The 143,642-nt window shown below is 34.7% G+C and overlaps 15 protein-coding genes, 2 long non-coding RNA genes, 1 other non-coding gene and 1 pseudogene across 24 annotated transcripts in view; 12 read left to right on the top strand and 7 right to left on the bottom strand.

Moving 5' to 3' along the window:
* LOC110670550 (putative disease resistance RPP13-like protein 1) overlaps positions 1–133 on the top strand; it is a 5,685-nt gene extending 5,552 nt beyond the window's left edge. Inside the window, exon 4 of the mRNA XM_058134178.1 lies at positions 1–133. This exon is cut by the window's left edge and continues 292 nt beyond it. The gene's annotated coding sequence lies outside the window, so the exon portion shown is untranslated.
* Positions 134–1,450: 1,317 nt separating this feature from the next.
* Positions 1,451–2,256, bottom strand: LOC131173201 (uncharacterized). Its single transcript, XR_009143435.1, has 2 exons — positions 2,218–2,256; positions 1,451–1,650 (listed from the first exon to the last, which is right to left on the bottom strand). It is a non-coding gene; the product is annotated as an uncharacterized LOC131173201 (long non-coding RNA).
* A 25,288-nt stretch (positions 2,257–27,544) lies between these two features.
* On the top strand, positions 27,545–32,464 carry LOC131169090 (putative disease resistance protein RGA4). Of its 2 annotated transcripts, XM_058135179.1 has the most exons (2): positions 27,545–31,809; positions 31,889–32,135. In XM_058135179.1, the coding sequence occupies exons 1-2, from the start codon at positions 27,879–27,881 to the stop codon at positions 31,960–31,962; spliced, it is 4,005 nt and encodes a 1,334-aa protein (XP_057991162.1). In that variant the 5' UTR covers positions 27,545–27,878; the 3' UTR covers positions 31,963–32,135. The 2 variants fall into 2 exon arrangements, with proteins under 2 accessions (XP_057991162.1, XP_057991161.1); XM_058135178.1 differs by having other exon boundaries at positions 27,548–32,464.
* A 4,354-nt stretch (positions 32,465–36,818) lies between these two features.
* Positions 36,819–39,474, top strand: LOC110670587 (putative disease resistance RPP13-like protein 1). Its single transcript, XM_021832681.2, has one exon. It carries the CDS (start codon positions 37,072–37,074, stop codon positions 39,322–39,324), a length of 2,253 nt encoding a protein of 750 aa, XP_021688373.2. The 5' UTR covers positions 36,819–37,071; the 3' UTR covers positions 39,325–39,474.
* A 74-nt stretch (positions 39,475–39,548) lies between these two features.
* On the top strand, positions 39,549–41,336 carry LOC110670553 (putative disease resistance protein At3g14460). The gene has a single exon (XM_058134177.1). It carries the CDS (start codon positions 39,549–39,551, stop codon positions 41,334–41,336), a length of 1,788 nt encoding a protein of 595 aa, XP_057990160.1.
* A 1,979-nt stretch (positions 41,337–43,315) lies between these two features.
* Positions 43,316–46,504, top strand: LOC131173200 (putative disease resistance protein At3g14460). Its single transcript, XM_058135177.1, has 2 exons — positions 43,316–45,304; positions 45,675–46,504. Exon 1 carries the CDS (start codon positions 44,205–44,207, stop codon positions 44,916–44,918), a length of 714 nt encoding a protein of 237 aa, XP_057991160.1. The 5' UTR covers positions 43,316–44,204; the 3' UTR covers positions 44,919–45,304; positions 45,675–46,504.
* Positions 46,505–47,284: 780 nt separating this feature from the next.
* Positions 47,285–53,889, top strand: LOC110670572 (putative disease resistance RPP13-like protein 1). 2 transcript variants are annotated; one of them, XM_021832660.2, is made up of 4 exons: positions 47,285–52,946; positions 53,052–53,107; positions 53,271–53,330; positions 53,465–53,889. In XM_021832660.2, the coding sequence occupies exons 1-2, from the start codon at positions 48,572–48,574 to the stop codon at positions 53,084–53,086; spliced, it is 4,410 nt and encodes a 1,469-aa protein (XP_021688352.2). In that variant the 5' UTR covers positions 47,285–48,571; the 3' UTR covers positions 53,087–53,107; positions 53,271–53,330; positions 53,465–53,889. The 2 variants fall into 2 exon arrangements, with proteins under 2 accessions (XP_021688352.2, XP_021688353.2); XM_021832661.2 differs by having other exon boundaries at positions 53,047–53,107.
* Positions 53,890–66,967: 13,078 nt separating this feature from the next.
* LOC110670614 (putative disease resistance protein RGA4) lies at positions 66,968–71,727 on the top strand. Its single transcript, XM_021832718.2, has one exon. It carries the CDS (start codon positions 67,177–67,179, stop codon positions 71,725–71,727), a length of 4,551 nt encoding a protein of 1,516 aa, XP_021688410.2. The 5' UTR covers positions 66,968–67,176.
* A 2,463-nt stretch (positions 71,728–74,190) lies between these two features.
* Positions 74,191–76,596, top strand: LOC131173199 (putative disease resistance RPP13-like protein 1). Its single transcript, XM_058135175.1, has one exon. The coding sequence runs from the start codon at positions 74,620–74,622 to the stop codon at positions 76,423–76,425; it is 1,806 nt and encodes a 601-aa protein (XP_057991158.1). The 5' UTR covers positions 74,191–74,619; the 3' UTR covers positions 76,426–76,596.
* On the top strand, positions 76,544–78,868 carry LOC110670615 (putative disease resistance protein At3g14460). The gene has a single exon (XM_021832719.2). The coding sequence runs from the start codon at positions 76,544–76,546 to the stop codon at positions 78,866–78,868; it is 2,325 nt and encodes a 774-aa protein (XP_021688411.2).
* Positions 78,869–81,305: 2,437 nt separating this feature from the next.
* On the top strand, positions 81,306–85,322 carry LOC110670637 (50S ribosomal protein L1, chloroplastic). Of its 2 annotated transcripts, none has more exons than XM_058135306.1 (7): positions 81,306–81,785; positions 82,290–82,523; positions 82,629–82,683; positions 83,663–83,790; positions 84,226–84,309; positions 84,654–84,779; positions 84,904–85,322. In XM_058135306.1, the coding sequence occupies exons 1-7, from the start codon at positions 81,435–81,437 to the stop codon at positions 85,039–85,041; spliced, it is 1,116 nt and encodes a 371-aa protein (XP_057991289.1). In that variant the 5' UTR covers positions 81,306–81,434; the 3' UTR covers positions 85,042–85,322. The 2 variants fall into 2 exon arrangements, with proteins under 2 accessions (XP_057991289.1, XP_057991290.1); XM_058135307.1 differs by having other exon boundaries at positions 81,343–81,785; positions 82,344–82,523.
* A 428-nt stretch (positions 85,323–85,750) lies between these two features.
* Positions 85,751–92,479, bottom strand: LOC110670616 (structural maintenance of chromosomes protein 5-like). Of its 4 annotated transcripts, none has more exons than XM_058135309.1 (11): positions 92,363–92,479; positions 90,810–90,913; positions 89,049–89,160; positions 88,873–88,950; positions 88,076–88,175; positions 87,735–87,789; positions 87,193–87,241; positions 87,020–87,107; positions 86,863–86,935; positions 86,158–86,261; positions 85,751–86,064 (listed from the first exon to the last, which is right to left on the bottom strand). In XM_058135309.1, exons 1-11 carry the CDS (start codon positions 92,429–92,431, stop codon positions 86,015–86,017), a joined length of 882 nt encoding a protein of 293 aa, XP_057991292.1. In that variant the 5' UTR covers positions 92,432–92,479; the 3' UTR covers positions 85,751–86,014. The 4 variants fall into 4 exon arrangements, with proteins under 4 accessions (XP_057991292.1, XP_057991294.1, XP_057991293.1 ...); XM_058135311.1 differs by having other exon boundaries at positions 86,873–86,935; XM_058135310.1 differs by lacking the exon at positions 92,363–92,479 and adding an exon at positions 92,145–92,348.
* Positions 92,480–94,830: 2,351 nt separating this feature from the next.
* LOC131173736 (small nucleolar RNA R71) lies at positions 94,831–94,937 on the bottom strand. Its single transcript, XR_009144050.1, has one exon. It is a non-coding gene; the product is annotated as a small nucleolar RNA R71 (small nucleolar RNA).
* Positions 94,938–101,018: 6,081 nt separating this feature from the next.
* LOC131172675 (vegetative cell wall protein gp1-like) lies at positions 101,019–101,662 on the top strand. Its single transcript, XM_058134176.1, has 2 exons — positions 101,019–101,492; positions 101,654–101,662. The coding sequence occupies exons 1-2, from the start codon at positions 101,019–101,021 to the stop codon at positions 101,660–101,662; spliced, it is 483 nt and encodes a 160-aa protein (XP_057990159.1).
* Positions 101,663–106,525: 4,863 nt separating this feature from the next.
* LOC110670549 (structural maintenance of chromosomes protein 5-like) lies at positions 106,526–110,956 on the bottom strand. Its single transcript, XM_058134175.1, has 14 exons — positions 110,953–110,956; positions 110,712–110,842; positions 110,518–110,622; positions 110,298–110,443; positions 109,597–109,708; positions 109,333–109,488; positions 108,828–108,949; positions 108,603–108,744; positions 108,455–108,520; positions 107,508–107,636; positions 107,323–107,421; positions 107,021–107,158; positions 106,763–106,908; positions 106,526–106,585 (listed from the first exon to the last, which is right to left on the bottom strand). Exons 1-13 carry the CDS (start codon positions 110,954–110,956, stop codon positions 106,858–106,860), a joined length of 1,401 nt encoding a protein of 466 aa, XP_057990158.1. The 3' UTR covers positions 106,526–106,585; positions 106,763–106,857.
* A 1,275-nt stretch (positions 110,957–112,231) lies between these two features.
* Positions 112,232–112,723, bottom strand: LOC131173263 (uncharacterized). Its single transcript, XR_009143517.1, has 2 exons — positions 112,667–112,723; positions 112,232–112,528 (listed from the first exon to the last, which is right to left on the bottom strand). It is a non-coding gene; the product is annotated as an uncharacterized LOC131173263 (long non-coding RNA).
* A 7,188-nt stretch (positions 112,724–119,911) lies between these two features.
* LOC110670558 (RNA polymerase sigma factor sigD, chloroplastic) lies at positions 119,912–122,230 on the top strand. The gene is made up of 5 exons (XM_058135414.1): positions 119,912–120,419; positions 120,943–121,173; positions 121,251–121,391; positions 121,519–121,719; positions 121,863–122,230. The coding sequence occupies exons 1-5, from the start codon at positions 119,946–119,948 to the stop codon at positions 122,139–122,141; spliced, it is 1,326 nt and encodes a 441-aa protein (XP_057991397.1). The 5' UTR covers positions 119,912–119,945; the 3' UTR covers positions 122,142–122,230.
* Positions 122,231–122,895: 665 nt separating this feature from the next.
* LOC110670568 (uncharacterized) lies at positions 122,896–124,479 on the bottom strand (annotated as a pseudogene).
* Positions 124,480–128,278: 3,799 nt separating this feature from the next.
* On the bottom strand, positions 128,279–132,514 carry LOC110670548 (receptor-like protein EIX2). The gene is made up of 3 exons (XM_058134174.1): positions 132,295–132,514; positions 131,910–132,200; positions 128,279–131,127 (listed from the first exon to the last, which is right to left on the bottom strand). Exons 1-3 carry the CDS (start codon positions 132,512–132,514, stop codon positions 128,279–128,281), a joined length of 3,360 nt encoding a protein of 1,119 aa, XP_057990157.1.
* Between the last annotated feature and the right edge of the window lie 11,128 nt (positions 132,515–143,642).

Genomic DNA, 143,642 nt, shown 5'->3' with positions numbered 1-143,642 from the left:
AAGTTTACCCTTTTGCTTCCCTTAAACAATCAATGATCACTGTCAATGAAAGGAAAATTTTCCTCTTTCTGCAGTGCTTTGTACAAAATTTCATTTATGACAATATAAAATTGCTTTTGCCTTTTGCTCTCAATTTGTCCTGCCCCGTTTTCAGCAACCAATGTAGAAGATTATAACATAAACTGCCTCTTTACTCCCGATTCTTTAGGATTCCAACCAAACCTCTTATTACATTAAACATGAACTTTCAGAAAATGGTTTTTTATAATATAAGGAAATGTAAAAAATATGAGAGTTTTATTATCTTACATCAATGAGTTTAAGAATGTGTTGCAAGTCAAACAGCAAAGCATATTGAACATAGAATAGCCTTATGTTTGTGCAGCGATGGCTCTAGAATTCTTTGTTACAGCAAGCGCTTGGGTAAATATTAAACAAGGAAAGCATCCTTCATTAAATTCTGCGATCTGTGAACACATTCAGATTTCAGACAATGCACCTCCTTCCCCAAAGGTATGGGAAAATGTTCGGACAAATCATGCGCTATTTTGCAAGAATCCGATTTAGTCAGGAATAGCACAAGTAACTCATCATTTTTCTTAATTATCCTTGAATTGGAAGGCATTAAACCAGGATTGCATTAACACATCATCTCTCGTTTTGTATGTTGATAATTGTATAATTTCCTATTACTCTTTGCCAAGAATTGTTTAATTAGTCCATTTTGGACATGCTATGGTATTAGAACTAGGGAATTGCCCATGCTAATATACGTTAGCTATTAATAATTTTAATTTATATATATTTTTTTAATTTTAATATATAAAAGTAATGTAATATTTTAAAATTTTTTATTAATTATTTTAAATTTTATTTTTATTAATTTTATCTCTCAAACTTTTTAATAAAGATTTCATATTATATTATATTATATTATATTATATATATATATATATATATATATTATGTAATTAATATATATTAATATATTGTAAGTTACTTTATAATAATTACTACTTATTATAATATTAATAGAATAACTATTAAATAATTTATAATTTACATATAATAAAGATGTCATGTGTTAATACTATGAAAGAAAATATTATGTTTTAGCTACGTGATAATACTATGAAGGAGAATACTACGTATTAGCTACCAGACAATACTATGAAAAAAAATATTACGTGTCAAATTCTGTAACATATTGTCACGACCCAACCTATGGGCCGGACCGGCACTAGGACCTGAGCCAGCTTAAAGCCCCCGAGGCCCGTAGTAAGCCTAACTATTCCTCAAATCCATAACCAGGCCCACAATTTAGGCCCAATATGCACATAAAATAATTTAAATTAAACTGTTATAATTATATTTCGGGCCAACTTAGCCTGAAATTATCGTAAACAAAAATTAGGGAGCCTACCAACCTCAAGTACCTCGTTTATAACCATTTAAAACTCATAAAATTTTTATTTTCATTTATTAATACGCAAACATGAATTCATACAGTCCCTGACAGGCTTAATGCTACTACTAGCACATGCGGAGTCCTAAATTACAAATTTAGAGAATAATAATACAATTAAATAATCGACGTTAAACCTGCGAGGAAGAAAACAGGTTGCTCTGTAAAATAACTCCTCCTGTGGCCTGGAAAAAATATTGAACAGGAGTGAGCGTTCGACTCAGAGAGTAAAATATCAATTTTAACCATAATCTCTATAACTATCTAAAACTAATGCACCCTGTAGAGTGAAATGCAACATCAACAACATTTTCACATCATAACATCAAAAAGGTAATTTGGAGCACTCACGCACCCAGTAATATCAATCATAATATATGGGGTGATCCCTATCTGACTCTCTTAAATCCAACTGGTGCAGTGAAGAACTCAAGCGGACTTTCGCTTAATAAACCAAATCGGGGTCCCAATGAAGAACTCAAGTGTGACTACCCCCGAAGGATCGAGTCAATGAAGAACTCAAGCCATGACTACCCGTCCTGTCCATAGTCCACACCACATCACACGCACGCCAACGCACGCACACTGCTCCAAATTACCACAACAACATCCATGGCACGTTAACAGTTATGAATGCAACATAAATCATGCCTAGAGTTTAACTACATAAATATATGCATATAAGTGATGCATGGGCATGCTTGACCATATAATAATATCGAAATTACAATTAAAATTAATATTTTACTCACAGTACACCGATGACTATTGTGGCTGCTGGATGCAGAAATGTCACGACCCAACCTATGGGCCGGACCGGCACTAGGACCTGGGCCAGCCTAAAGCCCCCGAGGCCCGTAGTAAGCCTAACTGTTCATTAACCCAACTCTAAGGCCCATTTGGGCCCAATTTCAAGAAACCAACCGGACAGAGTCCGGCCATAAAGTGGACCTTTCAACGGGGAGTTTTTGACTCACCCGACCTGTGAACAAAATATATCATCAATTGGGGAGCTCAGCTCACCCTCCACATACTCATATCGGCATAAAAATAAATGGGAGCTCAGCTCCCTCATCAAATCCATCAAACATGCATATAATTTTATAGGTCCACATGACAATTTATATTACAGACCCGAATCATTTAAATATTTCTAACACATGCGGAAATTCTAGGAGTAAATAAAATTACAAAACTATTGATAAACAACCTGCGAAGGAGGAAAGCAGGTTAACCACAATAAAATCCTCCTGTAGCCTGAAAAAATATTGAACAGGAGTGAGCGTTCGACTCAGAGAGTAAAATATCAATTTTAACCATAATCTCTATAACTATCTAGAACTAATGCAACCTGTGGAGTCAAATGCAACAGCAACCATATTTTCACATCATAACAACAAAAAGGTAATTTGGAGCACTCACGCACCCAGCAATATCAATCATATATATATGGAGCCGATCCCTATACTGACTCTCTTAATTCCAACTGCAAATGAAGAACTCATTTCGGACTTCCACTTAATAACCAAATCGGGGTCCCAAATAAGAACTCAAGCCGTGTCTACCCGAAGGACCGGGTCCCAGTGAAGATCTCAAGCCGTGTGTCTGCGTCCTATCCATAGTCCACACCACATCACACGCACGCCAACACACGCACGCTGCTCCAGATTACCACAACAACATACATGGCACTTTCACAGTTATGAATGCAACATAAATCGTGCCTAGAGTTTATCTACATAGATATATGTATATAAGTGATGCATGGGCATGCTTGAACATATAATAATAGTGAAATTACAATTAAAATTAATATTTTACTCACAGACTTGACAATGGTCACTGTGGCGGCTAGGCGGAGGAAGAAGGCTGTCCCGGCTCACCTGACAATTACATTACATTTATTTAATACAAATGACTCAATACAAATCAAGAAAAAGACCAATTACGTCCTAAGTCGTGCCGAAAATCCGGCAGAGTCTCCCCTATACCTAGGACCTACCCAACCTGAAAAAAAGGCTCAAAACACACTTCTATATTCACAATCCATATATCCACAACTCAATCACATCACACAGCCCCTCCTGGGCCCATCAAATCAATCATCCATCACAATATGTAAAATTTCAATTTGGTCCTTATAATTGATCATTTTTGCAAAAACTGCCCAAATAAACTCTAAAAATTCTAAAACTTTGCCCCGCAGTCCTTAGCAATATTACTAGGCTATTGCAAAAAGAATCATAATTTTCTGAGCTACCACGAATATTTTATGGATTTTTAATCCTATTTAAGCACTAGAAAATTACGAAAAAGCAAGGTTCGGGTTTACCTTTGCCAATTCCGACTTCGGGAACGCGCTCGGGATGCCTGACAATGGTGGGGTAGCCAAAACCTCGATCCAGTTCGAAGACTTTTCCGGTAGCTGGTCTGTCTGGCCGAAAATTTACAGATCCGGACAACTGTCGAATTTCCGCGAATTGAGGATACCTACACGAAGCCCAATAATAATATATAAAAAAATCAGGGTTGTTACATTCTTCCCCCCTTGCAGAAAATTAGTCCTCGAATTTTACACAAGGCAGAATAAAGTATATGATCACACATTGAACAGATAAGGGTACTTGCTACGCATGTCCCGTTCTGACTCCCAGGTGCACTCTTCCACTGACTGACTCCTCCACAAAACCTTAACCATAGGGATCTGTTTTGATCTCAACTGTCTCACTTGGTAGTCCACTATGGCTACAGGTTGCTCCTCAAACGTCAAGTTCTCTTTTAGCTCTATTACATCCGGCTGTAGTACATGAGAAGGATCTGGAATGTATTTCCTGAGCATGGAGATGTGAAACACGGGATGAACGTGAGAAAGATTGGGTGGTAGCTCCAACCAGTAGGCAACTGCTCCAACTCTATCCGTAACCTCAAAAGGTCCGATATACCGAGGTGCCAACTTGCCTTTCTTTCCAAATCTCGTGACTCCCTTCATTGGAGAAACCTTCAGGAATACATAGTCGCCCACTGCAAACTCAACATCTCTCCGTCTGGGGTCTGCATAACTCTTCTGCCTACTGAAAGCTGTTTTCAATCGTTCCCTGATTAAAGGAACTATATCTGAAGTGTATTGCACTAGGTCTACATCATGCACCTTCGCTTCCCCCATTTCTGTCCAACACAGAGGAGACCTACATTTTCTTCCATATAGTGCCTCATAGGGTGCTACTCCTATGCTGGAATGGTAACTGTTATTGTAGGCAAATTCCACCAAAGCTAGCTGATCATCCCATTGACCTCCAAAATCCAAAACACTCATGCGAAGCATGTCTTCCAGTGTTTGGATTGTCCTTTCGGACTGTCCGTCTGAGGGTGGAAAGCCGTACTGAAGTTCAACTGTGTGCCAAGTGCCTCCTGTAACTTCCTCCAAAACCGAGAAGTGAACTGGGGCCCTCTGTCAGATATTATGGAAGCAGGAACTCCATGCAATCTGACTATTTCTCGAATGTAGAGTCGGGCATACTGTGCAACAGAATATGTGATCTTCACTGGCAAGAAGTGAGCTGATTTAGTTAAGCGGTCTACAATTACCCATATCGAATCATATCCTCGCGTGGTACGAGGCAACCCAGTCACAAAATCCATAGTAATCATTTCCCACTTCCATTCTGGGATAGGGAGCTCTTGCAGCTTCCCTGACGGTCTCTGGTGTTCAAACTTCACCTTCTGACAAGTCAAGCACTTGGACACAAAGTCTGCTATGTCTCTCTTCATGCCATTCCACCAGTAGCTATCTTTCACATCATGGTACATTTTGGTGGAACCTGGGTGGACATTGTACAGTGTATAGTGTGCCTCTCGCATGATTTCATTCCTGAGGTTGTCCACATTGGGCACACATATCCTAGAACCTTGCACTAGGGCGCCATCATTGGCAAATCCAAACTCACCACCTTCACCTTGCTGTACTCTTTCTATGATCTTCATTAATTGTTGGTCTCTGTGTTGGGAAACTCTAACTCTATCTCGCAAGTCTGGCCTCACTGAAAAATGAGCCAACAAGACCCCCTCATCTGAAAGATCTAGGATTAAACCTTGATCCATCAACTCATGTACTTCTGAATCAACGGTCTCTTCTGTGAAATGTGCGCCAAAGCTGCGTAAGATTTTACGCTTAAAGCATCTGCTACTACATTGGCCTTCCGTGTGGTACCGATGGTGCAATCATAGTCTTCCGTAAGCTCCATCCATCTCCTCTGTCTCAAGTTTAAATCCCTCTGTTGGAAGATATACTTCAAACTCTTATGGTCGGTGTATATCTCGCACACTTCACCATACAGGTAGTGTCTCCAGATTTTTAGTGCAAAGACTACAGCCGCCATTTCCAAATCATGGGTGGGATAGTTCTGCTCATGCCTCTTCAGCTGCCTTGAAGCATAAGCCACTACTTTTCCATTCCGCATCAAAACACACCCTAGGCTAACTCTGAAGGCGTCACAGTACACGGTGTATCCTTCACTGCTCATAGGTAGTGTTAACACAGGGGCAGTGGTTAGACACTCCTTATTCTCATCATTATAACTGACTCTATCGAGCTCTCTTCCTGTCCTTTGCATCTTATCCACTTCCCTTTTCCTATTTTTGGTATTGTTGGTATCTTTTCAACCTGCTGTACTTATTCCTTAATTTTAGTCCTATCTCATCCTTACACCTTTTCCTTCAAAGATGTCTATCCCATCATCAACTTTAACTTTCTTTTTATTTCTTAGTCTTATCTTGATTACTAGTTCCATTACTTCGGGAATTCTAACCTTACGATTTTCTCCTACCAGCACATTCTTCACCTTTTGTAACACTTATAATTAACCATAGAAAATTCGTTTTTGTAACCCCTTTCCCAACTTAACTATCAGAACATTATCATTCCCTACCAGCCTTAGTAGGAAATTGCTCATCCTGGATGGATAGGAGCCCCAGAAACTATAAGTTCCATCTGAACTAACACGGCTGTGGGAAATGTGTGTCATGCCTTAATTCTAAATAAGATACTTCACGTGTTTATTCTCTTTAATATAATCACATATACTGCCCACAACTTTCCAAACTTCAACCTCAAATTACCCATTAGCAATAATTTCATCTATTGAAACTCATCCACAATTAGTATTTCCTCCAGCTTATAGTTTAAAACAGTTGCAAGCCTTAGTAGCTAACTCAATTTAACTCCTGTCATTACTCTGTTCGTCCTTTCATACTTAATACTAGGTATGCACTTACTGTCATTCTCATATCAGGAAATTATTTATGAATTTGTGCCTACCAAACTCTCAATAACTAGGTCTCATTGACTCAGTTTCTGTTCCTTATATAACCTTCTAGAACCAAAAGCACAAGCTAAACTTGAAAAAAAAGAAAATATCCTCTTATATTCAACTACACCTGATTGTCATATTATAACGTTTCACCTAAGTTTCTTGGTCTTTCTCTCCAAATTTCATCATCTCCTAGCACAATTATGCTCTATCTATAAGGTATCATCTGCATGAACCCTTTACCGTACCATTTTTCTTCTTGACATAATATTTTATAATTTATTAACTTTACTTATACTCGACCTATGATTCATATCTATCATCGTTTTTATTGTGCCCTTAACTTTTGTTGATTCCTGAAAGATTTCTCTCACTAATAAATTCTTCCAACACTAATTTCACCCTTATCTAGGGTCATTAATTTGATCCTTGAACTTTCTAGTGATTTATAACCATCCAGACTTGTCACTTTTCGTTCTACCCCTACTATTGTCCTGTCGTTATTGCTTCACTACAAAGTGATTCTGTTGATCACACTAAAAATGTTTGCCTGACATTCATAACGAACCTCTAACTACCTTCTCACTATCTCAAAAGTCTAACCTAAAACCTATGTGTCATTATCTATCATTCTTTTCCTCTCATCATACCTATTTGATCCCTTAGACTGACTTTTATTCAACTTACTGCTTACTAACTTCTCTTTCTCCACCTATTTAGGTAGTCCGCAATACCATCGCACACCTTCTAACATTTACTCATTATTATTGTATTCCATACCTCCATCACTTTTCTCACTAATGTGGTCCCATTTTGGGTTTTCCATCCTTGTCATTCTCCTTGCCAAGAATAACACTTAGCCTATCCTATATCTTAACTTTGTTCCTTTTATTATGCGCTCTTTAGGTTGTCCTTTCATTTATTTCCTTTGTCTTACCCAAAATAGAACTTGACTATTCTATCCCTGGTTCCATTCTTCTTCCTAACATAATAGCTGTACTTGCTAACTATATCTTTCAGAGTCTCTATCGCGTTATCATATGTCTGTGCTACTCAGATTTGGTCCTTTGACCACTCTAGCTAGTACTTCCACTAGCATTTAGATTATATTGCATCTGCAATCAATTGTCCAAACTTTCATTCTGCACTTTCTTTATCCATTGGCCTTCTGTGATTTATCTTCGCTAATTTATTACTCTTAACACTATTATAATTAGATTATACTATTGTTTTGAATAATTTGAAATTAGAAAGGAACTCAGCAAATTACAGTCATACTTTTATTGTATGATCTCTATTCTTATCCTTTAGCTTACATAATACCCTTACTACCTCGAGAACTAATTTTGCAGTAATTTTATTATTATTATTATTATTATTATTATTATTATTATTATTATTATTATTATTATTATTATTATTATTATTATTATTATTATTATTATTATTATTATTATTATTATTTTCCATGTTTACTCAACTAGCCAAAACTTAAGATTCCGAGCACCCAAACCTGTCATCCAATTCAAAGGATTTACATCCATCATGATCTGATTATATATGATTCCTATAATGGAACTTGTATCCTCTCCAGGATACCCGAGCCAACTACTCTCTACCACACTCTACAGTCCCATCTGGGACATTATTCCATAAGTCATCATTATCAGTAATAACCTTCGATCCATTCTGAAAAGATAGGACTATATCCTAACTTGCTGCAACAAAGGTACTACATCTACCACCTTGCCAGAACCATGTCAAGTTAATGACTCTTTTATCATATCATAGCTCTATAAATCATCAATTCATAGTTTCGACCTTCTCTAGGTAGTAGAGTTGTACTTTATTCCATACTGATACACACAAGGTATACTATTCTCACTCTATAAGTGTCACCTTTACTTTGCAACTAGTCCGAAACTTCTAGTCTGATGGCAACTCTTGATGTAACTCTAGCTCATGTCAGTAATCGAGTCATCGACTCTAGTTATCACCCAACTGTGACCTTTCAATATTCTAACTCTAGACTCTTAATCAGGAGTTCCCAACTCCTCTACAAATATAGAACTCTGTTCTGGCATAACTGTACCAAAACAGAAGCCATCTCAAACACCCTCATTATGGAGCACCACGGGGATACACGCAGCTCTACACAATAATCTCATGTCGGTACTGTAATCTGCAGCTTACAGAGCAGACATCGAGAACATTGTATAGTTACTACGATACGTCCCGATGCACTAGGTCTCCTAATTTCTTATCTCTCCCGAATCTTCTATTATCACAAACTTATTACGATTGGGTCATCTATCGATGATCGCCAAGAGTGGTATCCTCATCCTTATCTAGGGCAACTGTACTTTTAAGACTCACTTTTATGTACTCGTGCCTTACACGAAATGAGCACACCATTTAAACCCATACTGACAAAAATATAACATTTCTTGGAGTACGTATCCTCATGATAGACCTCACATGTCTACTAACTCTATTTCACATTTCTGTGTACTCCACGAAAATCAAGACACTAAGCGAGGTAATCTTATATTTCCGAGGTATAACGTAGAATCTAGAAACAAAGAATTACAGAAAAGACGAAATGTAATCCTATACTCCGCATGTGACTCTAGTAGACTCTTCCCAACACTTAGATAATTTTTCCCTATGAATCTGGAGCCTAAGCTCGATACCACATTTGTCACGACCCAACCTATGGGCCGACCAAGACTAGGACACAGGCCACCTAAAGCCCCCGAGGCCCGTAGTAAGCCTAACTGCTCATTAACCCAACTCTAAGGCCCATTTGGGCCTAATTTCAAGAAACCAACGGACAGAGTCCGCCATAAAGTGGACCTTTCAACGGGAGTTTTGACTCACCCGACTGTAAACAAAATATATCATCAATTGGGAGCTCGGCTCACCCTCCACATACTCATATCGGCATAAAATAAATGGGAGCTCGGCTCCTCATCCAATCCATCAAACATGCATATAATTTTACAGTCCACATGACAATTTATATTAGACGAATCATTTAAATATTTCTAACACATGCGAAAATTCTAGGAGTAAATAAAATTACAAAACTATTGATAAACAACTGCGAAGGAGAAAAGCGTGTTAACCGCAATAAAATCCTCCTGAGTTTGAAAAATATTGAACAGGAGTGAGCGTTCGACTCAGAGAGTAAAATATCAATTTTAACCATAATCTCTATAACTATCTAGAACTAATGCAACCTGTGGAGTCAAATGCAACAGCAACCATATTTTCACATCATAACAACAAAAAGGTAATTTGGAGCACTCACGCACCCAGCAATATCAATCATATATATATGGGAGCTGATCCCCTATACAGCTCTCTTAATTCCAACTGTGCAATGAAGAACTCATTTCGGACTTCCACTTAATAACCAAATCGGGTCCCAATAAGAACTCAAGCCGTGTCTACCCCGAAGGACCGGGTCCCAGCGAAGATCTCAAGCCGTGTCTACCCGTCCTATCCATAGTCCACACCACATCACACGCACGCTAACACACGCACGCTGCTCCAGATTACCACAACAACATACATGGCACTTTCACAGTTATGAATGCAACATAAATCGTGCCTAGAGTTTATCTACATAGATATATGTATATAAGTGATGCATGGGCATGCTTGAACATATAATAATAGTGAAATTACAATTAAAATTAATATTTTACTCACAGACTTGACAATGGTCACTGTGGCGGCTGGACGGAGGAAGAAGGCTGTCCCGGCTCACCTGAAAATTACATTACATTTATTTAATACAAATGACTCAATACAAATCAAGAAAAGACCAATTACGTCCTAAGTCGTGCCGAAAATCCGGCAGAGTCTCCCCTATACCTAGGACCTACCCAACCTGAAAAAAAGGCTCAAAACACACTTCTATATTCACAATCCATATATCCACAACTCAATCACATCACACAGCCCCTCCTGAGCCCATCAAATCAATCATCCATCACAATATGTAAAATTTCAATTTGGTCCTTATAATTGATCATTTTTGCAAAAACTGCCCAAATAAAGTCTAAAAATTCTAAAACTTTGCGCCGCTGTCCTTAGCAATATTACTAGGCTATTGCAAAAAGAATCATAATTTTCTGAGCTACCACGAATATTTTATGGATTTTTAATCCTATTTAAGCACTAGAAAATTACGAAAAAGCAAGGTTCGGGTTTACCTTTGCCGATTCCGACTTCGGGAACGCGCTCGGGATGCCTGACAATGGTGGGGTAGCCAAAACCTCGATCCAGTTCGAAGACTTTTCCGGTGGTGATGCATTCGCCGGAAATTCACAGATCCGGACAACTGTCGAATTTCCGCGAATTGAGGATACCTACACGAAGCCCAATAATAATATATAAAAAAATCAGGGGTGTTACAAGAAAAATAGCTGACCTCGATCACCTAATAATTAAATTATAAATTGATTAGTACTAAGTTAAGATAAAACTCTAAAGAGGCAATAGACAGCCTAATTCATGCCGGAAATCCGGCAGAGTTTCCCCTATATCTGGGACCTACCCAACCTGCAAAGAGGCTTAAATAACACTTCTAAATTCTCAATTTCCACAATCACATCTTATCAATATCACATGGCCCCTCCTGGGCCCTCAAAATCAGGCAATACTCAAAATCTTAAAAATTACATTTTAGTCCCTATAATTGACATTTTTCAAAAATCCACTCAAACAAGCTCTAAAAATTCTAAAATTTTACCCCGCGGTCCTTAATAATATTATAAGGCTATTGCAAAATGAATTGAAATTTTCTAATCACCCATGAATATTTTATTCAAGAATTTTACTCGATTCCATAAGTTTCCAACATCTAACATACTCTTAATTCAACCCAATTAATTATTCACATATTTAAACCTCCATCCTCAAGCTTCAACTAATTATATAAAATTTAATTATCTTAATTTCAAATAATCTTATATGCCCATATGCTAAAAATCTAACTAAAATTCATCTATATTTTTCAAAAATATTTCACAATCACTCAAAAATTCAACAAACACCATAGAATATCTCCAAATAATTTTACTTTCATCATATATTTTTCTTAGAATTTTTCTCCAATTTTTCCTGTTTAAGAAACACTGTATTTATGCTCCACAGACAGAGAAATAATAGAAATTGTCTTACCCGAAGTTTATCTGTCTCAAAAATTTCAAAAATTTATGAGGAAGCCTCTGGAAGTTGAATTATCTCCATAGCCCACCGGAGCCACCGCCGGAACCACCGCGCATGGTCGCCGGCAACATTTTCCGAATCTGATCATACCCCCATGTTCCTCTCATCTTCCTCAGTCCATATGTGATCTCGGATCGTAGATCCAACAGTCGGATCGTCGTAGATCTGACGAAAAAGCTTGAAAAACCCGAAACTTCTCTCCTCCATATCTCACTCATCCGACCTCCATTTGCTTCAAAATTGGTATCAAAAGAAAGCTCTCAGAACAAGCTTTCCAACGCCACCGGAATCGCCTCGATCGGACGTCGACGGCCGAATCGCTCGGAAGCCATCGCCATCGTGGCGCGTTTTCTCTCTCTTCTCCCTCTCTTGCCGCCGTTTCTGGTGGTCTGGCCGTCGCCGGAGGGTCGCCGGCCAGTGGGGAGCCGCTTGGGAGGTCGCCGGTCGGTCACCGGAGAAAGGAAGAAGAAGAAGAGGGGGAGAAGAGGAGAGAAGGGAGAATGGAGGGGGGAGGGTTTCCTTGTCACGACCCAACCTATGGGTCGGACCGGCATTAGGACCTGGGCCAGCCTAAAGCCCCCGAGGCCCGTAGTAAGCCTAACTGTTCATTAACCCAACTCTAAGGCCCATTTGGGCCCAATTTCAAGAAACCAAACGGACAGAGTCCGGCCATAAAATGGATCTACCAACGGGGAGTTTTTGACTCACCCGACTTGTAAACACAGTAAATACTCAATTGGGGAGCTCAGCTCACCCTCCACATACTCATCAGCATAAAAATAAATGGGAGCTCAGCTCCCTCATTCAATCCATAAAAAATGCATAGAATATTAAGTTTACAGGTCCAAAATAATAATTTAGTTTACAGACCCAAATCAAATAAATATTTCTAACACATGCGGAAATTCTAGAAGTTTATAGAATTACACAAATACTGATAAACGACCTGCGATGGAGAAAAGCAGGTTAACCTCAAAAAAATATCCTCCTGTGGCCTGTAAAAATTTTTGAACAGGAGTGAGCGTTCGACTCAGAGAGTAAAATATCAATTTTAACCATAATCTCTATAACTATCTAAAACTAATGCACCCTGTAGAGTGAAATGCAACATCAACAACATTTTCACATCATAACATCAAAAAGGTAATTTGGAGCACTCACGCACCCTGAAACATCAATCATAATATATGGGAACTGATCCCCTATATAGCTCTCTTAAATCCAACCTGGTGCCAGCGAAGAACTCAGCTCGGACTTCCACTTAATAACCAAATCGAGGGTCCCAGCGAAGAACTCAAGCTGTGACTACCCCTCGAAGGATCGGGTCCCAGCGAAGAACTCAAGTCGTGACTACCCGTCCTATCCATAGTCCACACCACATCACACGCACGCCAACGCACGCACACTGCTCCAACTCTATCCGTAACCTCAAAAGGTCCAATATACCGAGGTGCCAACTTGCCCTTCTTTCCAAATCTCATGACTCCCTTCATTGGAGAAACCTTCAGGAATACATAGTCGCCCACTGCAAACTCCACATCCCTCCGTCTGGGTGCATAACTCTTCGCCATCTGAAAGTCGCTGCGTTCCTGATTAAAGGAACTACCTCTGAAGTGTACTGCACTAGGTCTACATCATGCACCTTCGCTTCCCCCATTTCCGTCCAACACAGAGGAGACCTACACTTCCTTCCATATAGTGCCTCATAGGGTGCCATCCCTATGCTGGAATGGTAACTGTTGTTGTAGGCAAACTCCACCAAAGCTAGCTGCTCATCCCATTGACCTCCAAAATCCAAAACACTCATGCGAAGCATGTCTTCCAGTGTTTGGATTGTCCTTTCGGACTGTCCGTCTGTCTGAGGGTGGAAAGCCGTACTGAAGTTCAACTGTGTGCCAAGTGCCTCCTGTAACTTCCTCCAAAACCGAGAAGTGAACTGGGGCCCTCTGTCAGATATTATGGAAGCAGAAACTCTATGCAATCTGACTATTTCTCGAATGTAGAGTCAGGCATACTGTGCAACAGAATATGTGATCTTCACTGGCAAGAAGTGAGCTGATTTAGTTAAGCGGTCTACAATTACCCATATCGAATCATATCCTCGCGTGGTACGAGGCAACCCAGTCACAAAATCCATAGTAATCATTTCCCACTTCCATTCTGGGATAGGGAGCTCTTGCAGCTTTCCTGACGGCGGTCTCCGTGTTCAAACTTCACCTTCTGACAAGTCAAGCACTTGGACACAAAGTCTGCTATGTCTCTCTTCATGCCATTCCACCAGTAGCTATCTTTCACATCATGGTACATTTTGGTGGAACCTGGGTGGACATTGTACAGTGTATAGTGTGCCTTTCGCATGATTTCATTCCTGAGGTTGTCCACATTGGGCACACATATCCTAGAACCTTGTACTAGGGCGCCATCATTGGCAAATCCAAACTCACCACCTTCACCTTGCTGTACTCTTTCTATGATCTTCATTAATTGTTGGTCTCTATGTTGGGAAACTCTAACTCTATCTCGCAAGTCTGGCCTCACTGAAAAATGAGCCAACAAGACCCCCTCATCTGAAAGATCTAGGATTAAACCTTGATCCATCAACTCATGTACTTCCTGAATCAACGGTCTCTTCTCTCACAAATGTGCGCCAAACCGCGGTAAGATTTTCTCGCTTAAAGCATCTGCTACTACATTGGCCTTCCTGTGGTGGTACCGGATGGTGCAATCATAGTCTTCCGTAAGCTCCATCCATCTCCTCTGTCTCAAGTTTAAATCCTCTGTTGGAAGATGTACTTCAAACTCTTATGGTCGGTGTATATCTCGCACACTTCACCATACAGTAGTGTCTCCATTTTTAGTGCAAAGACTACACCGCCATTTCCAAATCATGGGTGGGATAGTTCGCTCATGCCTCTTGGTGCCTTGAAGCATAAGCCACTACTTTTCCATTCCGCATCAAAACACACCCTAGGCCAACTCGAGGCGTCACGACACCACGGTGTATCCTTCACCGCTCATAGGTAGTGTTAACACAGGGGCAGTGGTTAGACACTCCTTATCCTCATCATTATAACTGACTCTATCGAGCTCTCTTCCTGTCCTTTGCATCTTATCCACTTCCCTTTTTCTATTTTTGGTATTGTTGGTATCTTTTCAACCTGCTGTACTTATTCCTTAATTTTAGTCCTATCTCATCCTTACACATTTTCCTTCAAAGATGTCTATCCCATCATCAACTTTAACTTTCTTTTTATTTCTTAGTCTTATCTTGATTACTAGTTCCATTACTTAGGGAATTCTAACCTTACGATTTTCTCCTACCAGCACATTCTTCACCTTTTGTAACACTTATAATTAACCATAGAAAATTCGTTTTTGTAACCCCTTTCCCAACTTAACTATCAGAACATTATCATTCCCTACCAGCCTTAGTAGGAAATTGCTCATCCTGGATGGATAGGAGCTCCAGAAACTATAAGTTCCATCTGAACTAACACGGCTGTGGGAAATGTGTGTCATGCCTTAATTCTAAATAAGATACTTCACGTGTTTATTCTCCTTAATATAATCACATATACTGCCCACAACTTTCCAAACTTCAACCTCAAATTACCCATTAGCAATAATTTCATCTATTGAAACTCATCCACAATTAGTATTTCCTCCAGCTCATAGTTTAAAACAGTTGCAAGCCTTAGTAGCTAACTCAATTTAACTCCTGTCATTACTCTGTTCGTCCTTTCATACTTAATACTAGGTATGCACTTACTGTCATTCTCATATCAGGAAATTATGTATGAATTTGTGCCTACCAAACTCTCAATAACTAGGTCTCCTTGACTCAGTTTCTGTTCCTTATATAACCTTCTAGAACCAAAAGCACAAGCTAAACTTGAAAAGAAAGAAAATATCCTCTTATATTCAACTACCTTCTCACTATCTCAAAAGTCTAACCTAAAACCTATGTGTCATTATCTATCATTCTTTTCCTCTCATCATACCTATTTGATCCCTTAGACTGATTTTTATTCAACTTACTGCTTACTAACTTCTCTTTCTCTACCTATTTAGGTAGTCCGCAATACCATCGCACACCTTCTAACATTTACTCATTATTATTGTATTCCATACCTCCATCACTTTTCTCACTAATGTGGTCCCATTTTGAGTTTTCCATCCTTGTCATTCTCCTTGCCAAGAATAACACTTAGCCTATCCTATATCTTAACTTTGTTCCTTTTATTATGCGCTCTTTAGGTTGTCCTTTCATTTATTTCCTTTGTCTTACCCAAAATAGAACTTGACTATTCTATCCCTGGTTCCATTCTTCTTCCTAACATAATAGCTGTACTTGCTAACTATATCTTTCAGAGTCTCTATCGCGTTATCATATGTCTGTGCTACTCAGATTTGGTCCTTTGACCACTCTAGCTAGTACTTCCACTAGCATTTAGATTATATTGCATCTGCAATCAATTGTCCAAACTTTCATTCTGCACTTTCTTTATCCATTGGCCTTCTGTGATTTATCTTCGCTAATTTATTACTCTTAACACTATTATAATTAGATTATACTATTGTTTTGAATAATTTGAAATTAGAAAGGAACTCAGCAAATTACAGTCATACTTTTATTGTATGATCTCTATTCTTATCCTTTAGCTTACATAATACCCTTACTACCTCGAGAACTAATTTTGCAGTAATTTTATTATTATTATTATTATTATTATTATTATTATTATTATTATTATTATTATTATTATTATTTTCCATGTTTACTCAACTAGCCAAAACTTAAGATTCCGGGCATCCAAACCTGTCATCCAATTCAAAGGATTTACATCCATCATGATCTGATTATATATGATTCCTATAATGGAACTTGTATCCTCTCCAGGATACCCGAGCCAACTATACTCTACCACACTCTACAATCCCATCTGGGACACTATTCCATAAGTCATCATTATCAGTAATAACCTTCGATCCATTCTGAAAAGATAGGACTATATCCTAACTTGCTGCAACAAAGGTACTACATCTACCACCTTGCCAGAACCATGTCAAGTTAATGACTCTTTTATCATATCATAGCTCTATAAATCATCAATTCATAGTTTCGACCTTCTCTAGGTAGTAGAGTTGTACTTTATTCCATACTGATACACACAAGGTATACTATTCTCACTCTATAAGTGTCACCTTTACTTTGCAACTAGTCCGAAACCTCTGGTCTGATGGCAACTCTTGATGTAACTCTAGCTCATGCTGAGGTAACTGAGTCACTGACTCTAATTATCACCCAACTGTGACCTTTCAATATTCTAACTCTAAACTCTTAACCAGGAGTTCCCAACTTCTCTGCAAATATAGAACTCTGTTCTGGCATAACTATACCAAAACAGAAGCCATCTTAAACACCCTTATTATGGAGCACCACGGGGATACACGCTGCTCTACACAATAATCTCATGTCGGTACTGTAATCTGCAGCTTACAGAGTAGACATCGAGAATATTGTATAGTTACTACGATACGCCCCGATGCACTAGGTCTCCTAATTTCTTATCTCTCCCGAATCTTCTATTATCACAAACTTATTCGACTGGGTCATCTATCGATGATCGCCAAGTGGTATCCTCATCCTTATCTAGGGCAACTGTACTTTTAAGACTCACTTCTATGTACTCGTGCCTTACACGAAATGGGCACACCATTTAAACCCATACTGACAAAAATATAACATTTCTTGGAGTACGTATCCTCATGATAGACCTCACATGTCTACTAACTCTATTTCACATTTCTGTGTACTCCACGAAAATCAAGACACTAACTGAGGTAATCTTATATTTCCCGAGGTAGAACGTAGAATCTAGAAACAAAGAATTACAGGAAAAGACGAAACATAATCATATATTCCGCATGTGACTCCTAGTAGACTCTTCCCAACACTTAGATAACATTCCCTAAGAATCTGGAGCCTAAGCTCTGATACCACAATTGTCACGACCCAACCTATGGGCCGGACCGGCACTAGGACCTGGGCCAGCCTAAAGCCCCCGAGGCCCGTAGTAAGCCTAACTGTTCATTAACTCGACTCTAAGGCCCATTTGGGCCCAATTTCAAGAAACTAAACGGACAGAGTCCGGCCATAAAATGGACCTACCAAAAGGGAGTTTTTGACTCACCCGACCTGTAAACACAATAAATACTCAATTGGGGAGCTCAGCTCACCCTCCACATACTCATTAGCATAAAAATAAATGGGAGCTCAGCTCCCTCATTCAATCCATCAAACATGCATTGAATATTAAGTTTACAGGTCCAAAATAATAATTTAGTTTACAGACCCAAATCAAATAAATATTTCTAACACATGAGGAAATTCTAGAAGTTTATAGAATTACACAAATACTGATAAACGACCTGCGATGGAGAAAAGCAGGTTAATCTCAAAAAAATGTCCTCCTGTGGCCTGTAAAAATTTTTGAACAGGAGTGAGCGTTCGACTCAGAGAGTAAAATATCAATTTTAACCATAATCTCTATAACTATCTAAAACTAATGCACCCTGTAGAGTGAAATGCAACATCAACAACATTTTCACATCATAACATCAAAAAGGTAATTTGGAGCACTCACGCATCCTGAAACATCAATCATAATATATGAGAGCTGATCCCCTATACAGCTCTCTTAAATCCAATCTGGTGCCAGGGAAGAACTCAGCTCGAACTTCCACTTAATAACTAAATCGAGGGTCCCAGCGAAGAACTCAAGCCGTGACTACCCCTCGAAGGATCGGGTCCCAGCGAAGAACTCAAGCCGTGACTACCCGTCCTATCCATAGTCCACACCACATCACACGCACGCCAACGCACGCACACTGCTCCAAATTACCGCAACAACATTCATGGCACTTTAACAGTTATCAATGCAACATAAATCGTGCCTAGAGTTTAACTACATAATTATATGCATATAAGTGATGCATGGGCATGCTTGAACATATAATAATAGTGAAATTACAATTAAAATTAATATTTTACTCACAGACTTGACAACGGTCACTGTGGCGGCTGGGCAGAGGAAGAAGGTCATCGGCTCACGACAATTACATTACAATTATTTAATACAAATGACTCAATACCAATCAAGAAAAGACCAAATACGTCCTAAGTCGTGCCGAAAATCCGGCAGAGTCTCCCCTATACCTAGGACCTACCCAACCTGCAAAAGGGCTCAAAACACATTTCTATATCCACAATCCATATATCCACAACTCAATCACATCACACAGCCCCTCCTGGGCCCATCAAATCAATCATCCATCACAATATGTAAAATTTCAATTTAGTCCTTATAATTGATTATTTTTGCAAAAACTGCTCAAATAAGCTCTAAAAATTATAAAACACTGCCCCGCGGTCCTTATAAATATTACTAAGCTATTGCAAAAAGAATCGTAATTTTCTAAGCTACCACGAATATTTTATGGATTTTTAATCCTATTTAAGCACTAGAAAATTATGAAAAAGCAAGGTTCGGGTTTACCTTTGCCGATTCCGACTTCGGGAACGCGCTTGGGATGCCTGACAATGGTGGGGTAGCCAAAACCTCGATCCAATTCGGAGACTTTTTCGGTAGCTGGTCTGTCTGGCCGGAAATTCACAAATCCGGACAACTGTCGAATTTCCGCGAATTGAGGATACCTACACGAAGCCCAATAATAATATATAAAAAAATCAGGGGTGTTACATTCCTCCTCCCGTTTTTGAATAATTTTTTTTTTTAATTAAAAAGGCTGCTGTGACAGTGGGAAACCCACTGTCACACCCCAAATCCCATCATTCATTTTTTTTTTTTTCTGGATGTTACACATATTAATCACGTGGCAATATCATGAAAAAGAATACCACATGATAGACTCTAAGGAATACTTTCTTGCTTTACATAGATATAGATAGATTTATTACTATTTCTAAAATTACTCTTATTTTTCTTCATGTAATAATAGATCTGCACATAGTTCATAGATCCTTTTCCTTCTGGTATTTTAGGACAGTGAATAATGTGCTATCCAGTTAATAAAATTTATGATTTTTAATTGCAAGAAGTAATGTAAATCTTATTATAGCAAAGAGAATTATAAATAAATCTCATCTTAAAAATGTAACCTTTTTTTTTTAAATTGAACTGTCAATTATTTTTTTTTTTCATAATTTTGGAGACGACTTCAGTGAATTAAAGCTCATTGATTAAACCATTAATATTATAGAAGCGGATGCTACTTTCAATTTTATTATATACTTTTTTATTAAAAATATAAAGAGGAAAATGAATTTAATTATATGAAGGAGTGTTTCAAATATAAAGTATGAACATTTTTTCTTTAAAAAATTATTGAATAAAAGCTACAAATTTATATAAAATCTATAATAAAGAACAGCATAAATTGAATTATAATTGCCTAATTAGTACTGGGGGAAATTTCCTTTGAACTTCTTGGAATTGTGGACAGGAATTTCTCATCAGCTTTCAAAATATCATTATTCAAAGTTAGGAAACCACCATTACAATTCCTTTCAGAGCAAAAAGTATGAGTGGCTAGCAAAAAGAAACCATTTTTCAATTTTGCAATGATCGATAATTGACTTGGTTAATATACAAGAGGAAAATCCCTTTCGACTTCCTGGAATTGTGGACTCCACTGCCACTGAACTTCTCATCACCTTCCAAAATGTCATTATTCAAGGTTGAGAATCCATCATTACAATTCTTTAGAGGAACTAAATAATAATTCATTATAACAAATGTTATAAGTAGAAGTAAAAATTCTGCAGTAACATTAATTTTATAAAATTTTACAGTAATATTAATTTTATTATATTATATTATATTATATATATATATATTATGTAATTAATATATATTAATATATTATAAGTTACTTTATAATAATTACTACTTATTATAATATTAATAGAATAACTATTAAATAATTTATAATTTACATATAATAAAGATGTCATGTGCTAATACTATGAAAGAAAATATTATGTTTTAGCCACGTGATAATACTATGAAGGAGAATACTACGTATTAGCTAGCAGACAATACTATGAAAAAAAATGTTACGTGTCAAAATCTGTCACATATTAATAACGTGGCAATATCATGAAAAAGAATATCACATAATAAACTCTAAGGAATATTTTCTTGCTTTACATAGATATAGATAGATTTATTACTATTTCTAAAATTACTCTTATTTTTCTTCATGTAATAATAGATCTGCACATGGTTCATAGATCCTTTTCCTTCTGGTATTTTAGGACAGTGATAATGTGCTATCCAGCTAATAAAATTAATGATTTTTAATTGCAAGAAGTAATGTAAATCTTATTATAGCAAAGAGAATTATAAATAAATCTCATCTTAAAAATGTAACCTTTTTTTTTTAAATTGAACTGTCAATTATATTTTTTTTCATAATTTTAGAGACGACTTTAGTGAATTAAAGCTCATTGATTAAACCATTGATATTTTAGAAGCGGATGCTACTTTCAATTTTATTATATACTTTTTTATTAAAAATATAAAGGGGAAAATGAATTTAATTATATGATGGAGTATTTCAAATATAAAGCATGAAAAATTTTTCTTTAAAAAATTATTGAATAAAAGCTACAAATTTATATAAAATCTATAATAAAGAACAGCATAAATTGAATTATAATTGTCTAATTAGTACTGGGGGAAAATTCCTTTGAACTTCTTGGAATTGTGGACAGGAATTTCTCATCAGCTTTCAAAATATCATTATTCAAAGTTAGGAAACCACCATTACAATTCCTTTCAGAGCAAAAAGTATGAGTGGCTAGCAAAAAGAAACCATTTTTCAATTTTGCAATGATCGATATTTGACTTGGTTAATATACAAGAGGAAAAATCCCTTTCGACTTCCTGGAATTGTGGACTCCACTGCCACTGAACTTCTCATCACCTTCCAAAATGTCATTATTCAAGGTTGAGAATCCATCATTACAATTCTTTAGAGGAACTAAATAATAATTCACTATCACAAATGTTATTAATAGAAATTTTTTGCAGAAATAATTTTTACTACTAATAACTTTTTTTTTTTTTGTAATAACCATGAATTATTATAACATATCTAAGACTACAATTTTATAGCAACAATATATAGTAATTTGTATTTTGTTACCATAAATTTATGGTAATAAATTTTATATTTTAGGCAGTAAAAATTTTTACCGTTAAATCTAATATTTTTTATAGTGGTTAGTATTAAAATTTCGAGGCTAAATTTTAAATTTTTCAAAAATTTTTTACTAAATTTTACATAAATATTAATTAACTAATGAAATTTAGTAATATTATATTCGCTTTTAAGGTTGTATACAAAAATAATGCCTCATAAATACATGGGGCCATATGTTTTGTCCTTTCCTTCTCTTAATTTGAAAATTCATCAATTGCACCAAAAACATCAGTACCTCACAAAGCAAAATCAATTTATCATTAAATTAAAATTAATTAATTTTTATTATTTTATTTATACATTCACATGTGGAAAAGGAGACGACGACTTTTCAAGTCCTCTCACCTAACGTTATCAATTTATTCTTTTATACTAAGGAGGCCAAGACTCAAAAGTTGCCGACCTATTTTTATAGATAATTGAAAGGATGATAAACTATTTTTATATTTCTAATTAAATATAAAAAATTAATATATATATATATATATATTTCTTTACGAAGGAATTAAATTGTAAAACAAAGAATAAATTAAAATGAATTCAAATAGAAAAATTCTCAAGTAAACTTAGTTTGGTTAGAATATGTCATAGTGTTTTATTTTTTTTATTTTTTTTTTAATTGAGCCTTTACTAGAGTTTCATTTTAGGACTTTATAGCTTTAGAGACTTTTTTTTTTTTTGGTCCAGGTACAGGGGAAAAGGGGGAGGGGGAGCCTCGAATTCTGATCCAATCAGATTCAAAAAGTGTCTTATGCCACTAAGTTGCGCAGGACTAGACACAGAGCTTTAGAGACTACGTACTCCTATTTATTGACTCAAAGGAGCTAGTGGTGTTAATTTGGAAGAGAGAGAGGGCATGAGAAACAAAACAACAGCGCTGCAGACAAACAAAAATAGAATAGATAGAGAAAGAGAGAGGAATTTGCCAAGAAATAGAAATAACAGATTGATCAGTAAAGGTTGTACACAAAAATAATAATATTGACCTTGACTTATTTACAGCCACTTAAACTTTGATGACTTATCTATTACAAATTTTTGGAAAAATTATGATTGCTGCCGATTACTTCTTTACCCATGGTATCTACACTCAATAATATTAATATTAAAAGAAATTATGATTTAATCTTACAAAATAAACAAATTTCTTAAAATGCCACATACGATCCCTTTTCGCAAGACTCATAAATTGTTTTGATATTTCATCGGTTTTTTTTTTTTTTTTATGTAGTTCTCTCAATTACAAGCGTTATAGTCTTTTAGAAGATCGCATTTAAAATTGATTAATAGTATTCCTAAATAAATAGATAAATTTTTATAGAAAATATAAAAACAACACCCACAAAGAGAAAGATAACAACTACATAGGGAAATCAAGCAAGGTAATTTTTGTATTACACTATCCATTGTTATCTCTATGTGTAAAAAACTTACATAAGTTAACGCGTCTCGATAAAATTGACATAATTTTAATATGAAATGTATCTTGTCTCTAACTCCATGTGTTTTGACGGGGGGAAGATTTTTATAATTTGCTGCTGAATTGTTTTGATGTTTCAAACTTTTTTTTTTTATGGAACACTTAATCTTAATCGCTATTATGGTTTGAGAGATAACATTTATTAATTAATAATAATTTGAAATTAATTGATATATTTTCGAAAAAAAAATAATATTAATAAAAAGAAAGATAAACCGTGTAAAAAATCAATTCTGTTAAAAAAAAAAACTCCACTATAATGGAAAAAATGGAGTTTTTAATGTTATTAATTGGATTAGTCCGGTTGAGGCGCTTCACATGGAAAGAAACTCTGAGAGAGAGTTTCTATTCTAAATCAAGTTTATTATTTACACCTAACCTATTATAAATTTGGAATACAAAATATATAGTATAATATATTTATTAAATATATAAATCTTACATATTTATGTATTAAATTCATGATAAACTGAGTTTAAATAAAATTTCCTCGTTAGATCAAATACTTTTTCTTTTTCTCTTCTCTTAAATTGAAAATTCATTGATTGCGCTGATAATATCAATGCCTCACAAAGAAAAATTAATAACCTTTTATATATATGTGCGTATATTAGATATTTGGATTTGAAACCTATAGCTTTAAATCTCTAATATTACCCTGAATTATCTGATTAAAAAAAAAAATTAGTTGTAAAACCTTCCTTCTTTTATTCTCATTTTCAAGGTTTTCCATAGTCTAATCTAGTCTAATCCAATAGTCTAATCTAGTTTAGTCCAATAGCTAAAACCTAACAAAGGTCTGGTTTAAGTTTTCACACCCTCAGTCCCCCTATAAAAAAGGTGTCTATGGCATTCTCAATATATAATCACTTGTTTAAAAATTACAAAGCTTATATTTGATTATTGATTTTTCTTGTCTAATCACATGACAATATCATGAAAAAGAATGCTACATGATAGACTCTAGGAATACTTTTTTGCTTTAGATAGATATATATAGATTTATTACTATTTCTAAAATTAGTCTTATTTTTCTTTATGTAATAATAGATATGCACATGGTTCATAGGTCCTTTTCCTTCTGGTACTTTAGGACAGTGAATAATGTGCTATCCAGCTAATAAAATTTATGATTTTTAATTACAAGAAGTAATGTAAATCTTATTATAGCAAAGAGAATTATAAATAAATCTCATCTTAAAATGTTTTTTTTTTTAAATTGAACCGTTAATTATATTTTTTTTCACAATTTTGGAGACGACTTCAGTGAATTAAAGCTTATTGATTAAACCATTGATATTTTAGAAGCGGATGCTACTTTCAATTTTATTATATACTTTTTTATTAAAAATATAAAGGGGAAAATGAATTTAATTATATGATGGAGTATTTCAAATATAAAGTATGAAAAATTTTTCTTTAAAAAATTATTGAATAAAAGCTACAAATTTATATAAAATCTATAATAAAGAACAGCATAAATTGAATTATAATTGCCTAATTAGTACTGGGGGAAATTTCCTTTAAACTTCTTGGAATTGTGGACAGGAATTTCTCATCAGCTTTCAAAATATCATTATTCAAAGTTAGGAAACCACCATTACAATTCCTTTCAGAGCAAAAAGTATGAGTGGCTAGCAAAAAGAAACCATTTTTCAATTTTGCAATGATCGATAATTGACTTGGTTAATATACAAGAGGAAAATCCCTTTCGACTTCCTGGAATTGTGGACTCCACTGCCACTGAACTTCTTCCAAAATGTCATTATTCAAGGTTGAGAATCCATCATTACAATTCTTTAGAGGAACTAAATAATAATTCATTATAGCAAATGTTATAAGTAGAAGTAAAAACTAAATAATAATAATTCATTGCTAATCGTATATAAGAACAGATATGGCAACAACTGATTCTATTATTGAAAATATTTTGCAGGAATAATTTTTACTAATAACTTTTTTTTTTTGTAATAACCATGAATTTATTGTAAAATATCTAAGACCGTAATTTTATAGTAACAATATATAGTAATTTGTATATTGTTATCATAAATTTATGGTAATAAATTTTATATTTTAGGCAGTAAAAATTTTTACTGTTAAATCTAATATTTCTTATAGTGATTAGTATTAAAATTTCGAGACTAAATTGTAAATTTTTCAAAAATTTTTTACTAAATTTTACATAAATATTAATTAACTAATGAAATTCAGTAATATTATATTCGCTTTTAAGGTTACAAAATTTTAAATTTAAGTACTAATTGAAGCTAATTATATTTATAAAAAACACAAATGTTAATTCTTTTTAGGAGAAAAATTGGATTCAAATTTTAAAAAATATTTATAAAAAAAAAAGAGTTTAAAAAATAAGGAAAAGCAGTTAGAAGGAAAAGAAAAGGAAGGGCTGAAGAAAAATTAAGCAAAATTACTTCTTTCCAAGAAAGAACTGCTCCTCTCTCTCTCTCTCTCTCTCTCTCTCAAGATTTATCTATATTCTCTTCTACTTTTCTTTTTCAGCAGCACCATTGTTCTGTTTTCCAAAGCAGAGTATTCTACTCTTTTTTCCCTTAACTGCTCTGTTTCAGCCAAGAAACCATGACTGCCACCATTGAAATGACTGTTCTATCAGCTTTTGCAAACCGTGTGAATCCCATGAAAAAAAATTCAAAATAGTTTGAGAATCGACATTTGATTACTTGGAGAAAGAGTAGAAACCAATTAAAGACTATAAAGAGTTAGTATTATTATTATTATTATTATTATTATTATTATTATAGTTATTATTATTATTATTTAAACAAACAAATAAGAGATGCACATTTGAATTTTGGAAAAAATGAAAAAAAAAATTGTGGTTTGGTTTTCTCATCAGCTTCCAAACTGTCATTATTCAAGTTTATGACACTATCATTACTATAACTGTGCACAATTATTTGGGGAATTGAATCAAACCGATAGGAATCGTATCAAATTGAAATTATTTTAATACTTTAGATCGATTCTAGTTTTTCATTAAGAATTGAATCAGAACCGTACCTAAACTAAATCAAAACTGTATCAAATCGAGAATCGAATTTATACATATATTTTTCTATATTTATTAGATGTATTATATATTTTTAATATAATTATATATATTTATGTATGTATATATAATTATAAATATAATATAATATAATATAATATTTTATTTTTTTATATTTTTTTAATAATTTTAATTATAAATACATTAAATTACTTTATTATTCTCAATTATATATATATATATATATAAAATTAAATATTATATAATTAATAAATAATTAAAATATATATTATATAATATAATAGCATACTTATCCTATTATATTACATAATATATTTAATTTTAAATTATATATACACATTTCAATTAAAAATTATATAATTTAAAAATAGCTAAAAGATATATTATATTACATATTAATAATTCAATTTAATTCTAATTTATATATAATTTTTTTTAAAAATAATAACATAAAATTATTTTAAAAATTAAAAATCAAACCAAAATTATATCAAATTAAATTAAAATCAAAGAATTTAGAATTATATTAAATCAGAATATTCAATTTTAGTTTTTAATCAAATTTTAAATTGAGCCCAAATCGAATGCCCCTAATCATTGCAACACGAAGACCAAACTGTTCAAAGGAATCGAAAAATTATTCGCAGCTTACAGACAAAATAGGATAGAAAGTAATTGAGTTTTCTTGCTTCTTTCCAAGTTACAAACAGCTTAACCAGCCACCTCCCGCTCTCTCTATCTCTCTCTCTCTTTCAACTTCAAGTTTCCTCCCCTGTGAAGCATCTCTCTCTCTTTCAACTTCAAGTTTCCTCTCTGAAATCTTTTTCCCTCCGTGATTATTGCTCTCTCTCGGGTCCCATTCCGTTCCGTCTTTCTGACTGAGCACAGAAGCATCCCTTTTGAATCCACCCTCCTCAAACCCTTCCATTTCTCTATCTCCACCTCTTTCATATATTCCTTGTTTTCAGAAAGAATCATTGTTCTTTTTTTCAAACCAGAGTATTCTACTCTTCTTTCCCTTAACTGGTCTGTTTCAGCCTAGAAACCATGACTACCGCCATTGAAACGGCTGCTCTATCAGCCTTTGTCAAGTTACTTTTTGAGAAGATTGGAAATATTGCCTTCTCTAAACTATCCAAGTTTCCTCGGAAAAAGAAAGTCATTGCCAAGATTAACAAGTGGAGGAAAACGTTGACCCACATCCATGCTGTGCTTGAAGATGCAGAGGAGAAGCAGCTTACTAACCAGTCAGTGAAGATGTGGCTGGACAGCCTCAGAGATTTGGCTTATGATGTGGAGGACATCTTGGATGAGTTTGCCACCGAAATTTTGCAACGCCAACTGAAGGATGAATCTCAAGCCAGCTCAAGTAATCTCCGGAAACTCTCTCATACTGTTGGGACAACCATCAATCCGGTAGCTGTTATGTTCAATTCAAAGATGATGTCCAAAATGAAGCAGATCACCACCAGATTTCAGGAGATTGTAGACCAGCAAAAGGACTTGGATTTGATAAATAGAAATGTTGGAGGGACGTCCTTTAGCAAGGTATGTGTGCGACCACCTAGTACATGTTTGCACCATGAACCTAGAGTGTATGGCAGAGACGAAGATAAAAGAAAGATAATTGATTTGATTTCGAGCATTGAAGCTAGTGATGTGAAAGTTGGAGTAATACCCATTGTTGGGATGGGTGGGGTGGGTAAAACAACACTTGCCCGGCTTGTCTACAATGACGAGTTATCACAACAGAATTTTCATCTAAAAGCGTGGGTTTGTGTGTCTGATGAGTTTGACATTTTGATAATAACAAAGAGCATTCTTGAGTCAATCACTTTGCAGTCTTGTGATCTAAAGGAGCTCAATCAAGTTCAACTCCAGCTACGTGAGCAATTAGCAGCAAAGAAGTTTTTGATTGTTTTAGATGATGTCTGGAACAAAAATTATAATCAGTGGGACACCCTGCGTTCTTCACTTATGTGTGGAGCTCCAGGAAGTATAGTCATCGTGACAACACGAGATGAAGATATTGCACGGATGATGAAAACAATTCAATATCACAATTTGAATTGTATTTCAGATGAAGATTGCTGGAAATTGTTTCTTGACCATGCTTTTGATAGTGGAAGTGTTGCAGATCCAAAAGTGGAAGTCATCCGTGAAAAGGTCATAAACAAGTGCGGTGGCTTGCCATTGGCAGCAAGGACTTTGGGAGGCCTTCTACGCTCAAAACCGCAGGAGCATTGGGAAGATGTAATGAACAGCGAAATTTGGAATTCACAAGGTGACGGCAACAACATTCTTTCTTTGTTAAGATTAAGTTACTATCATCTCCCTTCGCATTTAAAGAGATGTTTCGCTTATTGTGCAATACTTCCCAAGGATTATGTTTTTGAAAAGAAGCAATTAGTCCTTCTGTGGATGGCAGAAGGTTTAATTGAGCAACGAGATGATCAACATATGGAGGATGTGGGTGAAGAGTATTTTCAAGATCTATTGTCCAGATCACTTTTTCAATTTTCAAGCACTGGTGGATTCGTAATGCATGACCTGGTGAACGATCTAGCACAAGTGGTTGCTGGAGATACATATTTCAGATTGGAGGAAAAGTCAAGTAAGAAAGAAAAAGCTCGCTACTCTTCTTACATCCCCTGCAGGTTTGATCGCCGTGAAAGATTTGAGCCATTTGAAACCATGAAGCATATGCGAACCTTCCTGCCCCTATCACTAGCTGGTGATATGGATATCTGCTTAGCAAATTGCATTCCTTCTTATTTGTTTTCAAAGTTACGATTCTTAAGGGTGCTGTCCTTCAATCATTATAAAATCACTAAGCTACCAGATTCAATAGGTGACTTGAAGCATCTAAGGTATCTCGACCTTTCATACACTTGTATTGTAACTTTACCTGAGAGAACAACCTCTCTATGTAATTTACAAACTATGCTGCTGAAAGGCTGTCGGGATCTAGAGAAATTGCCTTCAGAAATGCAAAATCTGATCAACCTACGTCATCTTGATATCCGAGGGACATATGTTAAAGTGATGCCGCAGGGAATGGAAAAATTGAGAAGTCTTCGGACATTGTCTGATTTTGTTGTGGGGGAAGGTAATGAAGTGGGTATAACAGCTTTGGAGAATTTAAAGTTTCTTCGAGGGGCACTTCGCATTTCAAGGTTGGATAATGTGGCTAATGCTTCAAATGTAAGAGGAACCATTTTATTGGACAAGGGGAGAATAGATGATCTGGTGATGGCATGGGGACGTTCTTATTTGGCAAGTAGATCGTTTTCTTTTCCAAACGGAGATAGTGTTGTACTTGAGAAGATGAAACCTCATGAAAGTTTGGAAAAACTCACCATAATTGGTTATGGTGGTGGTTTTCAATTTCCTTCGTGGGTAGGGGATCCTTTATTTCGAAATCTAGTATGCCTAAAGTTGGAAAATTGCAACTGCACAACCTTGCCTCAACTTGGGCTGCTTTCTTCTCTCAAGGACTTGGTTATCAAAGGGTTTCCCAGTGTAAGAGCGGTTGATCGTGAGTTTTGTTGGGGGAGTATGAGCAGTTCAAATCCTTTTCCAGCTCTTGAGACTCTACGCTTTGAGGACATGGAAGAATGGAAAGAGTGGAATATTTGTGGGTGTAAATTCCGTCTTCTGCGCGAGCTTTCCATTGTTAATTGTCCCGAAGTGTTCGGAGAATTACCCAGCGATCTGCCTTCATTGCAAACGCTTGAGATTAGAGAATGTTATGGATTGGTGGTTTCATTTCAAAACCTTCCTAGCATATCTCACTTCCAAATCCAAGGATGCAGAAAGGTTGAATTACGTGGAGGTTTTAGTGCAGCAAACTTGTTGATGGTTAGTAAAGTAGAATCATTTTTATTTGGATCGGAAGAGTTGGAGCAAGGCTTAAGAAAGTTGAAAGCCTTGACTGTTGGTAATCATTCTAACTATGAAAGCTTCACTGTTGGTAATAATTATTTCTATCCTCTCTCTTGTCCACATTGGGTGCTTTTTGAAGACATCGCTAAACGTGATGAGTTGTTGCACGAGAACCTCGCTGATAGTCAAATTAAAAATTTGGAATTTTGTTGTTGTGAAGGGCTTGAGAAACTACCGCCGTGGATTCATAGCTTTAAGTCTCTGAGAAAGCTATATATTGAAAACTGCCCGAGACTTATTTCTTTGCCAGATGCAGTGATTTATAAAAGTTTGTGTCTTGAGGAGTTGAAAATTTTTGAGTGTGGTTCTCTAATTTCCATTGGAAGACACCAGCTACCCACAACTCTAAAAAGACTAGAGATACAGGGCTGCGACGGATTGCAGAGGCTGCTGGATGCGAGAGAGACTTGTTCCTCTTCCAGGTTTACTGATAAGGAGGGTATCAGCTGCGATGCTTACTCATCTAATCTTCAGCACTTGGAAATTTTTAGTTGCCTCTCTCTTACATTCTTAGGGGATTTGCCTGTTTTCGACAACAACACATCTCTTGAATCTATTGAAATCAATAGTGCTCCTCGTCTTAAATCCTTACCTGAGAACCTGCACATGCTCACCAATCTACGCCGCATTTTTATATATCACTGTGAGGGACTCGAGGCCCTTCCTGATGGTATGCACAATCTCACATCTCTTCAAGAATTGACTATAATGAATTGTCCCAATGTTGTTTCTTTCCCTCAGGGAGGGTTGCCCACCACTCATCTGAAAAAAATTATACTTGAATCCTGTGGGAAACTTAAGGCCCTTCCTGATAACATGCACAATCTCACATCTCTTCAAGAATTGATTATAATGAATTGTCCCAATGTTGTTTCTTTCCCTCAGGGAGGGTTGCCCACCACTCATCTGAAAAAAATTATACTTGAATCCTGTGGGAAACTTGAGGCCCTTCCTGATAACATGCACAATCTCACTTCTCTTGAAGTTTTGGCTATGCAATATTGCCCAGGCATCATGTCCTTTCCAGAAGAAGGTTTTCCCACCAACCTGAAATCGCTTTCTATTTATGAGGTCGAGATTTGTACCTCTTTGCTTAATTGGGGTTTGCACAGGCTCACCTCTCTGGAGAAGCTCACAATCGCAGGTGGATGTCCCGGTGTGGTGTCCTTTCCACAAGATGAGATAGATATGAAGTTGTCCAACTCTCTTACCAGCCTCACCATTGAAGGATTCCAAGACCTAAAATACCTTTCCAGCAAGGGTTTTCAAAGCCTCACGTCACTTGAATATCTGGTGATCAAGAAATGCCCTAAACTTGCCTCCTTTCCAAAGAATGGCCTGCCTTCCTCTGTTTTGAGCTTGTATATCACAAAGTGCCCTCAACTTGAGCAGAAGTGCCTGAAGGGTAAAGGGCAAGAGTTGCTAGAATTAGCCCGCATTCCAGAGGTGAAAATTGGACATGATGCTCAGAAAGAATTCGAGCTAGAAAATGCATTTTCATGATCTATGCTTCTTTCTTTATTTTTCTTTTTTTATTTATTTTTTTAACGTTGCATATAGTGATAAAAATGGAACAGAAAAATGTTAACAATTGTTTGCTTTTTCAACTTCCAATTTATATCTCAATAATGTCATGTATGCAAGTCAGAATAAACATAGCTTGCTTGTTAAGATCTGTTTTTCAATTATTCAAGCGTTCATGAGTCGGTCTATTTTGATTTTCTTCTTGCAACATAAACAACTCATCATTTTTCTTCTTATAAGCTGATAGAAATTGATCCTCTACCAATACATCCAATATCTACTGATCACACAATTGCATTGCATATGCAAACACCCATACACAGAGTGAGAAGAAATGGAATTGGTTGACCATTGATCCCATCTCTACATCTGAACAACTAACTTATGATTTATTTATTTATTTAAATGTAAACAAAGTAAAATACATAATTAATAAATATTAATTTAATGTTACTAAAATAGTTTTAAATATTAAAAATTTTAATTTAATTAATATCAAATAAAAATAAAAATATATTATTAATAAAAAAAAATGGTAGAAAGAATATAGCTTTTGGAGTGCTTACAGGGCTCAGCTGCCAGGGCATGTTGAAATAAGTTGACCCATGAAAATTACTATTACAATTTATCTTAAATTTTTATATTTATATCAATTTAATTATTATTTAAAATATTATTCAAATTCCATTATTTTTATATATTTAATCAACACTTTATATAAAAACATATTTATATTTTAAAATATAATATTTCCATAAAATATTTGAATAAAAATTAAAAATATATATATTTATATTTAATTAATAATTTTATATAAATAGGTTTTTATAAAATCTACCTCAATCCAATTATAATAATTATTACATTCAAATTCATTTTAAACTCGATTATATATTATCATAATTTATTATATTAAAATTATATTAATTTATAATAATTCATAAAAATTGTCAAATTAAATTAAAAATTATTATTTGTGAATATTTAAAATTAAATTATTTCAATCATAAAATTAAACTAATTAAACTGAAATAATAGGAAAAAAAAAATCCCCATTTTACCATGCTACTGACATAGGAAAAGAGTCCAAGAGATATATTGATAATCACAAAAGAAACTTATTTACATATGTGATTTTCTTATTCAAAATTAAGAGACTGTTAAATATTACAATTCAAAATTATTTAAAAATATTATTTTAAACATTATTATAAAAATAATTTAATTATTTAAAAATTTTTATGATTAAATATATTAAATTAATGTCAAATAAATATTGAGAGGAGCAGAAGAAAACAATAAAATTATAACATCTTTGTCCCTTGCTTGGCATAAATTATAGATTTATATAAAATCTATAATAGAGAACAGCATAAATTGAATTATAATTGTCTAATTAGTACTGGGGGAAATTTCCTTTGAACTTCTTGGAATTGTGGACAGGAATTTCTCATCAGCTTTCAAAATATCATTATTCAAGGTTAGGAAACCACCATTACAATTCTTTTCAGAGCAAAAAGTATGAGTGGCTAGCAAAAAGAAACCATTTTTCAATTTTGCAATGATCGATAATTGACTTGGTTAATATACAAGAGGAAAAATCCCTTTCGACTTCCTGGAATTGTGGACTCCACTGCCACTGAACTTCTCATCACCTTCCAAAATGTCATCATTCAAGGTTGAGAATCCATCATTACAATTCTTTAGAGCAACTAAATAATAATTCATTATAACAAATGTTACAAGTAGAAGTAAAAACTCTGCAGTAACATTAATTTTATAAAATTTTACAGTAATATTAATTTTATTGTTTATAAAATTAATATACAATAGCAATATAAATAATTATTGCTAATCGTATATAAAAACAGATATGGCAACAACTGATTTTATCAGTGAAAATATTTTGTAGGAATAATTTTTACTACTAATAATTTTTTTTTTTTGTAATAACCATGAATTTATTGTAAAATATCTAAGACCGTAATTTTATAGTAACAACATATAGTAATTTGTATATTGTTATCATAAATTTATGATGATAAATTTTATATATTAGGTAGTAAAAATTTTTACCGTTAAATTTAACATTTTTTATAGTGATTAGTATCAAAATTTAGAGACTAAATTATAAATTTTTCAAAACTTTTTTACTAGGATTTTCATAAATGTTAATTAACTAATGAAATTCAGTAATATTATATTTAAGTAACAATTGAAGCTAATTACATATATAAAAAACACAAATGTTAATTCTTTTTAGGAGAAAAATTGGATTCAAATTTTAAAAAATATTTATAAAAAAAAAGAATTTAAAAAATAAGGAAAAGCAGGTAGAAGGAAAAGAAAAAGAAAAGGAAGGGCTGAAGAAAAATTAAGCAAAATTACTTCTTTCCAAGAAAGAACTGCACCTCTCTCTCTCTCTCTCTCTCTCTCTCTCAAGATCCATATTCTCTTCTAATTTTCTTTTTCTGCAGCACCTTTGTTCTGTTTTCCAAAGCAGAGTATTCTACTCTTTTTTCCCTTAAGTGCCCCGTTTCAGCCAAGAAACCATGACTGCCACCATTGAAATGACTGTTCTATCAGCTTTTGCAAACCGTGTGAATCCCATGAAAAGAAATTCAAAATAGTTTGAGAATCGACATTTGATTACTTGGAGAAAGAGTAGAAACCAATTAAAGACTATAAAGAGTTAGTATTATTATTATTATAGTTGTTATTATTATTATTTAAACAAACAAAGAAGAGATGCACATTTGAATTTTGGAAAAAATGAAAAAAAAAATGTGGTTTGGTTTTCTCATCAGCTTCCAAACTGTCATTATTCAAGTTTATGACACTATCATTACTATAACTGTGCACGGTTATTTGGGGAAATTGAATCGACCCGAACAATTGAACCGAATCGATGGAAATCATATCAAACTAAAATTATTTTTATATTTTAGTTTGGTTCTAATTTTTTATTAAGAACCGAACTAGAACTGTACCTAAACCAAACCAAAACTGTATCAAATCGGGAATCGAATTTATACATATATTTTTCTATGCTTTTTAGATGTATTATATACTTTTAATATAATTATATATATATTTATATATGTATATATAATTATAAATTAAATACAACATAATATTATATTATATATATATTTTTTTAATAATTTTAATTATAGAAACATTAAATTATTTTATTATTCTCAATTATATATATATATATATATTAAATATTATATAATTAATAAATAGTTAAAATATATATTATATAATATAATAGTATATTTATATTATTATATTATATAATATATTTAATTTCAAATTATATATGTACCTTTCAATTAAATATTATATAATTAAAAAATATATTATATGATATATTATGTATTAATAATCTAATTCAATGCTAATTTAAAAATAAATTTTTAAAAAAATAATTACATAAAATTATTTTAAGAATTGAGAATCGAATCAGAACCATACCGAACTAAATTAAAATCGAAGAACCGAGAATCATACCAAATCAAAATTATATCAAAATTTTAATTCAATTTCAATTTTTAATTAAATTTCAAACCGAATCAAAATGGAACAACAACCCTAGTCATTGCAACACAAAGACCAAACTGTTCAAAGGAATCGAAAAATTATTCACAGCTTACAGGCAAAATAGGATAGAAAGTAAGGAGGTATTTGGTTTACTTGTTGGGTACAACTGATAGTTGATAGACACCCAAACAGGTAAATTATAGTGTTTGATAAGCTTAAAAAAGTAGAGCTGATAGCTGATGGGCAACTGATATGATACCCATCAGCTGCAGTTTGTATCAGCTCTATTTTAGCTCTATTTTTAGAGCTGTTTTTCATCAGCTGATAGCTGATTTGGTTTTATTTTGACTATATTATTTTTTTATTTAACTTAAAAATTAATATTATTAATATTTTTATTTTTTTTTATTTATAATTTTAACATTTTAATTAACGTATTCCAATTTTATTAAAATATTTTTTATTAATAAAATAAAATATAAAATATTTATTTATATCTAAAAACTTAAAATTAATTTTAAATTTTTATATTAACAATAATAATTATTTTATTATTTTATCTATATTTTTAAAATTATTTAATTATCTTAAAAATAATTATTTTCTTATTTCAATAATAAAACAAATGATATAATATAAAAGATTAATAATTATATATTTATTTAAATAATATAATAAATTAATTTAATAATTATATATTTAATTTAATAATAAAATAAATAATATAATGTAATAAATTTATAAATTTATATTTATTTAAATAATAAAATAAATTATATGATATATATCTTTATTAATTATTTCACATATAATTTTATTAAATACTTAACATAAAATAACTATAATTATCGATTATCAACTAACATTAATGGCTATCAGTTAACGACTACCAATTACGATTGTACTAACGGTTAAACTAAACTGGCCTAATTGAGTTTTCTTGCTTCTTTCCAAGTTACAAACAGTTTAACCAGCCACCTCCCCCTCTCTCTCTCTCTCTCTCTCTCTCTCTCTCTCTCAACTTCAAGTTTCCTTCCCTGTGAAGCATCTCTCTTTCTCTCTCTGAAATCTTTTTCCCTCCGTGATTACTGCTCTCTCTTGGGTCCCATTCCGTTCCGTCTTTCTGACTGAGCACAGAAGCACCCCTTTTGAATCCACCCTCCTCAAACCCTTCCATTTCTCTATCTCCACCTCTTTCATAGATTCCTTGTTTTCAGAAAGAATCATGTCTCTTATTGGGCAGGTCATGTCTTTGATTGGCGAGTCTGCTCTATCGTCATTCTTTCAGTCCCTGTTTGAGAAGATTGAATGCCCTGAGATTCTGAAGTTCGCTCGTGAAGATCAAGTACTTGCTGACATTAGAAAGTTGGAGGAAATTTTGATGGGGATCCAATCTGTGCTTGAAGATGCAGAGGAGAAGCAGTTGTCTAACCCTTTGGTGAAGATGTGGCTGGACAAGCTCAAAGATTTGGCTTACGATGTGGAAGACATTTTGGACGAGTATCAAACCGAATCTTTGCAACGCCAGTTGAAGGGAGAAACTGAAGCTGGTTCAAGTAAGTTTCGGAAACTGATGTTCAATCCAACAATGGTGTCCAAGATGAAGGAGGTCACTACCAGATTTCAGACGATCGTCGACCAGCAAAAGGACTTCGAATTGATAAAGAGAAATGTTGGACGGACCTCCTCTAGCAAGGTATGTGTGCGACCACCCAGTACATGTTTGGCTCATGAACCTGAAGTGTATGGCAGAGATGAAGATAAAAGGAAGATACGTCATTTGATTTTAAGCAATGATGCAAGTGATAAGAACGTTATAGTAATACCCATAGTTGGGATGGGTGGGGTGGGTAAAACAACACTCGCCCGGCTTGTCTACAGTGATGAGTCATTACAACAACAATTTAATCTAAGAGAATGGGTTTGTGTGTCTGATGATTTCGACATTTTGAGAATAACAAAGAGCATTCTTGAGTCAATCACAAAGAAGTTGTGCGATCTAAATGAGCTTAATCAAGTTCAACTCCGACTACATGAGCAATTAGCAGGAAGGAAGTTTTTGATTGTTTTAGATGATGTTTGGAACAAAAATTATGATGATTGGAACACCCTGCGTTCGCCACTTATGCATGGAGCTCCAGGAAGTAGAGTCATCGTAACAACACGTGATGAAGATATTGCACGGATGATGAAAACAATTCAATATCACAATTTGAATTGTATTTCAGATGAAGATTGCTGGAAATTGTTTCTTGACCATGCTTTTGATAGTGGAAGTGTTGCAGATCCAAAAGTGGAAGTCATCCGTGAAAAGGTCATAAACAAGTGCGGTGGCTTGCCATTGGCAGCAAGGACTTTGGGAGGCCTTCTACGCTCAAAACCGCAGGAGCATTGGGAAGAAGTAATGAACAGCGAAATTTGGAATTCACAAGGTGACGGCAACAACATTCTTTCTTTGTTAAGATTAAGTTACTATCATCTCCCTTCGCATTTAAAGAGATGTTTCGCTTATTGTGCAATACTTCCCAAGGATTATGCTTTTGAAAAGAAGCAATTAGTCCTTCTGTGGATGGCAGAAGGTTTAATTGAGCAACGAGATGATCAACATATGGAGGATGTGGGTGAAGAGTATTTTCAAGATCTATTTTCCAGATCACTTTTTCAATCTTCAAGCACTGGTGGATTCGTAATGCATGACCTGGTGAACGATCTAGCACAAGTGGTTGCTGGAGATACATATTTCAGATTGGAGGAAAAGTCAAGTAAGCAAGAAAAAGCTCGCCACTCTTCTTACATCCCCTGCAGGTTTGATCGCTGTGAAAGATTTGAGCCATTTGAAACCATGAAGCATATGCGAACCTTCCTGCCCCTATCACTAGCTGGTGATATGAATATCTGCTTAGCAAATTGCATTCCTTCTTATTTGTTTTCAAAGTTACGATTCTTAAGGGTTCTGTCCTTCAATCATTATAAAATCACTAAGCTACCAGATTCAATAGGTGACTTGAAGCATCTAAGGTATCTCGACCTTTCATACACTTGTATTGTAACTTTACCTGAGAGAACAACCTCTCTATGTAATTTACAAACTATGCTGCTGAAAGGCTGTCGGGATCTAGAGAAATTGCCATCAGAAATGCAAAATCTGATCAACCTACGTCATCTTGATATCCAAGACACATCTGTTAAAGTGATGCAGCAGGGAATGGAAAAATTGAGAAGTCTTCGGACGTTGTCTAATTTTGTTGTGGGGGAAGGTAATGAAGTGGGTATAACAGCTTTGGTGAATTTAAAGTTTCTTCGAGGGGCACTCCGCATTTCAAGGTTGGATAATGTGGCTAATGCTTCAAATGTAAGAGGAACCATTTTATTGGACAAGGGGAGAATAGATGATCTGGAGATGGCATGGGAAGTTCTTATTTGGCAAGTAGATCGGTTTCTGTTCCAAACGAAGATAGAGTTGTACTTGAGAAGATGAAACCTCATGAAAGTTTGGAAAAACTCACCATAATTGATTATGGTGGTATTCAATTTCCTTCGTGGGTAGGGGATCCTTTATTTCGAAATCTAGTATACCTAGAGTTGAAAAATTGCAACTGCACAACCTTGCCTCAACTTGGGCTGCTTTCATCTCTCAAGGACTTGGTTATCATAGGGTTTCCCAATGTAAAAGTGGTTGATTGTGAGTTTTGTGGGGAGAGTATGAGCAGTTCAAATCCTTTTCCAGCTCTTGAGACTCTACGCTTTGAGGACATGAAAGAATGGAAAGAGTGGAATATTTGTGGGTGTGAATTCCGTCTTCTGCGCGAGCTTTCCATTGTTAATTGTCCCGAGCTGTTAGGAAAATTACCCAGCCATCTGCCTTCATTGCAAACGCTTGAGATTAGAGAATGTTATGGATTGGTGGTTTCATTTCAAAACCTTCCTATCATATCTCACTTCGAAATCCAAGGATGCAGAAAGGTTGAATTAGGTAGAGGTTTTAGCGCAGCAAACTTCTTGATGGTTAGTAAAGTAGAATCATTTTTATTTCGACCGAAAGAGTTGATGCAAGGCTTAAGAAAGTTGAAAAGCTTGACTGTTGGTAATAATTCTTTCTATCCTCTCTCTTGTCCAAAATGGGTGCTTTTTGAAGGCATCGCTAAACATGGTAAGTTGTTGCATAAGGGCGTCGCTGATAGTGGAATTAAAATTTTGGAATTTTGTTGTTGTGAAGGGCTTGAGAAACTACCGCCATGGATTCATAGCTTTAAGTCTCTGAGAAAGCTATCTATTGAAAACTGCCCGAGACTTATTTCTTTGCCAGATGCAGTGATTTATAAAAGTTTGTGTCTTGAGGAGTTGAAAATTTTTGAGTGTGATTCTCTAATTTCCATTGGAAGACACCAGCTACCCACAACTCTAAGAAGACTAGAGATACTTAGCTGCCACGGATTGCAGAGGCTGCTGGATGTGAGAGAGGCTTGTTCCTCTTCTAGGTTTACTGATAAGGAGAGTATCAGCTGCGATGCTAACTCATCTAATCTCCAGCACTTGCGAATTGATTGGTGCCCCTCTGTTACTTTCTTAGGGGCGTTACCTGCTTCTCTTAAAGTTCTGGCTTTCAATTGTAACATACATGACAACGTAAGTGTAAAGTTAGAGTCAATAGCTGAAAGGTTTGACAACAATACATCTCTTGAATCTATTGAAATCGTAGGTGCTCCTTATCTTAAATCCTTACCCGAGAACCTGCACATGCTCACCAATCTCCTCCGCATTTGGATACATTGCTGTGAGAAACTCGAGGCCCTTCCTGATAGTATGCACAATCTCACATCTCTTCAAGAATTAACCATAACGAATTGTCCCAATGTTGTTTCTTTCCCTCAGGGAGGGTTGCCCACCACTCATCTGAAAAAAATTATAGTTGAATCCTGTGAGAAACTTGAGGCCCTTCCTGATAACATGCACAATCTCACTTCTCTTGAAGTTTTGGCTATGCAAGATTGCCCTGGCATCATGTCCTTTCCAGAAGAAGGTTTCCCCACCAACCTGAAATCGCTTTCTATTTATGAGGTCGAGATTTGTACCCCTTTGTTTAATTGGGGTTTGCACAGGCTGACCTCTCTGGAGAATCTCAGTGTTGCAGGTGGATGTCCTGGTATCGTGTCCTTTCCACAAGATGAGGTAGATACGAAATTGTCTAACTCTCTTACCAGCCTTACCATTGAAGGATTCCAAGACCTAAAATACCTTTCCAGCAAGGGTTTTCAAAGCCTCACGTCACTTGAATATCTGGTGATCAAGAGTTGCCCTAAACTTGCCTCCTTTCCAAAGAATGGCCTGCCTTCCTCTCTTTTGAGCTTGTATATCTACAACTGCCCTCAACTTGAGCAGAAGTGCCTGAAGTGTAAAGGGCAAGAGTTGCTAGAATTAGCCCGCATTCCAAAGGTGAAAATTACAGATAATAATCTGAAAGAACTCAAGCTAGATTATGTATTTTCATGATCTATGCTTCTTTCTTTATTTTTCTTTTTTTATTTATTTCTTTAACGTTGCATATAGTGATAAAAATGGAACAGAAAAATGTTAACAATTGTTTGCTTTTTCAACTTCCAATTTATATCTCAATAATGTCATGTATTGTGAAAATTCATATACATTTATTATTTATTATTATTTTATTTTAATTAGCTAATAATAATTTAATATATTTATAAAAAAATATATATTTTATTAGATGGTCTGCTTATTTATTTTTAGATATATATATTATTTTTGAAATTAAATATATATCTACAATCTGAACAACCCAGTTCAATAATAACTCTATTTCCATTCTAAACCTAATAGAACTCTTTAAATATATATATACCCTAATCATCTCTTCTGCTAAACTTTGCTATAAAAACCTGTTTGTCACTTTTTTTTTCTATCAAATACTCTCAACATAGAATCCCTAAATTTTTACTTCCCTATGTACCACATTCGATTCTGTTTTCAAAGTAAAAATTCTCATTCCTTATTTAATAATGGGTGAATTTGATTTTATTTTCTTTCCTCGATTTGTTATAACTACTCTAGAAATTTATTTATTTTTCCTTTGATTTTTGGTATTGAATTGGGTTGACCATGATTACTGTGAGATAATAACCTTCAATTTAGATTATATATATATATATATATATATATATAAACCTTTGTCCCCCTGTTCATTGAATTCTGTCCACCGAATTCGTCCCCTTGTTCATTCCTATATATATATATTTGTTGGTTTCTATGCGTGCGTCCCTGTGCATTCTTGTGCATTCTTGTGTGTGTGTGTGTATATATATATATATATACATGTCCCTGTGCATTCTTGTGTGTGTGTGTGTATATATATATTTGTTGGCTTCTCTTCTATGCGTGCGTCCCTGCGCATTCCTATGCGTGTATATATATATTAAAAATCATTTTATTTTACTGTTATTTAATATTTCTCTTTAATACTTTATGTGTGTGTAGGAGATTCGAATTGTAACACCCTCCCGGTGACCGGTGTCGGTCCGGACAGCTAAAACGTTCGGAAAAATATTTAAACTAAAGTGAGGAATCATAATTAACTCAAATATTAATAAGAAAAATTTAGTAAAAATTTTAGAAATAAAATACAACTAAATCAAATGAGCCGGTGTCCAAGCGATGGGTAACCCAGAGGGAAGTTGCAGTTCTCACAACTAGGAGCCCTAGACCTGGGGAAAAATTCATAAAATAATTTTTAAGACTCCAGAGAAGGGTCATTGAGGTTCCTATGGCATTAGAACGCCAATAAAATATTTAGAAAAATTTTTCAATCGGTACAGACAATTTTGACCCGTTAAGTCAAACGGAGGGTATTTTGGTCATTTCGCTGGTGATTTTTGGCCGACTTGTCCAGTTAAGTAAATAATTAATATGACATAAAATATGAATAAATATTACTAAAAATTAAATTGAAAAGAAGTAGAGAAGAAAAAAAAAAGAAAATGAGAAAAAAAGGCTTATTTATGACATAAGCTACCATAGCTATATCTCAAAATCCAGTGTTTCATGGAAGAACTAAGCATTTTAATATCAAGTTTTATTTCTTGAGAGAAGTGCAGAAAAATGGTGAAGTGATGTTAGTTTACGGCAAAACAGAAAACCAGGTGGCAGACATTTTTACTAAATCATTTCAAGTTAACAGATTTGAATTTCTCAAAGAAAAGTTGGAAGTTTGCAGCTTCTAATCCAGGAGGAGATGTTGCTATGTCTCAGGAGCTTATTGCTTTTTTTTTTTTAGTTAAAGTTGAGTCCTGGTCTTTAGGTAATTTGTTTTATTTTTCTGTTATGAAAATAGTTGTTATGGTTGTTGCACATTTTTAGCATTTTATTTTGGAATTTAGTTCTGCTGCACTTTGTATTTATTTGAAGTTGAAGTTCAATGAAAATTAGACTTTTCCTAGTCAATTTTCTTGCTTCTGGTACTTTAAAACAACAGAGACTCTGCACTTCAAGGATATGGATGAATGGGAAGACTAGAATATTTGTGGGTTTGAATTCCCTTAGTTGCGTGAGCTTTCTGTTGTTAAATGTCTGAAACTACTGGGAAAATTGCCCAGCTATCTGCCTAAAATGAAAATGCTTACGATCAGAGAATGTTGGCAATTGGTGGTTTCATTTCAAAGCCTTCCGCTGATCTCTAAATTGGTAATCAAGGGACGCAGAGAAGTGGAAATGGGTGTAGGCTTTAGCTCACTGAACTACATGACAGTTTCTGGAGTTTCGTTTTCATTTCCACTAGAAGAGTTCATGCAAGTGTCAAGGAAGTTAAAAATGTTGAGTTTTGGTGAGGATCATCTGTATGATCCACCACAATGGTTTGGAGGATTTTCCACATATGGTGGATGAAAATGAAGAGTTGCTGCAAAAGTGCATGTCTGAAAGTGAAATTGAGATTCCACGATTAACTGATCGTGAAAGGCTCGAGAAGCTACGGCAATGGCTTTTAAACCTTAAGTCTTTGAGAAAGCTATTTATTGCAAGCTGCCTAAGAATTGTTTCTTTGCCAGATGCGGTGATTTACAGCAGTTTATATCTTGAAGAGTTGAAATTCAGAGATGTGAGACTCTGATTTCCATTGGAAGACAACAGCTACCTTCAACACTAAAAAGGTTAGAGATTATTCGTTGCTACAAATTGCAGAGGCTGCTGGATGAGGGAGGGACTTGTTCCTGTTCCAGGAATAAGGAGGAGGAGAGTATCAGCTGTGACACTAACGCATCTAATCTCCAATGTTTGATAATTGATGACTGTAACTCTCTTACATTCTTAGGAGAGTTACCTGCTTCCCTTAAACGTCTGGTTATCACACATATGGTTGTCATGTATCCCATAATTGGTGCAGTTGGACAAGGTACAAGGTTAGAGTCAATAGCTGAAAGGTTGGACAACAACACATCTCTTGAATCTATTGAAATCACATATCTTCAAAATCTTAATTCTTTACCAGAGAACTTGCACATGCTCTCCAATCTCCACCATATTTGGATATGTCAATGTCCACATCTCATTTCTTTCCCTCAAGGAGGATTGCCCATCATCCATCTGAAAAGTGTCACAGTTGAAGACTGCGAGAAACTCGAGACCCTTCCTGATAACGTGCGCAATCTCACATCTCTTCAAACATTGATGATAATTAATTGCGCAAGTTTTGTCTCTTTCCCTCAGGGAGGGTTGCCCATCAATCTAGAAACACTTGAAGTTGAATCATGTGAGAAACTCGAGACCCTTCCTAATAACATGCACTATCTCACATCCCTTCAAGAATTGACAATGAAGAATCGCCCAGGCATTATATCCTTTCCAGAAGAAGGTTTCCCCACCAACCTGACTTCACTTTGTATTATCAAAAACGTCGAGATCTGCACTGCTCTGTTTAATTGGGGTTTGCACAGGCTCACCTCTCTCAAGAAGCTCGGTATTACTGGCAGATGTCCTGGTGTGGTGTCCTTTCCACAGGATGAGATAGATATGAATTTGCCTACCTGTCTCACCAGCCTTACAGTCTCGAAGGATTCGAAGATCTGAAATACCTTTCTAACAAAGGTTTTCAAAGCCTTGCCTCACTTGAATGTCTGACGATCGAGAGATGCCTTAAGCTTGTCTCCTTTCCAAAGTATGGTCTGCCTCCCTTTCTTCTGGAATTGTATATCTACTGCTGCCCTCTACTTGAACAAAGGTACCAGAAGGGTAAAAAGCAACAGTTGTCAGAATTAGACCGCATTCCATTTGTGGAATTTGAATAGTACACAAGAAAATCAATTTTGAAAGAACTCGAGCTAGATTATCTATTTTCATGATGCATGCTTCTTTTCTTTATTTTTTCTTTTTAATTTATTTCTTTAACGTCTGCAGATTTATATAGTGGCAGTGAAGAGGGAGAATTGGGGTTTGAAAGCTTGAGCTTAATCCAGGTATCTCCTGACAGGCTGACATAAAAAAGTGAAATGGAAAAATGTTGACAATTGTTTGCTTTCTCAACTTCCAATTTATATTTCAATAATGTCATATATGGAAGTCAGAAACATAGCTTCTGCATCTGATTTTATCACCTATGTTCATATTTATTTGCAGAAACATTTTACATGAATCCGAATAATGGCTGTAAAGAGTGGAAAACAGTTTCATGTCTAACCCATATGACCCAGTTATTTCATTCTATGCAACTTAGTTACTATTTAATTTTGAGACACTGGACTCACGGAGCAGAAAAAGGAACACTCATTTACAATGGAGTCCAATCTTTCACGATCATTAACAGACATTTTCCTTTGTTTTGTGTAGACCAATTGAAGGACTGGAAAAACGTTATTCATTTCTACACAACTAAGATAGCTTTTAAGTTTTGATTCTCCAATCTCCAAGGCCAAGAAGCTCAAGGCCTGACCAAAGAACTAAAAATAACAAGTCATCCTGGCATCATATCTTCTCATCAATATCCCCCTTTCATCGAGCAAAAAGTACCATATCAAGACTCTGGTGAATTGTATATATTGCTGCGTTCACAAGATTTTTTCTGTCTTGTTCTGTTGCATCACTGCAAAATGTACTATCATATTGGTCACTTGCAGAAGTTTACCCTTTTGCTTCTCTTCAACACTCGATGATCAGTCATAGAAAGGAAAATTTTCCCCTTTCTGCAGTGCTTTTGCTCTGAATTTGTCTTGCTCCATTTTCAGCGACCAATATTGAAGATTATATCATAATGGTGTTCAAAACATGAACTTCAGAAAAATGACATTTTAGAAAATGGGAAAATTAACAAATATGAGACAGTTTAGTATCTCATGTTGGTCCAGCAATGGCTCTAAAATTCTTTGTTCAATAACTCCAGCAAGTACTTGGTCTACCTATCACTTTTTCTGGAACTTTGGCAGACACATCGACCCATCATTGAAAAATCCAATGGACCCATCATTGAAAAATCCAATACGCATTAAAGAGTTAAAATTAGATGAATTATTTACCAACTCAGTTATAAGCTGTGCTCTGTTCAAAGCATAAAATCCTTCTCTTCTCTGCAGCTTCCTTAATGTTCTTTTGCTCCCCTGCCTGTGTCCTCCTCTGTTTTTCTCTCTGTCCAAGCTCTTTTTCCTACTCAAAAAGAGGGTGATATCACAGGACCCAAGATGAACCTATTAAATACATTGAGTTTGTATTTTTAATTTATTATAATCTTATTTAGACAAGAATTTTCTGATCAAATTAATTTTTTACACATATGCACAATCTTATCTCCATTTTATTGAAAATCTTTAATTTTGATAATTCAGTTTTTAAATTATTTAAAATACTAACGTGGAATATCCATATAACATCAGCCATTTTTATACATAAAATTTTGAAAAAATAATCGAAAAATAAAAGACTGCTTTCTGGCCTTAAAAGACTGGGAACTGAGATTTGGAAAAATTTTTAATCCCTGATCTTCAGTGCTTTACTTCAATCTCTTATCAATGACATTCAAGTAGACCTGGTCCCCAATTCGATTCAGGCTGATTTGGGGTTGAAACTGTTGATTTCGTATTGAAATCAGTGATTTTGATTTAATGGTTTAAAGGATTCAGAATCAAACAACACAATCTTTTTTATCTCGATTTTAATTTTAATTTCAATTGAATATTAATTTAAATCAGTGTAATTAAATTTAATGATAGATTATTTCATTTTAAAAAAACCAATTTCATTGAAAATTAAACCAGACCAAACAGTTCTGGTTTGATTTAGGAAGAGACGGCCACAATTAGATTCATGCCAATTTCAGTTGAATTTCAATTCGAAATTTAGACCATTTCAGTTTCAATCTGATTCTAATTTAAAAGCGGACCGGGGCCCATCCTGAATGCATGGCAACACCAAAAAGCCTATTAGCGAATGCCATCGTTCTCTATTACCATTCATTGTCTTCTCCGCTTCGAAGCCATTGTCATCGATCGGGTATGTTCTCCCTCAGTTTGCATTTGCTGTCGTTTACCATTAATTTTCTTCGTCATTGTAGCTGATCGTCCACAAATTTGAAGCCATCATCGAGACAGGGTGCTGTAATTGAACTTGAGGAGGTAAGAAACCATAATTAGCTGCCCATCCCTCTTCCTTCGTCCAAATTGCCCAGCCATTTACTTATGGGTCAGGTGAGTTTTTCTGCAAGAAGTTTTTGTTTGAAATGACTTAGCTAGTTTATTTGTGATTGGACGTCGTTGATCGGGGAATAACTAAAGGCATTGGCTTTATTTCAACCTTAATTGTTAATTAGCCATCTTGCATCTGCAGTAAGAGGTATTTATCTGCAAGAAACAATCAGAGACCGACTCACTCATCTAGGGTTCATAGCTGAAGAATTACACAGATTTGATTTGATCTCTTTCTCTTTCCTTAGTGCAGTGAGATGATGATAATTCTTGCAGAAAATAAATTGATAAATATAAAAAATAATAAAATAAATTATATAAAATTATATAATTAATTGTTACACTGTTTATCCTAATAATTCCGTCTATCTAACATGAGAAGAAAATGATGTTAGAAAAAACAAGAAAAGCAAGTTTTGTGAGCTGTCCAAGAAATAACTACACATCTCTTCTGTGCGTGTATAAGTATTTTCATCTCTCTCTTTGTTTTTCTCTCATTCAGATTTGATGAAAGTCCAAGTCCTGCTAAAAAAGGCATTTTCTAATCAATCTCCTTCTCCTTGTTTTTGGACCACCATGTTGGGGAAGTCTAAGATTAATCCATCTTAGTCATGAGTTCCATTGATAATGAACGTTTCCTGATCAACCTCTTCTATCCCATTAAAAGCAAGTGTTGTGAGCTGTCCAAGAGATAACTATACATCTCTTCTGTGCCTGTATAAGTATTTTCATCTCTCTCTTTGTTTTTCTCTCATTCACATTTGATGAAAGTCCAAGTCCTGTTAAAAAAGGCACTTTCTAATCAATTTCCTTCTTGTTTTTGGACCACTATGTTGGGGAAGTCTACTATTAATCCATCTTTGTCATGAGTTCCATTGATAATGAACGTTTCCTGATCAATCTCTTCTATCCCATTAGACTGCACTATCGCCTTTTCTCTCTTTCTCTCTCCCTCTGTTCTAATTTTCCTTTTCTGCAGCAACATCGTTCTGTTTTCCAAGCCAGAGTTTTATACTCTTCTTTCCTTGACTGCTCTGTTTCAGCTAAGAAACCATGACTGCCGCCATTGAAACAGCTGCTGTATCAGCTTTTATCCGCTTACTTTTTGAGAAGATTGGAAACATTGCCTTCTCTAAACTGCCCAAGTTTCCTAGTGAAAAGGAAGTCTTCGCCAATATTAACAAGTGGAAGAAAACGTTGACCGACATTCATGATGTGCTTGAAGATGCACAGGAGAAGCAGCTGACTAAAAAGTCGGTGAAGACGTGGCTGGAGGACCTCAGGGATTTGGCTTATGATGTAGAGGACATCTTGGATGAGTTTGCCACTGAAATTTTGCAACGCCAACTGAAGGAAGAATCTCAAGCCAGCTCAAGTAAACTCGGGAAAATCTCTCATGCTGTTGGGACAACCATCAATCCGCTAGCTGTCATGTTCAATTCAAAGATGATGTCCAAGATGAAGAAGATCACCACTAGATTTCAGGAGATGGTAGACCAGCAAAACGACTTGGATTTGATAAAACGAGTTGGAGGGACGTCCTCTACCTTTAGCAAGGTATGTGTGCGACCACCCAGTACTTGCGTTCAACATGAACCTAGAGTGTATGGCAGAGACGAAGATAAAAGAAAGATAATTGATTTGATTTCGAGCATTGAAGCTAGTGATGTGAAAGTTGGAGTAATACCCATTGTTGGGATGGGTGGGGTGGGTAAAACAACACTTGCCCGGCTTGTCTACAATGACGAGTTATCACAACAAAATTTTCATCTAAAAGCGTGGGTTTGTGTGTCTGATGAGTTTGACATTTTGAGAATAACAAAGAGCATTCTTGAGTCAATCACTTTGCAGTCTTGTGATCTAAAGGAGCTCAATCAAGTTCAACTCCAACTGCATCAGTGGCTAGCAGGAAAGAAGTTTTTGATTGTTTTGGATGATATCTGGAACAATAATTTTGATGATTGGAACACTCTGTGTTCTCCACTTGTGTATGGAGCTCCAGGAAGTACAGTGATTGTGACAACACGTGATATGTCTATTGCACGAATGATGAAAACAATTCAATCTTACAATTTGAATTGTATTTCAAATGAAGATTGCTGGTCATTGTTTCTTGACCATGCTTTTCATAGCCGAAGTGTTCCAGTTGCTGATCCAAATTTGCAAGTCATTCGCGAAAAAGTCATAAACAAGTGTTGTGGCTTGCCTTTGGCAGCAAGGACTTTGGGTGGCCTTCTACGCTCAAAACCAAGGGAGGATTGGGAAAATGTAATGAATAGCAAAATCTGGTATTTGCAAGGTGACAACAATGACATTCTTCCTGTGTTAAGATTAAGTTACTATCACCTCCCTTCACATTTAAAGAGATGTTTCGCTTATTGTGCAATATTTCCCAAGGATTATGTGTTTGGAAAGAAGCAACTAGCGCTTCTATGGATGGCAGAAGGTTTAATTGAGCAACGAGACGATCAGCTTATGGAGGATGTGGGTGAAGAGTATTTTCAAGACCTATGTTCTAGATCGCTTTTTCAAGCTTCAAGCACTAGTGGATTTGTAATGCATGACCTCGTGAATGATCTAGCTCGAGTGGTTGCTGGAAATACTTATTTTAGATTGGAGGATGAATTTACTGCAAGAATGCAAGAAAAAGCTCGCCACTCTTCTTACATTCCTGCCATCTTTGATCGCTGTGAAAGATTTGAGCCGTTTAAAAAGATGAAGCATATGCGAACTTTTCTACCCTTATCGCTAAGCTATCGAAAGTGCTACTTAGCAAATTGCATTCCTTCTTATTTGTTATCAAAGTTGCCATGCTTAAGGGTTCTGTCCTTCAATCATTATAATATCACTGAGCTGCCAGATTCAATAGGTGACTTGAAGCATCTTAGGTATCTTGACCTTTCATACACCCCTATTAGAACATTACCTGAGACAACAACCTCTCTTTGCAACTTACAAACTATGCTACTGAAAAGATGCGAGTGTCTCAAGAAATTGCCTTCAAAAATACAGAATCTGATCAACCTGCGACATCTTGATATGCGACACACATTTGTTGAAGGGATGCCATTGGGAATAGAAGAATTGAAAAGTGTTTGTACATTGTCTGATTTTGTTGTAGGGAAAGGTAATAAAGTCAGTATAACAGCTTTGATGAATTTAAAATTTCTTCAAGGGGCACTCCGCATTTCAAGTTTGGAGAATCTGACTAATGCTTCAAATGTAGTGGGAGCCATCTTAATGGACAAGGAGAGAATAGACAAGGTGGTGATGAAATGGGGATTTCGAAATACACGAAATGCAAGTCATGATAGAGTTGTACTAGAGAAGATGAAACCACATGGAAATTTGAAAGAGCTCACTGTAAGGGGTTATGGTGGTACCGAATTCCCATCATGGGTTGGGGATCCTTTATTTTGTAATCTGGTGCACCTAAAGTTGTGGAATTGCACAAAATGCACAACCTTGCCTCAACTTGGGCTGCTTTGCTCTCTCAAGGACTTGTTTATCAAAGGGCTTCCCAATGTAAAAGCAGTTGGTCGTGAGTTTTATGGGGAGAGTATGAGTAACTCAAATCCTTTTCCAGCTCTTGAGACTCTGCACTTCTACTGGATGAGTGAATGGGAAGAGTGGAATTTTTGTGGATATGAATTCTCTCATCTACGTGAGCTTTCCATTGTTAGGTGTCCCAAACTGTTCGGAAAATTACCCAGCCATTTGCCTTCATTGCAAAAGCTTGAGATTAGACAATGTACGCAATTGGTGGTTTCATTTCAAAGCCTTCCGGTGATATATCACTTGGTAATCTATGGTTGCAGAAAGGTTAATTTGGGTGGAGGCTTAAGCTCGGCAAACCTCATGATAATTCGTGATGTAGAATCATTTTTATTTCCATTGAATGAGTTTTTTCAAAACCTAAGAAAGGTACAAAAGTTGACTGTTGTTGGTTCTTATGTTTCAGATTACGATTACCCACATCCCTCTCTTCCACATTGGGTGCTATTTGAAAATGAAGAGTTTTCGCAAAAGGGCATCGCTGAAAATGAAGAGTTGTTGCGAAAGGGTGTTGTTGATTGTGAAATTAAAATTTTGGAATTAAGAGGTTGTAAAAGCCTTGAGAAACTACAGCCATGGCTTCACAGCTTTAAGTCTCTGAGAAAGCTATATATTGAATGCTGCCCAAAACTTATTTCTTTGCCGGATGCAGTGATTTACAGCAGTTTGTGTCTTAAGGAGTTGAAAATTTTTAGTTGTGAATCTCTGATTTCTATTGGAAGACACCAGCTACCTCCAACTCTAGAAAGGCTAGAGATAAGTCGTTGCCACAAGTTGCAGAGGCTGCTGGATGTGGGAGAGGCTTGTTCATCTTCTAGGGTTACAGATGAGGGAAGTATCAGCTGCAACACTAACTCTCCTAATCTTCAGCATTTGAAAATTGGTGGCTGCCGCTCTCTTACATTCTTAGGGGAGTTACCTGCTTCCCTCAAACATCTGGTTATCAACTATTCCATATTTGACAGTGGAAGAGTAGGTGCAATTTTAGAGTCAATAATTGAAAGGTTCAACAACAACACATCTCTTGAATCTATTGAAATTGGATATCTTCCTTATCTTAAATCCTTACCCGAGAACTTGCACATGCTCACCAATCTCCACCACATTTCAATAGTTCACTGTCCAAGTATTGTTTCTTTCCCGCAAGGAGGGTTGCCTACAGTTCATTTGAAAAGCCTTAGAGTTGAGGACTGCGAGAAACTCGAGGCCCTTCCTGATAACATGTACAATCTCACATCTCTTCAAGAATTCACTATAAAGAAATGTCCAAGTGCTGCTTCTTTCCCTCAGGGAGGGTTGCCCACCGCCCATCTGAAAAAACTTATAGTTGAATCCTGTGACAAACTTGCGGCCCTTCCTGATAACATGCACAATCTCATGTCTCTCCCAGAATTGACTATAAAGAATTGCCCAGGCATTGCATCCTTTCCAGAAGAAGGCTTCCCCACCAACTTGACATCACTTTGTATTCATAAGGTCGAGATCTATACCCCTCTGTTTAATTGGGGTTTGCACAGGCTCACTTCTCTCCAGAACCTCAGTATTGCAGGCAGATGTCCTGGTGTGGTGTCCTTTCCACAGGATGAGATAGATATGAAGTTGCCTACCTCTCTTACCAGCCTTACCATTGAAGGATTGCAAGACCTGATATACCTTTCTAACAAAGGTTTCCGAAGCCTCACGTCACTTGAATATTTGAGGATTGAGAGATGCCCTAAGCTTGCCTACTTTCCAAAGAATGGCCTGCCTCCCTCTCTTCTGCAATTGCATATCCACCAGTGCCCTCTGCTTCAACAAAGGTGCCAGAAGGGTAAAGGGCAGCACTGGCCAGAATTAGCCTGCATTCCAGAAGTGATATTCAATTGTTATAAAGGTAAATCAATTTTGAAAGAACTTAAGATATATTATCAATTTTCATGATGCATGCTTATTTTCTTTATTTTACTTTTTAATTTATTTCTTTAATGTCTCAGTTTAGATAGTGATAAGGAAGAGGAAGAATTAAGGTTTTAAAGCTTGTGCTGCTTAATCCAGGTACTTCCTGACAGGCTGACATGTAAAAAGTGGAACAGAAAAATGTTTAACAATTGTTTGCTTTCTCAACTTTCAATTTATATTTCAATAATGCAATATATGCAATCAGAATAACATAGCTTCTGTATCTGATTTTATCACTTGTGTTCATATTAATTTGCAGAAATATTTTACATGATCCCGAATAATGGCCCTAAAGGGTGGAAAACAGGTTCAGGTCCAGGTATTTCATTCTGTGCAACTTAGTTACTATTTAACTTTCAGAAACTGGACTTACGGAGCAGACAAGGGACACTCTTTTACAATGGAGTCCAATCTCTCATGACATTAACAGACATTTTTCCTTGTTTTGTGCAGAGCAATTGAAGGACTGGCAAAAGGTTAATTTTATTTCTACACAGTTACTAAAGCTTTTGAGTTTTGCTTCTCCAATCTCTAGGGCCAACAAGCTCAAGGCCTGACCAAAGAAATTAAAAATAACAAGTCATCCTAGCATCATCTCTTCTCATCAAGATTACCCTATGATCGATCAAATAGTATATCAGGACTCTGGTGAATTTTATATATTGCTGAATTCATATGAAATTTCCTGTCATGCTTTGTTGCATCATTGCAAAATGTATTGTCATATTGGTCGCTTTTGCGGCGGAAGTTTACCCTTTTGCTTCCCTTAAACAATCAATGATCACTGTCAATGAAAGGAAAATTTTCCTCTTTCTGCAGTGCTTTGTACAAAATTTCATTTATGACAATATAAAATTGCTTTTGCCTTTTGCTCTCAATTTGTCCTGCCCCGTTTTCAGCAACCAATGTAGAAGATTATAACATAAACTGCCTCTTTACTCCCGATTCTTTAGGATTCCGACCAAACCTGTTATTACATTAAACATGAACTTTCAGAAAATGGTTTTTTATAATATAAGGAAATGTAAAAAATATGAGAGTTTTATTATCTTACATCAGTGAGTTTAAGAATGTGTTGCCAGTTCAAACAGCAAAGCATATTGAACATAGAATAGCCTTATGTTTGTGCAGCAATGGCTCTAGAATTCTTTGTTACAGCAAGCGCTTGGGTACATATTAAACAAGGAAAGCATCCTTCATTAAATTCTGCGATCTGTGAACACATTCAGATTTCAGACAATGGACCTCCTTCACCAAAGGTATGGGAAAATGTTCGAACAAATCATGCTCTATTTTGCAGGAATCTGATTTAGTCTGGAATTTGAAGATGGAATAGCACAAGTAACTCATCATTTTTCTTAATTATCCTTGAATTGGAAGGGATTAAACCAGGATTGCGTTAACTCATCATCTCTCGTTTTGTGTGTTGATAATTGTATAATTTCCTATTACTCTTTGCCAAGAATTATTTAATTAGTCCATTTTGGATATGCTATAGTATTAGAACTAGGGAATTGCTCATACTAATGCACGTAGCTATTAATAATTTTAATTTATATATTTTTGTTCAATTTTAATATATAAAAATAATGTAATATTTTAAAAGTTTTTATTAATTATTTTAAATTTTATTTTTATTATTTTTATCTCTCAAAACTTTTTAATAAAGATTTCATTATATATATATATATATATATATATATATATATATATATATATATATTGTAAGTTACCTTATAATAATGACTACTTATTATAATATTAATAAAATAACTATTAAATAATTTATAACTTACATATAATAAAGATGTCACGTGTTAATACTATGAAAGAAAATTTCACGTATTAGTCACGTGATAATACTATGAAGGGGAATGCTATGCATTAGCTACTTGGCAATACCATAAAAGAAAATATTGCGTGTTAGATTCTATCACGTATTAATCACGTGGCAATATCATGAAAAAGAATACCACATGATCGACTCTAAGGAATACTTTCTTGCTTTACATAAATATATATAGATTTATTACTATTTTTAAAATTACTCTTATTTTTCTTCATGTAATAATAGATATGCACATGGTTCATAGGTCCTTTTCCTTCTGGTGCTTTAGGACAGTGAATAATGTGCTATCCAGCTAATAAAATTTATGATTTTTAATTGCAAGAAGTAATGTAAATCTTATTATAGCAAAGAGAATTATAAATAAATCTCATCTTAAAAATGTTTTTTTTTTTAAATTGAACCTTTAATTATATTTTTTTTCACAATTTTGGAGACGACTTCAGTGAATTAAAGCTCATTGAATTAAAGCTCATTGATTAAACCATTGATATTATAGAAGCAGATGCTACTTTCAATTTTATTATATACTTTTTTATTAAAAATATAAAGGGGAAAATGAATTTAATTATATGATGGAGTGTTTCAAATATACAGTGTGAAAAATTTTTCTTTAAAAAATTATTGAATAAAAGCTACAAATTTATATAAAATCTATAATAAAGAACATCATAAATTGAATTATAATTGTCTAATTAGTACTGGGGGAAATTTCCTTTGAACTTCTTGGAATTGTGGACAGGAATTTCTCATCAGCTTTCAAAATATCATTATTCAAAGTTAGGAAACCACCATTACAATTCCTTTCAGAGCAAAAAGTATGAGTGGCTAGCAAAAAGAAACCATTTTTTCAATTTTGCAATGATCGATAATTGACTGGGTTAATATACAAGAGGAAAAATCCCTTTCGACTTCCTGGAATTGTGAACTCCACTGCCGCTGAACTTCTCATCACCTTCCAAAATGTCATTATTCAAGGTTGAGAATCCATCATTACAATTCTTTAGAGGAACTAAATAATAATTCATTATAACAAATGTTATAAGTAGAAGTAAAAATTCTGTCAGTAACATTAATTTTATAAAATTTTACAGTAACACTAATTTTACTGCTTATGAAATTAACATACAATAGCAACATAAACATTATTGCTAATGGTATATAGAAAAAGATAGGGCAACAATTGATTTTATTAATAGAAATTTTTTGCAGGAATAATTTTTACTACTAATAACTTTTTTTTTTGTAATAACCATGAATTTATTATAAAATATCTAAGACCACAATTTTATAGCAACAACATATAGTAATTTGTATTTTATTACCATAAATTTATGGTAATAAATTTTATATTTTAGGCAGTAAAAATTTTTACTATTAAAACTAATATTTCTTATAGTGATTAATATTAAAATTACGAGACTAAATTTTAAATTTTTCAAAAATTTTTTACTAAGTTTTATATAAATGTTAATTAACTAATGAAATTCAGTAATATTATATTCGCTTTTAAGGTTGTATACAAAAATAATGCCTCATAAATACATGGGGCCATATGTTTTGTCCTTTCATTCTCTTAATTTGAAAATTCATTAATTGCACCAAAAACATCAATACCTCACAAAGCAAAATCAATTTATCATTAAATTAAAATTAATTAATTTTTATTATTTTATTTATACATTCACATGTGGAAAAGGAGACGACGACTTTTCAAGTCATCTCACCTAACGTTATCAATTTATTCTTTCATACTAAGGAGGCCAATACTCAAAAATTGCCGACCTATTTTTATAGATAATTGAAAGGATGATAAACTATTTTTATATTTCTCATTAAATATAAAAAATTAATATATATATATATATATATATATATATATATATATATATTTCTTTACGAAGGAATTAAATTGTAAAACAAAGAATAAATTAAAATGAATTCAAATAGAAAAATTCTCAAGTAAACTTAGTTTGGTTAGAATATGTCATAGTGTTTTATTTTTTTTAGTTTTTTTAATTGAGCCTTTACTAGAGTTTCATTTTAGGACTTTATAGCTTTAGAGACTTTTTTTTTTTTTTTGGTCAAGGTACAGGGGAAAAGGGGAGGGGGAGCCTCGAATTCTGATCTGATCAGATTCGAAAAGTGTCTTATGCCACTAAGTTGCGCAGGACTAGACACAGAGCTTTAGAGACTACGTACCCCTATTTATTGACTCAAAGGAGCTAGTGGTTTTAATTTGGAAGAGAGAGAGGGCATGAGAAACAAATCAACAGCGCTGCAGACAGACAAAAATAGAATAGATAGAGAAAGAGGAATTTGCCAAGAAATAGAAATAACAGATTGATCAGTAAAGGTTGTACACAAAAATAATAATATTGACCTTGACTTATTTACAGCCACTCAATTTTTGATGACTTATCTATTACAAATTTTTGAAAAAATTATGATTGCTGCCGATTACTTCTTTACTCATGGTATCTACACTCAATAATATTAATATTTAAAAAAATTATGATTTAATCTTACAAAATAAATAAATTTCTTAAAATGCCACATACGATCCCTTTTCGCAAGACTCCTAAATTGTTTTGATATTTCATCGGTTTTTTTTTTATATAGTTCTCTCAATTACAATCGTCATAGTCTTTTAGAAGATCGCATTTAAAATTGATTAATAGTATTCCTAAATAAATAGATAAATTTTTGTAGAAAATATAAAAACAACACCCACAAAGAGAAAGATAACAACTACATAGGGAAATCAAGCAAGGTAATTTTTGTATTACACTATCCATTGTTATCTCTATGTGTAGAAAACTTACATAAGTTAACACGTCTCGATAAAATTGACATAATAATTTTAATATGAAATGGATCTTGTCTCTAACTCTACGTGTTTATCTCACAATTAAAAAAAATATATATTATAATTAATAAATTTTTATAAGTTAAACAATATTAGTATATTATATTAATAAACATAATTTTTATAAATCAAATTTAGTATATTAGCTTGTATACCAAAAATATATTCTTTTAATATTTAATCAATTTATCCAATTTACCAGTGAGTTTTGTTAACATTTTTTTTTAATTTGTAGTGGACAATTTTTGAATACCAATAAAAAATTTGCACATCTAAAACACAGGTTTATATTTATCTTTTGGAGAAACTGATATTGGCATTATGTCCATCACTTTCAAGAAACGTAAAATGGAGTCATCTTGTATTTTTTTACCTTGAGTTTATTAAAAGTAAATGATAATAATTATTTTTTTATTTTTTTTTCTTTTCATGAAGAATATCCATAGATCAGCTTACCTATTAAATTATTTAAATATTTACCAGTTAAATCAATTTTTTTTTCTTTACAAAAAAGGAGTTTTCAATGCTATCAATTCGATTAATTCAGTAGAGGACTTCCAGTGGAGGTGATTCATTCACATGAAAGGAAACTGAGAGAGAGAGAGAGAGAGTTTCTCCATGCAATAATTCTAAGTTTAGGGCATGAGTGCTCCAAAGTCATTAGTTCTTGTCAAGTGTCTGTCATATCATTCAATTTTTTTTTCTCCCTCCAATAATTCAATATGTATTGAACTTTTCTTCATGTGCAGTACCTTATAAATGGATGGGGTCATATATTTTGTCATTTCTCTCTTTTAAATTGAAAATTCATTGGTTGCATTAAAATATCAGTACCTCACAATGCAAAATCAAATTATCATTAAATTTAAACTAGTTCATTTTTATTATTTTTATACATTCACATTCACATGTGGAAAGGAGACCAAGACTTTTCAAGTCATCTCATCTAACCTTATCAAATTATTATCAAGGAGGCCAACGCTCAAAAATTGCCCACCTAAAATTAAATAAATTAAATAAAACAAATAAAATAACTTGATAGTTGACGGGGGGAAGATTTTTATAATTTGCTACTGAATTGTTTTGATGTTTCAAACTATTTTTTTTATGGAACACTTAATCTTAATCGCTATTATGGTTCGAGAGATTACATTTATTAATTAATAATAATTTGAAATTAATTGATATATTTTCGAAAAAAAAAATAATATTAATAAAAAGAAAGATAAACTGTGTAAAAAATCAATTCTGTTAAAAAAAAAAAACTCCACGATAATGGAAAAAATGGAGTATTCAATGTTATTAATTGGATTAGTCCGGTTGAGACGCTTCACATGGAAAGAAACTCTGAGAGAGAGTTTCTATTCTAAATCAAGTTTATTATTTGCACCTAACCTATTATAAATTTAGAATACAAAATATATAGTATAATATACTTATTAAATATATAAATCTTACATATTTATGTATTAAATTCATGATAAACTGAGTTTAAATAAAATTTCCTCGTTGGATCAAATATTTTTTCTTTTTCTCTTCTCTTAAATTGAAAATTCATTGATTGCGCTGATAATATCAGTGCCTCACAATGCAAAATTAATAACCTTTTATATATATGTGTCGTGTATAAGATATTTGAATTTGAAACCTATAGCTTTAAATCTCTAATATTACCCTGAATTATCTGATTAAAAAAAAAAATCTAGTTGTAAAACCTTCCTTCTTTTATTCTCATTTTCAAGGTTTTCCATAATCTAATCTAGTCTAGTCCAATAGTCTAATCTAGTTTAGTCCAATAGCTAAAACCTAACAAAGGTCTGGTTTAAGTTTTCACACCCTCAATCCCCCTATAAAAAAGGTGTCTATGATATTCTTAATATATAATCAGTTGTTTAAAAATTACAAAGCTTATATTTGATTATTGATTTTTCTTGTTTAATCACATGACAATATCATGAAAAAGAATGCTACATGATAGACTCTAGGAATACTTTTTTGCTTTAGATAGATATATATAGATTTATTACTATTTCTAAAATTACTCTTATTTTTCTTCATATAATAATAGATATGCACATGGTTCATAGATCCTTTTCCTTCTGGTAAATTAGGACAGTGAATAATGTGCTATCCAGCTAATAAAATTTATGATTTTTAATTGAAAGAAGTAATGTAAATCTTATTTTAGCAAAGAGAATTATAAATAAATCTCATCTTAAAAATGTTTTTTTTTTTAAATTGAACCATTAATTTTTTTTTTTTAACAATTTTGGAGACGACTTCAGTGAATTAAAGCTCATTGATTAAACCATTAATATTATAGAAGCGGATGCTACTTTCAATTTTATTATATACTTTTTTATTAAAAATATAAAGGGGAAAATGAATTTAATTATATGATGGAGTGTTTCAAATATAAAGTATGAAAATTTTTTCTTTAAAAAATTATTGAATAAAAGCTACAAATTTATATAAAATCTACAATAAAGAACAGCATAAATTGAATTATAATTGTCTAATTAGTACTGGGGGAAATTTCCTTTGAACTTCTTGGAATTGTGGACAGGAATTTCTCATCAGCTTTCAAAATATCATTATTCAAAGTTAGGAAACCACCATTACAATTCCTTTCAGAGCAAGAAGTATGAGTGGCTAGCAAAAAGAAACCATTTTTCAATTTTGCAATGATCGATAATTGACTTGGTTAATATACAAGAGGAAAAATCCCTTTCGACTTCCTGGAATTGTGGACTCCACTGCCACTGAACTTCTCATCACCTTCCAAAATGTCATTATTCAAGGTTGAGAATCCATCGTTACAATTCTTTAGAGGAACTAAATAATAATTCATTATAACAAATGTTATAAGTAGAAGTAAAAATTATGCAGTAACATTAATTTTATAAAATTTTACAGTAATATTAATTTTATTGTTTATAAAATTAACATATAATAGCAACATAAATAATTATTGCTAATCGTATATAAAAACAGATATGGCAACAACTGATTCTATCATTGAAAATATTTTGCAGGAATAATTTTTACTAATAACCATTTTTTTTTGTAATAATCATGAATTTATTGTAAAATAGCTAAGACCATAATTTTATAGCAACAACATATAGTAATTTGTATATTGTTATCATAAATTTATAATAATAAATTTTATATATTAGGTAGTAAAATTTTTACCGTTAAATCTAATATTTCTTATAGTGATTAGTATCAAAATTTAGAGTATAAATTGTAAATTTTTTGAAACTTTTTTATTAGGGTTTTCATAAATGTTAATTAACTAATGAAATTCAGTAATATTAGGTTCACTTTTAAGATTACAAAATTTTAAATTTAAGTACCAATTGAAGCTAATTATATATATAAAAAACACAAATGTTAATTCTTTTTAGGAGAAAAATTGGATTCAAATTTTAAAAAATATTTATAAAAAAAAGAGTTTAAAAAATAAGGAAAAGCAGTTAGAAGGAACAGAAAAGGAAGGGCTGAAGAAAAATTAAGCAAAATTTCTTCTTTCCAAGAAAGAACTGCTCCTCTCTCTCTCTCTCTCTCTCAATATTTATCTATATTCTCTTCTACTTTTCTTCTGTTTTCCAAAGCCGATTATTCTACTCTTTTTTCCCTTAACTGCTCTGTTTCAGCCAAGAAACCATGACTGCCACCATTGAAATGACTGTTCTATCAGCTTTTGCAAACCGTGTGAATCCCATGAAAAAAAATTCAAAATAGTTTGAGAATCGACATTTGATTACTTGGAGAAAGAGTAGAAACCAATTAAAGACTATAAAGAGTTAGTATTGTTGTTGTTATTATTATTATTATTATAGTTGTTATTATTATTATTATTTAAACAAACAAAGAAGAGATGCACATTTGAATTTTGGAAAAAATGAAAAAAAAAAAATTGTGGTTTGGTTTTCTCGTCAGCTTCCAAACTGTCATTATTCAAGTTTATGACACTATCATTACTGTGCACGATTATTTGGGAAATTGAACTGAAACGATAGGAACCGTACCAAATTGAAATTATTTTGATATTTTAGTTCGATTCTAGTTTTTCACTAAGAATTGAATCAGAACCGTATCTAAACCAAACCAAAATTATATCAAATCGAAAATCGAATTTATACATATATTTTTTTTATACTTTTAAATGTATTATATACTTTCAATATAATTATATATATTTACGTATGTATATATAATTATAAATTAAATGCAATATAATATTATATTTTATTTTTTTATATTTTTTTAATAATTTTAGTTATAGATACATTAAATTACTTTATTATTCTTAATTATATATATATCTTATAGTTAAATTTTATATGATTAATCAGTTACCTCTCTTTTCTCTCTTATGTTGGACGGCAACATGGTGTGCTCTTCTCCTCTTATATTTCTCAATTGATTCAAAGGAAAAACTTTGATTTTCTCTTAAATTAAAATTATTAGAAAGTGTTTCTAACACCCAATATATTCATACAACATTCACAAAGCACAAACCCCATCTCATAATTGGTTGACAAGGCTTGAGAAGCCAATCTAGGGGTTGTCATTGCATCTTTGGTGTGTGCTTATGGTGAATAAACTAGAGGGACAACATTTGGGGTTCTAAGAACATCCTAAGACGCTTCAATTGTGCATCAAGAGGTTAGTACCTAAAAATCCCTCTTTTAGTTAGGGTTTAACTGAATTAAATGTTAATTCATAATTTTTAATGGCAAATGAAATTTTAATGCATACTAAAATATGTTTTGGTATGCAATTGGGTATTGAAAATTGATTAGGATCATAAGATACTTGGTATGGTGCATGTAAACTGAGAAATAATTTTTGAAATTCAAGGTTCTAATGTCCTTTATTCACACTTCCACTCATTCAGTAATAGCTGTGAAAAGAGTAGGAGATAGAATTATACTAGTAAAGCTAGTACTAGAAGGAGAAACAATAAATATAGTTAGTGCTTATGCTCCACAAATAGGACTAGATAGTGAGAGTAAACAAAGGTTTTGAGAAGATATGGATGATTTAATGCAAAGCATACCAAATGAAGAGAATGTTTTCATTGGTGGAGATTTGAATGGACATGTAGAAAGTGATAGGCAAGGTTATGAGGATGTTCATGGAGGTTTTACTTTTGGCAGTCGAAATGGGGAGGGAAAAAGTATCCTGGATTTTGCTATAGCATACGACCTAATACTAGCAAATACCTACTTTATAAAAAGAGAGTCATATTTAGTGACTTTCAAAAGTGGGCAACATAGAAGCCAAATCGACTTCCTATTAACCAGAAAGACAAATAGAGCTCTATGCAAAGATTGCAAGGTCATTCCATGAGAGGCTTTAACAAGTCAACATCGGTTAGTGGTCTTAGATGTCAAGTTTAGGAACAATTCAAGTAAGGTCAGAAGAAATAGTGTAGCTCAAACAAAGTGATGGGAGTTCAAAGGAGTAAAGTAAGTGAAGTTCAAAAATGAGCTTCTCGAGTCCGAAGCATGGAAGCTGGATATGGAGGCCAATGATATGTGGATACAGATGGCATCAAAGATTAGAGAAATAGCTAGAAAAGTACTTGGAGAGTCTAAAGGACATGGACCACCCTCAAAAGAGAAATGGTGGTGGAATGGGGAAGTACAAAAGGCAGTGATGAGAAAAGGGGAATGGTATAAGAAATTACCTAAATGTGATAATAATGAGGCATATGAATAGTACAAGATAGCAAAGAAAAGAAGTAAAAAAGGCAGTTAGTCAAACTAGAGTACGTGCCTTTCAAAAGTTATATGAGAAACTTGAAATTAAAGAACGGAAGAAAGATATTTATAGATTAGCAAAGAGGAGAGAAAGGAAATGTTAAGATTTCAAAAAAGTTAGGTGCATTAAGGATAAAGAAGGAAAAGTGTTATTGAAAGATGAGGACAATAAATAAAGATGGATAAATTATTTTAATGATCTCTTTAATAATAGTCAAAATGGTAATAGCATGAATATAGACTATAGAACAATAGAAAAGAATGTGAATTATACTAGAAGGATTAGATCTTTAGAAGTAAAGGAAGCACTTAAGAGAATAAAAGTGGGTAAAGCCTGTAGACCCGATAGAATACCAATTGAAGTGTGGAAGTGTTTGGGAGATATGAGAGTGGCATGGTTAACTAAATTATTTAATAAGATTTTAAACTCAAAGAAATGCCTGATGAATGGAGTAGAAGTATTTTAGTACCTATTTTTAAAAATAAGGGAGACATACAGAGTTGCTCAAACTATAGGAGAATTAAACTCATGAGCCATACTATGAAGTTGTGGGAGAGAGTTGTGGAGCATCGACTACTTCATGATACTTCTATCTCTCTCAATCAATTTGACTTCATGTCTGGTCGTTCAACTATGGAAGCGATATTTCTCATTAGAAGCTTAATGAAGAAACATAAAGATGTGAAGAAAGATCTACACATGGTTTTTATTGATTTGGAGAAGGCTTATGATAGTATTCCAAGAGATGTCTTATGAAAAGTGTTAGAACAAAAGAGGGTATCTATTAGGTACAAACAAATGTTGAAAGATATGTATGAAGTAGCAACTACTATTATGCGCACAGTGGGAGGCTACACAAGAGATTTTCCAATCTTAGTTGGATTACACCAATGATCCGCTATAAGCCCTTACCTTTTTACATTTTAGATGAATTGACAAAACATATACAAGAGAGTATTCCTTCGTGCATAATGTTTGCGGATGATATTGTTCTAATAGATGAGATGTGAGAAGTAGTCAATAGAAAGCTAGAGCTTTGCAGAAGTACTCTAGAGTTAAAGGGCTTTAAGTTAAATAGAACGAAGGCAGAATACATGCATTGCAAGTTCAGTGAAGGCCAAACTGGTGATAGGGAAGGAGTTAGTTTGGATGGAGTGGTACTGTCTCAAAGTAATCACTTTAAATATCTCGGCTCAGTCCTTCAAGTAGATGAGGGATGTGAGGAGGATATTAGCCATAGGATTAAAGCCGGATGGTTGAAGTGGAGACGTGCCACGAGAGTTTTATGTGATCGCAAGATTCCTTATAAGTTGAAAGGAAAATTTTACCGTACAGCTATACGACCGGCCATGTTATATGGTAGTGAGTATTGGGCACTGAATGAGTCGTATGCGTCTAAGATAAGAGTTGCAGAGATGAGAATGTTATGGTGGATGAGTGGCCATACTAGACTAGATAAAGTCCATAATGAGAGTATTAGAGAAAAGGTATGAGTGGTGCCAATTGAGGATAAGTTGAGAGAATAGAGATTGAGGTGTTTTGGTCATGTGAAGCGTAGACATACGGAGGCTTCAGTTAGACTAGTAGAGCACATTAGGTTAGAGGATAGAAAGTAAAAAATGAGTAGACCTAAATTGACTTGGAGGAGAGTAATACAACATAATTTAGAAACATTACACATTTCTGAGGATTTAACCCAAAATCGTTTAGAGTGAAGAAAGCGAATTCATATAGCCGACTCCAAATTTTTGGGATAAAAGTTTAGTTGAGTTAAATTGAGTTTTAATTAATTATTTAATAAAATTATTTATAAAAATATTTAAAAATAATTTAATTTATTAAACTTATTAAAAAAATATGTGTAATTAAGTGTTATAATTATTAAAATACGATAATGTTAATATTTTTTAAAAATTATTAGAATAATATAATTTTAGTAAAAGAATAATTTTAAAATAAATAAATAAATTATATGTAAAATATCTTCATTTATAACCGTTGATTTTAATAAATTAAATAATTAATTATTTAATAAAATTACTTAAAAAATAAATAGTTTGATATTTAATTAAAAGATATATAAAAATACTTTAATTTATTAAAATAATAAAAAAAAATATATAATTAAGTGTTATAGTTATTAAATAAGATAATGTTAATATTTTTAAAAAATTATTAGAATAATACAATGTTGTAAAGGAGTAATTTTAAAATAAATAAATAAATTATAAATAAAATATGCTCATTTATGACTCTAATTTAAGTAAATAATTATGTCTTGAATCCATTCTTGATTCCGCTTCTCAGTTTTCTTTTTCTTTTTTCCCTTTGTTTTTGTTAAGTCCTGCGTTTTTTTATTGTGTAATCTCTTTTTGAATGGAAGTTGGTGGCTTCGTGATTATTATCAATGGATTGCAAAATAAATTACATTTAATGAATTAATCTTAATACAACATCTAATCTAAAATGATAATGTCCTCTGCATCCATTACAGTATGACTTAAGTTATGTCCAAGGAATTGACGATATATATCGTTCTTGATATTTGATGATTCTTTATTTTCGCAGCTTCTGTATATTCTGGTCCTTCAAATTAAAGGGCTGTCTACAAATTGTGCCCTTATCGTCAAGCTGCAGAATTTGCAATTGGGCAGAGACTTTTTTTTCCAGACCTGTTCGTGAATGGTCTACATGTCACTTTTTGCTGGAACTTTAGCAGACACCACATAAAGCTGTCAAGGTAAAATCCAATACCCATTAAAGAGTAAAGACTAGATGCATTATTTACCAACTCAATTATGTAAGGCATGTTCTGTTAAAAATATAAATTCCCTTTGTCTTCTCTGTGGCTGACTTGCTGTTCTGTTTTCTCTTGCACATTAGAATAAGTTCATCTGCCAGCAGATAGTAAGTTTTTTTATCCAGCATAAACTGTAAAATTTCAGAAATATGAACATTAGAAGTCTTGTATTTAATTTAAAATTTATGAAATTAGTGGAGATTACTTTCCATCTTCTCCAGAGACAAATGTTTAGAAATGTTACTAAAGTTTTTCCGACAAAAATGCTCATATTGAGTGACTAGTATGATAATCTTTTTTTCTTTCGGTATGATAATCGTTGATTCCTACTTCTTTTTCCTCATTTCCTTGAATACAGATGAGAAAAAGAAAGGCACTTGCTGATCAATTTTCTTTTCTTCTTTGTCAGTCACTGAGTTGGAAAATTCAAAATTGGTGGGCTCCTTTTTCACTCTCTCCTAAAAGCACATTCATTATCAACTTTAGCTAAGGCAATGTGAAAGCGTATCTCAAGTTCTCAAGAATCGTTTACCGTCTTTTAATCTTGAACGTTTAGTGATCAACCCCTTACTCCTGTTTCTTAGTAAATTCTCGAAAATTGCATTCTCTCTCTCTCTCTCTCTCTCTCTCTCTCTCTCTTTCTCTATTTATTCCAATTTTCTTTCTCTGCAGCACCATTTTTCTGTTTTCCAAAGCAGCGTTTTCTGCTCCCCCCCCTGCCTCTCATCCTCTTTCAGTTCCAGTTCCCTCTCTCTGATAGAGAAGATAAGCATCCTGATAAACACGACTAGCCGCTTAAATCCACCCTCCTGAAACCCCTCTCTCCTCGCTGTCTATCCATCTCTTTCATAGTTACTCTGTTCTTAGAAAAAATCATGTCTTTTGTTGAACTGGCCGTGTCTTTCATTGGAGAGTCTGCTCTGTCATCATTCATTGAGTCCTTGTTTGAGAGAATTGAGTGCCCTGAGTTTCTAAAGTTTGCTCGTGAGAGGCAAGTAAGTGCTGAAATTAACGAGTGGGAGAAAAGATTGATGACGATCCAAGCCATGCTTGAAGATGCAGAGGAGAAGCAGATGTCTAACCGGTCGGTGAAGATGTGGGTGGACGAGATCAAAGATTTGGCTTATGATGTGGAGGACATCTTGGACGAGTTTCAAACTGAATCTTTACAACGCCAGTTGAAAGGAGAAACTGAAGCTGGTTCAAGTAAGCTTCGGAAACTCTTTCATACTGTGACAACTACCATCAATCCAGGAGCAGTGATTTTCAATTCAACGATGGTGTCCAAGATGAAGGAGATCACTACCAGATTTCAGAAGATCGTAGACCAGCAAAACCACTTGGATTTGATAAAGAGAAATGTTGGTGGGACGTCCTCTAGCAAGGTCTGTGTGCGACCTCCCAGTACATGTTTGGATCATGAACCTGAAGTGTATGGCAGAGATGAAGATAAAAGGAAGATACTTGATTTGATTTCGAATACAAGTGAAGTGAAAGTTGGAGTAATACCCATTTTTGGGATGGGCGGGGTGGGTAAAACAACACTCGCCCGGCTTGTCTACAATGATGAGTCATCACAACAACAATTTCATCTAAAAGGATGGGTTTGTGTGTCTGATGAGTTTGACATTTTGAAGATAACAAAGAGCATTCTTGAGTCGATCACTCGACAGTCGTGTTATCTAAACGAGCTCAATCAAGTTCAACTGGAGTTGTGTGAAAAATTAGAAGGAAAGAAGTTTTTGATTGTTTTAGACGATGTCTGGAACAAGAATTATGATGAGTGGAATGCCTTGTGTTCTCCATTGATGCATGGAGCTCCGGGAAGCAGAGTGATCGTGACAACCCGTGAAGAAGCTATTGCACGGATGATGGAAACAATTGAATCTCACAATTTGAATTGTATTTCAGATGAAAATTGCTGGAAATTGTTTCTTTACCATGCCTTTGCTGGTAGAAGAGTTGCATATCCAAAATTGGAAGTCATCCGCGACAAGGTCATCAAGAAGTGTGGTGGCTTGCCTTTGGCAGCAAGGACTTTGGGTGGCCTTCTACGCTCAAAACCATGGGACGATTGGGAAAATATAATGAACAGCAAAATCTGGAATTTACAAGACGATGTCAACAACATTCTTCCTGTGTTAAAATTAAGCTACTATCATCTCCCTTCCCATTTAAAGAGGTGTTTCGCTTATTGTGCAATATTCCCCAAGGATTATGTATTTGAAGAGCAAGAGCTAGTCCTTCTATGGATGGCAGAAGGTTTAATTGAGCAACGTGACGGTCAACATGTGGAGGATGTGGGAGAAGAGTATTTTCAAGATCTATTCTCTAGATCATTTTTTCAATCTTCAAGCACTGGTGGATTCATAATGCATGACCTGGTGAATGACCTAGCACAAGTGGTTGCTGGAGACGCATGTTTCAGATTGGAGGATAAAGTGACTCCACGTAAGCGAGAAAAATCTCGCCACTCTTCTTACATCCCTAGCCCCTATGATCGCTGTGAAAGATTTGAGTTGTTTGAAAATATGAAGTGTATGCGAACCTTCCTGCCTTTATCACTACACCGTTTTGGTTATAACTCCTTAGCAAATTGTGTCCCTTCTTATTTGTTATCAATGTTAGGATGTTTAAGGGTGCTATCCTTCCATTGTTATAATATCACTGAGCTACCAGATTCAATAGGTGACTTGAAGCATCTAAGGTATCTCGACCTTTCACACACTTGTATTGTAACTTTACCTGAGAGAACAACCTCTCTATGTAATTTACAAACTATGCTGCTGAAAGGCTGTTGGCATCTCAAGAAATTGCCTTTAGAAATGCAAAATCTGATCAACCTGCGTCATCTTGATATCCAAGACACATGTGTGGAAGGGATGCTACAGGGAATAGAAAAATTGAGAAGTCTTCGGACATTGTCTAATTTTGTTGTGGGGGAAGGTAATGAAGTGGGTATAACAGCTTTGGAGAATTTAAAGTTTCTTCGAGGGGCACTTCGCATTTCAAGGTTGGCTAATGTGGCTAATGCTTCAAATGTAAGAGGAACCATTTTATTGGACAAGGGGAGAATAGATGATCTGGAGATGGCATGGGGAAGTTCTTATTCTGCAAGTAGATCGGTTTCTATTGCAAACGAAGAAAGAGTTGTACTTGAGAAGATGAAACCTCATGAAAGTTTGGAAAAACTCACCATAATTGATTATGGTGGTTTTCAATTTCCTTCGTGGGTAGGGGATCCTTTATTTCGAAATCTAGTATGCCTAGAGTTGAAAAATTGCAACTGCACAACCTTGCCTCAACTTGGGCTGCTTTCTTCTCTCAAGGACTTGGTTATCATAGGGTTTCCCAATGTAAGAGCGGTTGATCGTGAGTTTTGTGGGGGGAGTATGAGCAGTTCAAATCCTTTTCCAGCTCTTGAGACTCTACGCTTTGAGGACATGGAAGAATGGAAAGAGTGGAATATTTGTGGGTGTAAATTCCGTCTTCTGCGCGAGCTTTCCATTGTTAATTGTCCCGAACTGTTCGGAGAATTACCCAGCGATCTGCCTTCATTGCAAAAGCTTGAGATTAGAGAATGTAATGGATTGGTGGTTTCATTTCAAAACCTTCCTATCATATCTCACTTCCAAATCCAAGGATGCAGAAAGGTTGAATTAGTTAGAGGTTTTAGCGCAGCAAACTTCTTGATGGTTAGTAAAGTAGAATCATTTTTATTTGGACCGGAAGAGTTGAAGCAAGGCTTAAGAAAGTTGAAAAGCTTGACTGTTGGTAATAATTCTCACTATGAAAGCATCACTGTTGGTAAAAATTATTTCCCTCCTCTCTATTGTCCACAATGGGTGCTTTTTGAAGACATCGCTAAACGTGATGAGTTGTTGCACGAGAACCTCGCTGATAGTCAAATTAAAAATTTGGAATTTTGTTGTTGTACAGGGCTTGAGAAACTACCGCCATGGATTGATAGCTTTAAGTCTCTGGGAAAGCTATCTATTGGATACTGCCCGAGACTTATTTCTTTGCCAGATGCAGTGATTTATAAAAGTTTGTGTCTTGAGGAGTTGAAAATTTGGTGGTGTGATTCTCTAATTTCCATTGGAAGACACCAGCTACCCACAACTCTAAAAAGACTAGAGATACGCGACTGCGACGGATTGGAGAGGCTGCTGGATGCGAGAGAGACTTGTTCCTCTTCCAGGTTTACTGATAAGGAGGGTATCAGCTGCGATGCTTACTCATCTAATCTTCAGCCCTTGGGAATTATTAGGTGCCGCTCTCTTACATTCTTAGGGGAGTTGCCTGTTTTCGACAACAACACATCTCTTGAATCTATTGAAATCGTAGGTGCTTATCATCTTAAATCCTTACCTGAGAACCTGCACATGCTCACCAATCTACGCCGCATTTTTATAGGTTACTGTGAGGAACTCGAGGCCCTTCCTGATGGTATGCACAATCTCACATCTCTTCAAGAATTGACTGTAATGGATTGTCCCAATGTTGTTTCTTTCCCTCAGGGAGGGTTGCCCACCACTCATCTGAAAAAAATTATACTTGAATCCTGTGGGAAACTTAAGGCCCTTCCTGATGGTATGCACAATCTCACATCTCTTCAAGAATTGACTGTAATGGATTGTCCCAATGTTGTTTCTTTCCCTCAGGGAGGGTTGCCCACCACTCATCTGAAAAAAATTATACTTGAATCCTGTGGGAAACTTAAGGCCCTTCCTGATGGTATGCACAATCTCACATCTCTTCAAGAATTGACTGTAATGGATTGTCCCAATGTTGTTTCTTTCCCTCAGGGAGGGTTGCCCACCACTCATCTGAAAAAAATTATACTTAAATCCTGTGGCAAACTTGAGGCCCTTCCTGATAACATGCACAATCTCACTTCTCTTGAAGTTTTGGCTATGCAAGATTGCCCAGGCATCATGTCCTTTCCAGAAGAAGGTTTTCCCACCAACCTGAAATCGCTTTCTATTTATGAGGTCGAGATTTGTACCTCTTTGCTTAATTGGGGTTTGCACAGGCTCACCTCTCTGGAGAAGCTCAGAATCGCAGGTGGATGTCCCGGTGTGGTGTCCTTTCCACAAGATGAGATAGATATGAAGTTGTCTAACTCTCTTACCAGCCTTACCATTGAAGGATTCCAAGACCTAAAATACCTTTCCAGCAAGGGTTTTCAAAGCCTCACGTCACTTGAATATCTGGTGATCAAGAGATGCCCTAAACTTGCCTCCTTTCCAAAGAATGGCCTGCCTTCCTCTGTTTTGAGCTTGAATATCACAGAGTGCCCTCAACTTGAGCAGAAGTGCCTGAAGGGTAAAGGGCAAGAGTTGCTAGAATTAGCCCGCATTCCAGAGGTGAAAATTGGACCTGATAGTCAGAAAGAAAGCGAGCTACTTTATGCATTTTCATGATCTATGCTTCTTTCTTTATTTTTCTTTTTTTATTTATTTCTTTAACGTTGCATATAGTGATAAAAATGGAACAGAAAAATGTTAACAATTGTTTGCTTTTTCAACTTCCAATTTATATCTCAATAATGTCATGTATGCAAGTCAGAATAAACATAGCTTGCTTGTTAAGATCTGTTTTTCAATTATTCAGGCGTTCATGAGTCGGTCTATTTTGATTTTCTTCTTGCAACATAAACAACTCATCATTTTTCTTCTTATAAGCTGATAGAAATTGATCCTCTACCAATACATCCAATATCTACTGATCACACAATTGCATTGCATATGCAAACACCCATACACAGAGTGAGAAGAAATGGAATTGGTTGACCATTGATCCCACTCTACATCTGAACAACTAACTTATGATTTATTTATTTATTTAAATGTAAACAAAGTAAAATACATAATTAATAAATATTAATTTAATGTTACTAAAATAGTTTTAAAAATTAAAAATTTTAATTTAATTAATATCAAATAAAAATAAAAATATATTATTAATAAAAAAAAATGGTAGAAAGAATATAGCTTTTGGAGTCCTTACAGGGCTCAGCTGCCAGGGCATGTTGAAATAAGATGACCCATGAAAATTACTATTACAATTTATCTTAAATTTTTATATTTATTTCATTTTTAATTATTATTTAAAATATTATTCAAATTCCATTATTTTTATATATTTAATCAACACTTTATATAAAAACATATTTATATTTTAAAATATAATATTTCCGTAAAATATTTGAATAAAAATTAAAAAAATATATATATTTATATTTAATTAATAATTTTATATAAATAGGTTTTTATAAAATCTACCTCAATCCAATTATAATAATTATTACATTCAAATTCATTTTAAACTCGATTATATATTATCGTAATTTATTATATTAAAATTATATTAGATCTTATATTTAAAAATATTTAACTAGTTATCACATCTAAGGTTGAAATACATATTTTCTTATGCTTGTAGAAGGAAAATCTCAAAGAGAGTCCTTAATTATAGTTTTCTTTATTTTCTTCCTTTTTTAAAGGAGTTCGCAATTCAATTAATTTATAATAATTCATAAAAATTTTCAAATTAAATTAAAAATTATTATTTGTGAATATTTAAAATTAAATTATTTCAATCATAAAATTAAACTAATTAAACTGAAATAATAGGAAAAAAAAATCCCCATTTTACCATGCTACTGACATAGGAAAAGAGTCCAAGAGATATATTGATAGTTTAATATTTAATTAAAAGATATATAAAAATACTTTAATTTATTAAAATAATAAAAATATATATATAATTAAGTGTTATAGTTATTAAATAAGATAATGTTAATATTTTTAAAAAATTATTAGAATAATACAATGTTATAAAGGAGTAATTTTAAAATAAATAAATAAATTATAAATAAAATATGCTCATTTATGACTCTAATTTAAGTAAATAATGATGTCTTGAATCCATTCTTGATTCCGCTTCTCAGTTTTCTTTTTCTTTTTTCCTTTTGTTTTTGTTAAGTCCTGCGTTTTTTTATTGTGTAATCTCTTTTTGAATGGAAGTTGGTGGCTTCGTGATTATTATCAATGGATTGCAAAATAAATTACATTTAATGAATTAATCTTAATACAACATCTAATCTAAAATGATAATGTCCTCTGCATCCATTACAGTATGACTTAAGTTATGTCCAAGGAATTGACGATATATATCGTTCTTGATATTTGATGATTCTTTATTTTCGCAGCTTCTGTGTATTCTGATCCTTCAAATTAAAGGGCTGTCTACAAATTGTGCCCTTATCGTCAAGCTGCAGAATTTGCAATTGGGCAGAGACTTTTTTTTTCCAGACCTGTTCGTGAATGGTCTACATGTCACTTTTTGCTGGAACTTTAGCAGACACCACATAAAGCTATCAAGGTAAAATCCAATACCCATTAAAGAGTAAAGACTAGATGCATTATTTACCAACTCAATTATGTAAGGCATGTTCTGTTAAAAATATAAATTCCCTTTGTCTTCTCTGTGGCTGACTTGCTGTTCTGTTTTCTCTTGCACATTAGAATAAGTTCATCTGCCAGCAGATAGTAAGTTTTTTTATCCAGCATAAACTGTAAAATTTCAGAAATATGAACATTAGAAGTCTTGTATTTAATTTAAAATTTATGAAATTAGTGGAGATTACTTTCCATCTTCTCCAGAGACAAATGTTCAGAAATGTTACTAAAGTTTTTCCGACAAAAATGCTCATATTGAGTGACTAGTATGATAATCTTTTTTTCTTTCGGTATGATAATCTTTGATTCCTACTTCTTTTTCCTCATTTCCTTGAATATAGATGAGAAAAAGAAAGGCACTTGCTGATCAATTTTCTTTTCTTCTCTGTCAGTCACTGAGTTGGAAAATTCAAAATTGGTGGGCTCCTTTTTCACTCTCTCCTAAAAGCACATTCATTATCAACTTTAGCTAAGGCAATGTGAAAGCGTATCTCAAGTTCTCAAGAATCATTTACCGTCTTTTAATCTTGAACGTTTAGTGATCAACCCCTTACTCCTGTTTCTTAGTAAATTCTCGAAAATTGCATTCCCTCTCTCTCTCTCTCTCTCTCTCTCTCTCTATTTATTCCACTTTTCTTTCTCTGCAGCACCATTTTTCTGTTTTCCAAAGCAGCGTTTTCTGCTCCCCCCCCTGCCTCTCATCCTCTTTCAGTTCCAGTTCCCTCTCTCTGATAGAGAAGATAAGCATCCTGATAAACACAACTAGCCGCTTGCAAATCCACCCTCCTGAAACCCCTCTCTCCTCGCTGTCTATCCATCTCTTTCATAGTTACTCTGTTCTTAGAAAAAATCATGTCTTTTGTTGAACTGGCCGTGTCTTTCATTGGAGAGTCTGCTCTGTCATCATTCATTGAGTCCTTGTTTGAGAGAATTGGGTGCCCTGAGTTTCTAAACTTTGCTCGTGAGAGGCAAGTAAGTGCTGAAATTAACGAGTGGGAGAAAAGATTGATGACGATCCAAGCCATGCTTGAAGATGCAGAGGAGAAGCAGATGTCTAACCGGTCGGTGAAGATGTGGCTGGACGAGATCAAAGATTTGGCTTATGATGTGGAGGACATCTTGGACGAGTTTCAAACTGAATCTTTACAACGCCAGTTGAAAGGAGAAACTGAAGCTGGTTCAAGTAAGCTTCGGAAACTCGTTCATACTGTGAAAAATGCCATCAATCCAGGAGCAGTGACTTTCAATTCAACGATGGTGTCCAAGATGAAGGAGATCACTACCAGATTTCAGAAGATCGTAGACCAGCAAAACCACTTGGATTTGATAAACAGAAATGTTGGTGGGACGTCCTCTAGCAAGGTCTGTGTGCGACCACCCAGTACATGTTTGGATCATGAACCTGAAGTGTATGGGAGAGATGAAGATAAAAGGAAGATACTTGATTTGATTTCGAATACAAGTGAAGTGAAAGTTGGAGTAATACCCATTTTTGGGATGGGCGGGGTGGGTAAAACAACACTCGCCCGGCTTGTCTACAATGATGAGTCATCACAACAACAATTTCATCTAAAAGGATGGGTTTGTGTGTCTGATGAGTTTGACATTTTGAAGATAACAAAGAGCATTCTTGAGTCGATCACTCGAGAGTCGTGTTATCTAAACGAGCTCAATCAAGTTCAACTGGAGTTGTGTGAAAAATTAGAAGGAAAGAAGTTTTTGATTGTTTTAGACGATGTCTGGAACAAGAATTATGATGAGTGGAATGCCTTGTGTTCTCCATTGATGCATGGAGCTCCGGGAAGCAGAGTGATCGTGACAACCCGTGATGAAGCTATTGCACGGATGATGGAAACAATTGAATCTCACAATTTGAATTGTATTTCAGATGAAAATTGCTGGAAATTGTTTCTTTACCATGCCTTTGCTGGTAGAAGAGTTGCAGATCCAAAATTGGAAGTCATCCGCGACAAGGTCATCAAGAAGTGTGGTGGCTTGCCTTTGGCAGCAAGGACTTTGGGTGGCCTTCTACGCTCAAAACCATGGGAGGATTGGGAAAATATAATGAACAGCAAAATCTGGAATTTACAAGACGATGTCAACAACATTCTTCCTGTGTTAAAATTAAGCTACTATCATCTCCCTTCCCATTTAAAGAGGTGTTTCGCATATTGTGCAATATTCCCCAAGGATTATGTATTTGAAAAGAAACAACTAGTCCTTCTATGGATGGCAGAAGGTTTAATTGAGCAACGTGGCGGTCAATATGTGGAGGATGTGGGAGAAGAGGATGTGGGAGAAGAGTATTTTCAAGATCTATTCTCTAGATCATTTTTTCAATCTTCAAGCACTGGTGGATTCATAATGCATGACCTGGTGAATGACCTAGCACAAGTGGTTGCTGGAGATGCATGTTTCAGATTGGAGGATAAAGTGACTCCACGTAAGCGAGAAAAATCTCGCCACTCTTCTTACATCCCTAGCCCCTATGATCGCTGTGAAAGATTTGAGTTGTTTGAAAATATCAAGTGTATGCGAACCTTCCTGCCTTTATCACTACACCGTTATGGTTTTCGATATAACTCCTTAGCAAATTGTGTCCCTTCTTATTTGTTATCAATGTTGATGTTTAAGGGTGCTATCCTTCCGTGGTTATAATATCACTGAGCTACCAGATTCAATAGGTGACTTGAAGCATCTAAGGTATCTCGACCTTTCATGCACTCGGATTGTAACTTTACCTGAGAGAACAACCTCTCTATGTAATTTACAAACTATGCTGCTGAAAGGCTGTAATGATCTAAAGAAATTGCCATCAGAAATGCAAAATCTGATCAACCTACGTCATCTTGATATCCGATGGACATCTGTTGAAGTGATGCCGCAGGGAATGGAAAAATTGAGAAGTCTTCGGACATTGTCTGATTTTGTTGTGGGGGAAGGTAATGAAGTGGGTATAACAGCTTTGGAGAATTTAAAGTTTCTTCGAGGGGCACTTCGCATTTCAAGGTTGGATAATGTGGCTAATGCTTCAAATGTAAGCGGAACCATTTTATTGGACAAGGGGAGAATAGATGATCTGGAGATGGCATGCGGAACTTCTTATTTGGCAAGTAGATCGGTTTCTATTGCAAACGAAGAAAGAGTTGTACTTGAGAAGATGAAACCTCATGAAAGTTTGGAAAAACTCACCATAATTGATTATGGTGGTATTCAATTTCCTTCGTGGGTAGGGGATCCTTTATTTCGAAATCTAGTATGCCTAGAGTTGAAATATTGCAAATGCACAACCTTGCCTCAACTTGGGCTGCTTTCTTCTCTCAAGGACTTGGTTATCATAGGGTTTCCCAATGTAAAAGCGGTTGATTGTGAGTTTTGTGGGGAGAGTATGAGCAGTTCAAATCCTTTTCCAGCTCTTGAGACTCTACGCTTTGAGGACATGAAAGAATGGAAAGAGTGGAATATTTGTGGGTGTGAATTCCGTCTTCTGCGCGAGCTTTCCATTGTTTATTGTCCCGAGCTGTTAGGAAAATTACCCAGCCATCTGCCTTCATTGCAAACGCTTGAGATTAGAGAATGTTATGGATTGGTGGTTTCATTTCAAAACCTTCCTAGCATATCTCACTTCCAAATCCAAGGATGCAGAAAGGTTGAATTACGTGGAGGTTTTAGCGCAGCAAACTTCTTGATGGTTAGTAAAGTAGAATCATTTTTATTTGGATCGGAAGAGTTGGAGCAAGGCTTAAGAAAGTTGAAAAGCTTGACTGTTGGTAATAATTATTTCTATCCTCACTCTCGTCCACATTGGGTGCTTTTTGAAGGCATCGCTAAACGTGGTAAGTTGTTGCGCAAGGGCCTCGCTGATTGTCAAATTAAAAATTTGGAATTTGTTTGTTGTAAAGGGCTTAAGAAACTACCGCCATGGATTGATAGCTTTAAGTCTCTGAGAAAGCTATCTATTGGAAACTGCCCGGGACTTATTTCTTTGCCAGATGCAGTGATTTATAAAAGTTTGTGTCTTGAGGAGTTGAAAATTGATGAGTGTGAGGATCTAATTTCCATTGGAAGACACCAGCTACCCACAACTCTAAAAAGACTAGAGATACACAACTGCTGCGGATTGCAGAGGCTGCTGGATGCGAGAGAGACTTGTTCCTCTTCCAGGTTTACTGATAAGGAGGGTATCAGCTGCGATGCTTACTCATCTAATCTTCAGCACTTGGGAATTATTGGGTGCCGCTCTCTTACATTCTTAGGGGAGTTGCCTGTTTTCGACAACAACACATCTCTTGAATCTATTGAAATCAAATTTGCTCCTCATCTTAAATCCTTACCTGAGAACCTGCACATGCTCACCAATCTACGCCGCATTTTTATATATCACTGTGAGGGACTCGAGGCCCTTCCTGATGGTATGCACAATCTCACATCTCTTCAAGAATTGGCTATAATGAATTGTCCCAATGTTGTTTCTTTCCCTCAGGGAGGGTTGCCCACCACTCATCTGAAAAAAATTATACTTACATCCTGTGGGAAACTTGAGGCCCTTCCTGATAACATGCACAATCTCACTTCTCTTGAAGTTTTGGATATGGAAGATTGCCCAGGCATCATGTCCTTTCCAGAAGAAGGTTTTCCCACCAACCTGAAATCGCTTTCTATTTATGAGGTCGAGATTTGTACCTCTTTGCTTAATTGGGGTTTGCACAGGCTCACCTCTCTGGAGAAGCTCAGAATCGCAGGTGGATGTCCCGGTGTGGTGTCCTTTCCACAAGATGAGATAGATATGAAGTTGTCTAACTCTCTTACCAGCCTTACCATTGAAGGATTGCAAGACCTAAAATACCTTTCCAGCAAGGGTTTTCAAAGCCTCACGTCACTTGAATATCTGGTGATCAAGGGATGCCCTAAACTTGCCTCCTTTCCAAAGAATGGCCTGCCTTCCTCTCTTTTGAGCTTGCATATCTACAACTGCCCTCAACTTGAGCAGAAGTGCCTGAAGGGTAAAGTGCAAGAGTTGCTAGAATTAGCCCGCATTCCAGAAGTGACAATTAAAGATAATAATTTGAAAGAACTCAAGCTAGATTATGTATTTTCATGATTTATGCATCTTTTCTTCATTTTTCTTTTTTATTTATTTCTTTAACGCTGCAGATAGTGATAAAAAATGGAACAGAAAAATGTTAACAATTGTTTGCTTTTTCAACTTCCAATTTATATCTCAATAATGTCATGTATGCAAGTCAGAATAAACATAGCTTGCTTGTTTCAGATCTGTTTTTCAATTATTTAAGATTTACCTTGCTTTGTGATGAGATTGATTGAGTTCATCTGTTCTAATTTGATCAAGGGATGCTCAATTTTGCTTGTTGCAGATTTTCTCTTCGCCTTTTTATTTAGTACCTGCTCTTCTCTGTCTTTTGTACTGAGTCTCTTTGTTTGTTCTCTCTTTTTTTTTTTTTTTTGTTGTTTGTTTTCTTTTTTCTTTATGTTTTTTTTTTTTTTCTTGTCAACAACCTGCAGCTTTGTTGTTGTCTGTTTCTGTTTTTTTTTGCATCATTCTTCAGGATTTTTCACTTAGCATGCCATGTCCTACGTCGATCAGTCATTCATGAGTCAGTCTATTTTGATTCTCTTCTTGCAACATAAATAACTCATCATTTTTCTTCCTAAAAGCTGATAGAAATTGATCCTTTACCAATACATCCAGCATCTACTGATCACACAATTGCATTGCATATGCAAATACCCATTCACAGAGAGAAGAAATGGAATTCGTTGACCATTGATCCCATCCCTTCCTCTCAACAACTAACTTATGATTTATTTATTTATTTAAATGTAAATAAAGTAAAATACATAATTAATAAATATTAATTTAATGTTACTAAAATAGTTTTAAATATTAAAAATTTTAATTTAATTAATATCAAATAAAAATAAAAATAAAAATATATTATTAATAAAAAAAGATGGTAGAAAGAATATAGCTTTTGGAGTGCTTACTGGGCTCAGCCGCCAGGGCATGTTGAAATAAGATGACCCATGAAAATTACTATTACAATTTATCTTAAATTTTTATATTTATTTCAATTTAATTATTATTTAAAATATTATTCAAATCCCATTATTTTTATATATTTAATCAACACTTTATATAAAAACATATTTATATTTTAAAATATAATATTTCCATAAAATATTTGAATATAAATTAAAAATATATATATTTATATTTAATTAATAATTTTATATAAACAAGTTTTTATAAAATCTACCTCAATCCAATTATAATAATTATTACATTCAAATTCATTTTAAACTCAATTATATATTATCGTAATTCATTATATTAAAATTATATTAGATCTTATATTTAAAAATATTTAACTAGTTATCACATCTAAGGTTGAAATACAAATTTTCTTATGCTTGTAGAAGGAAAATATCAAAGAGAGTCCTTAATTATAGTTTTCTTTATTTTCTTCCTTTTTTAAAGGAGTTCGCAATTCAATTAATTTATAATAATTCATAAAAATTTTCAAATTAAATTAAAAATTATTATTTATGAATATTTAAAATTAAATTATTTCAATCATAAAATTAAACTAATTAAACTGAAATAATAGGAAAAAAAAATCCCCATTTTACCATGCTACTGACATAGGAAAAGAGTCCAAGAGATATATTGATAATCATAAAAAAAAACTTATTTACATATGTGATTTTCTTATTCAAAATTAAGAGACTGTTAAATATTACAATTCAAAATTATTTAAAAATATTATTTTAAACATTATTATAAAAATAATTTAATTATTTCAAAATTTTTATGATTAAATATATTAAATTAATGTCAAATAAATATTGAGAGGAGCAGAAGAAAACAATAAAATTATAACATCTTTGTCCCTTTCTTGGCATAGGGCTTTACCAGCAAGGCTTAATCACAGCCACTAAGGCCTTATTGAATAGATATCTGTTTCCTTCATTTTGACATAATTTTTCTTTTTTCTGGATATTATTTTCTTAAGAGCTTTTCATTAGCTTGTGATTTTGTGGTGGTGCATGTGTCAAATACATAATTCAATCCAATTAATATTCTGAAAATGTCCAATCAAATTGTAGCATTAAACATTTATCATCATACTATAAATTTAAATTATTAATAAAATCTCAATTCTAATTTCTTATAAAATAATAATTTAAACACTATATATTAAAAAAAATTAAATAAAATATTAATTCACTGAATTATTGTCTCGTGTGTGTATATATAATTTAATTTTATTTAATTATATTATTTCTTTTTATTTAATTCTTTTAAATTTTGATTATACTTTTTATTTTATTAATAAATAAAAATTATTTATTATATAAAAGGATTATAGAGTGTTGGATGTTTATTTAATATAAATAAAATTTAATATATTTTAATCAATAAAAATATAGGTTTAAAGAATTTTTGTGTGTAAATAAAATGGTTTAATGAATTAAAAATAAAATAAATAGAAAATAAACATGTGTTTGTACACCACAGAAATGGTCTACTTTCTAGAAACTACAGAGGCTCTACCCGCCTCTCATCGCCGTATCAATTTATGGATGGATAAAAGATTAGATTGGCTTTGCTTCTGGAGACAAAAGCTTAAGCGAAACCAACAACAATGGCAACCTGTACAACACCCTCTTCCTTAATGCTAACGTACGCCTCCACCACGGTACATCCACAAGAGCTCACTCCTTCTCTTCTCTCCTTCAAGCCCAGAACTTTTTCTCTCTATCCATGGGTTCTGGGTTCTGGTGGGGAGAGAAAATCAAGCAAGTTCGTCAATTTGTTTACACAAAAAGAGGCAAAGTTTGGAACTTGCAGTGTGGTTGTGGCTGCTGCTTTGGCTGCAGAGGCAGAGGTGGCTGAGGAGGTGGAGGGGAGAGAGGGAGGTGATGTGGCCACCGCTACAGTTGCTCCACCTAAGCCTAAGAAAGGGAAGGCTGCATTGCCCTTGAAGAGAGACAGGGTGAGATTTTGATGTTCGATTCTTGTTTTAGTAAAGTTTCGGTTTTTTGGGTGATTTCAATTGAAAGGTGGGTTTTGGTTGGTTCATTGTTCATTTCTTTTATTTGATTTTTTTTTTTTTTTGGGGATGATGGTTTGATTAGTGAATTCTGATAGGTGTATCTTTTAGTTATAAAATTAGAAGTCTGTGTGCTTGATTATTAGTGCCTCAGAACAGAGACTGAGAATGTATGATTATATTGTTTTCATTGTTGGGTTTTTATGTGCTTAGTGGATTTTCCTTGGTTTTAATTTTGAAATTAATCTCTCAGAATTTTGGTGCATGAAATTTTTCAATAGAGGAGGACTACCCTTACGTTTTTAATTGGTTTTAGTTTGAATTATCAATTTGAGATTTTTACGGTTCTATACAAATTATTGCTTTGTGCTTGAGGCAGTATCTGCATCTCCTCATTCTGTTAGTACTTAGTACATTGGGGTTTACTTAATGACTTTATTTTTGAAGATTCTTATACACTTTCAAGAACTCAGCTTCATACCCTTTTCGTGGAAATGCCAGACAAGATCTAAGAGATTCTTGGAAATTCAAAAATTGAGGGAAAACAAGCAAGAATATGACATAAATGCAGCAATATCATTGCTGAAGCAAATGGCAAACTCAAAGTTCGTTGAAACTGCTGAAGCTCATTTCCGTCTTAACATTGATCCCAAATATAATGACCAACAGCTGAGGGCAACTGTGAGTTTTATTCTTGGATAGGTTTATATGAAACTACATTCACAGCCTAATTATTTTTTGTAGTGACGTTTAAATTCTTTGTTTCTTCCGTTTCTATATGTATAGGTAAATTTGCCCAAGGGAACTGGACAAACTGTTAAAGTGGCAGTGCTTACACAAGGTAGCTATTCTACTCAATTTGCTGACTTGTACCAATTTGTTTGGCATACTTAATATGTATCTGTGCTTTTCAGTCAAGTTCCTATCACTTTTATCAGTGGAAAAATGTTATTGAACAGAGATTTTTAGGACTAAAAGAGCCAGTTATTATATAAATTGCTGTGGATTGTTTAAATTGTTGAATCCCAAAATATTGAACTTAGACAGTCAGATATATGGTAGTAACCTTACTTTTCCTTTTCAAGTTCATTTAGGCTGAATGCTCTATCAATGGAGCCAGTAAAGGTGTTGAAGGCAGTTTTATCTTAATGTATTTCAGGAGAATGTATTATCCTCAAGCAAGTTTGATCCTTTGGGTTTTTATTATTCACTGGTGAAAAACTTGGGGATTGCTGTTGGTGTAGGGTTTTATTGGAAAGATGGTGAAATAGCTGAATTTCATCTCTTTTATTATTATTATTATTATTTTTTTTTTTTTTTTCTGGAGGTCTTAAGCATTTGGAAGTTGCATTGTTCTGTTGTGAAGGAAGGTTGAGAATATCAAATTATCAATATACTGGAGATAGAATTTTGGAACAGTGTCATGTTTGCTTATCATGTACCACATATTTGTTACATTGTGTGAAATATTTGCCCAACTATTTCAAGGTCCAGGTTTAGTTAAATTGTGTAGAGTTTTGGGCTTAAATGTTGCAATCAAATCAATCATCTCTTGGGGATGATGTTTCCTCTTCCAAAATGAGTTATGAATGCACTGAGTTTCGGGAAATTTACTGAAATGAGTTCTTTTTTTGTTTCTTGTTTCTTTGGGAATCTTGAATTGCCTTATCTTATTTATCGATCCACAGTTTTCCCAAATGGCTATAGAGTTAAAGGTTCTATTGCAATGTTAGAACTCTGTTAAATTCCTTCAAAAAGGTACCACACATTTTTATCCCTTGTTCTTTGCATTGATTATAATGTGAATTAAAAATTTGCAGGTGAAAAGTTCGATGAAGCAAAAAATGCAGGAGCAGATTTGGTTGGTGGGGAGGACCTGATAGAACAGATAAAAGGAGGATTCATGGACTTTGACAAATTAATTGCATCCCCAGACATGATGCCTAAGGTGTTGCTTTGCATATCTAGTTGTAGTCTAAGCACATATACATCTTAAGATCAGTAAGATACAATTGTTTATTCTTGTTGAAATTTGTGGATAACATTTAATTTGAAAATTTAATCACTTACTACTATGAGGGATGCACTTATTTTCATACTGGAATATATAAATATTTGTTATTAGTTGCTATGAAGAAAGTTTTGTAGTTTGAATTATGTTTTCTAAAGTTTAATCTACTATGTTATACTATGCTCGGTTGCTTTTGAAACCTTCTATGAAACTATAATAAAGATCTAATTTTAATATTTTCTCCTAAAAGAAAATCTAAATCATATGTTGATCGACTATGGTTTTGTGTGCCTATTCATGGGATGGGAATAATTCTTTTTAGAGATTATCTTGGTTTGGTGGGCTCTATTAATGTCTTTACACTTGTATCAGGTTGCCAGCTTGGGTAAGATTTTAGGACCTCGGGGACTCATGCCAAATCCAAAAGCTGGTACTGTTGCAACTAACATACCTCAGGTGTAGTTTGCTTTTGCTTTTACTTTTTGTTTGTGCCTTGCATCAGATTTATTGTTTTGATTCTCAACTGGAATTGTTATTCAACATTCAAAAACCTGCATCTACATATTTGAAGAAACACAAGGTCGTATGACTGCTTGCATTTGCAGCAGCAAGACCTTAAAGGAATAATGGAATCAGAGAGAAAAATAATGGAGTTCAATCTATCATTTCGTATTTAGCTAGCAATTGCTAATGGCTAAGATTACCAAACACAAAAAATATGAGAGAGTGGATTCCATTTGCTCCTTGCTTGTTTCTAATTTGATTCACCAAAATGACGTGGTTTACTGTAATGTTTTCAGGCAATAGCAGAGTTCAAGAAGGGAAAAGTTGAATATAGGGCAGATAAAACTGGAATTGTTCACATACCTTTTGGAAAGGTCGACTTCTCAGAAGAAGACCTCCTCGTAAACTTGCTTGCTGCAGTAGTATGCTCTAAAACTCCCCTTCGTTTGCTTTTACATTACTTTTTTTTTTCTCTAGTCATGATTGGTGCCTAGATCATATGCAGCAACTGCAAGAACTAATTTCTCATCTATTATGTTCTCCCAGAGATCAGTAGAATCAAACAAGCCATCAGGTGCAAAAGGAGTGTATTGGAAAAGTGCGCACATATGCTCATCAATGGGGCCGTCAATTCGGTTAAATATAAGGGAGATGCTTGATTACAAGCTCCCATTGAACATTTGAATACAATTAAAACCTGTAAATGATGTAGTAAAGTGTCTCCAGAACCCATCAATGATCGGTAAAAATGGCAGGTAAAAGCAGGATGATTAGAGGCAACCTCTCTTCTTTGTTGTGGATGGAAGTTGACATGCATATCCTTGGTCATCCTCTACAAAGACCAAGAAACGTGTATGCGAATGAAATTATCAAATTTAGTCCCTCATTACAAGAAATTCCATATTTGATTGGCAATATCTTGTACTTGTTTGTACTAATCAACTGATTAAAATCATGTTTTTTCACTCGCTGTTGGATTCCTTGATCGCTGGGAGAAGCAACCATCCATTTTTTGTGTGCACGGGTGTGTTTTGCTTTGTTCTTCTCTCACTCGAGAATTCATCAGTACAGAAATAAGCATTCTACAAGAAGAAAAAAGAAAACGAAAAGATAAATTGAAATTTGTTCTGGGGAATATGGTAGTTCATCTTTCCTGGAATATTAAGACAAAAAAGATTCAATTTGCTTTGTTTTAGACAATATCAAGAGATGAAAGGGCCCTGGATTATGAAGGAAATATCAAGAAGATGGTATGAAGATAAAATAAAATAAAATAGAAATTTTTGGTTCGGTTTCTATTACCCTACCCAACCTTTACAAGAAAATTACTTTGGAATTGCCATTGCAAAGCCGTTGAATTGGCTTACTCACCAGAATATCTAATAACTACATGTTTGGAAGGAGGAATTCATTTTATTAACGAGAATTCAATTACACTCTTGATTTCCAGGGAGGCGTGCCTCAACATAAATCATATTACTACATTCTTGAAGAATCATCTATACACAGGACAAAAGGAATTACCCTAAGGTTCAGGCGAAAAATAAAAGCTTTGTACAAAAACTAGTTTATGTGAGAAAACACACGGCTTGCTTCTTGCCTCATCATGGCACTGGCAGACTCCTAAATCCTTTTCAATCAAAAGATCTCATGGCATTCACTGGCAATTGCCTCCAACAGCTCTCCAACATTCACCATTGCTCCACACTGAAATGAACAAAAATATAACTTTCCCATTTAGGAAGTTTTATAAAAATCATGCATTAAGAAAGCTATTCTACGTTAAAATTAGCAGCTAACCTTTAACAGGCTGTTTAATCCAAGGCCCATTCATTATATTCAGAATGCTACATGCCTCACTGTATTCCAAATCCGGTAGCAACTTTGGAGTGAGTAGGAAGCACCTACAAGTAAGTTAAATAAATTAAAACTTGCATTTTGTCGCAAGAAACATGATTGATGTTCGTCAATTGCACCATGTAATTTTAAAAGAACTGTATAGGGATTACACAATAGGAATAAATCATATCCATCTAGAAAATAGGCTCTGGGATCTTATTTTTGTTCACAGACAAAGAGGCAAACTTGCTGCACTATGTATTGAAGATTTATCCTGCATTTAGTTTACACATCTTTTGGGATGTTAAAACGTAAAATGCGTCCTTCAATGTTTTAATAAGCAGCAACTGCAGACTGTAGAGCATGCCTCTGAATAAATGCCAGGATGCATACATCCTATCTGCTTGCCGTGTGTACTAATGTAAAATACATAAAAAGGACTGGAGCAGCAGTAAGAACTTCTAAATTAAGTATTGATTGTACATTGCCATTAATATTTGTGACCACTGCCGTGTCAGCCATCTTACTCAATACTCTTTTCACTGAATAGATAGCAGTGAACCAAATGAAGAAAGAAAAAGGACATATTTCCTGTCATAACACATGTACACAGCTACAGATGATATATAAAAATTTGAATTGGGTAATACAGCTGTTTGTTCTTACTGTGGAGTACCAGGTTGACTGGCGGCTCTCACTAATTGCTGAAACATCTTTCTTTCATTTACAGGGTCCATTCCTGGAGAAAGAAAAAAGAGTCAATGGAATGATTTCTTTGCTGCAGAATATTCAAGCACTAAGTCATAAGCACATCATATCCAACCTTGCTTAATCTCATCGACTACCCTAAATTGGCAGTTTGTAAGGTCTTGAAGAGAAACAAGATAAAGAATAGTTGAAACTGAAGGCTCCTACAAATGGAAATTTTGAAACATTGTCAAGACATTAATGATATAGTTACAATCACGAAGACAAAAATCTGATTTGATGTAATACCCCTCCAGATTGATGGTGAGCACTAAGTACTTGAAGTTGTCCAGTTTGCCTGGTGGCCATTTTCAAGAAACCAATGAGAACATGAATCAAAGCCACATCTTATGGTTTAAAGCATAGTTCAAGAGCATCAGATATTGTAACTCAACAAATTAAATGCCACAGAATCCAACTTTGAATGACTCATGAAACTTTCACCGCCCATCTGAGATCCATGAACAGAACTCAAATCTTATAAGAAATCAAATGCGAAGAGTGAGGAACTATGGGTACTGTGCAAATAAATATATCAAAATTCCAAGCAGTCGATATTCAGAAGCTGGTTTAAATGACTAATACAAAGCCATGATTCAAAAACAAAAAAATAATTTGTCTAAGACAAAGTTGCAATAAAAATGAATTCAGAAAGAAGGTATATTCTTTGATCTGGAATTTAATGAATAATTCTTGATGAATGCACTCGTGCTTCAATAATTAAAATTTAGCCATATCAAACTGGATTTGCTATTTGCTGAAATGAAAAGCAGGTTTAAAAGTGCTGTTACCTGAACTTTACTTTTGTAAGTATTCCAAACTGATCAAAGTCCTTGTCATGCTCATCTAAAAATACATACATAAATTAAATTAGTCAGTAAAATAAAGGGTATCCCAGTGCAGAAAGACATTAAGCACTGCTAAGGAGGATCATATGCAAGCAGCCTTCCCCTTGCACCGCAAGAGGGTTGTTTCCATCGTTTGAATCATGAATTCCAAATTACCATAGAACAACTGTAACCATTTTACTGAAGATGACCTTATTGACAGTAATTTTTCTTTTAAATGAGTAAGTAATAGTTGATAATAACTCAACTATCACAAGTGGCTATTAAAGCACCATAATAGTTACCCAAAGAAACTTCTCCTGCAACAGCCATCTCCTGGAAGTTGTGACTAAAGGTTTCATTTATCCAAGCAACAAGGTTTCTCAATTTTGGAAGCCAACTTTCCTGCATATAAAATTATAAATTCAAAAGGACAATACTTATGGAGAAATAAGGCTAATCCAAGACAATAATCTATACGGGAGAACCAATAAACGCGAGAAAATCCATAAAGAAAATATTGAATTTTTGACAACGATGCAGTGGAAGTTGAACCCTTTATTACTGTGAGGTCCATGTTTTGTCCACTTATTCTAGTCGAAAGCTGATATCAAATACGGAAAGGAGAACTTGGGAATGCTGATGGTTCAAGCTTCGTGGAACTTGTAGTTTTTCAACCAATAAATTGTAGCTCTCCTAATAAAGCTATTTGACAAAATAAGATCTCCAAGTTCCCTCAGTCCAACAAAACCCTAGAAATATGATGTATCCATAAATATGCTAATCCAATCCATTACAATAAATATTTATTGATACAAGTAAAATAACCAACTGCTAATAAAATATCAAATCCTAAAAGCTTACTGCAAAATTACAGAAACAACTTTTACCATAAAACTTACTAAACAAGCCTTTAAATTTGCTTCTGAAGCACAAAATTCAAATCATACTTCCGGATGAAAATTAATTTTCAATCTTAATTTCCTAAAAAAATTATCAATATCAGAGAGCAATTGTATGTTCAGAAATGATAAATCTGGTAAAGTGATAGTAACTTTATATAATCACTAGTCAAGCAAGCAAATAACTTAACTTCAGTTACCTTCAGGGGATCTATTTCAGCTAAACACATTTTTAGTTCCTCTGTATCTGCTTCCAGCTTTTTGGCAAGGGATTCCATCTGCAATTCGTTGTCACAATGCAATGTAGATTAAACTTCAGCAGTAGCTAGAACTAATATCTAAAAGGAGTAAAACAAATGTGGATTGAAGAAATTACTTTCTCTTGACGGTGTTCATATTCTTTCAGAACATTTAAGGAAAAGAATGGAATTGGCTTGAGAAATATTGTCCTGAATAGCAGCATCCAATTCCTCAATTGTTGTGGGCATCTGCATTTGAGTATAAAAGATTCAGTATCATATTTGTATCACTAAATTTGCTAAAGCTGACTGCTTCCAACCCCAAGATTTGATGGATGCGTGGAGGTTTTGCTCTTTGACATGGATTCTGTGACTGACTAATTTATGAAATTAGGAACGATCAAGTACTATGTTGGTTCTTTTGAAAAACTTCCATTATTTATGGTGTATCAGAACAATCTTAACCTTATTATGCAAATTATAAAGTACTTTCTAGCGAAAAAAAAAAAAAAAGGTTTGAAACCAATGAACTTTAGCTTAGTGATACTAGAATCGTCTCCAAGGCTGAGGTTTCAAGTTCACATCCCAGTTGGAGCCACTTGTACCAAAAAAATAAAAGCCAACAGTTTGAAGCATCAAATAAGAAAAATTTATGTGCAAGCACCAGACCAAGATAACATTTCCATTGAAAGTTTTCTATGTACACAATTAGTATTTTAAGCAGAATGAGGCTTTCCATCTTCCAATCACAACAAAACACAGAACAAATCAAAAATCTTCTGAAAAGATATGCCAAAGAGTTATCTCATTTACAAGTGTTTTTAGCACAATTAAGAATATGGCATTCAGAAACCAGAATGCATTGTTAACTATTTATAATAGGCAGGAAAAAGGAAATAAAAACTAATTCCATGTGTGGTATTGCCTTTAGTCTTTCCTAGTGATTTAATAGTAAACACCAACAAAATAATATCTTCAATTTCAAGTGGCTCATCCAAAAGAATCAGACAACCTCACTAGCCCATACAATTAGTTCAAACAAAACGAAATTTCAGAAAATCAACTAGCTGGAAAATTCTATTACAATCCCACATCGCTAAGAAACAATTTTGGTGAGAGATTAATAAATCCCTAGGCACCCTCCCCCTGGAAGCCGGATTTCAAGGGTGGGTTCTACCTAAGTGGCTTATTTCTCGCATAGTTTAACCTCAGTGACTCATGGTGTTCAACATTTCATATCAATTAGTATCAGAGCCAACCTCATCTTGTGAGACCTGACACTCGGAGTGGTGGCCCGTGGATTGGTGGCTCACGAAGTGGCAACCTAAACCCATTGTGTAAGGACAGGTGGCCCAATATGTAAGGACAGGTGGCCCAATATGTACGGTGCTAGCCGTGACCAATGAGGAAGTTAGTTCTCCAAGCATGAGGTATTGTTACGATCCCACATCACTAAGGGATAATCTTGATGAGAGGTTAATAAGTCCCTAAGCACCCTCCTTGCAAGTCGGTTTTTAAGGGTGAGTTCTACCTAGGTGGCCTATTCCCCACATGATTCAACCTCAACGACTCGTGGTACTCAACAATCCATATCAAATTCCCAGCTCATAGGAGCTTCCACGAATTACTAGGCTTAGCCACTTCAAAATCCATCATGTAAGATCAATCACTTCAATAAGAAATACTTGTTCTGAGTAAGGCCCTATGTTGTGAAATCATGGATATATTTGACACTAATTCTATACATAGAAGTTCAAATCTTTTTCCTTAAGCTGTACCAGGAGAAAACTTCTTTACATTTCTGGAGGGGGAGGGGTGTAACAATCCTTCTGATGAACTCAAACTAACACAAAATTTCAGGTGTGAATTCTTAACTTCAAGTCATTACTTAAACAAACCTCATAAAATGCCTTTGCAAGTCCTGGAGTGATAACAGCAGTTGATTCTGCATGCCTCTTGGCAGCTGAAAGTTGCTCTTGACGATCCTCCACCTCCTTCTTGCCTAATGATAGTTAAGGTAGAATTCATTAACACATGAGCAATATTTAGTTGCAATCAGAAGTTTATCATCTAAGGCAATACTGAAACAAATCCCCTTCCACTTATCTGGGTTTCAGGAATATGCACTGTAAACATTGTTTGGGGCAATATGTTGTTCGTTATCTTTCCAAAATTTTCATTATCCCCTCATAGGTTTGCAGAGATGAACAAATAATAAGGAGAATCCTAAAACAGAACAACTCAAATTTCTCATGTTCGTAAAACATAAATACTGAAATTAATACTGCATTCCATATCCATAAGTGAAACTAAACGAATGCTTAAAAAAAGCAAGAAGTAAATGGCTGAGTTCCTCAAAAGCATACGGGAATAAGAAATTTCTATAACTATCTAGCTGTAACAAATACAAAATAGGTTGGCACCTTCTCATATATTTGTCAAAAAAAAAAAATCTAGCAATAAATAGTTGTGTCTGGAAAATTTAAAGTTAAAGGTACCATACATATAGCATGGTGGTGTATGCATGTGTGTGTGTACATATTAAAAAAGAAGATACTTCTAATGAACTTACAGATGAAAATTCCCTACGATAGAACAAACAAAAACTGTTCGAAGAAAATAAGCAACTCGCAGTATTCAACGTGAAGTGATGCTTGTTGAGCAAACTTTTCACGCTGATTCAGATTGATTTCATGTTCTCTGATGTAAGAGGATACGCAACAAGAAAAACATCATAGGGAAAACTTGGCAACAGTTCTGTCATGTGTGCAATATCTTCTATATAAAAAGAACGCAAGTTGCCATTTATGATGAATGGTAAAATTGAATTTCTTTCCCCCTTTACTTTTCTGTAGCAAACACTTACATCAAATATTATAAGTTTACCATTGCCTTTTACAGCTTTGATTTTGTACCTTCTTTAACACCCTCATTTATTTAACAATATTATAGATTTACAATTACATATTATTACAAGTTTGCAGTTAACCTTTTAGCATTTAACTTCTTCTAATGCTCTTACAACATTTCACATTTTCCATTACGTAATATTAGAAAAGTTAGTCAATATCTTTCATTTTAAGAAATATTCAGACAGACTTGAGCAGCAAAGTGCCACATCCTCTGCGGTAAACTGATATACATTTATAACCTCTTAGAGCAGATCACTAAAGCATTATGAAGTTCATTTAGCAATAATAGACCTGCAAGGCTACTCCATTAACCAAAAATACCTTTGCATCAAATTCAATGGAGGCCATAAGTTTTTCAGCAAGACTCCATTTGTATCTAGCAGCCTCAATAAGTAAATTCCGTCACAGGAAAAGAAAAGAAATCATTCAATCAAAATAATGATATAACTGGGTTATACGCCTTTATATCATAACTTCATGCTAACATAAAATCGACAAGGTTGTTCTTAGCCAAACGTAAAAATCCAAACCAACTGCACCTTAATGGCAATTGCATGTTGGAGCTGCTGAATCTTAATTTTCACAGCCTCATCTATAAGCTTTGCCATGCTGGCATCCAGGTCATCCTCCTCCACTGATTCAAGTTTCCTTTTCTTTTGATCTAAACCAAAGGATATATATATATATATATATATACAAGCTAAATTTATCGTACTTACGAAGTCGGTTGTTACACTCATTTCATATAGGCATTTTAGGATAGTTTTGCATCCATTTTGCCCTTATATTTTAGTAGATTTTATGTTTTTAGCTTTATTTTAGCTTATTTGTTAACTTTAGATACTTTATATTTGATTTTAGTAATTTTGTTGTTTTTGATAGGATTTTGTGGCAAATCGAAGATCAATGAGTGCATTAGGAAGTGATTTGAAAAAATTTGGAGTTTTTAAGCATGGAGGAAAGTTGAAGAAATTAAGCCTTGAAAGAGCAAACTAGCCGAAATTTGCTTGAGACTTTGCTTAAGGTCATGCTTAGGGTAAAGCGGCAGTGCTTAAGGTGCAGCACAAGTCAAGCATGAGCAGAAAAGTCTATTTTACTCTAAGTCTGCCGAGATTTGCTGAAGGTCTGCTTAACCTTAAGCAGGCAGTGCGACCAGAAGCTGAAAATTGCTAAAAAGCTGCTCAGGGTTAGGCCGAACCCTAAGCAGAATGCCCAGAACGTGAATAGTGCTGCTGACTTGGATAATTTTACACCTCATTTCCTATCCACTCCTTGTCTTTTATTTACTTTTAGGGCAACTTTTAGGGACCATATAAATTCATCATTTCCTTATTTTTGCCACAAGAGGAAGGGGAGGAAAAACAAAAAGGAAGGAAAAATTGAATAGAAAGAGAGAGAGAAGACGCCATTCTCTCTAGGAAGAGGAGCTGCTGCACGAGTTTGGAGCTCCAGAAACCAGAGACCTTGGTTCTTCCGCCTGGGTTTTCCCATTTCAGTCCTTTTATCATGTTTTTCTATATTCTTCCATCAATATTTCTTGTAAATACCATTATGAGTGAGTAATTTCTTTAGATTTCAGAGTTGGGAAGTATGTCTTAGATTAATTTGTGGATTTGGATTGGGTATTTCCTTATTTTACATAAATATGAGTTTTGATTCCTTCCTTGTGTGCTTGATTTACTTGCCTAATGTTGGTACCCATTGGGTATTGTGTTAATCTTTGATTGAAGGACCGAAAGGTGAAAGTCATTGATAGTTAATCAAGGATTGGAACTTAAAATCACCTAGATTTAGAAATAAACTAGGACTTTAAGAGGAATTAATTATTGGTTACAAAACTTAATGGGTTTTAAAATAATCAAATACATACGAAAGTAGGTTTGGTTATTTTAGAATACGCTTTGATTTGCTTGAAAAAGATATCAAAGGGATATAGAATCAATTTCCTTCAAACTCTATTTTCTTTTAAAAATTGGAATGCCCAAGACAAATCCCAATTAATTTATGCATAAACCCCCAACTCTGGAATCACTTTTACCATAATTAGACTTTTGCTTAAATTACCCATTGTTAATTTTAGTTTAATTGCGAGCTAGAATTAGAATTTATTTGTTTGCTCTTTACCCATTTCAATTAGATTAATCAATTTACCTTGCTCATTTACATTTACCATTTATTCATTAATCATTAGCCCAAATAATCGCTTCATTCATAGTTTAGTAATCAAACAGCAAATCCTCGTGGGAACGATACTTGATTAATCACTTTATTACTTGAGACGACCCGTATACTTGCGGATAAGTCACATCAAGTTTTTGGCGCCGTTGCCGGGGATTTGATTTTTGTTTGATATTGAACAATTGTTTGTTTGGTTAATTTGGGCATTTTATTTTATTTCTTTTTACCATTTTACTTTGAGAATTTGTTTATTTTTGTTTTTCAGGTGCTTTATTTTATGAGAAGGACAAAAAGTGAAGAAATCAATCTATTCTTTGACCCAGAAATAGAGAAGACAGCAAAAGCTTTAAGAGCAGAATCTAAGAGGAGAAAAGCTGAAATTAAAGCTCAACAACAACAAGAAAGAGCACAAGAGCAAGAGCAATTACAAGAAGAAATGGCTGACAACAACAACAACAATAACAACCGCTCTGTGAAGGATCATGCCTATCCTAACATTGGAGATTTCATGCCAAGTATCACAAGACCAAGGGTAGAAGCTAATAATTTTGAACTGAAGCCTGCACTCTGTCAAATGGTACAACAAGCACAATTTGGAGGAAATCCAAGTGAAAGTCCACATGTGCATCTGGCACACTTTCTTGAGATCAGTGATATGTTGAAGATAAATGGAGTTTCTGATGATGCAATTCGACTCAGATTATTTCCTTTTTCTCTGAAGGACCGAGCTAGAGAGTGGTTACATTCTTTGCCACCGGGTTCTATCACAACATGGGATGAACTTTCTCAAGCATTTTTGGCTCAATATTTTCCACCAAGCAAGACAGCTAAGCTAAGAAATGAGCTGACTTCTTTTAAACCTAGAGATGATGAGAGCTTGTATGAAGCATGGGAGAGGTACAAGGATTTGCAAAGGAGATGTCCACATCATGGGATTCCTAAGTGGATGCTTGTTCAACACTTTTACAATGGAGTTTCACCAGCTATTAGGAGTACAATTGATGCATCTTCTGGAGGTGACCTTATGGAGAAATCTGAAGATGAAGCTTTTTCCGCTCTTGATAAAATTGCTTATAACAACTACCAATGGAGTTGTGAGAGGAATGAGATCAAGAAACCAGCTGGTATGTTTGAGCTTGATGCCATGAATATGATTAATGCTAAGTTTGATGCTTTGACAAGGAAGATGGACAAGTTAAGTATGAAAGTAGATTCTTCAGCCGGAGGTTCTAGTAATTCACTAGAAATTGGAGCTGCAAATGTCAATTGTGCAGCAGATTTTTCTGCACTTAATCAAGATTTTTCAAGTGAGCAAGTGGATTATGTGGGGAACTACAATCAAAGACCAGGTGGTAACCCATTTTCTGCAACTTATGATCCAGCATGGAGAAACCACCCCAATTTCTCTTGGGGAGGTAGACAAGGGCAAAATCAGAATTTTCAGCAACCTTCTGGATATCAACAAAATCAGAATTTTCAGCAGAATAGAGGTCCTCCTCCTGGAATTTCTAAACCTCAAAATGCACCTGCTCCACCTCTACCACAACAAGCACAACTAGACAAGACAGCTAGATTGGAATCTATGATTGAAACTCTACTTGTGAGCCATCAAAGTCAACAAGAAATGATTTCTCAATTAGCATCTAAAGTGGATCAAATGGCAACACACAACAAGATGTTAGAGAATCAAATAGCTCAACAAGCTAGCTCTTCAAGTAACAAAGCATTTGGGAAGCTTCCTAGCCAACCAGAAAATTCAAGGGAGCATTGCAAGGCTATTACATTGAGAAGTGGAAAAATATTGAAGAATGGAGATAAAAAGATTGAAGAGGAAGTTGAAGAAAAGAAAAGCAGAGAAGGAGATGAACAAACTGAAGTTGAAGTTAGAATTGAAACTGAGAAAGAAAATTCAATTGAAGAAAAAGGAAGTAAGGAGAGGGAGAGCAAAGAGGAAGAACCTAAATATGTTGCACCTAAAGCTTACATGCCACCTTTACCATTCCCACAAAGGTTTCAGAAAGCAAAATTGGATAAACAATTTGGAAAGTTTTTGGAGGTATTGAAGTCTTTGCATGTGACTATTCCTTTCACTGATGCTTTAGCACAAATGCCTTCTTATGCCAAATTTTTGAAGGAGATTTTATCTAACAAGAAGAAATTGGAGGAATTTGAGACTGTAGCTCTCACGGAAGAAAGCAGTGCTATTTTGCAAAATAAGCTTCCACCCAAACTGAAAGATCCTGGGAGTTTCTCCATACCATGTCACATTGGGGATATCAGTATAGATAAGGCTTTATGCGATCTTGGAGCCAGTGTTAGTCTGATGCCATTGTCTATCTATGAGAAAGTGAAGATTGGAGAAATGAAGCCTACTACCATATCACTACAGTTAGCAGATAGATCTATTAAATTTCCAATTGGAATAGTTGAGAATGTTCCTCTGAAAGTTGGGAAATTTTTCATACCAGTGGATTTTGTGGTATTGGAGATGGAGGAGGATGTACACATTCCTATTATTCTTGGTAGACCTTTCCTTGCTACTGCTGGAGCTGTGATTGATGTAAAAAATGGGAGGCTTACATTAGAAGTTGGGGAAGAGAAAGTTGAATTTAATTTGTTTCAAGCAATGAAAAAGAAAGATGATTCAAACTCATGCTTGAGAGTTGATGTGATAGATGAAGAGATTAGAGAAGTGCTTAAAAAGCAACATCCTAAAGATCCCTTAGAAGCTTGTTTGGTTCATAACATCAAAAAAGGGGATGAAATTGAAGAAGCTGCAGAATATGCTACAATTTTGGAAGGAAATCCACCATTGCCTATGGTTGATATTGAAAAAATTGGGGACTTGAAGCAAGAAACAACTTCATCATCAAAGCTTGAGAAAAGTGAAGCACCTAAGGTAGAGTTGAAACCTCTCCCAACAAATCTCAGGTATGCTTTTCTAGGGCAAAATTCTACATATCCTGTGATTGTTAATGCTAAATTGACTGATTGTGAGATTGAAAAATTATTGAGAGTTCTTAGGAAGCATAGAAGGATAATTGGTTATACCATTGATGATATTAAAGGAATACATCCTTCTGTGTGCATGCATAGAATTTTGTTGGAAAATGACCATAAAGCCTCTCGAGAATCACAAAGGAGATTGAATCCAAACATGAAAGAGGTTGTGAAAAAGGAGATCTTGAAATTGCTTGATGCAGGTATCATTTACCCTGTTTCTGACAGTAATTGGGTAAGTCCAGTTCATATTGTACCTAAGAAAGGGGGGCATCACAGTGGTGAAAAATGAAAATGATGAACTAATACCTACAAGAACTGTAACTGGATGGAGAATGTGTATAGACTATAGGAAATTGAATAAGGCAACTAGAAAGGACCATTTTCCATTACCATTTATAGATCAAATGCTTGAGAGACTAGCTCATCATTCTTATTTTTGCTATTTGGATGGCTATTCAGGGTTCTTTCAGATCCCTATTCACCCAGATGATCAGGATAAAACTACCTTCACATGTCCTTATGGCACCTTTGCATATCGAAGGATGCCATTTGGACCATGTAATGCCCCTGCTACATTTCAACGATGTATGATGTCCATATTTTCTGACATGATTGAGGAAATTATGGAAGTGTTCATGGATGATTTTTCTGTGTATGGTAAATCTTTTGATGAATGCTTATCTAACTTGTCTAAGGTTTTGCAGAGATGTGAAGAGTTCAATTTAGTTTTGAATTGGGAAAAGTGCCACTTTATGGTACAAGAAGGAATTGTTTTGGGACATCTTGTGTCAAACAGGGGTATTGAGGTGGATAAATCAAAGATAGAAATTATTGAGAAAATGCCACCCCCAACATCTGTGAAGGGAGTGAGGAGTTTCTTGGGGCATGCTGGATTTTATAGGAGATTCATCAAGGATTTCTCTAAGATTTCTAAACCTCTTACCAATTTATTGAGTAAAGATGTGGAATTTAATTTTGATACTAATTGTATGAATGCTTTTTGCAGGATAAAGGAAGCTTTGATATCTGCTCCTATTATGCAGCCACCCGATTGGTCATTACCTTTTGAGTTAATGTGCGATGCTAGTGATTATGCTATTGGGGCTGTTTTGGGACAAAGGAGAGATAAGAAGGTGTATGCAATATATTATGCAAGTAGGACCTTAGATGATGCTCAAATAAATTACTCTACTACAGAGAAAGAGTTTTTGGCAGTAGTATTTGCAGTAGATAAATTCAGGTCCTATCTTGTGGGATCTAAGGTCATAGTATACACAGATCATGCAGCTATCAAGTATCTCCTTCAGAAAAAAGAGGCTAAACCTAGATTGATAAGGTGGGTGCTACTCCTTCAAGAGTTTGACTTGGAAATTAAAGATAAGAAAGGAGTAGAAAATGTGGTAGCAGATCATCTATCTAGATTGAGGCAAGAACAAGGAGACAATCTGGGAAAAGAACCCCCAATAGATGATTATTTTCCTGATGAGCAACTGTTAGTAATCATGAATGCAAAAACACCTTGGTATGCAGATTTTGTGAACTATCTAGTGTGTGGAATCCTTCCACCTGATTTAACATGGCAGCAAAAGAAGAAATTTCTTTTTGATGTGAAGGATTATGATTGGGAGGAACCATTTTTGTTCAAGAGATGTGGAGATGGGCTGATTAGAAGATGTTTAGCTGATGAGGAGATAGGGAATGTTATCAAAGATTGCCATTCTTCACTTTATGGGGGTCATATGAGTGTGACAAAGACTGCAGAAAAAGTTCTTCAAGCAGGGTTCTTTTGGCCACACATGTTTAAGGATGTGAGGAAGTTTGTAAATGCATGTGATAGGTGTCAAAGGATGGGTAATATCTCAAAGAGAGATGAAATGCCCCTCCAAAATATATTGGAAGTGGAACTATTTGATGTGTGGGGCATTGATTTCATGGGACCTTTTCCATCGTCCTTGGGACACAAATACATTTTAGTTGGAGTAGATTATGTAAGCAAATGGGTTGAAGCTATACCATCTCCAACTAATGATGTTAGAGTTGTGATTAAATTCCTTAAAAAGTTTATTTTTACAAGATTTGGAACTCCACGTGCCATTATAAGTGATGGAGGTTCTCATTTTTGCAACCATCAATTTGAAAGATTATTGCAAAAATATGGAGTGAAGCATAAGGTTGCAACACCCTACCATCCACAAACTAGTGGTCAAGTGGAGATCTCCAATAGAGAGCTGAAAAGAATTCTTGAGAAAACAGTGAATTGTTCGAGGAAAGATTGGTCACTAAAGTTAGATGATGCTCTTTGGGCCTATAGAACAGCCTTTAAAACTCCTATCGGAACTACCCCATTTAGATTGGTTTATGGGAAGGCTTGTCATTTACCTTTGGAGTTGGAGCATAGAGCATATTGGGCCATAAGGACACTGAACTTTGACTTAAAAACTGCAGGAGAAAAAAGAATGCTGCAACTAAATGAACTTGAGGAGCTTAGATTGGATGCTTATGAAAATGCCAAGCTTTACAAGGAAAGAACTAAGAGATGGCATGATAAGCATATTAGGAGGAAAGAATTTCAAGAAGGTGATGTTGTTCTCCTATATAACTCTAGGTTAAGGTTATTTCCAGGAAAATTGAAGTCAAGATGGTCAGGGCCCTACACTGTTATAAAAGTATACCCCTATGGAGCTGTTGAGATAGGCAATGAGACCTCAGGGACTTTCAAAGTTAATGGGCAGAGATTAAAACATTATATTGTTGGAGAACCCACGCAAAAGTTTGTAGAGGTTTCATGGCTTGGTTCTCCAGTCAGGGATACTTAGGAGAATTGGAGTGGAAGGTCAAGCTTAAGACCTTAAACAAGCGCTTCTTGGGAGGCAACCCAAGCGTATCCTTTTATAGTTAATTAATTTCCATTTAATTTCATTTCAGTTTTCACCCCCATTAATCTCAAAAGTGACATTTGTTTATCTTCTGTAGGTCATTCATGAAGATGGGGCAAGTTTACACTTGTGGCAAAAACAAAGAATTGAAGAGAAGCAAGTTTGCACTTTATGCAGTGCCTGTGAACAGTAACACCTTTAAACTTGTGCTAAATTGCTGATATTGCAATCTACTTGATAGCACATGTTTGATTTTGTGTTTTGTGTAAATTCTGTGAAATGCAACTTGAATGAGGATCAATTTTGATATTTAGGACTGATGAGAGCTTTATTGAAGTGCAAAAATAATGTTTGTTAAGTTTCACCTTTTAGTGTATATATAATTTTGTAGTCTGATAGGAATTTGCATGCTTTTGTTTGGAATTGCTGCTAATTTTTGGTCTATGATTTTAGTTCTTGTATATGCTCTTGTTCATCTTTGTTAAAAAGGTCAATTTCTACATCTTTTCTGCAATTCTTGGTTGATTGGAACTTGTCCAAAATGCTGCTGAAAATGTGCTTTTGGTATAAGTAAAGAAAGGAGACCATTTCATTAAATGTGTACAAAGGTAGTCAAAATAGATGCCTAAATTGAAAAAAAAATGCTTGCATGAGGTAAATGAAAATATATGGTGTTTGATGAGTGCTAAGAGATGATGAACTTAAATCCCTCAATTTTATGGTGTTTGTGTGTATTTGGTAATTGCTGAGGGTCATGATAGCATTCCATAGCTTTTGGACTGTTTTTGGTAAGCAAAACCACAATTTTTCTCAAAACCTGCCGAAACTTGCTGATGACATTGCTTGTCAAGCAGAGTCTTAAGCAAATTCTGTTGAACCTTATGCCTAACCCTAAGCATGGCCCAGAATACCACATGTCTACCCCACATTTTAAAAGGCCCAGCACTTCCGCCAATTTTCCAAAAGCTTCGCCCACACTCCCGATAAACCTCATCGACTCCTTTCTCACGCCATTTCTTCCGGCAATTTTTACAGGAAGCCGAAAGGTTTCTTCCTTTCCATTAAAATGGTAAGAACTAAAATGTGGTCTTCCCACAAACCCAAACTCAGTGGACTTCGACATTCTGTCAAATCAAAAATGGGTATTCCATCCTCATTACCCACAAACCCTAACCCCAGCCCCAGTCCGCCATTACCTCAGTCACCGCCACCACAAACGCCGCCATTACCTCAATCGCCACCACCCCCAAGCCAAATACCACCTCTCATTCCGCCGACTCCCCTCTCGCCGCAATCCGAGCCACAAAATGAAACACCAATTCCCGACTCCCATTCCCCAGAACCAGCGCCTGAACCTGTGCCTACTCAAACGAAAACCCAAGGCAAAACAAAAAAGGCTGCAAGTAAACCTAAGAAAACCCCTGTCGGAAAACGGAAACGAGTACCCTCTGTTCCTTTCGACCTGAATTCTCCACCTCAGCCGTCCTCTGAACCAGTTAGCAAAAGGACCAGGTCTTCCTCACAAACTCCAGCACCAGTGACCCAAACACCAATAACTCAGTCTCCCTTACACTCTCCAGCACCTGCGTCATCTGCAGATACTATAGAGGAGGTAATTTCTCCATTACCTTGGGCTTTTAGGGATATGGATATGAAAAAGGTCTATGAGAAATTAGTTTCTAAAACTATTTTGGCAAACAAGTATATGGATGAGCAGATTTTGAAAGAATTAGGCATTTATGACTCTGTATTTGCCTATTTGAATGCTGTTAGCTGGACTGACTTTGCTAAAATTAGGGAACCAGTGTACAAGGATCTAACCCTCGAATTTTTGAGTTCCCTAAGGTTGAGTTTCAAACCAACAGTGCCTGAACATAAAGATATGATATATTTTCGATGTGCTGGAATTGATAGGGAATTAGACATGGCTGCTATGAATGCAATTTTTGGTTTTCAGGATTCAGGATATAAAAACATTGAGTGGCAGCAAACTGTTTATGACCCTGTTCAATTCTGGAAGGATATTGCACCTTTTGGGGGTTATTATAGACAGAGGACTGCAAAAGCCTCTAGGATAGTTGACCATGTATTGAAATACCTCCATAGGTTCATTACTTACACTGTTTTAGGAAGGGGACACGATACTTGATATTGTGGGTCTTTGAGGATTTGTTTCTCTTGTGGTGCATGAAGGAGAGAAAACAAGTAAGCACAGCCCATTTCATAGCTACTCATTGGCACCAAATTGTCACAAAGCATACTAAAGGTAGTATTGTTTTTGGGGGGTATATAACTGCTATAGCAAACTCATTTAGCTTTGATGCTAGTCTATATAAATTGCTGCCAGTTTCTGGGGAATCATATATAGACAGCACAATGTTGCTGCATATGGATGTTTGTGAGAAAGTAGGCCATACCTATACTCTGTTACAGCAGCATCCTGATACCACTGGTACTGCAGACCCCACCACTTTTGCACCAGCAGAACCACAACCAACCTCTACCCCACAGTTTTATTGGACATTTTATCCATCTTAAGATCCTTGGAATCCAGAATAACAAATTTCACTGTCCAACCATCTGTTCCCTCACCTGACACCACAGAAATTCTTGCTACCTTGAAGAGCTTAGAAATCAAAATTGAAACCATGGGTCAGGAGCAGGTTAACCAAAAAAAGAAGCTAGAAAAGAAACTTAAAAAGAGACTTTTATCTCTTAAAAAGAAACAGAAGCAACATCAACTTCAAATATTGGAGCTTTACAACAAACTGGCCCAATCCTACAACAATTTATATCATTGGGGCCAAGCCATGTTTCAAGAAATGAAAGACTTAACAGAAAACTTGGAAACTGCTTCTGAAGCTTCGGATCACAATGAACCTACTGCAGAACATGAAGCACACCACGGTTTAGCGACAAAGCCTTGGACAAAGCTTGATCGATGCTTGTGATTTTAATTTCTGTTTTAAGTTTATTTTGTAATCTGTTTATTTTAGTTTTCGAACTTTAGTACTAGTTGTAATACTTTGGTAATTAGTTTTTATGATTATACTTGCACTTCTTTCCTTTAGTTTACTTTATTTTATTTTATTTTATTTTATTTTCTGCTATGGACATAGTTACTCTGTGAATGCTTTTTGGTTTAATTTTTTATTTAATTGTTAGATTTTATTTCTTTACACTTTTTCATCTTCTTGCATATTATTTTTACACCTTATCTTTTCTTCAATCCTAATTTTGTTGACATTGATGAGTTGCATAATTTTCTTTGAGCCACACCTGTTCCACATCAGTTGGAGGTAACAGCTTACCCTTACACCATTTAAGCTTATGGTATGTTGCCAATGCTTATGCTTTCGCTTTACCCTACGCAGCAGGTTAAGCAACATCTTAAGCAGTGTAAATTCATACATTTGGGATACTTTTTCACATTTTTCTCTCTAAAGCTTCATTGTTAATATCAGTTTGAGCTAATTTTGAAATACTTGAGCTTATATTGATTTAATCCCCAATTGTATATATATTTCATTAATTGATTAGTTCACACAATTTTGCCCATCTTTGCATTCATTTTAGACATTGAGGACAATGTTTCATTTGAGTTTGGGGGTGAGGGCAAAATTTCTGCAAAAATTTTTCAAATTTTCATTCATTCATTTATTGCATTTCATTCATCCATATATAAATAATCCATACACTTATACATAAACCACACACATGTCTATACCTATATACATACATTTGCATATAGTTTTCATATAGATTACACTTAGTTTTAATTTGATTTATGCATTCATTTTAGGATCATGCATATCATAAAAAATAATTTTTTTACCTTGTCCTTAGAGGATTGAGAATTGCTTTGAAGAGCAATTGAGCTTACTTTTAGAAGGGTTTGATGGATTGAAAGTTCTAGATAGGTGCAAAGTTATTAGATTCTTGCTTTAGTTTATATCTTCTTAGCCAAGGGCCACCCAATCAATTGCGTTGACTTTGAGTGCCTAGAGAAAAACTCTAGGGTGAGAAGTAGCTAATTGATGTCTCACCAATCCTAGAACAATCTTTCTAAACCTTTCAAGGCGAAATCATAGCATGCACTTGAAAAAGAAATGATCTAGGCATTCTTTGAATTTTAAACCCATATTTTAGCCTTAGCCAACCTCACTTCAAAATTTCCTTTGAAACCAATTTGAGCCTACATTTATCCCTCTTATTTCTTTGGAACCCACATCAATGCCTAGCCACAAACCCAAACACTTACCTACCCTCTATGAGATAATCCTTTGAGTGATAGATACAATTAAAAAAAAATAATAATAATAATTAGTTGGGAGAAGTGACTAAAAAAGGGCTAACAAATTCAATTATGGTATGTAAAGTAATTCACCACCCAAGTACACAAAGAAATGAGTTTGGGGGTGAATTGAAAGGGACAATTGTAATTCAAAGTCAATATTATTTATATAGTCCCTCTAAAAGCTTCAAAATTATATGCTAGCATTGGTGAATAGTTGTAAAGTTCCTTCTCCCAAATGATTAAAAAAAAAAAAAAAAAAAATTGTGTGTCTTAATCTTTTAATAATCTGATTATTCTCATATTTTGTTACCCTTATCCCTTTCTTGTTAGCCACATTATCACCCCCTTAGCCCCATTACGACCCTTGAAAGTCCTTTTGATCTTTTGATGGTGTTTTGCTACATTAGTGGAGATTGGAATAGGAGAATTGCCTATGGGATTGGGATATCATTAAATCCATCCATTTACTTCCATCATTATTTGAGACACTTTAGTTTATGGATTACCCTATAGTCTATTTAGGCATGATTATTCTTTGTGATTGATTGGTTTGAGCTTGATGATATGGATAATTGACCCAAGGCTAAGCGGTGATAACTTTGGTAAGGATTGAATTCTTTGCATCTTGAAAGTGGGTATATGGTTTGTTGGTGGCTAAAAGTAAGCTTGAGAGTTTGGATAAGTAATTTTCATAAATTTAAGATAAAGTACCCCAAATTGCATTAATTGTTTTTAATTTGCTTGAGGACAAGCAAAGATTTGAGTTTGGGGGAATTTGTTACACTCATTTCATATAGGCATTTTAGGATAGTTTTGCATCCATTTTGCCCTTATATTTTAGTAGATTTTATGTTTTTAGCTTTATTTTAGCTTATTTGTTAACTTTAGATACTTTATATTTGATTTTAGTAATTTTGTTGTTTTTGATAGGATTTTGTGGCAAATCGAAGATCAATGAGTGCATTAGGAAGTGATTTGAAGAAATTTGGAGTTTTTAAGCATGGAGGAAAGTTGAAGAAATCAAGCCTTGAAAGAGCAAACTAGCCGAAATTTGCTTGAGACTTTGCTTAAGGTCATGCTTAGGGTAAAGCGGCAGTGCTTAAGGTGCAAACAAGTCAAGCATGAGCAGAAAAGTCTATTTTACTCTAAGTCTGCCGAGATTTCTTTGAAGGTCCGCTTAACCTTAAGCGCGGTCGACAGTGAAAATTGCTAAAAGTCGCTCGAGTTAGGCCGAACCCTAAGCAGAATGCCCAGAACGTGAATAGTGCTGCTGACTTGGATAATTTTACACCTCATTTCCTATCCACTCCTTGTCTTTTATTTACTTTTAGGGCAACTTTTAGGGACCATATAAATTCATCATTTCCTTATTTTTGCCACAAGAGGAAGGGGAGGAAAAACAAAAAGGAAGGAAAAATTGAATAGAAAGAGAGAGAGAAGACGCCATTCTCTCTAGGAAGAGGAGCTGCTGCACGAGTTTGGAGCCCCAGAAACCAGAGACCTTGGTTCTTCCGCCTGGGTTTTCCCATTTCAGTCCTTTTATCATGTTTTTCTATATTCTTCCATCAATATTTCTTGTAAATACCATTATGAGTGAGTAATTTCTTTAGATTTCAGAGTTGGGAAGTATGTCTTAGATTAATTTGTGGATTTGGATTTGGTATTTCCTTATTTTACATAAATATGAGTTTTGATTCCTTCCTTGTGTGCTTGATTTACTTGCCTAATGTTGGTACCCATTGGGTATTGTGTTAATCTTTGATTGAAGGACCGAAAGGTGAAAGTCATTGATAGTTAATCAAGGATTGGAATTTAAAATCACCTAGATTTAGAAATAAATTAGAACTTTAAGAGGAATTAATTATTGGTTACAAAACTTAATGGGTTTTAAAATAATCAAATACATACGAAAGTAGGTTTGGTTATTTTAGAATACGCTTTGATTTGCTTGAAAAAGATATCAAAGGGATTTAGAATCAATTTCCTTCAAACTCTATTTTCTTTTAAAAATTGGAATGCCCAAGACAAATCCCAATTAATTTATGCATAAACCCCCAACTCTGGAATCATTTTTACCATAATTAGACTTTTGCTTAAATTACCCATTGTTAATTTTAGTTTAATTGCGAGCTAGAATTAGAATTTATTTGTTTGCTCTTTACCCATTTCAATTGGATTAATCAATTTACCTTGCTCATTTACATTTACCATTTATTCATTAATCATTAGTCCAAATAATCGCTTCATTCATAGTTTAGTAATCAAACAGCAAATCCTCGTGGGAACGATACTTGATTCATCACTTTATTACTTGAGACGACCCGTATACTTGCGGATAAGTCACATCATCGGTTCTCCAATTCACGCCGTGTTCTCTTTTTATTTTGTGCAACACTGATAAGCTCCTCCTACAGATTACATCATGAAGGAATATTTTTCTTCAGAGGAAATGTGTCCAGCGGACTACAATTAGTTGTGCATCTAGATTATATAGATGCAAAAGCACAAATTCAAACAAGATACAGCTATATTGAGGATCTATTATATAGCATAACAACACAATTATGCAATTCTTTTCTGCATACCCTTTGTTTTTGAAGATCAGCTCCTTCATTCTCTAAGTGCCTTTGCTCCATCAGTAGCAATTTAAAACTTTCTTCTAAAGCATTATCAGATTTTTCTAGTTCCTCTTTCCTACACCTCTGCTTATCAATTTCTCCAACATCTGAACCTAATGTCAAACAAAAACTGACAGCTTAGATAATTCAGACAACATTTGGGTAATAGTTGATTTAGAGAAACTTCACAAGCACATACTACAAAGTAGAAGACGTGAATGATACAGATTCAACGCTTGCAGATAAATGACCACCATATCTAGAGGAAGACCAACGATAGTAGTTCTCTGGAGTCCAGAAATAAAAAATATTCAACTTTGCTACATCATCAGCCTTCTTATCAGTTTCCTTCGACCCAATATACTGATGAAAATAAATAAATGTAAGAATTATGTGTATCCAGAGGGGAAAAAAAAGCAAAAACAAAATTACAAAGCTCCACAGATGAGATTTCTTTTTTAATGACCCAAGCTTGCGAGGATTTGACCCATTGACAAATAATAATAAAATAAGTTTAGGAAGCATACTGATCTGTCCAGACCACATTGGCTGATCAAAACCTCCTTGACAGCATCAGGAGCATCAAAAACTTGGTCAAGTCGGGTATAGATGCCAAGCTCATGCATCTACTCAACAAAGTGGTTAGAAATCCAAAATAAGATAATCTAACTTGTTAAGTGCATCATGCACTACAGGCACAAGTTGCATATACCTTCTCAGAAACTTGAAAGGGATCCTTAAGATGGTGTTCATCCCTCACATAGTTTAAAATTGGAACATCAAATGACTTCAAGTTTCTGACCAAAAAGTCTCGATCAATAGGACCTTGAGTTATAAAAGACTGCCAAACAAGCACAATAAAACCGCCAATGTAATAAAAAGAAACTGTTTATCCACCAACCAATGGATATATGTTGAATATTTAGTCAAAACACTAAAAATTATTCAAGGGAACAGGACCAATGCCTTTCAACTACCTCACATGCTCATATGTATGCATTATGGTTTTTATCTATTAAATCCAGAATAACCTTCAGATTGACAAAACAAATTCGCTTTCTTCCTATCAAATACCTTTTCACATAAACAGATACTTGTATATTCATGCCCAAGACTTCATTGGTTCCTCCAGTACTTATTTATTTAGCTTTGTATTAATCCTTACGTAAGGGCTTATTTATGACACAATTATATTTCTCTGCAACATGTTCCACGCCAAGTGCTTCCTGTATTATGTCATTACTCATTTGACCCATAAAGGCAACTCATACACAAGGAAAATGCTTGATAAATTCCTCACTGTTGCAATTGTCCAAGCCTAGCATTTTCATGAATTCTCAACCGTAATTCCAACTCGCAATTCATTGTCTTCTCATTGAAATTTTTAAAATTAGTATTAGTTAGATATTCCCCTTTCCCAATTCAGTTTACAGACACCATCACAATTTTCCTTTAGCATTCATGGCTTCATGCAGTGCAACTAAGGCTTTAAGAAAAGTAACAATTGGTAACCAAAAGTTATAGACATCATACAAGACAAAACATGCATAAAGAGAAACAAATTAATATGCAAAATACTTCAAGAACATGACCTTGTAATTTTAAGCATGGCAAACACTTCATTGGAAAGAACTTCAGAAATATTTTCCTTGAAAATACCTTCCAAATATAATATGGTACTTGACCTTCTAAGTAGTCTGCGTACACCTCATCCGGAACATTAACCTTATTTAACAAACCCAACAAAATTACGAAAGAATAAACAGAAACATAATAAACAAGAAGTCAAAATTTCTATATGTAGCACCTCAAGCAACACAGGAACATACACCTCCTTCAACTCATTTTTATGTTGTTGCAACCACTGATAAGCATCGATTATTCCTGCACTTCCAGAGTTTCTTAATGCCTGTAAAAGTTTATATTTTGTACTCTCTATATCCTTCAGCCTGCAAAAGACAACTGAAGATATTATTTTAAAGCCATCTTTAAAGGATGTGGAAAGATTATTTGATCCCTAACTTGCACTTACCTATCTAAGCACTGCCTCAGTGCCATTGTCCTTTGATTTAGAAGCTTCTCCTTCTCAGACTTCTGTATCCTCTTTTGATTGGCAGAAATTTGTAGCTCCGTAATCTGAGAACCTAATCTTTCCTGGAAAATATGTTCAAATGTGACAAAAGTGTTTAATAGACCAAACCTAGAAATATAAAAGAGAAGGAGAGGGGGAAAAGTGATTATCAATTTTACAGTGTGTTCAATCACAATGCAGGGAAGTTTTTGTTATCATGCCACATTACTCATTGTTTAAGATCTCAACCAAAAGGCATAAAGATATTTTAGTTTACAATATATTGACATGAACTTGTGAGAACTAAGTAGTCATTAGAATTTCTACATCCATTAATATTCTGGTAAAATGTGAAATTCCAAATTCTTGTTTGCCTTTGCAGTACCAAGTTACCAACTTCATCCAAGTACCCAAGCACAGCACTGCCACAAGAAAATATAAACACAAGCTGGAAAGTGCAACTTACAAGTACGTCTCTTGGAGAGTCATAATTAGGCAGGTTTTGAAGTTCAATTTCAGCAGCAGCAAGTTCCTCCTTAGCTTTTAGGATTCTCTGTTGACAGAATTCTTCTTGCCTCTTCAAATCTTCCATTTCACTGTATTTTCCCTCTAATTGCAAACCCTATAAGCATATATATGATAAACATTAAAAGTGATAGAGTATTAAATTATTTTTGCCACCAGAGAGAAGTGATAGTAAAAGCTTAAAGGCACAAGAAGTTCAATGTACCAAATGATTTTCCTTCTCCTGAAGTTCCATACGTTGCTTAGCATTGTCCTGTAGGAGATTGGTGACTTTTTTACATTTAGAATCCAGCAAGGATTTCTCCTGCTTTTGTTTTCTGCAATAAATTAGTTTTACTAATGGGTCAGTGAAAAGTCACAATATGGTTATTCTCCCCCAAGTAGCTCAAGAAAACAATCTAGACGTCTAACCTTTCCATTGTTCTTAGGGTAAGGGATAATAATAATATGTTCTACTCTCTGTAAACGTTATCTAGTTCTGCGCCATATACAGGAAAAGAAGCTCCGACCGCAACACAAAGAAAGACTACTTCAATAGAGGAAACATTAAGCTAGCAAACATGTTTATCAAACCTGTATCTCTCAAGCCCATGCGAGGAACAGAGTTTGCTAGACTTATTAAAGAAAAAAAGGAATGCCTAGCAATACCAAGCTTTCAAATTTGAAAAATTGACAAATTTTCTAAACAAAGATATTTTAGTAAAATCAATTTTTTTTAAACTGAAGAAAGATTTGAAGTAAGTCCACCTACTAAAAAAATACAACACAGGACATCAATTTTGAGCTTGTTTGACATATGATTGTCAACAGGTCAACAATATGTAATGCCATGTTGGTATCTTCTTAGTTCGCATGTTGAATATTTCTCGAAAAGAATGCACATAAAAGGAGTTGAAAATGTCATACTCAATAGGTTCTTTGAGATCTTTCAAAGTTTTTATAGCTTCATCCAACTTAATTTTAGCATCCTTTTCCAGCTCTTTAGCTTCCATGTATTCAGCCTTTTTCATATCATACTTCAGCAATTGCAATTTCCTTTTCATGCACTCAACCTTCAGATGACAACATAAAGGAATCAGATGAGCATTACACAGAAAACTAATAATCAACTAAAGTAAAAGCATACCTTTGACAGTAGTTCTTCTCCTTGGCAGACACGCTCTACATCCTTTTCAAGTTCAGAATTAAGGGCCTTCTCTTGATCAAGGGTTTCTCCATTCATCTTAACAGCCTAACAAATACCATGATATTTGAGAAAATTTACATGGTTCTTAACTATATCATTAGAATTGTTTCCAGGAATGAATTTTAGAAACTCACCACTTCAATATTCTTTAGTTTACGACTTTTTTCAACAAGCGCATGGTGTTGAATAAGAAGTTGAGGATCACCAATGGCCTTTTCAGTCTCTTCTAAAAGTTGAACAGGAGCTAACTTTGCAAACTCACATACTCAGTCTTGTGGTAAGAACTGTGGTTTGTTTGGAAAAAAAATGAGGACAAGAAAAGGCGTGAATAGAAAAGATAAAATATTAATATTGAAGATGAAGATCCTGATAAACGCATAAACCGGCAACATGTTGCAAGCCATAGCTATTCTAAGAATCATTTCTGGTGAAACCAAATAAAAAGAAGAAAGAAAAAGCAGAGGGGAAGGGAGGGTTGAAGTAACAGAAGGATATTATACAAATGCGTAGTAGGAATTTCATCAATGCTTGTAATTCCTAAATAGTGGGTAGGGTGGGCATGTGTAGAGAGGGCCCATTTCTTCCTTTCTTTTTGTCCTTTTCCTTTTCGATGGCTACAAATAATAGGTAGAATGACAAATGTACACTAAGAGCACACATATCAGAATAATTATATATATATATATATATATATATATATATATATATATATATATATATATATATATAATCCTCTATCAGGATAGAAAATTAAATTGCTGATCCAAGAACGCATTTTAAATATCCAACAGCTTCAACACTCAATATGTGATGCAAAATGGGCCTAAATGCTTCAAATAACTATATCAAACTTCTATAAGGAACATAAGTTGCAATGTATATGCAGCCACACATAAGTGCAGTATTGGAAGTTTAGGAATAATAGTCTTCGTAGAATTAAGAAGTTATAGTCTTGTTATTTTTGAATCCTATTACTGTTAGGTTATTATTCTATTAGGTTTATTATTATTTTCATATTTTAAGTTCATTATAATACTTAATTAATAAAACTCTAAAACAAGAAGAACAAAGGAATCAAGAGAAACTAATTGTCAATTTTTTATTTCATTCTCAAATTTCAGTAATCATAATAATCATATCTAAATATGCATAGATCCTAGGCCCTATTTGTAGATTTTTGCAACCGTAATTATATTAGGATTAGAAACCCTTAAACAACAAAATACTAAATCAATATTAATTAAGAATTCTAAACTTACTTAAACTAGAAAAATAATAATAAACCTAATAACAATATAATTCCTAAATAATAAAACTCTAAACTTCATAATTCCACCTGACTGTAATTTCTAAACTTCCAATACTGCATCACACTTCACACATAATTTACAATGATATCAGACAATATCACGCCATCCATCCACCCAGACGTTATAAATAAAGCTGTATAAGAATGTTACAGGTTGCCACGAAAGCATCCAACTGCAAGTCCTAGTACTTGAGTCAAATTTTTTATTTGGATGTTGAACCTTTGAATTATTTCAATTATATCTTTCTTAGGTACCACTTTTCCTGAACACAATGCAGCAAGGTGAATAATAGATGAATATCTCTTCTGTTTTAAAGATGTAAAGCGGGTAAATAATTTTTCTAATTCTGTTAAGACCATCTCTTTCATTTGATAATGAAGCAAGTACAAGAGGGTAAAAGATAAGTTCTAATGAGTCATCCCCGTCTAAAACCTGAATCAAACTGGACCATGAAATGCAATGCTATGGCAAGTGCCAAATATCTAACCACTGTACAACCATTCTGACTTGTTATGTGTATCAATTTTGCGCATGATGGTGATCCGATCATCTTAAGTATTTCCTCTCAAGGATATTTTAATACAACCAGTCTCTTCTCCACGTTTCACATATGCGCCAATACTTGTTGCCCTCCCAAGCAGCTGCAAAATAAAGTTCCCTGCCTTCATACATTCTACAAGATGAATTTAACTCTTATGAACAACATACTACTAGATTTCAACTAACCTGAGGGTCACCACCAAGACCCAGTGCAATGGCACACACAATTGAGCTCTTACCTGAATCATTTGGTCCAATCACAAGGCTCAAGTGTGAACCTGGCTTGCAAACCAAGTTGTTATGGAAAGTCAATCATTATATTATTTCTGTGTATATTCTGTATTCTGTATTCCTATTTAGGATTTCTTATTTAGGATTTCTTCCTAATTAGTATAACACAATTATAGGAATCAATTGTATATAAATACCCATGTACAGATTAATTGAAATAAATGAGAATCATCTCTTTCTACATGGTATCAGAGCAGGTCATCTATCTAGGGTGATTATTTGTTCTCACCACCCAGCTCAGGAGAGACCTTGGCCGCCGACCGGCCGTTTCGACTCCGATCAACATTGCCAGCGTCGCCTCAATCCCCTCATTCCACCACTGTGTGCTGTTGCCTGATCCAGTACACCATTAAAGGACTTCTGAGGTTTGGCTCTCAGATCCTATTTCGGTATTTGCTTGATTTGTGATTTTGGATTATTTTGTTGTCACAAGACTTTGGATTAGCGTTTCGGTTAGTTTTCTTTGTCTCAACAAATGGCAGACAATAAGAATGTTATTTCTGATGTGATTCCGATGATGACTAAGATCACGGAACACAAACTTAATGGTTCGAATTATCTGGAGTGGAGTAAGACTGTTAGGGTCTATTTGCGTAGCATTGATAAGGATGATCACCTTACTAAAGATCCACCTACTGATGATACACAACAAACTTGGCTAAGGGAGGATGCTCGGTTGTTTTTGCAGCTTCGGAACTCGATTCACAGTGAGGTAATTAGTTTAATTAATCACTGTGAATTTGTTAAGGAATTGATGGATTACTTAGATTTTCTGTATTCTGGTAAAGGGAATATCTCCCGTATTTATGATGTTTGTAAGGCATTCTACCGTGCTGAGAAAGAGAATAAGTCTCTCACGGCTTATTTTATGGATTTTAAACGGGTATATGAGGAACTTAATGTATTGTTGCCTTTTAGTTCTGATGTGAAAGTTCAGCAGGCCCAACGGGAGCAACTGGCTGTTATGAGTTTTCTTGCAGGCCTTCCTTTAGAGTATGAGACTGCTAAATCTCAGATTCTTTCCAGTTCTGAGATTTCCTCTTTGCATGAAACATTCACACGGGTCCTTCGTACAGAGAGTACCCAATCTTCACACCGCCGAGAGTGCTCTTATTAGCCGTAATCCAAATGGACAACGTGGTAATAGAAGAGGAAGTAGAGGAGGAATTACAGCAAATGTATAATCGTAATGGAGAGGCTAGTTCTAATCAGACTCAAGAGGAGTCATTTGTTATTATTGTCATGAGCACAGCCATACAAAATATAATTGTCCGCAACTTCAGAGGAAAAATCGGCGATCACAGATGGCAAATATGGCGCAGAGGATTCTACAAGATCTTCCTCTGAGAAACTGTTTTGGTATCCGCAGAGGATTTTGCACGCTTTTCCCAAGATCGTGCATCTCTAAAGCCTACCAGCCCCTATCATCGCGATCACGAGTCGAGTAAATCCACTACATGCCTTGTGTCTTCCTCATCCAAATGGGTTATTGATTACGGTGCAACAGATCACATGACAGTAATTCTAGTCTTCTATCTACTTTTCATCTAATCCCACTTCCTCTATTACTTTAGGCGATGGTTCTACTTCTTGTGTCATGGGTTCTGAATCCGAACTGACTTCACAATTTCTTTGTCATCTGCTTTGTGTCTACCAAATTTCTCTTTTAATCTACTTTACTTAGTAAACTTACTCGTACCTTAAATTGTTCTATTTCCTTTTTCCGATCGGTGTTTGTTTCGGGATCTTACGACGGCGATTATTGGTAGAGGACGTGAGTCGTGTGGTCTCTACATTCGGAAAATCATGTACCGCGATCGCTTGTTTGCTCCAGATCTTAACACCTCTTGAAGCTCATTGTAGATTGGGTCATCCTTCTTTGTCTACCATGAAGAAGTTGTGTCCTCGATTTGATCTTTATCAAGACTAGAATGTGAGTCGTGTCGGTTGCAAAACATCATCGTTTGCCTTCTGTGTCTAGAGTCAATAAACGGCTTCATACCCTTTTGATTTAGTTCATTCGATGTTTGGGGTCCTTGTTCTCATACTTCTAAACTGGATTTCGTTATTTTGTTACTTTTGTTGATGATTACTCGTGTTACTGGTTATATTTAATGAAGAATCGTTACGAGTTGTTTTCTATCTTTTATGCCTTTTGTAATGAAATCAAAACTCAATTTAATATTTATGCGCATATTAAGAAGTGACAATGCTAAAGAATATTTTTCAGACAATTTCATCTTATATGACACAAAATGGCATTCTTCATCGATCTTCTGTGTGGATACCCCATCCCAAAATGGCGTGGCCGAAAGAAAAAATCGGCATCTTCTTGAGATAACTCGTGCTCTTCTTTTTCAGATGAAAGTTCCTAAACACTTTTGGGCGGATGCAGTTTCTACGGCATGTTTTTTGATCAATCGTATGCCTTCTTCTGTCCTTAATGGGGATATTCCTTATACTGCTTTGTTCCCTACAAAATCTTTATTTCCCGTTGAACCCCGTATTTTTTGTTGTACTTGTTTTGTACGTGATGTTCGTCCGCAGGTTACTAAATTGGATCCAAAGTCTCTCAAATGTGTCTTCCTTGGGTACTCCCGGATCCAAAAAGGGTACCGTTGTTTCTCTCCTACTCTTAATCGTTATCTTGTTTCTGCAGATGTCACATTTTTTGAGTCCACTCCATTTTTTTCTCAATCATCTGTGTATGAGAGTCAGGGGGAGGAAGATGATATCTTAATATATACTGTCCAACCAATGTCTAGTCCTCTCTCACAGCCTATTTCTTCCGTCTCTAGACCTACTCGGCCTCCCGTTGTTCATGTTTATTCCAGGAGATTGGAGATTCCTGACTCAGATCCTCCACCAGCTACTTCGTTGGGAGATCCTGCCTCATACCGATCATGATTACGATCTAGACTTACCCATTGCTCTTCGTAAAGGTAAACGTTCATGTACTTACCCTATCTCTTCTTTTGTTTCTTATAATCAATTGTCTTCTTGTTCTCGGTGGTGTGTTACTTTTTTAGACTCTATTCCCATCCCTAATCATTGGTGAGGCTTTGTCTCATCCACAGCTAGTGTCTTTGCTATGAAAGAGGAAATGGAGGCTTTAGATGCTAATGGTACATGGGAATCATGCCTTTGCCCACTGGTAAGAAAGCTATTGGTTGCAAATGGGTATTTACAGTAAAGGTAAATCCTGATGGTTCTGTGGCTAGATTAAAAGCACGCCTTGTAGCAAAAGGATATGCTCAGACATATGGGGTTGATTACTCTGACACTTTTTCTCCTGTAGCTAAACTTACTTCTGTTCGCTTGTTTATCTCTTTAGCAGCTACATATGATTGGCCCCTGCACCAATTGGATATCAAGAATGCCTTCCTTCATGGTGATCTTCAGGAGGAGGTGTATATGGAGCAACCACCTGGGTTTGTTGCTCAGGGGGAGTTGGGTAAAGTTTGTAGGCTTCGGAAGTCTCTTTATGGCTTGAAACAAAGTCCTAGGGCCTGGTTTGGGAGATTCAGTGAAGCAGTACAGGAATTTGGTATGCAAAAGAGTAAGTGTGATCACTCAGTATTTTATAAGCAATCTGAGGCTGGTCTAATTCTCCTGGTAGTCTATGTGGATGACATTATCATCACTGGGAGTGACTCTGCAGGTATTTCATCTCTTAAAACCTTCCTCCAAACCCAGTTTTAGACCAAAGACTTGGGATTATTAAAGTATTTTTTGGGTATTGAAGTTATGAGAAGTAAGAAGGGTATTTTCCTGTCTCAAAGAAAATATGTCCTTGATCTATTGACAGAGACAGGAAAATTAGGTGCTAAGCCTTGTAGTGCACCAATGACTCTAAATTTACAACTGTTAGCAGGGGATAGTGAGTTGTTTGAAGATCCAGAGAGATACAGGAGATTGGTAGGAAAATTGAACTACCTTACTGTCACTCGTCCTGACATTGCTTATGCCGTTAGTGTGGTAAGTCAGTTTATGTCTTCCCAACCGTTGCTCATTGGGAAGCCTTGGGACAAATCTTGTGCTATCCAAGGGAGCTCCAGGAAGAGGTTTGTTATATGGTAATCATGGGCATTTAAATGTTGAATGTTTTTCGATGCCGACTGGCCGGATCTAAGGTTGATAGGAGGTCAACTTGGATATTGCGTTTTTGTTGGAGGAAATTTGGTGTCTTGGAAAAGCAAGAAGCGAGTGTAGTTTCTCGATCTAGTGCTGAATCCGAATACTGAGCCATGGCACAATCGGTATGTGAGGTAATGTGGATATTTCAATTACTAGATGAGACAGTTTTAAGACCCCGCTGCGAAATTGTGGTGTGATAATCAAGTCGCTCTCCATATTGCTTCTAATCCGGTATTTCATGAGCGGACCAAACATATTGAGATTGATTGTCACTTTGTTCGTGAAAAGATTCAACAACAGATCATCTCAACAGACATATCAAAGCGGAGAGCGTTAGGAGATATTTTCACAAAAGCTCTGAATGGAGCTAGGATTGACTATTTGTAACAAGTTGGGCATGATTAACATCTATGCTCCAACTTGAGGGGAGTGTTATGGAAAGTCAATCATTATATTATTTACATCCGTATATTCTCAGATTCTGTATTCCTATTTAGGATTTCTTATTTAGGATTTCTTCCTAATTAGTATAACACAATTATAGGAATCAATTGTATATAAATACCCATGTACAGATTAATTGAAATAAATGAGAATCATCTCTTTCTACACAAGTAATCATAAGTCATGAAGTTGTGCAGCTCCATCTCAATTATGTTTCCAAATCTTTCCCTCTAAAAGAAATGAAAAAAAAAAAGTCCTTATCATAATTGCCAGTAATTCATATATAAAACAGGAATTAAAAGTTTAATTGATTTTATTCCATTTGTAGTTGGAAAAAATACATTTAAAATAATAAAAAAAAAAACTTTCAACAAAGCAAAACATAGCCGTTAGTGAAACACTTTGTCATATGGAATATTCAAAATATTAATTTATTAACTAAAAAACACCATATTTTTGTAAAAATAAATATATAAATAAGCAAAAAAATTGTGATGAAATTCATACACTACATCAATCCTCTACTTCATTTTGTGAAAAATGTTTACGATTGAAAAAAGAATTCTTATGCTTTCCACCTTGCAAAACATTGAAAGTTCTCATGTCAACTAAGTAAATAGCTGGCAATCAGTTCAGATGACAAGTTCCGTTCTAAGATTCTAATAATCAAACAATATTCTGAATGAAGCATCTAAAACTTTAATTATTTAATACTTTTCTTTTGCTCTCTTTTTTCAAGCCCAAATGATTTCTTCAACCCAACCCGCTAGCATTAAACAAAAAAATTAGAACACTTCCCCCAAGCAGAACTCATAAAATAAAACAATTTCATACCGGACTCAAAAAATTACAAAATTCAAAAGCCCAACTTTCAACCATCAACAAGAGAACCAACACCTAAAAAATAGCAAGTATAATCATAATTTTAACATTCAAATGGGCAGTTGAAAAAGATTGAAAATACATTTCAATGGAGCTTAATCGAGTTCAAATTCTATCTTCTTCATACCGGACTCAAAAAATCACAAAATTCAAAAGCCCAACTTTCAATCAGCAACAAGAGAACCAACACTTGAAAAATAGCAAGTATAATCATAATTTCAAAATTCAAATGGGCAGTTGAAATGGATTGAAACTACATTTCAATGGAGCTTAATCGAGTTCAAATTCTATCTTCCTAAGTTTCCAAAAGCCCAGAAACACACGCACACACACACACACACACACACACACACAAATCCAATTTTTCTGCAATTTCGTTCCTACTTTTTCCCAACAAGGCATAGCAACCACGATAACACAGAACGGATTGTGCACTGACCTAAAGATTTTGACGCATTTCGAGGTTAATGGAGAGTCGTCGGCTGTTGAAGATCGTTTCATTGCGTCCTAGTCGTTTGTTTCTTCACCGGAATGTTTCAGTTTCTAAGATATTTCAATCGAAGCCCCTGCGAAAACACCCCTGAGAGCTAGGGTTTCAAGCAGAGAGTAAGTGAAAAAATGGCGCGAAAGTAAGAGAGAGAAAGAGAAAAGGTATTTATAGTGGGAAAGTGTAGTGCAATGAAGGGACTGTTAAATCAGTACTGTGAGGGATAATAAGAATAATTAATTATTAATGCTCAAAATATAAAATAATTTTTAATTAAAATTAAATATTATTTTCATTAGTGAAATTTAAATTTTAAATTTGTTTTTGAATAGTCTTTTTCATTATTAAATAGTTTTGTAAAATTAAGGAACAAAACCAATTTTGTATGGTAAAAAATATTTTATTTTGATATAGTCAAAGATTTAAATTCATAATATTATTTGTGATGTATTTAATATAATTTCATTTTATATGAAAATAAATTTAATAATTATTATTAAATTTTAATAAAAAATAATTAATATATATAATTAATAAAATTACATAAATTTTAGTAAGTATATTTAATCTAAAAATTATTATATCAATTTTATATAAAGTACATCAATTTTATATAAAGTAAAATTATAGTTTATAATATCTGCTATGTAACTTCAATACAAAGATTTTTTAATTAAGCATCAGATGTAATAGTTTAGTGATAAATTTTAAAATTTGGATGTGTTAGACTCAGATTTAATTTTACGCATTTGTGATTGAAATTAAATATTACCTTTGATAAATTTATTATGAATAATATATATTTGCGACACTTAAAGGATTCATTATAATTAAATAAAGATTCACTATAATTTAATAGTAGGTCCCTCAGACCTTCTAAAAATTAAATTAGAAACTAATAAAATCATTTAATCGCGATTTTATGTTAATGAGGCAATGGCCATTATATTTGAAGAGTTTTTTTTTAGTTAAAAAATGATTTTTTAATTAATTTTATTTAATTTGAGTTGATGTAATAGAAAATTATTGGAATATTTACTTGTATTTAATTTTTAAATAATCATTGTCAAATTTTTTTAATTAATTTTTATATTTGTTTAATAATAACTCAGTAATTTAAATATTTTAATTTAATTATAATAAATAAATTTTAAAAATTACAGCTCTCTTTTCTCTATCACCCCCGCCTCGCATATTGATATTTTATTAAAAATTAATAATTAAAATTTTAATTATGAAAAAATATCTTACCTCCGCAAAAGCTTACTATCTTTTGGATGCTCAACCAAATCCATCCACATTTCCACGTTTTCATGGCCATTACAACCACCGTAAGCTTAAGCTCCTCTTCCCCTACCGTCTTCTCAACCATTCGATCACTGAACATCCAACACCCACCACCCCCTTCATCTCCTCTTGCCTCTTCTTTTTGTAAGTTTGGTGTAAGGTTCGTCTCCAATGAAGCTGATCTTACCATTGATTCAGCAACTCAGGCAGTGGCATTGGCAAGCGCTGCGGTTCAGGCGGCAAGAGAGGCAGTGGAATTGGTTTCTGGGAGTGGAAATGAGATGGGGAGAGATGGGAGTGGTGAGTTAGTAGCGAGGAGGAAGAAGAGAAGGAAAAGAAGAAAAGGGTTTGATTGTTTGGAGGTGGAGGAGAAGGGTGGTCAATGTGAGGGAGATTTATTTGAGCCTCTGAATTGTGGGTATTTGAGCCCAATTGAGGAAGAAGAGTTCTGTCTCAGTCTCCAGGTTTGCTTCTTCACAAAAAAATTAAGATAAAATAAAAAAATCTGTACAGTAGTTGCTTGTGTGATTGATTCTGTGATTCTGAGAAATGGATGCTAGTAGTGCAAGAATAAAACGATAAATTGGGAGGAATGTCCCTTTAAAAAAGAAGAAAATTTTGAAATAATAGATTTTAACATGGATTTTGGGAGCTTTGTGCAGGGTTTTGATATTAGTTGCTTGCTTTCTACTTACACTAGCCTAAAGTTTAAATCTTGATTTTTTTTAATTTATCAATTTGATTGATAACCTTAGTTCTCTTTCACAAACCTCTAAAGCTGAAACTTGTAAATGCTAACAGTTCATTTGCTAGCAACTTGTATATTGCTCAACCCAAATGTATTTAGCTGCAAAGGCTTTTTTTTTTAAATTTAATTATCGAAAATGAGTAGATCTCATTAAATAGAAATAACTGTACATGGTCTCAAGTGCATTACAAGCCATTATGCTTTGAAAGACAAAGGCTTAAGTTCTCGAAAATTATCAGGACCTAGCAAGATTAGAAGCTGCAAGAAGAAGAATAGCTGAAAATCAAGAACATGAGCCAACTTTGGAGCAATTGGCCAAGGACTTAAAGATGAGGAAGAGGAATGTAGATAAGATAGTGCATAAAGGAAGACAATCGAGGGAGAGAATTACACACAGCTATCAGAGACTTGTTGTCTCCATTGCTAATGGTTACCGAGGCAAAGGATTAAGCCTACAAGACCTTATTCAGGTTTTTGTTCACAAATTATAATTTCCTTTAACATTCCTATCAATGTTGTGATATTGAGCAAGTTCTCAATTCAACAGGAAGGGAACATTGGCCTTCTTCGAGGTGCAGAGCGTTTTGATCCAAGGAGAGGAAACAAGCTATCAACGTATGTTTACTGGTGGATCAAAGAAGCCATCATTACATCCATAACTAACAAGTCTAGATTAGTTAGAATACCAGTGAGGACCTTGTGTTTTGACTTTCTATTTAAATTGAAAGACTTGATCTTGTTTTAGAGATGAATTTCTTAAATATATATATAAATTTGGTTTTTCCTTGGCCTACTTCTGATTTGATCTAGTGTAGGGAAGCTTGTTGGATAAGATGACAAAAATTGCAGAAGCTAAAGCTGTATTGAGAAAAAGGTTGGGGAGGTTGCCATCTTATGATGAGATTGCTGAAGTGCTTGATGTTCATGTTTCAACAGTGAGGTTTGGTTATGAAAGGTGCAGGTCCCCGATTTCATTGAATAGAGCAGTAACTGATCAAGCTGGCATGACACTTCAGGTGCTTCTTTAATTTCTGTGATGACTAATGAGCTAATTCTGATCTCCCTCATGGAATGAAAGTTCTGTAAAGTTATATATAAACTAGTTCCACAGCTGTATCTACTGTTGTTGAATTGCTTGATTCACTTCATCTGTTTGCAGGAGATCATACCAGGGCCAGAAGAAATGATGCCAGAGAACATGGTAAAAAGGCAGCTAATGAAACAGGAGTTGGAGAAGCTTCTTCAAACACTTAGTGAAAGAGAAGCATATATATTGAGACTAAACTTTGGACTGAATGGACAGACGCCTCAATCCTATGAGGAGATAGGAAGATCATTGAAGCTGTGCAGGGAAAGGGTCAGACAGATAAATAGCATTGCATTGTCAAAATTAAGACAAAGAAGCATTTTGGACAATTTGAATGTATACATTGTATAAAATACTCTATTCTTCAACTTGATAAATAGAAATTGATAATAGTTTCCAAAAGTTGGGGGTCAGAAAAAGGGGACAAGAGGTTTCTGCAATTTTTCGTGTGTTCTTTGATTCTTCCTGAGCATCAGAGATGCCATGAGAGCAATTGAGCAGGTATATTTTAGTGGGTAGAACATACTGACGTATTTTACTAGCCAGGACCAAGAGTTCTTCCTTTTCGTTTTCTTTTTTCCTTTATTTGGCTCCGATGGGGGCATGGGGAATCAACAAATAATAGTTCTAGGCATTAGTAATCAGTATGATTCCCTTCTCTACATATTTCTTTTTTTTTTTTTTAAAGGTTTCAAAAATTCAAATCTGAAACCTTATAGTAATAGTGCTGTGAGTTTAGACAGAATTTTATTAGCTTCTCTACAAGTTTTCCTGTTCCCATCACTAGTAATCCTTGAGTTGAGATAAGGCTAGTTTCTGCAACTTAAATCAAGCATTTGATGGATTTTTTTTTTTTCATCTTTATGAATTGTATTCCTTAACAGAAACAGCAAGCTTTTATAGTCAAACAATTAGGATAATTGTCTCTCAAGCAATAGACCTGAGTTTGACTCCTGGTAAACGCTATAAAATCGATACTTTTTGCCTGTATGATAACTTTGTGTTTTTTACACTACCAGAATCAAATCAAAAAGTACTGTATTGATTTTACTGTTACATCCAATTGCTATTATCCAATTCTGCATGGCAATTTAAGAAAAGTCAATGAACTTGGAATGTTAGATTATATTTCATACCCATGAAGCTGCATATATCGGAAGATCAAAACCAATAATACTTATAATTACATTATGTGTTCTGATATATCAATCCTTAGTCTGACTTGTGCAGATTATGAAGGATGTACAAAGATGCTGATTACAAGAAAATACAAACAGAATAACTTAGTAGATCCATTCCTGTAGCTATTGTCACCATCTTGCTCCTCTCAAACATCTTCACTAGAAGAATCATAACAATAACATGTCCTACTTTCGTTTTCAGTTCAAGTGAGCTGATCTTCATCCATTTTGGCCTCTCCTGCAAACAGGAAAAAATCATTCAATTTCATTACCAAACTTAAGACAGATTTTGACTAGTCATGAATGTAAAATTTATGCAGATGGTGATATCCTGGCAAGCGAAAAAAGCAAAGGTGCAAGTTTCTTATGGCATACAATTTACCTTCAAAGCAAACATTCCAAGTAAGGAAGAGCCTTTGAGGGCACGATCGACATGGAAAGGAACGTCAGGAAGCACATTGATGATAAATAATCAGTACAAACCCATGCCGAAGATTAGCATAACAGTCCCAGCAAGATAAACATCTACATTCAGCATAAATATGTCAGGATACAAGTTCATTTTCAATGGAAACTTCATTATTCATGAATGGTAAGAAAAAGCATAGCTTGAACTTTTAAGAGAAGATTGAACTTCCTTGACACATCACAAGTACATTTTCTGTCATTGAAAAGTTACAGACTAATTGTTTACATAGGTACTGCAACTCTTTATGAATAAATTCCCATGTAAAGCTTACCGATAGCTTCAACTAAGCATAGAACCATCTGTCCTGTGTGAATTCCTTTAACACAGCTAGTCCAATAAACTTTGTATGCATAAAAAATGTAAACACAACCCTATAAAAGATCAGAGGTGTTGGCAGTATTAATCTCTCTGCGTGAGTAATTTCATACTAATCTTGATGTAAGTGCAATTATTAGACTGAAGATTGAGTTATTTGTTCATATTTCAAAGCAGAACCTATTTAAAAGACCAAAACTACATAAGTTCTGTATCAAATTCAGCATCTACCCATTTCTGCAGAGAAATGCAGGTGTATTCAGCTTGAAATGCCTCTCATTGTGTTACAGAAAGAAAAAAACATAACTACGAAAAATCCAATTCTAATGGAAGTATCATCAGGAATGGAAGAAAGCCAACAACTTCTTCAATTCTTTGGATACCATGGTTATTAATTAATGTAAATCCCAATTCTATATGACTACATACAACTAGTTGATAAACGCAAAGTAGAACAAAGAAGTACATTTATGAAGCACAAGAATGAACTAGCCAATGAACCTCCAACAGCCAGAAGTGCCAAGAAAAGAAAATCAAAGATTACCTGTCAATGGAACATGAAAATTACTCCATTATTTGACTTGACTATGCGTAAAAAAGTTAAAAAGAAAAAGAAAAATAAATTATGGTAAGATATACTCCGGTTTGTTAAGAAAATGGACCGGACCTAACTCACCTCAAAAAGTTCAAAATCAAAAGAGAGGAATGACCAAGGTAGACACATTACCGCTATCCCATTGTGGGATGATAATGTACTTCCTTACGTCCAAGATCAAACACCCCCTCATGCCCAAATCAAATATGAAACACTTGGGAGGTCTGAATATTTATTGAGGAGACTCTAATACTAATTGTAGGGTCGAGTACTCATCATCATACTAAAAGTTTAAGTTGTTAGTAAAAACACAGCAGCCTAAGCGCTATAAATTGAAGGGATTAGAAAAGATATTTGATTAATCAAACTAAATGAAAATTTAATAAATAACTAAATATAATCAAATCCAACTAAATTTGATTTAATTGAATTAATTAAAAAATATAACTTATATATTATTTGATATTAATTTATAATTATTACATATTAATAATAAAAATAATAATAATTAAGAATTTAATATTATTAGTAAAAGTACTTTCAAATAATATATTTTAGAAATAACCTAATTGATAATTAAAAATTAAAATTTTTAATAATTATTAACTGAATTAAATTACTAATGAATATTTTTTCAATTATAATTGAATAATGCATATTTGCATCTTTAATTGTACTTTTTTCTTTCACATCCATAGGTCGAAAATGGTCCCAGCTTCACAAACTTTCTCCATCACACATCATTAACCGATCAATAAATTCATAACTCTGTCCTCTTCTGGCTTCATAACTCTGTCCTCTTCTGGCCACTTTCGACTTGGAGAACAGAAACTTTCCAACTCTAGTAGAAGAAGAGACCCAAAAATTTCTGGGCAGATCAAATTTACTAAATGAAGAATAAAAGAAACATAAAGAAATATCCATAAAATTTCAATAACAAGAAGAAAGAAAGTGAAGGAATTAGTACCGGGGGCTGGAGGACTCAACAAAATATGTAAATGGGTTCTTGAAGGAATCATGAGTTTTACTGGAACCTGTTGCAGGTGCTGATTCATGGGAAGATGATGAACTTAGAGTAGCTAAGCGACATAGCAACCAGCGGGATATAGTTATCGGCCTGCGAATTGGGGTTGGTAGAGAGAATGGAGAAGTGGAGATAGAAGAAAACAGAGCCATAGTAGAAAACAGAGAGCAAAAGCTATTCAGTTTTGGTTTGATTTCTTACACATGAAACATGGGCAAGAAATGAAGTGGGATATAGTATCTCCCATTCAAAACAAGATCTTTTTTTTTTTTTTCCTTTTTCACTAGTGACTAAAATGATTTATTGTCTTTATGAGTTTCTTTTCAAGACCAAACAGAAGGGACAATCAAGGAAATAGAGAACCCAAAAGTTCTCTACATGACAAATGAAAGATTAAAATGTCTCACTTATCTGTTGTATCAAAGGTGGATATGGCGTTTATTTTTTTCCCACTAGGTTTTGTCTGGTTCAAAATTTCTGGTTAAAATTATATTACACTACCAGCTTTTCTTGCTTCAGATTGGAAATGGTGCTACTAATCTATTAAAGGCACTTTGACACACCAGATTTAACTTGTATGCTTCCAGTTCAACCAAATTGAATAAAATGATCCTGTGACAAATGGGGCACAGATGCAAGTCCAAGAATTGGTGACAAATGAGGCTTTAGGAATATTTGCAGCATAAATAGATCAAGCTATCTACTGTTGCCACAGATGCTGGAACATATAAAAGAAAGTATTCAAATCCCTGTCTCATGGGAGAAAAAAAAGGGAAATTAAAACTTCTGAAAACTCAAGAAAATTTTAACATCCAAAGGGGGGAAATTACAAAATTATATCCGTAGAAAAATCAGCAAAATGCAACTCGGCTGAAAAATGGAAGCTTGTTTAATGCCGCAAACATCCTATTCCAGCCTTTGAAAGGTCTACAAAATTCATAGACAAATATTTTAGTGAGACAAAACCACTCAACCATTCAAGATTTTCAACATATAAACTAGATGAAGAGATATTAAGAAATTGCAGTCTAGAGAGGTTTCCGCGATTTTGAGGGATTGAACTACTAAACCCAGCATGTGATACGTTTAGATATTGCAGGTTCTCCGAAAAGAAGAGGAAATCAGGAATTGAGCCATTGAATTTGTTGGAACTCAAATCCAGATACGTCAAGGACTTGAGTTTTGTGAGCGAAGGTCTGATCTCCCGACCCAAATTTAGGCTGGGCTGATCAATGGTAATTACAGTTCCAGTGACAATGTCACAGTCAACTCCCCACCAATGACAGCAATTGCTGCCATGCCATGAGGAAAGCCGGTTCTCAAAATCTTCAAGAGCCATTTTGATGTCAAGAAGAAGTTCTCCATCAGCTGCATTGCAGTGCACCAATTGAGCAATTCCACCACAAACCAATTCTCCTGCTAACAGAAAGAAAATCAAAAGAAATGGATAGGTCTCCATAAATTATCAAATGGGAGATTTAGAAGATAGTTTTCTAGGAAAATTGAAGAAGAAAGTTTCACTATGAGAACATTCAAAGGGAAGATTGGTGCCAGTTTTCACAATTTTTTAATCTTTAATTGACTAGAAACAATGTGGGTGTTGATCCATTTCTTCACTTTCTAATGAGAACATTTTAGTAAAACTGGCGTCTTTGGACGTTTAAACCCCACTAGCAACTAGTGGGTGACCAGCGCATTGCGCTGTTAAATTGCATTTTGTATTTTATTTTTGTTTTCATATTGCAAAGGTAATTCAATACATTGAAAATATAACATAAACATATATCATTAATTTTATATTACAATTAAATAATAAAAAATATTTTTATAAAAAATATTTTTTAAAAAGATAATTTCTATAAAAAAATATTTTCTATTTACAAATTATTTTTCCGATAAAACAACTACAGCCTTAATCTCTCACCAAAAGAGCCTGCTTCTTCCAGCATCGGTTTTCTTCTTATTCTCTGCAAATTTCTTTCTTATTCTCCTGCCCCAATTTGATGCTTAAGGTTTAACAATTTTCTTCTGGTAAATTAGGTTCCTTTTGGTTTCAGGAAATTAAGAATTCTACAAAAATGGAATTAAGAAACAGATTTTGAGCATAAAATATATATTATTTTTTATACAAATAGCTTTAATTGGAACTCGAAACCTCACAATTTTAGAGACAATTACAATATCGCTGAGGTAAAAATCCATTAATTGAACATAAAATATTTAATAAATCATGAGAAAAATAAAACCACATATTACAATCTATTATCCATTTCTATCTGACCTAATGAAGATATCAAAATCAGGATCTAGTCTGATTTTTGTTGCCTATCCCTTTTAGAAAATTCTGCTAATTAAATCTCTGCATAATTTCACAACTTGATGAAATCAATTCAGGTTCGAGTTTTCATTCTCCGTATTTCATACTAAAAAAAATATGAGATATTAACACAGAAGCCATTTAGTTCTGGTTTGATTTCTTAAGTAAGAAACATGGGCGATAAATGAAGTGGGATTGAACAGAGAAAGACCAATAAAAACAAAATGGATTTTTTTCTTTTTTCTCTTTTCCACAGATGATTAAAATGATTTCATTCCCATTTGAGTTTCTTTTTAGGACCAAACAGGAGGGACAATCATGGAAATAGAATGCCCAAAAATACTCTACATGAAAAATGGAAGGTTAAAATGTCTCACTCATATGCTGAATCAAATCGGTCTCATGGAAAAATAACAGGAAATTAATACTTCTGAAGATTCAAAAAACTTTTAACATCCAAAGGAGGAAAAATTACAAAATTACTTCTGCTGAAGACTAAATAATCTGATTACACACTAAAGAAGAGAAAAAAAAAAAAAAATACTACAGCTGCTGTGCTGAATTGTTCTTTCCTTTTAGCTGTTCTATTAGTTTTTTGAACTCGACAATCTGAAAACAATCATTTCCACAAAAGCAAAGTAGACACCGCCCCAAGATCTTTTGATTGAAAATATCAAATAAGGAAGCAGCAACCCCACAGCAAATCCCAATCCAACGGTCAAGTAAAACCATTTATCAATAAAGACATTACCTTCATCTGCCTCATCTTTCCCTTCACCATGTGAACCATCATTGCTCCTCCCATTGATTGAATCATCATCTGAACACTTCAAAGCAAGGGGATCTCCACAGAGACCCGAATTTCCAGCAAAAGATGATGAGCTAAAAGTTGTCATCTGACCTTGAAATGGAATTCTACCTGACAAGTTATTGTTTGACACATTCAAACTTCCCAAAAATGTCAATGAAGACATGCTCTGGGGAATTGGACCAGAAAGCCTATTGCTTGCGAGATCAAGAGATAGCAGTTGACGCAATTCTGAAATGTTTTCTGGAATTTGGCCACTGATATGGTTTCTAGACAGGTTCAAAACTTCCAAACCAACTAACTTTGTTATTTCTTTAGGAATCTCTCCATACAGATTATTTCCCGAAATATCTATGCTGGTTAGAAGGGCAAGTGTCTTGGTGTACTGCAGTTCAAGTCCATTTTTGATCACATATATGTATTGTTGGTAAGTGTACTCCTTGTAACTGTCATAAAACAAAGAATTGCTAACATTTTGCAGATGGTTCATGGCTTTCAAACCTCCAAAGGTAGCAGGAATGGAACCATTCAACTGGTTTTCTGCCAGGTCCAAAATTTGCAAAGAACACAAATTCAAAATTGCCAAGGGAATTTCTCCAAAAAATTTATTTGACCTCAAGCTAAGTATTCTTAGAGATGGGAAAGCTTCTCCAATCCAAGGTGGTATAGTTCCTGTCAACATGTTGTTTGCAAAGTCTAAAGTTTCCAAATATGGAAAATGCTGAAAAGATGATGGGATTTCTCCTGATAGTCTGTTCTTGCCCAAGTGAAGTGTTGAAAGCCCACGCAACTCACCCATGGCTCTTGGAATCCCTCCAGACAAATTGTTGTTTCGAAGGTCTAGAACTTCGAGTTCAACACAATTTCCTATGCTTGAAGGAATGCTTCCTGTCAAATTATTTCTTGAAAGATCCAACAGTTCAAGATTGCTTCCAATTGAGGTTGGGATTGCACCAGTCAGCTGGTTACCGGAAAGAGAAAGGAATATCAATCTATTTTGACCAATATTTTTCGGTACAGGACCAGAGAATTGGTTATTAGAAAGTTCTAGTGCAGAGACATCTAGAAGAGGAATGGTTCCTTCAAAGTGGTTGTTGCTCAAATCAACAACTTCTGCAATGGGACTTAAATTCAACGGATTTGGCAAATGGCCCTCTAAATGATTTGAAGAAACATCTAAAAGACGGATAGAGCCGGATATGCCCCAAAACCAGTTCGGAATAGGGTCTGATATACTACAGTTTGAGAGATGTAAAGCGTATATCTCTTTTTGAGATCTAAGCCAAATAGGAAAGGAAGGACCTAAATGGCATGATCCAATATCCAGTTGAAGAATCTGGAATGGAGGGACCCAATTGGAGCTGATATTGAAAATGAGTGAGTTTGTAGACAATAACAAGTACTTCAATTTACTTAACATTAAAAAATGTGCTTCTGAGATCACACCTGTTAATTCATTGACAGAAACATCAAGGTAGTACAACTCAGAGAGCAGTCCCAAACTTTCTGGGAGTGTACCATTTAGCTTATTTAAGCTCAGTCCAAGATAAGCTAAATGCTTTAAATTTCCAATGGAAGCAGGGATAGGACCTTGAAGCAAGTTATGATCCAAATAAAGATGAGTAAGATTTTTGAGATGGCCCAAAGAGTTTGGAATCTCACCTTTGATGCCATTCCATGATAAATCAATAAAAAAGAGAGATGTCATATTTCCAAAGGAAGTAGGAAGTCTCCCATGTAACTTGGTGCTAGAAAAATCTAGAATTTCTATCTTTTTCCAGCTTCCATGAAATAGTTGGGAGCAACTTGCTGAGAGATTTTCATTGCCATGAAGATCTAGTGACTTCAAATTTGGCAGTTCACTAAAACCTAGTGGAATCCTTCCACGCAAGTTGCTATGGCTGATGTCGACAGATACAAGGCTGCTAACATTTTGAAGCCAATTTGGTAACTTAGAATAAAAGTTGTTACATTTATAAGCGAAGTGACATCCAAGATCTAGGACTGCAAGTGAAGAAAAATTAAAAGAAGGAAGAGAATAGATGAAATTGGATAAGCGACAACCAGCTAAATGCAACTCGACTAAAAATGGAAGCTTGTTTAATGCCACAACCCATCCTATTCCAACCTTTGAAAGGTCTACAAAATTCATAGACAAATATTTTAGTGAGACTAGAGCAGTCAGCCATTCAAAATTATCAACATTTAAACTAGATGAAGAGACATCAAGAAACTGCAAGCTAGAGAGGTTTCCAAGATTTGGAGGGATTGCACCACTAAACCCAGCATGTGATAGGTTTAGATATTGCAAGTTCTCCAAAAAGGAGAAGAAATCAGGAATTGAGCCATTGAATGTGTTGGAACTCAAATCCAGATAGGTCAAGGACTTGAGTTTTGTGAGTGAAGGTTTAATCTGCCAACCCAAATTTAGGTTGGGCAGATTAATGGTAATTACAGCTCCAGTGACATTGTCACAGGCTATTCCCCACCAATGACAGCAATTGCTTCCATGCCATGAGGAAAGCCGGTTCTCAGAATCTTCAAGACCCATTTTAAAGTCAAGAAGAACTTCTCTGTCAGCTGTATTGCAATGCACCAATTGAGCAGTTCCACCACAAACTAGTTCTCCTGTTAACAGAAAGAAAATCAAAAGAAATGCAGGAAAGGTCTCCATAATTTATCAAAGGGGAGATTTAGAAGAAAGTTTTCTAGGAAAACTGAAGAAGAAAGTTTCACTTTGCGGACATTTAAAGGGAAAATTGGAACCAATTTCTACAATTTTTAAATCTTTAATTGACTAGAAACAGGAAACTAGCGTGTACTGAGGTTTAAACCCCACCAGCAACACTTTTCTTTTTGAGTGAATAATGATAAGTCATTTCCATCATTAATCCGTGTAATACAATCCTAAGTAGGCAATTCATTTGGACTATGAAAGATTCATTCAATTAATCTAAATATGTTATACTTTGGGTGGGCAGATGACTGATAATAATGCTTGCCAGTCAAGTTGAAGAAATTACAAATGTACTAGTCATATGAATTAAAGGTGCATACAACATTTTATAAGGGTGAAGCATGAAACACTCATGCAAGTCCAAACATTAGTTGGGTGACTCTTATATCAAATATTATTTATCAATGGTTAGATATAATTAATTTAAAGAAAAAAAAAAGAGAAAGAAAACTTTGCCTTGTATTTCGGGTTGTGCCCATAATGCACGACACTTTATTAATTAATTCTTAAAGAAAATCTAATGCCTTATAATTACGTTGATGACCTCCTTTTACATCTCCTTTTACTTCACTAGATTGTACATGAAATTTAAGACTTCCAAAAGAAAAAGAAAAGGAAGAACATCAGCGTGTGCCTCGAATTCTTCTTTTCATAGCTGCTTTCATTTTCTCACTTGACAGTCTATAAGCAGTTTCATCCACCAATGCAAAGTATACTCCACCCCAAGACCTTTTCATTGCAAAAACTAAATAAGGAAGCAACAAACCTACCGCAAATCCCACCCCAACGCTCATGTAAAACCATTTATCAATGAAGCCCTTGCCATTGTTAGCCTGATCAGCTTTCTCTCCACCATCTAGATAATTGTCACCTCCGTTGTTTGAATCCTTTGGACACTTAACCGCAAGAGTATCTCCGCATAGACTAGGGTTCCCAGCAAAAGAGGATGCATTAAAAGTGACATCTGATTTGTAGAAGGTATCATACCTGACAAGTTATTGTTTGACACATTCAAATTCCCCAGAAACGTCAATGAAGATATGCTTTGGGAATAGGACCTGAAAGCATATTGCCTGAGAGATCAAGAGATAATAGTTGACGCAATTCTGAAATGCTCTTAGGAATATGGCCACTGATGTGGTTTCTTGGCAGGTTCAAAGCCTCCAAACCTACTAATTTTGTTATTGCTTCAGGAAGTTCTCCACTTGAATTGTTTCCAGACAGATCTATGCTAGTTAGCAGGGAAAGAGTCCTTGTGTATGTTAGTCCATGTAACATTAGGCCCATAAAACATGTTGTTAAGAGCCCATAAATCAAGCCTATGAGAAGTCTCCAGAGATAATAATAATAATAATATAAAGAGGGAGCATAACACCATTTGAGGAATTGTTTCCCGTTTCCTTCAAGAGCACAAAAAGAAAAAAAGGAAAAAAAAAAAAAGAAAACTCAATCTAATATCCTTTTCATCCTTTCTTTCACACCCAAATTTCTTCTTCTTTCTCGCTACATCCATGACTTTTTCTCTTAAATTTGGTGCGAATTTCCGCAAGTATACGGGTCGTCTCAAGTAATAGAATGATGAGTAAAGTGATTTGCCATTTGAGTACCAAACTATGAGTGAAGTGATTATTTGGGCTAATGATTAATGAATAAATGGTAAATATAAATGAGCAAAGTAAATTGATTAATCTAATTAGAATGGGTAAATGTCACGTGACCCTTTCTACTCTTTGAATAAGTCTAAGTAATTGATTTTTTGTTTTGATTTATTTGTTAATTAGTTACCCTTTTTGCTGCTGTTGACTAGCAGAGTTTACTTCCATGTAAATAGCTATTCTGTTAGCTATACTGCTATTTAAGTGAATGAATAATCAAGTCCAAGGCAGGCAGAAATAACTTAAACGTTCTTTTGACGTTGAGGCCTTGGTTTCCTCCATTAAACCTACTTTACTTTTTTTTTTTTCCTTAAGCTCATATCAGAATAGGTTCAAGAAGTAAAAAACAGTTTGTACCAAAGTGGTATCAGAGCTCGGGAATGGACCAGAGAGTGGAACAATTAGAGCAAACTGTCGATCACTTTACGGTGGACGGAGGGAATTGCGGCGTCTAGAAGAGCTTTTTCCCAATCGAATGTGCGAATGGATCGGTTAACTTCCCAATCTTCTCAAGGGAAGGGCATCAATTCGGATACAGCAACTCCAGAATCCAGGATACGACCTAACAGTTCCGGGGCTACCTCCTCTTATACGCCAAAGATGGTTAAATTGGACTTCCCACGCTTTGATGAAAAAGAAGATGCCACGAGTTGGGTTTGTCGAGCAGAACAGTTCTTCCAATTTCATCGAACCCCCGATGAGGATAGAGTGGAAATAGCTTCCTTCCACATGATTGGAGACGCCCAATTGTGGTATCAAGTGCTGCGAAGGGAAAATCCTTCTATTACTTGGGACGAATTTAAAGAGGGATTTTACTCACGGTACGGCGCAAATCAACTAACAGATTTTTTTGGTGAGTTAGCGAAATTACAGCAGCAGGGCACTGTGCAATCGTATCAGGTTCAGTTTGAAAAACTGCTAGCCAAGGTGGGAGATCTATCACAGGCTAGGCAGGTGAGTTGTTTCGTCAGTGGGTTGGCCCCTGCGATTCGGACAGACGTTCAAGCCAATCGGCCGAAATCTTTATCAGAAGCCATTGCGCTTGCTCGGCTGTTTGAAGCAAGAAATTCAGCTACAGGGAAGGGATTCTCCGCCACTCGCACAACGCATCAGGCACCACGTCAAAGCCCAACTAATTCTCCTCAGCCGGCTACTGGTAACATCAAGAGACTGACTTGGGATGAGCTCAACGAACGGAAGAGATTGGGTCTGTGTTTCAAATGCAATGAGAAATTTGGGCCTGGACATAGGTGTAAAAAGCTTTTTTCTATTCAAGCTGTTCTTGAAGATAGCGATGATGATGCTGACATGGAAATAGAGGAGCACGATCCTACAGAAGAGATACCAGCCATCTCCTTACACGCGATTGCTGGTTTTGAAGGACCAGAAACAATGAGACTTACTGGAACAGTTGAGAAATTGAAGGGAATCATTCTTGTTGATTCGGGCAGCACTCATAATTTTGTGAGTGAAAGTTTCGCAAAAAGAGCCGGGATCGAGCCGACTAATGCAAAGAAATTGAAGGTACAAGTAGCATCCGGGGAGGAATTAATAAGCCCAGGTAAATGTACACAAACACAAATACTCATTCAAGGAAGCACAGTAATTGTTGATTTGTACATTTTACCAGTAGAGGGCTATGATCTGGTTTTAGGGACTCAGTGGTTGCGAACACTCGGTCCAATAATTTGGGATTTTTCGAAACTTCTAATGGCATTTTTCCAGAATGGGAAGCATGTAATTTTTCAGGGCTCTCAAATTCCAGAAAACCAGATTGTGTCGGCTGAACACATGGAGCAGCTTGTGAAGCTTCTGAAACGGGGATTCCTATTGCAAATTACGGGGAGTACACAATCTTGTTCACAGGTTCCCGAACTGCATCCCGAAATACAAGGTCTGTTGGAAGAATTTAGAGGAGTTTTGGCCAAACCAAAGGGACTGCCACCACAACGCTGCCATGACCATAAAATTCCACTGAAGACCCCAGAACCGATTTCGGTAAGACCTTACCGTTACCCCCATTATCAAAAATCCGAGATTGAAAAGATTGTGAAGGAGTTACTTACTGCTGGGATAATTCGGCCAAGCCAAAGTCCATATTCTGCCCCTGTTTTATTGGTGAAGAAGGCAGATGGATCTTGGCGAATGTGCGTCGATTATCGGGAATTAAACAAAAATACAGTCAAAGATAAATTTCCCATTCCTATTGTTGAAGAGCTGCTGGATGAACTTGAGGGTGCTCAATTCTTCACCAAATTGGACCTCAGATCAGGTTATTATCAAGTTCGAGTTAGCCCTCCAGACATTGGAAAAACAGCTTTCCGAACTCATCAAGGACATTACGAGTTTCTAGTAATGCCCTTCGGCCTCACCAACGCTCCATCAACGTTTCAGTCTTTGATGAATGAGGTATTCCAAAAATATTTGAGGAAATTTGTCCTTGTGTTCTTTGATGACATACTTATCTACAGTAAAACTTGGAGTGACCATATTCAACATTTAAGAATTGTATTTTCAATTTTGCAATCTCATCAATTATTTGTAAAAATTGAAAAGTGTCAGTTCGGCCAAAGGGAAGTTAAGTACCTTGGTCATGTGATTTCTAATGGTGGAGTTACTGTAGATCCAGCAAAGATAGAAGCTATTCAGACTGGCCAAAGCCTTCATCACCAAAGCTTTGAGGGATTTCAATGTGTGGTTATTACAGGAAATTTATTCAACATTTTGGGAAAATTGCTGGTCCTTTAACCAACATGTTGAAGAAAGATGGGTTTCGGTGGTCACCGCTGGCAGAAGATGCATTCAATAAATTAAAAGTGGTGATGACTGGTGCTCCAGTTTTGGCTCTACCGAATTTTAGTAAGCCATTTATAATTGAATGCGATGCTTCGGGGTCGGGCATAGGGGCAGTACTTATGCAGGAACGCCCAATTGCTTTCTTCAGTCAAGCTTTACATGGTAAGCACCTCCTTCTATCTACTTATGAGAAGGAAATGTTGGCACTGGTTTTAGCTGTGCAGAAATGGCGATCATACCTCCTCGGTCAGAAATTTATTGTTCGGACTGATCATCAGAGTTTGAAGCACTTGTGGAATCAAAAAATCACCACTGCTGCCCAGCAGAATTGGTTGATGAAATTAATGGGGTTTGATTTCATTATACAATACAAGGGAGGCAAAGACAACATTGTTGCCGATGCTTTGTCTAGAAGGGAGGAATATGAGACTAATGGCGGGCAAGTTTTTGCAATCTCTTGTCCAATTCCACACTGGACAGATTCAATTAAGGAAGAAACTAATTCTCTTCCAGAATTGAAAGCAAAGGTGCAGCAAGTCCAAAAAGGAGAGGCACTGGGACCCTGGGAATATGTAGATGGCATCTTATTTTTCAAAGGAAGGATTTATTTGTCTAAAAATTCAGCTCTGATTCCTGATATTATTGAGCAATTCCACAACAGCACTCATGAAGGTTTTTTCAAGACCCTCCAGAGGATAAGGTCCACTTTTTACTCACCAAATCTTAAGAGTAAAGTGCGAACCTTTATAAGGGAATGCGATGTCTGTCAGCGACACAAAGTTGAAAACACTCTTCCGGCCGGGCTGCTACAACCACTTCCAATTCCTAACAAAATTTGGGAAGAAATTTCTATGGATTTTATTGATGGCCTACCGAATTCCAGTGGCAAGACTACCATATTTGTGGTCGTGGATAGACTTTCAAAATATGCCCATTTTGTTCCCATTTCCCATCCTTATACTGCTGTGACTATTGCTCAAGTATTTTTTGATCACATATTTAAGTTCCATGGAATGCCACTGTCCATTGTGTGCGATCGTGATCCAGCTTTTACTAGTTCATTTTGGAGGGAATTGTTTGAGCTCAATGGTACTCGGTTCAATTTCAGTTCTGCTTATCACCCACAAACCGATGGGCAGACAGAGGTGGTAAACCGAACATTGGAGATGTATCTCAGATGTTTTACAAGTTCCAAACCCAAATTATGGACTAAGTGGCTGTCGTGGGCGGAATATTGTTATAATACAAGTGTTCATTCTGTCACCAGAAAAACTCCATTTGAGGTAGTTTATGGGAGACCTCCACTGTATTGCTTTCATATGTTCTGAGAGCAGCTAAGGTTGCGCGATCGAACAAGAGCTGGTTGGCCAGTGATCTTTGTGATTCAAGAACTCAAGGAAAAAATACAGCGAGCCCAAAATCGAATGAAGCAAGTCTATGACTTAAAGCACCAAGAGAGAGAATTTGCTGTGGGTGATTTAGTGTTCCTCAGACTGCATCCTTACAAGCAGAGGACTCTTGCTTTGAGAAAGAGTTACAAATTAGCGGCCAAGTATTATGGGCCCTTCAAGGTATTACAGAGAATTGGTGCTGTTGCCTATAAATTGGAACTGCTTAGGAACCAAGGTACACCACATGTTTCATGTATCTCTTCTCAAGAAGCATGTTGGAACTAAAAGCACAATACAAGCAGATTGCCATTCTTGGATGATGGTGGTGAATTAATTCCATAACTGAAGCTATTTTAGGCAATGAGAACCAAAAGGAGGAAGCGAGAAGTCTTGATTCAGTGGCACAATTTATCTCCAGCTGAGGCAACTTGGGAGGAATTAAGTAAGATTAAATAGAAATTTCCAGATGCTTCTCTTGTGGACAAGAGAGTTGTTTAAGGGGAGGGGAATGTCACGTGACCCTTTCTACTCTTTGAATAAGTCTAAGTAATTGATTTTTTGTTTTGATTTATTTGTTAATTAGTTGCCCTTTTTGCTGCTGTTGACTAGCAGAGTTTACTTCCATGTAAATAGCTATTCTGTTAGCTATACTGCTATTTAAGTGAATGAATAATCAAGTCCAAGGCAGGCAGAAATAACTTAAACGTTCTTTTGACGTTGAGGCCTTGGTTTCCTCCATTAAACCTACTTTACTTTTTTTTTTTTCCTTAAGCTCATATCAGAATAGGTTCAAGAAGTAAAAAACAGTTTGTACCAGTAAAGGGCAAGCAATTAAATTCTAAATCTAGATGCAATTGAACTAAATTAATAACGGGTAATTTAAATCAAAGTCTAATTGTGATGAAAATGATTCCAGAGTTGGGAGTTTATACATAAATTAATTGGAATTTATCTTGGGTATTCCAATTTTAAGGGAAAATAGAGTTTGAAGGTGATTGATTCTAAATTCCTTTGATATATTTTTCAAGCAAACCAAAGTGTGTTTTAAAATAACCAAACCTATTTTCGTACTATCTTTGTTTAATTTAAAACCCATTAAGTTTTGTAACCAATCATTAATTCCTCTTAAAACCCTAGTTTATTTCTAAATCTAGGTAATTTTAAGTTTCAATCCTTGATTATCTATCAATGACCTTCACCTTTCGGTCTTTCAATCAAAGATTAACACAATACACAATGGATACCAATATTAAGCAAGTAAATCAAGCATCCAAGGAAGGACTCAAAACTCACATTTATATAAAATATGAAAATAACCAGTCTAAATTCACAAATTAATCTAAAACATATTTCCCAACTCTAAAATCTAAAGAGTTTACTCACTCATGTTGGTATTTACAAGAAAAATTGATGGAAAAGTAAAGAAAAACATGATAAGATGACTAAAAATAGAAAAACCCAAATAAAAGAACTCAAAACTCTGATTTCTGGAGCTTCCAGAGATGGTTGCAGCAGCTGCTCTTTCTCATAAAATAATGGCGTCCTCATCCTCTCTATATTTGTAATTTTTCTTTCCTTTTGTTTCTTATTGTTTCCTCTTACGGCAAAAATTAGAAAATGATGCTTTTATATGGTCCCAAAAAGTTGCCCTAAAAGTGAATAAGAGCCAAGGAGTGGATAGAAAATGAGGTGTAGAAATATCCAAGTCAGCAGAGTCATTCACGTTTTGGGCGATGCAGCAGAAGTGCTTACCTAAGCGACTTCTTCAACAATTTCGGCCCGTGGTTGCACTGTCTGCTTAAGGTTAAGCAGACCCTCAGCAAATTTAGGCAGACTTAGAGTAAAATGAGCTTTTCTGCTCATGCTTGACTTTCAGCTTAACTTGTGCTGCACCTTAAGCACTGCCGCTTACCCTAAGCAGGATCTTAAGCAATTCTCGGCAGGTTTTGGAGTGAAAGCTTGAATATGTAGGATTTAAGCCGTGCTTGACTTTCAGCTTGAACAAGCTTAAGGTTAAGCAATATGACATACCCTAAGCAACATCATAAGCAAAGTCTCAAGCAAATTTCGACTAACTTGCTCTTTCAATGCTTGATTTCTTCAACTTTCCTCCATGCTTAAGGAACTCCAAATTTTTTCAAATCACTTCCTAATGCACTCATTGATTCTCAATTTGCCACAAAAACCTATCAAAAATAACAAAATTACAAAAATCAAATATAAAGTATCTAAAGTTAATAAATAAGCTAAAATAAAACTAAAAATATAAAATATACTAAAATATAAGGGCAAAATGGATGTAAAACTATCCTAAAATGCTTATATGAGATAAGTGCAACAAATTTCCCCAAACTCAAACTTTTGCTTGTCCTCAAGTAAATTAAAAATAATTAATGCAATTTGGAGTACCTTACCTTAAATTCATGAAAATTTACTTATCCAAACTCTCAAGCTTACTTTTAGCTACCAATAAATCATATACCCACTTTTAAGGTACAAAGAATTAAATCCTCACCAAAGTTATCATTGCTTAGCCTTGAGTCAATTATCCATATCATTAAGCCCAAACTAATCAATCACAAAGAATAATCATGCCTAAATAGACTATAGAGCAATCCATAAACTAAAGTATCTCAAATGATGATGGAATTAAATGAATTAATGAATGATATCCCAATCCCATAGGCAATTCTCCTATTCCAATCTCCACTAATGTAGCAAGACATCATCAAAAGATCAAAAGGACTTTCAAGGGTTGTACTGGGGCCAAGGGGGTGATAATGTGGTTAATAAGGAAATGATAAAGGTAACAAAACATGAGAATAACCAAATTATTAAAAGATCAAGATACACACTATTTTTTTTATTTTTTTTTATTATTTTTTTAAGGAATCAAATGGGAGAGAAAACTTTACAACTATTCACCAATACTAGCATATAATTTTGAAGCTTTTAGAGGAACTATATAAATAACACTGACTTTGAATTACAATTGTCCCTTTTAATTCACCCCCAAACTCATTTCTTTATATACTTGGGTGGTGAATTACCTTACATACCATAATTGAATTTGCTAGCCTTTTTACTTTAGTCACTTCTCCCAACTAATTATTATTGTGGAAACCCATATACATTTATTATTTATTATTATTTTATTTTAATTAACTAACAATAATTTAATATATTTATAAAAAATATATATTTTATTGGATGGTCTGCTTATTTATTTTTAGATATATATATATATATATATATATATATATTATTTTTGAAATTAAATATATATCTGCAATCTGAACAACCCAGTTCAATAATAACTCTTATTCCATTCTACACCTAATAGAACTCTTGAAATATATATATACCCTAATCATCTCTTCTGCTAAACTTTGCTCTCAAAACCTGGTTGTCACCTCTATCAAATACTCTCAACAGATAATCCCTAAATTTTTTCTTCTCTATTCATCACATTCGATTCTGTTTCCATGGTAAGAATTCTCATTCCTTATTTAATAATGGGTGAATTTGATTTTATTTTCCTTCCTCAATTTGTTACAACTACTCTAGAAAATTTTTTTTTTCCTTTGATCATTGGTATTGAATTGAGTTGATCATGATTATTGTGAGATAATAACCTTCAATTTAGATTTTATATATATATATATATATATATATATATATATATATATATATATATATATATATATATATTAAAAATCATTTTATTTTACTGTTATTTGATATTTCTCTTTAATACTTTGGGTGTGTAGGAGATTCGAATATTCAATCAGTCAATTGAAATTGTCTCTCTTTCATTGAAAATAACTATTGTCTTGGAGGTTCCAGGTGAGTGGTAATTATAGTACATGGCACCGTTTTAATCCCTTTTAAAATTTCTTAGCATTAAGTTTGTTATTAAATAAAATTTTAAATCAATATTTTAATAATTATTTTATATATGATTTTCTAGAGTTTTGTATTATTATTGAATTTTATTTTGATTTTGATTAAATAATTGATTTTGTCAACTATCTCTGCATTAGACCCATTAGGATTCCGGGAGCAGGCCTTTAATGTATTTATATTGATTGATATTTGACTATAAAATTTACTGATGTGTTACTGAATTGATTTGAGATTGATTTGATTTTATTGAATTGATTTGAGATTGATTTGATTTTACTGAATTGATTTGATATTGATTTGATTTTATTGACTCTCTGAAACTATTGAAATACACTATTGGAATTACACTATCAGTTATTATTTGCTATCTGAAATTTTTTATTGATTTTGATTGATTTGTACAAATTGATTTTCTGTTTTGAATTGGTACCGTGCCCGATTCACATTTACATTATCGGCCACGTGTGGATTATCACGGTATTAGGTTGCATTGTCGAGTCATGCATCATTGCAGTTTATGGTTTGCATTAGTATCATATGCATTGATATCTGTGAAGGAGGAGGAAGGTATCTGATATCTAGTAGCGCGCTTACCATCTGGCCTTTGGTGATGTGGGGTATCATCACCCTGGTGCACTGTACCATAAAATTTTTATTGAATGAATTTCTTTTATATATATGTTTTATGAAGTCATTTTATTAATGATTTTGACAGCATGAACATGATTTTATTGAATAGAAAATTTATTGTGAAATTAATTAAGCGTCTGCCTGTTCCTATTCCGTTGTGTGCTATGATTATCATTCACTGAGCATCTAGCTAAAACCACGTTTTCTCTGTCTGTTATCTGTTTCAGATCAGTAGAATTCTGCAGCTGATCCAAATATTCAGTCCATTTTCTGGAGAGGGACAACTTTGATTTGTTCTCATGGTATGCCCGAATTCATGTTTTCTCGGGCTAATAATTAGTTTAGTTTATTGAATAGTTTAAGTTTTTATTGAAATCTGTAGAGACTCCGTAGTTTACCTATGGAATATTTATGATGTTTATTCAGCATTTTATTTATTTGGATTTTGTCTATTTTTTTGGGATTAGTAGGTGACAATATATTCATTTCAAGATACTCTGATAAGGCTTGCATGATTTAAGAATACTTAAATTATGTGCCGGTCACGGTTCAGAATTTTGGGTCGTAACAAAGTTGGTATCAGAGCCAGGTTGAGGTCTAGTAAACTTGCGGAGCATAGGATCCTTTACGTCTTTTCAGTTTATCATTGCCTTAGATATCTGCGTCCTTCTTACTTTTTCACCTGTCTTAATTTGGCTCACATTTTCATATTTAATACTTGTTTATTAAAATGAATGGGTGCCTGGGTCTGTTAGACATAAAAGGAGAACTAGGGCCAAGGGTCTTAATGGTGCAAACCTTGATCCAACAAGGAAGGTACCACCTCAAACTATTAATCAGACATCTGAACAGACGCCTATGGCTAAGACTGGGGCACAACCATTCCTTTGTTTCTTCATACTTTTCCATGATATTTAGTACACCACCTACTTTATTAGAGTATCCTTTATCTGTATCAACACCTATGAGGAACGCAATAGACACTGATATGGTGTATAGGGGATGTATAGTTCACATTGGAGATAGGGAATTAGCTACAGATCTTGTTTCTTTAGATATATTTGAGTTTGATGTGATTTTAGGCATGGATTGGTTAGCCACTTATCACGTTTCATTGGATTGTCATAATAAAGTTGTACTCTTTAAAATTCCTGGGGAGGCAGAATTTCAATTTCAGGGAGATCGCAGTATGGCTTCTAGTAATCTTGTCTCTGTAGTGAGTGCTAGACGATTATTGCGAAAGAGGTGTAAAGGGTATCTAGCTTATGTTAGAGATGTTCAGGTAGAAGGTGCAGGTTTGGAGAATGTTGCAGTGGTTAAGGAGTTTCCTGATGTGTTTCCAGAAGATTTATCAGGTTTACCCCCGGAGCGAGAGGTAGAGTTTGGTATAGACTTAGTTCCTGGAACTAAGCCAATATCTATGCCACCTTATCGTATGGCACCTGCAGAACTTAAGGAGTTGAAGGAGCAACTACAGGACCTACTAGATAAGGGGTTTATTCGCCCTAGTGTTTCTCCATGGGGTGCTCCTGTGTTATTTGTACGGAAGAATGATGGGTCTTTGAGAATGTGCATTAATTATAGGCAATTGAATAAGGTAACTGTGCGTAATAAGTATCCTCTTCCACGCATAGATGACCTGTTTGACCAACTTCAAGGTGCAAAGTATTTTTCCAAGATTGATCTTCGATCTGGGTATCATCAATTGAGGGTCAAGAAAGAAGACATACTCAAGACAGCCTTTAGGACTAGGTATGGACACTATGAATTTTTTGTAATGTCTTTTGGTCTTACCAATGCTCTAGCTGTTTTTATGGATCTCATGAATAGAGTTTTCAAGCCTTTCTTAGATCAATTTGTTATAGTGTTCATCGATGACATTCTAGTGTACTCAAAGAGTAAGGAGGAGCATGAGCAGCATTTGAGAATTGTCCTTCAGACCTTACGAGAACACAAGCTATATGCCAAGTTCTCAAAATGTGAGTTTTGGTTAGATAGTGTGGCTTTCCTAGGCCATACAGTATCTAA

The sequence above is a fragment of the Hevea brasiliensis genome, chromosome 14 (assembly GCF_030052815.1).
Source record: "Hevea brasiliensis isolate MT/VB/25A 57/8 chromosome 14, ASM3005281v1, whole genome shotgun sequence".
In the NCBI taxonomy this organism is placed as follows: Eukaryota; Viridiplantae; Streptophyta; class Magnoliopsida; order Malpighiales; family Euphorbiaceae; genus Hevea; species Hevea brasiliensis.
Note: the sequence above shows the minus strand (reverse complement) of the source record. Positions and strands in the feature narration are given on the sequence as shown.

Bases quoted from the DNA above. Each gene is read 5' to 3' on its own strand.
- LOC110670558 (XM_058135414.1), top strand. From the start codon at position 119,946: ATGCTCAACCAAATCCATCCACATTTCCACGTTTTCATGGCCATTACA. The intron at 120,420-120,942 runs GTTTGCTTCTTC...GAAAATTATCAG, and splicing joins AGTTCTGTCTCAGTCTCCAG to GACCTAGCAAGATTAGAAGC. The intron at 121,174-121,250 runs GTTTTTGTTCAC...TCAATTCAACAG, and splicing joins GCCTACAAGACCTTATTCAG to GAAGGGAACATTGGCCTTCT.
- LOC110670616 (XM_058135309.1), bottom strand. From the start codon at position 92,431: ATGGCAAAGCTTATAGATGAGGCTGTGAAAATTAAGATTCAGCAGCTC. The intron at 88,951-89,048 runs GTAATTTCTTCA...AACGAATTGCAG, and splicing joins ATGAACACCGTCAAGAGAAA to ATGGAATCCCTTGCCAAAAA. The intron at 86,262-86,862 runs GTAAGAACAAAC...ACTTACTTGTAG, and splicing joins AGTCAACCTGGTACTCCACA to GTGCTTCCTACTCACTCCAA.
- LOC131173200 (XM_058135177.1), top strand. From the start codon at position 44,205: ATGGTTGTCATGTATCCCATAATTGGTGCAGTTGGACAAGGTACAAGG.
- LOC131169090 (XM_058135178.1), top strand. From the start codon at position 27,879: ATGACTACCGCCATTGAAACGGCTGCTCTATCAGCCTTTGTCAAGTTA.
- LOC131173199 (XM_058135175.1), top strand. From the start codon at position 74,620: ATGTCTTTTGTTGAACTGGCCGTGTCTTTCATTGGAGAGTCTGCTCTG.
- LOC110670637 (XM_058135306.1), top strand. From the start codon at position 81,435: ATGGCAACCTGTACAACACCCTCTTCCTTAATGCTAACGTACGCCTCC. The intron at 81,786-82,289 runs GTGAGATTTTGA...TTATTTTTGAAG, and splicing joins TGCCCTTGAAGAGAGACAGG to ATTCTTATACACTTTCAAGA. The intron at 82,524-82,628 runs GTGAGTTTTATT...CTATATGTATAG, and splicing joins ACCAACAGCTGAGGGCAACT to GTAAATTTGCCCAAGGGAAC.
- LOC110670553 (XM_058134177.1), top strand. From the start codon at position 39,549: ATGAGCAGTTCAAATCCTTTTCCAGCTCTTGAGACTCTACGCTTTGAG.
- LOC110670549 (XM_058134175.1), bottom strand. The intron at 110,623-110,711 runs GTGAGTTTCTAA...GGTATTTGTTAG, and splicing joins AACTAAAGAATATTGAAGTG to GCTGTTAAGATGAATGGAGA. The intron at 109,709-110,297 runs GTATGACATTTT...AATTTATTGCAG, and splicing joins GATCTCAAAGAACCTATTGA to AAAACAAAAGCAGGAGAAAT.
- LOC131172675 (XM_058134176.1), top strand. From the start codon at position 101,019: ATGGGTATTCCATCCTCATTACCCACAAACCCTAACCCCAGCCCCAGT.
- LOC110670587 (XM_021832681.2), top strand. From the start codon at position 37,072: ATGTCTCTTATTGGGCAGGTCATGTCTTTGATTGGCGAGTCTGCTCTA.
- LOC110670572 (XM_021832660.2), top strand. From the start codon at position 48,572: ATGACTGCCGCCATTGAAACAGCTGCTGTATCAGCTTTTATCCGCTTA. The intron at 52,947-53,051 runs GTAAATCAATTT...GTCTCAGTTTAG, and splicing joins GATATTCAATTGTTATAAAG to ATAGTGATAAGGAAGAGGAA.
- LOC110670548 (XM_058134174.1), bottom strand. From the start codon at position 132,514: ATGTTACATGGACTAACATACACAAGGACTCTTTCCCTGCTAACTAGC. The intron at 132,201-132,294 runs GTCCTATTCCCA...TCTACAAATCAG, and splicing joins CTCAGGCAATATGCTTTCAG to ATGTCACTTTTAATGCATCC. The intron at 131,128-131,909 runs GTGAGAAAATGA...TTCTGTTAACAG, and splicing joins AACTGCTTATAGACTGTCAA to GAGAACTAGTTTGTGGTGGA.
- LOC110670615 (XM_021832719.2), top strand. From the start codon at position 76,544: ATGCTGCTGAAAGGCTGTAATGATCTAAAGAAATTGCCATCAGAAATG.
- LOC110670614 (XM_021832718.2), top strand. From the start codon at position 67,177: ATGTCTTTTGTTGAACTGGCCGTGTCTTTCATTGGAGAGTCTGCTCTG.